The sequence below is a fragment of the Eutrigla gurnardus genome, assembly GCF_963514095.1.
Source record: "Eutrigla gurnardus genome assembly, chromosome: 8".
Classification (NCBI taxonomy): Eukaryota; Metazoa; Chordata; class Actinopteri; order Perciformes; family Triglidae; genus Eutrigla; species Eutrigla gurnardus.
Genome location: NC_139922.1, coordinates 21,563,217 through 21,702,065, shown reverse-complemented (window position 1 = coordinate 21,702,065; position 138,849 = coordinate 21,563,217). Strand labels below are relative to the sequence as shown.

At 41.8% G+C, this 138,849-nt stretch overlaps 13 protein-coding genes across 30 annotated transcripts in view; 6 read left to right on the top strand and 7 right to left on the bottom strand.

Annotated features, from left to right (window-relative positions):
* LOC311017678 (chemokine-like protein TAFA-1) overlaps positions 1-9,575 on the top strand; it is a 20,275-nt gene extending 10,700 nt beyond the window's left edge. For both annotated transcript variants that reach the window (XM_084016177.1, XM_084016176.1), the window contains exons 3-6: positions 6,809-6,949; positions 8,114-8,238; positions 8,432-8,519; positions 8,661-9,575. In XM_084016177.1, coding sequence (XP_083872303.1) covers positions 6,809-6,949; positions 8,114-8,238; positions 8,432-8,464 — 299 coding nt within the window. In that variant the 3' untranslated portion in view covers positions 8,465-8,519; positions 8,661-9,575. The remainder of the gene's footprint in view (positions 1-6,808; positions 6,950-8,113; positions 8,239-8,431; positions 8,520-8,660) is intronic.
* A 9,908-nt stretch (positions 9,576-19,483) lies between these two features.
* On the bottom strand, positions 19,484-25,517 carry LOC311017386 (chemokine-like protein TAFA-4). 2 transcript variants are annotated; one of them, XM_084015684.1, is made up of 5 exons: positions 25,032-25,517; positions 24,136-24,255; positions 22,833-22,988; positions 22,516-22,640; positions 19,484-21,225 (listed from the first exon to the last, which is right to left on the bottom strand). In XM_084015684.1, exons 2-5 carry the CDS (start codon positions 24,248-24,250, stop codon positions 21,214-21,216), a joined length of 408 nt encoding a protein of 135 aa, XP_083871810.1. In that variant the 5' UTR covers positions 24,251-24,255; positions 25,032-25,517; the 3' UTR covers positions 19,484-21,213. The 2 variants fall into 2 exon arrangements, with proteins under 2 accessions (XP_083871810.1, XP_083871809.1); XM_084015683.1 differs by lacking the exon at positions 25,032-25,517 and having other exon boundaries at positions 24,136-24,501.
* A 455-nt stretch (positions 25,518-25,972) lies between these two features.
* Positions 25,973-31,266, bottom strand: LOC311017368 (NEDD8-activating enzyme E1 catalytic subunit-like). 2 transcript variants are annotated; one of them, XM_084015646.1, is made up of 18 exons: positions 31,173-31,266; positions 31,030-31,068; positions 29,954-30,077; positions 29,767-29,847; positions 29,590-29,672; positions 29,258-29,338; positions 29,126-29,169; positions 28,978-29,042; positions 28,724-28,879; positions 28,179-28,281; positions 27,947-28,057; positions 27,743-27,796; positions 27,126-27,162; positions 26,953-27,034; positions 26,742-26,842; positions 26,581-26,644; positions 26,434-26,488; positions 25,973-26,337 (listed from the first exon to the last, which is right to left on the bottom strand). In XM_084015646.1, the coding sequence occupies exons 1-18, from the start codon at positions 31,190-31,192 to the stop codon at positions 26,249-26,251; spliced, it is 1,389 nt and encodes a 462-aa protein (XP_083871772.1). In that variant the 5' UTR covers positions 31,193-31,266; the 3' UTR covers positions 25,973-26,248. The 2 variants fall into 2 exon arrangements, with proteins under 2 accessions (XP_083871772.1, XP_083871773.1); XM_084015647.1 differs by lacking the exon at positions 31,173-31,266 and having other exon boundaries at positions 31,006-31,068.
* Positions 31,267-31,743: 477 nt separating this feature from the next.
* Positions 31,744-35,240, top strand: LOC311017383 (PRA1 family protein 3-like). The gene is made up of 3 exons (XM_084015679.1): positions 31,744-31,992; positions 32,503-32,720; positions 33,898-35,240. Exons 1-3 carry the CDS (start codon positions 31,811-31,813, stop codon positions 34,071-34,073), a joined length of 576 nt encoding a protein of 191 aa, XP_083871805.1. The 5' UTR covers positions 31,744-31,810; the 3' UTR covers positions 34,074-35,240.
* A 465-nt stretch (positions 35,241-35,705) lies between these two features.
* lmod3 (leiomodin 3 (fetal)) lies at positions 35,706-38,531 on the bottom strand. Of its 2 annotated transcripts, none has more exons than XM_084015640.1 (3): positions 37,911-38,531; positions 36,146-37,813; positions 35,706-35,939 (listed from the first exon to the last, which is right to left on the bottom strand). In XM_084015640.1, exons 1-3 carry the CDS (start codon positions 38,196-38,198, stop codon positions 35,892-35,894), a joined length of 2,004 nt encoding a protein of 667 aa, XP_083871766.1. In that variant the 5' UTR covers positions 38,199-38,531; the 3' UTR covers positions 35,706-35,891. The 2 variants fall into 2 exon arrangements, with proteins under 2 accessions (XP_083871766.1, XP_083871765.1); XM_084015639.1 differs by having other exon boundaries at positions 35,708-35,939; positions 36,146-37,816; positions 37,911-38,525.
* Positions 38,532-39,005: 474 nt separating this feature from the next.
* Positions 39,006-59,004, bottom strand: frmd4bb (FERM domain containing 4Bb). 4 transcript variants are annotated; one of them, XM_084015632.1, is made up of 24 exons: positions 58,877-59,004; positions 51,911-51,976; positions 49,533-49,627; positions 49,350-49,442; positions 49,076-49,160; positions 48,674-48,730; positions 48,560-48,582; positions 47,827-47,910; positions 47,604-47,669; positions 47,278-47,335; positions 47,107-47,193; positions 45,672-45,748; positions 45,303-45,441; positions 45,075-45,216; positions 44,755-44,888; positions 44,462-44,578; positions 43,755-43,983; positions 43,625-43,678; positions 43,392-43,539; positions 43,039-43,206; positions 42,084-42,862; positions 41,265-41,403; positions 40,785-40,905; positions 39,006-39,952 (listed from the first exon to the last, which is right to left on the bottom strand). In XM_084015632.1, the coding sequence occupies exons 2-23, from the start codon at positions 51,974-51,976 to the stop codon at positions 40,788-40,790; spliced, it is 2,958 nt and encodes a 985-aa protein (XP_083871758.1). In that variant the 5' UTR covers positions 58,877-59,004; the 3' UTR covers positions 39,006-39,952; positions 40,785-40,787. The 4 variants fall into 4 exon arrangements, with proteins under 4 accessions (XP_083871758.1, XP_083871757.1, XP_083871759.1 ...); XM_084015631.1 differs by lacking the exon at positions 58,877-59,004 and adding an exon at positions 53,114-53,185; XM_084015633.1 differs by lacking the exons at positions 40,785-40,905; positions 58,877-59,004 and adding an exon at positions 53,114-53,185.
* A 5,633-nt stretch (positions 59,005-64,637) lies between these two features.
* Positions 64,638-90,577, top strand: LOC311017369 (microphthalmia-associated transcription factor-like). 4 transcript variants are annotated; one of them, XM_084015649.1, is made up of 10 exons: positions 64,638-64,786; positions 75,901-76,138; positions 83,539-83,754; positions 83,874-83,969; positions 84,144-84,261; positions 84,565-84,657; positions 84,750-84,803; positions 85,047-85,122; positions 85,777-85,924; positions 86,232-90,577. In XM_084015649.1, exons 1-10 carry the CDS (start codon positions 64,683-64,685, stop codon positions 86,613-86,615), a joined length of 1,527 nt encoding a protein of 508 aa, XP_083871775.1. In that variant the 5' UTR covers positions 64,638-64,682; the 3' UTR covers positions 86,616-90,577. The 4 variants fall into 4 exon arrangements, with proteins under 4 accessions (XP_083871775.1, XP_083871774.1, XP_083871777.1 ...); XM_084015648.1 differs by having other exon boundaries at positions 64,657-64,786; positions 75,898-76,138; XM_084015651.1 differs by lacking the exon at positions 64,638-64,786 and adding an exon at positions 71,848-71,966.
* A 2,581-nt stretch (positions 90,578-93,158) lies between these two features.
* Positions 93,159-95,046, bottom strand: LOC311017787 (uncharacterized protein; the record flags this gene model as incomplete). The annotated part of the gene is made up of 4 exons (XM_084016366.1): positions 93,159-93,942; positions 94,120-94,350; positions 94,709-94,787; positions 95,008-95,046. The coding sequence occupies 4 exons, from the start codon at positions 95,044-95,046 to the stop codon at positions 93,680-93,682; spliced, it is 612 nt and encodes a 203-aa protein (XP_083872492.1). The 3' UTR covers positions 93,159-93,679.
* A 781-nt stretch (positions 95,047-95,827) lies between these two features.
* On the bottom strand, positions 95,828-108,252 carry LOC311017367 (forkhead box protein P1-B-like). Of its 4 annotated transcripts, none has more exons than XM_084015644.1 (16): positions 108,159-108,252; positions 105,647-105,787; positions 101,838-101,975; positions 101,647-101,736; positions 100,415-100,535; positions 99,930-100,038; positions 99,731-99,838; positions 99,349-99,436; positions 98,912-98,989; positions 98,615-98,810; positions 98,430-98,506; positions 98,208-98,309; positions 97,952-98,079; positions 96,838-96,896; positions 96,515-96,668; positions 95,828-96,391 (listed from the first exon to the last, which is right to left on the bottom strand). In XM_084015644.1, the coding sequence occupies exons 2-16, from the start codon at positions 105,770-105,772 to the stop codon at positions 96,229-96,231; spliced, it is 1,737 nt and encodes a 578-aa protein (XP_083871770.1). In that variant the 5' UTR covers positions 105,773-105,787; positions 108,159-108,252; the 3' UTR covers positions 95,828-96,228. The 4 variants fall into 4 exon arrangements, with proteins under 4 accessions (XP_083871770.1, XP_083871768.1, XP_083871769.1 ...); XM_084015642.1 differs by having other exon boundaries at positions 96,515-96,678; positions 96,842-96,896; XM_084015643.1 differs by having other exon boundaries at positions 96,515-96,678; positions 96,842-96,896; positions 101,647-101,733.
* Positions 108,253-109,558: 1,306 nt separating this feature from the next.
* On the bottom strand, positions 109,559-113,873 carry LOC311017379 (eukaryotic translation initiation factor 4E type 3-like). Of its 2 annotated transcripts, XM_084015670.1 has the most exons (7): positions 113,593-113,873; positions 112,670-112,742; positions 112,057-112,151; positions 111,906-111,966; positions 111,758-111,824; positions 111,500-111,655; positions 109,559-111,402 (listed from the first exon to the last, which is right to left on the bottom strand). In XM_084015670.1, exons 1-7 carry the CDS (start codon positions 113,748-113,750, stop codon positions 111,359-111,361), a joined length of 654 nt encoding a protein of 217 aa, XP_083871796.1. In that variant the 5' UTR covers positions 113,751-113,873; the 3' UTR covers positions 109,559-111,358. The 2 variants fall into 2 exon arrangements, with proteins under 2 accessions (XP_083871796.1, XP_083871797.1); XM_084015671.1 differs by lacking the exon at positions 113,593-113,873 and having other exon boundaries at positions 112,057-112,154.
* LOC311017374 (serine/threonine-protein phosphatase 4 regulatory subunit 2-A-like) lies at positions 113,790-119,714 on the top strand. Of its 4 annotated transcripts, none has more exons than XM_084015659.1 (9): positions 113,802-114,044; positions 114,921-115,002; positions 115,190-115,360; positions 115,936-116,029; positions 116,173-116,210; positions 116,381-116,455; positions 116,685-116,834; positions 117,059-117,351; positions 118,504-119,714. In XM_084015659.1, exons 1-9 carry the CDS (start codon positions 113,915-113,917, stop codon positions 118,800-118,802), a joined length of 1,332 nt encoding a protein of 443 aa, XP_083871785.1. In that variant the 5' UTR covers positions 113,802-113,914; the 3' UTR covers positions 118,803-119,714. The 4 variants fall into 4 exon arrangements, with proteins under 4 accessions (XP_083871786.1, XP_083871785.1, XP_083871787.1 ...); XM_084015661.1 differs by lacking the exon at positions 113,802-114,044 and adding an exon at positions 114,136-114,295; XM_084015660.1 differs by lacking the exon at positions 116,381-116,455 and having other exon boundaries at positions 113,790-114,044.
* Positions 119,715-120,554: 840 nt separating this feature from the next.
* guca1b (guanylate cyclase activator 1B) lies at positions 120,555-122,332 on the top strand. Its single transcript, XM_084015673.1, has 4 exons — positions 120,555-120,939; positions 121,433-121,582; positions 121,667-121,781; positions 122,080-122,332. Exons 1-4 carry the CDS (start codon positions 120,736-120,738, stop codon positions 122,202-122,204), a joined length of 594 nt encoding a protein of 197 aa, XP_083871799.1. The 5' UTR covers positions 120,555-120,735; the 3' UTR covers positions 122,205-122,332.
* An 819-nt stretch (positions 122,333-123,151) lies between these two features.
* On the top strand, positions 123,152-125,311 carry oard1 (O-acyl-ADP-ribose deacylase 1). Its single transcript, XM_084015682.1, has 5 exons — positions 123,152-123,424; positions 123,581-123,746; positions 124,167-124,225; positions 124,325-124,437; positions 125,042-125,311. Exons 1-5 carry the CDS (start codon positions 123,383-123,385, stop codon positions 125,187-125,189), a joined length of 528 nt encoding a protein of 175 aa, XP_083871808.1. The 5' UTR covers positions 123,152-123,382; the 3' UTR covers positions 125,190-125,311.
* Positions 125,312-138,849: the final 13,538 nt, after the last annotated feature.

Here is a 138,849-nt window from a genome sequence, read left to right as displayed (position 1 = left end):
CAACAGTAGGCTTTAGATGTTTTCACAGAAAGAAAGAGGGGAGAAAACAAATAGTCGCTCAATTTGACACCATGCCGTCACACGTGTGCCGTTCCTCTCACCGTCTTTCATCTGCATTCATTTGACATTCTCTAATGTGGCGCTCCCATTTCCCGGCAGCAACAGTAACTGCTGTAGCCCGCTGGCTTGGGTGTCTGCAGAGAGCATGCACGAGGAAAGTGGAGCCTGTTATGGGTCACCTTGGATGCATTTCCCATTAAAAAGGTGACAGGCATGCTGCTCTAAACAACGGAGATCAGGGGGCCTGCTGGCGCTTGGAAATGACTTTTAAGCTACCAAAAATGTACAGCAGACTGCTCATACGGGGTAGCAGGGACTTACGTATGACGTGGACTTGAGCGCGAGGGAAAGCTACTGGTATTCAGATTTCACAGTTAGACATGGGTGCAGATCCCAATTTCTGAAAAAACATGAATTGTCCCCCCCCCCCCCCCCCCCCCCAATACAAATACCCTGAATTGAACAAATGTATTTTCAGACTTCACATTCTTCACATTTTAGATTCAAATCTAAAATGTAAAAACATGATCAGTTAGTTTACACAACTTGGTTAGGGCTTCATATTCTGATATACATCCATATCAATTAATCATGCATAAAGTAGTCCCATACACTGAGAGAAGGATAAGAACGTGAGTAGACATTACATCCCCGAGACCCTTAAAATGACGATTCACATATATAACAGTTAAGTAAGCAGTGATATGCGCTGTTGGCTGTTTTGCACAAATAAACACGAAAGGTAGCAAAGTAAATGATTCCCTATAAAGTACTTTTTGAATGACATGGCGAGCCTCTACGAAGTTGTGAATAATGGTGGCATGGTATGAGTTGCATACGGGCCTGACATAGTATCTGCACTCCTGCAGTTAGCGTCACATGGCACATATATTATGTGTGAGCCGAGTGTTCTTACTCAAACGGTGCCATCACTGGACTCTAAAGCCCTACAGAGACAGGTTACCTGCTAAATTGAGTCCCTTAGGCTTTCCATTTGGTTTGTATATGGAGTGTAACCGCGACTACTCTCACCACTATCCCTCCAGTCATACACTATATTCATTAACTCCATATTTCATTTGGATTAATGGCTTCACTCAAATGATAGATGTTCAGAATCCCTCTATAAATTGTGCATATAGCATTCTTTCCCCCGCTCCATGTTTACACCATGTCGAACGCCTGGAACAGATGGCAGAGGAGCGTTGCCATTCAGACAATATACTTGCTATCAGCATCTCCAGAGACAACCACACAGCCTGGGCTCATTACGGCAGACAGCAAGTCATTGCATACTCATTGCATACCGACATTTCTATTGAGATATACTGGACATTTTCCCCCCGCGCAACGGCTTTGACTCCACGTTTGAAGAACCATTTACTGGTCCCACATGAACTCTGCTCACATTCATTAGGGAGGCAGAAGCGCAGATCCCCCGAAATTCAGAATTGGCGCCTCACGTTCATGTCACGCCTGATTTGCCTTCATCCAGCCTCGCTGTCCATAACTCATCCGATTTTGATGCAGCGTTGTCGGCGTTGCAGCGTGAATCATTGTGCCAGAGATCCCCCCCCCCCCCCCCCCACCAGCGGCTCAGACGCCACCGATGCCAGGTGTTGTCATTTGTGTCGATAATAGCAGTATGGTTAAGTGCTCTGGCAAATTTGTACGTGGTAGACTTTAACAAAGCCGATCCCTCGGTGAGTCAGAAGGTGTGTTAGGGTTTTTGCAGAAGTGATTTTACTTTCACTTTTTCAATTTATTTTAAGTAAACACACTGTTACATCTTGATTTGCAGACATAAAAGGAGGCACATTTTGACAGGCAAAGAACGAAAAAGAATAAATTTGCAAAAGAAGACTGAAAAATGGAGTCAAGATGAGTCCAGCATTAATCTTACTGAAGCTTCTTTTCCATAATTCTTTAGGTGTGATATTAAGGTTTGTACTCCAATTTAATAAACCATATTATTATTATATATATGGAAAAAGATAATTCCCACATCTTTTGAAAACAAGTCGACAGAGTGCGACAGCTCTTGCCTGTAGAGTCAGATGATGAGAAAATCATTCGACAAGTCTGCTATTGAGGTAAGTTATTCATTCCTGACCTTGGAAACAGTAGCTAGCAAAGAAACCTCACCACAAGGTTTGTTGTCTGAGAGCTTCTTCCAACTCTGCATTTACAATTAATAGATTCTCTACAAGTTAAAGAAATAATCTCGATGCAGGATTTTCATTTGAATACATGTGTGCACAATGGTGACTGTGGGCCACCAATGAAAGCACTTGCACCTGCGGTATTATGCACAGTGTCGAGTGGAAAAGGCGAGGCCGTGTGGATCTCTGACACATGAGGAATGTTAAAATGTAAAACAATAAAATGCATTAAAAGAATGAGAAGTCCTCAAAGTCCTTTCGGTGGCTGAAGTCATGTTTGGATCCTACTTTTTTTTTAAAAGTGCTATTATTATTCAACTCCATCAGTGATATGATCATGTGAGTGAAAGCCTATGTCTACAAAAACAGACCTAGTGGCCTTACTTAATAATTACCAAGGATTTTAATTGTAAACGCAGACTCGGATGAAGCACCTAGTCTGAAGTAAAAGTGGAAATATCATGGAAAAAACTCCTGTGGTGAGATTGTTTTGCTGGCTGCTATTTCCAAGGTCAAGAATGAATAACTTACCTCAATAGCAGGCCTGTCTCATGATTTTCTCCTCATCTGACTCAATTGCAAGCTGTCAGACAGTCCAACTCTACAAGTAGAAAAAAAAAACATCATCATTGAGCTTTACAGCAACTGATTCCTTGTACATGAACGTGGGTTGTATGTCTATCTATGTTTTCCAAGATGTATAAGTTATTTCATCACATATATAATAACATTATTAGAATTCAGCCCAAACTTTGATATCACACAGAATAAAAAATAAAAAAAATGCTTGTTACAATTCATTCTGGACTCATGTTCAGCTCATTTTTCATTCTGTCTGGATCTTTTATTCTATTATATTGTATTCTATTATATTCTATGTTATAAAGAGACAAAGCGTAACCAACTGACCTTGGACTTAACTTGGACTCTATTCAGTTGGTATGACTACAGTAGAGAGTGGCGGAGCTAATGAACGATGGTATAAAATTGCATTATGGGAAATGTAGGATCCAGTGTTGTTGAGGTTCGACCCATATTGCAGACTAAAAGTCACGATAGAACCCCTATTGTGTTTCAATTCATTTAAATAGGACAGAAAACAAATTAACATGCAATTGCGTCCAAACGCAAAATATTAAGATGGCACAAATATTGAATTCCTATTAATTCATATGGGACATGATTAGCCTTTGGTCCAAGTCAGAGGACTTTAATCTGAGGCTTAGTCAAGACGAGTGCAGATGAGACCGAGATGAAACCAAACAGTGTGGAGGAGGATTTTTTGTTTTTTGAAACACACAAACAAAATAATAATATCCCAGCGCAGAAAATAAATCAACATAAGAAACAAAACACCCGAAATAAATCATATCACAAACCAAGAAAGGAACCTCCACTCATAGAGCATGAAGTTATGGCTTTTTCAGCTCCTCTGGGCCTGAAAATGAGCTGCGCCCTGTTGGGCTCGGGTGGAAGGTGGTCACCTCGTTTCCCGACGGCTTCCGTTTCCAGGTTTAGAGTAATAAAGAGGCAGGAGCACAGAGCATGGTAACAAAAACAGGGCAGTTCCATGTTTATACCTTCTGTCTCTGTGTGATCTTTGACCCCGCGGATGACTTTTTCCTGTCTGACCCTTGTTCCTTGTCGATCAAAAATGTTGCTGGAGGGACGGCACCCACACACACACACACAGAAGCCCTCCTTTGGGAGACTGACTTTGTCTCTGATAATGGGAGGAAATGGAAATACAGAAAACAATTATACCCTTGCATGGTTCCAGCCTCCACCTGATGAGAGCGTTCATCTCCAGCCATGTTGTCCTCCGTCTCCCTCTGAAATATTTATAATGCAATGATGGGGTCTCGGAGCGTGCAGCGTGTTGTACTTGCAGGTTGAAGCCATGAGTGAACTTGAAAAATGCTCCTCCATGTTGTATTGCTTTTGTTTTGTTTTTTTAACATACGCAGTGCACCTGCCAGCTGGCAATACCCCACCGATTTGCATTTTTATTTGATTTTAATGTATTCTTCGGAGGTGATGATTTCCAAATATAGAGTATCCCAATAGTTTGCTCTGTTTGGTAGCGACAAGCGCTGCAAGTTAATTCTGTTGCGTAGTGTGTTTTTTAATAGATCAAAGAGGAAATCTAGGGCTGTCTTATGCAATTAAGAAGATGCATTAAGATGAACAAACCCCTGTGGGCTGTTGTTTTCAAATGATGCCCCACTGCTTCCACTGGTACATCACGATTAACGTTGCGCAGACATGCCCTTTTGTTGAGTGCATCAGACAGGAGGCAACATTCTCCCAGACCAGACGCACGTTCTGGATGTTTTTCAGTTAAACCAAAGGCTGTTGATGTTTTCTCTGAAACGCAGAGCCAGGAGTCATGATAACCCCAGAAACTCAACAGACTTGGCAAGGAGAAGGAGAAAAGGGCATATTTTCCGTCATTCTTTTTCCTGCTGTTTTGAAACGTGGCAATTGGTTTTGTTTCTTAAAACCACCTTATCCAATCAACACCTTGACACAATATGTTTCTTACGACTTGTCGCTTACCTCAGCACGAGCAAATTCACAGGTGCAAATATTCTGCATATCCCCTCTTGACAAACACTGAATCCCAAACGAACTGCGCTGAAGTTCAACGGCATTTGATTCTGAATAGTCTTCAAGTGATAAGTACAAAAGAGAAAAAGATATATATTTCTTAATAATGCAGTGAGAGAATTAAGTTGTGAGACAAGCCCACTGATCTACTGCTATCTGGCAGGTCAAGTGAGGCCCTGTTGGTTAATCCCCACAGGAACTTAGCTCACATGATGGTTCAATTAGATCCAGAAACTGATTCTCTCTCTCTCCCCGTCCTCTCTGACGTGAAGCAAATTCATTTTTGGGGTTTGGATGTTTTTAAACTGTTGGCTGAACAAATGTGCTATGTAACGCAACGATCTTACAGAATCAATCCCAAATGACTACTAGATTTAGGATTCAAACTGAAATCAAACACTTAATATTAACCCTCAAATGAGCATTTATATGTAGTATATATGTATTTATCTACAATTTAAGAGGCCTGAGGTCATAGATGAAATAATAGAATAATACATACTGATAGTTTGACATTTTTTTAGGCACAACAATTCATCAATTAATTGAGACAATCTATGAATTAATTAATAATTAAAATAGTTGTGCATAACTCCTCCTACGAAGCATCAACAACTGGTGTTCAAGCACTTAATAAATAAAGTTGTAACTCTATGATGATCTGTGATAACGCAAATCTTAAACTGTGTTCTAAAACCTTTGTTAAACTGTTTATATGTAACTTCAAATTATTTACACGTCTGTTTGAAAATTGTTGATACGGGTGTTTAAATTCCACGAGGAGACGATGATGATGAAGATGAAGATGAAGAAATGTCACCTCTTGCTGCAGTTGTTTTAAATGCTCCTTCACCAAAACCACAATCTTCAAATGTAGTACAGCGAATTTATGCAAATCTAGCTATGACACATTTCACAAACCCACGGCTCATTTTCAAACATTACTTCAAATCGCTTCGCTGGCAAACCCCCCCCTCCCCCGCTCTTTTCTCTACGACCTCCTTGATCTTGTGTCATGCTGACGGGTGTAATTGTCAGATGGTCCTTTGCCGCACAACTCAGTGGGTGGGAGAGGCCAGCGGTTGAGGCGGGTCGAGTCCGTTCGGTCCATCCTCTTAGCCTTCGGGGCAGAGCCAGTAGCTCGGTGATAATTGCATGGTGGAGCCAGTGTTCATATTCATGATAACCCTGAAGCAGGCCTCTCCACTCCTGCGAATGGATGGTGTTTTTTTAGTTTTTTTTTCCTGCCTCCTCTCACGCATCTCTTCATCAACATTCAGCAAGCTGCAGGGGTCACTCAAACAGTGTAAAACACAATTATTCTTGTTTACAGCGCACTTGTGAAATGTTTCACTTATTTTACCACACAAAATGAAACCTGTGAATATAGAGGACTGATGAATGTGGACTTAAATATGTGGTACATGCCATTGAGGTACCTTGAAATATAAATATTTAAACGTTTTCAAAAGGTCAAAATGACAGTCAGTGATGGAGGAAGTATTAATAAGTAGAAGTAATAATACTGCAATGTAACAATAAGTCAAGTGCATAAATTCAAAACGTGAATTTAAAAGAGCAAAAATGATTCTTTGGACTTTTCTCAGATATTCACTTTCTGTGACATTTTGGAATAATAATAATAATAGTTCTCTTCAAATGTCTCGTTTTTTTTCAAATCAGCAATCGAAAACTCAAAGTGGTCAGTCTTATAGAAGGGAGGAAAGCAGAAAATCCTTGCAATTTTGAGTCATTTAATTACATGTTCTTTTAGAGCTCAAATTAAAAGTAAAAAGTACATTCTTTCTGAAATGTAGTGACGTAGAAGTATAAAGTAGCATGAAATAGAAATTCTTGCTATGTTTAGCCACCTCCACGGTGAGGTGTTCAGATGTTCTCAGAGCTCCGTTTGATCACCCTCGAGATGCCGACTTCATAGTTTGTCGTCTGTTTTTTTTTTCCCCCTTTCTTATCAGAGGGGGGCACATGTGAAGTAATCGCTGCTCACCGATGCTGTAATAAGAATCGCATTGAAGAGCGGTCACAGACGGTTAAGTGTTCTTGTCTGCCGGGGAAGGTGGCTGGAACCACCAGAAACAGACCTTCATGTGTCGACGGTGAGTATTTTAGCAGATAAAGAAAAAGTTAATATTGGGCTTTATCACAATGCTGTCCAAAAGGTTATATAAGAAGGAAAAAAATGTGTTTTCAATGCGAGCCATGTTGCCTGAAAAGAAATGTTCCCATTTTTTTTTAATATTTGATTCAACTTAACATGCACTGCACTATACAAAAAGTCACATCCTTACCGAGAAAACTGCTTTGTAAAATGTTCTGTAAAGATATAGAGATCTGTTCAAATAAAAGCCTGAGTCGCCCATGCAATGCCTTGGCCCAGATAAGATTAACAATACCTGGGATAATGTCACATCCAAATGCAGTTGCTGACAGACCGCAGAAGGCATCTGCAGGTGTAAGCTTTCCTCCAACAGTCAAACAAAACTGGTGAAATGTAGCACACCTCCGGGAAGAGTAGGAAGTGAAGGATGACAACAACAAAAAGCAGAGATGAGGAGGAAAAAACGGCTCTTGATTACATAGGTACCTTGTAGATATTTCATGATGGTTTTATACATGCTTGTGACTGCTACTTACACTCAATCCCTTGTAAGAAATGGATTCTGTGCTCAGATGTGACACAACTAAAAACACATATTGGCTTTAGGAAGAAAAAAACACTCTCACCTCGCAGCTTTTATCTTAAATCCTTGCAAATATTACTGAAATCTCTGAGCGGACTGGGGGAATATGAGGTTGCCGGGTGTCAGCTCTGACAGATTCCTTTCCACTGTCACACATTACAAACCATTTACTGTCTACTTACCCTGTATTTAAGGCAATTTTCTCTCCTGACGGCAGAAATGTGGCGTGCATTAAAGTCAAGTCACAGTCACGTCTACCGATGCACTCAATCGATGAAATCCCCCCCCCCCAAGTTCCACCCACCACATTCACGTAGCCTGGAACTGCATCCGATAGAGGAACTGCATTGTGATGGGCAGCGGTTTTGCATTGCAACAAGTTGTTTGTGGCATATAGGTGTGACACATACAGCCAACTTACTTAGCCTACTTTGACATGACACATTTGACAATCAGGATTACTCCCCCCCCCCGCCTAATGCCTATCCGCAAAGTGCCGGACCATGCTATCTGGTTTTTGCACTCTGTTAGGGTGAACGGCACCTGCATCACCATTTCTCTTGTCTTTGTTGCCTGTAGCATCCATAGTAATTGGGAAGTGGTGGTGTGAGATGGAGCCTTGCCTGGAGGGGGAAGAATGCAAGACGCTCCCTGACAACTCAGGCTGGATGTGTTACGCTGGCAACAAGATCAAAACCACGAGGGTAAGATAACCTCTCTTGACCACGGAAAAACAAGACGTTGTAGCCGAAACAGCATGCACGGCACTGCGACACTCGCCGTGGCATCAACAGAGAAAAAAAGCTTAGTTATCGGGATTGTATTTCACTGCAAATTGACTTGTTAGCTGCACGCCGTAACCCCTCAATTTGCCTCCTCCTTTTTCCCCCCCGGCAGAACACTCAGCCATACACAACGTCAACATATTAACACTTTGAGGAAAAGGACACGAGGGAACGCCTCTGGAAGAAAGGTTAATCTGCAGGTCAGCCTCTTCATTTATACTGGAGCGTTGGTATGATAATTGATTCTTCTTGCCGAGATTTTAAAGGAGAAAAAAAAAACACAATTTACATTAATTTCTTTTGTATTCACGTCCTAAATATGTCTTTCCTTCTCCTTTCAGCACCGTCACAGGACCAATTACCACAAAGACTACGAACCTTTTGTTGGTTTTGGAAATGTGAACACTTCTCAGATTAAAAAGTGTAAAAAGATGTAGAATACATAAAGCACATCCTGCTCAAGGCTACTGAAAAATACTGACGCTCCGAGATGCCTGCGGGGAACTTCATCATAACCTTGTAATGAATATATTTTCATCATTTTCTTTCCAACTTTGAGATGGAACGTGAATGTCTGTGCATTTGAATTAATATCTGGAGAGCATTTAACGTCCCTCTTCAGACATCAGTAAGACAGATGTTCACTACGAAGCGCCGAACTGGAGAGGAATACATCAAAGTACACAGGATGAGCAAGTACAGTAGTCGACAGCCCTCAGGTTTTTCTTTTTTTATATATATATATATTGTAAGAGAAAAAAATATTGTACAGAAATTGTTTGTCCTTTTTTTTCTTGTGTAAATGAACTTTATTTATGGTGGTGTGGAAAATTGAATAATCCGAGTCCCTGAATGCAGTCTTGATCTTCTCGTCTTGTTACCTTCAAAACCCAACACAGCCAAAGTTTGATGAGTTTGAGGAGGTGATGTTATCAAGATAAAAAAAAAAAAGAGATGCATTGTGAGGACATTTTACAAAACACAGCTTGTGTGTCTTGATAATGTACATTTTACCATTTTTGTTTGTATGGTACTTGTATGCCTTTGGTCACCTCTTACATGGCTTTACCGGTCGAACTGGTAATGTGTCAGCTACCCCGAAACCGATTGATTCACCAAAAATGTGATGCCACTAGGTTGTTTTCGATACTTGAAATGCCTTATTTGTGTCAAATCATTCTAAGATGATATTGTACATATGATTGATATGTGCTGAAATTTCATTAAAGTCATTGTTCCTGTAACTAATGTGAGTGCATTTCGGGAAAACCTTTTCAGGTAACGCCTAAGTGTAGCTTAGCATCAAGACTGGAAACAGCTAGCTAGCCTGGTTCTCTCCAAAAGCTAACAAAATCTGTCCACTAGACCTCTGATCAACCAAAACACATCATATCACTTTTATTTAATCCCACTAACATGGAATTATAAAAACAACAAGCTGTGGTTTTACATGGGATAATCTATGAAGTGAAACTGAAACTTTGGGATGTAAAACGCATTTAAAATCACGTTGACACGCAGGAATTTCAAAATCAAGCCTTTTAAAAGGCACAAGCCTAAACGTCAAATCATCTGCTAGCATTCCCTGAGATTAATACAGTTAAACTTTTTAAACACAGCAACTCACTAAATATCAGGCTATGGGAAATATGGAGAAGTTATGAGACTTTATTTTAATTAACAGTATAATGTTATTTAGATTAGATTAGATTAGATTAGATTAGACCCGGCTTTAGGGCCCTTTAAAGTTGGCATAACAGTGTTTTCCAGGCAAGAAAAGTTACTGAATATGTCCGAGCAGTGGATAGCAAGGGGACTGTAGTTTGTGTTCATGAATGAATTGGAGTTTATTAAGATCACGTTGGATAATAGGACTAATAGCCTTACATTCAAGAGATCGATACAAGAGCAGTATCGCTCTTCTCATCTAACTCGGCAAGAAAGAGAATAAGCAAAAAATGTCGAACTATTCCTTTAATCGTGACTGTCTCAACCTAAAGCATCTCAGTCAGACTTTCATCTTTAAACCAGACACCCAGGTTATCAAGTGGAGTTACTTTTGCTCTCTGTACCCGCAGATATACGGGGGTATGAATGATGACACACATAGATGAATGGGGAACAAGACGGGCTGCTGTATTTACAACACTTTGATGCAGTATCACAGTGGGATACTGGCCATTGCTTTCACAGCCTCTGCCCCTCGGAAATTAATCCTGGAGGAGCTCTGGGTGACTGCTGGGGCTCCGTGTCATCCGTCTTATGGAAAAATGAACCTTTTTCCTGGACCTCACCTAGACCCGGTTTCATTATTTTTCCACTGTCCACGTACTGTATAGCTTTCTTTAAAGGCATGGTTTGTCTGTTCATTCAGATGCACCACTTTACCCATTCATAAGATAAAAATACAAACACTTGATTGTTGTCATCTGCTTTTAAACTTAAAAATTAATTTACCTCATCATCTGACCAATGATCTGCCGTCAACTGTTTGGAACAGATCCTCTGTTTCAGCCGTTTATTTATGCATTGAAGATGTTTCTTTTCTAGATTGTATAGATTTTTTTGTTTATCTACCGTTGTACCCATGAGTACATGGGATCATCTTGTCATTTTAACTAAAATAACGCAGTAATTATTTTGGTAACATATTCAACAATGACAGCTCCCCTGACTCTCTCAAAACTCTGGTTCCATTTTTAGGACTGTGAATCAGTCACACAGCACTACACCTTAGGCATAAAGTAAGTAAATCATTTTTACCCGCTATCCAGAAAGTAGACGCATCTTCAAATGCATTGTGCTGATCTCACAGATGTCCACCTCCTGCCCGGGAAAAATAAATGGTGGCAAAACCAATGTTTGAATCCAATATTTCCGCAGAATGTGTTGTTCTGCTCTTTGCTAAAACATGCATCAAATCCCTTTCACAGGTCGATAGCAACGGCTGGCACAGTCTTCAGAAATATAGGATTTAAACATTGGCATTGCCCCCAATGAAATATTTTATCTTTCAGGGCTGACAGAAGAACTCTGTGGGGTCATGAAAAAAAAAAAGATACCTGCTGCTGTATAACAAATACAAATAAATAAATAACAGTTTGACTTTTCCCAAAGAAAGTCTGTGACAGAATCACAGAGTGATGTATGGAGTGCAGTAAACACAAATCCAAACCACAAACCTGTATAAATTTCAGCTTTTTCGAAAAAGACTCATGAAAGAAACCCACTGTGCAAAAATACAGTGCAGAAGTTAGTGGAAGAGAAGCTAACCTGGATGTGGGCTGAGACTTTGGCTCAGTGAAACAGGTTATTTGCATGGCAACCATATAAGAAGACGTAATCATTGTGATATCACCCGTTGGTTTGTGGACTATGGTTTCGTAGCCTTGAGTCAGGCACTCTGACCATCGTCATGTTGGAATTTTCAAATGGTGAAAGGAAGTGACCATATTTGGACTGCGGAGGAGCGAAGGGTGGAGCTGATGAACGTAAGCAGCAGAGCGGCACCTTTTCTGGATCTGGATCCATCTGGCTTCTGGTGTGAAGCTGTTAAAAAGTTAGATTCCATAATTTGAGAGCTGAGCTAAGTGTTAAAGTCATCTCAGAAGCTAATTGCAGTGGACTGTAGTCACGCCATGGTAACGACCTGTCAATCACAAGGTAGCCATGCATTAAAGCAGACCCTGCTTTATTGTCTATTTGACTCTAAATGGGACAATAATTTACTAAATGGACATCATACTGTAATGAAAAGGACTTGAAACTATCGATGGAGACCATAAACTCATGTTTACAATGTTTACTGAGATAATAAATCAAGACAAAAGTAGGATCATTTTCTCTTGGACTTCCATGCAATCTGACTGATTTTTTCAACCAGGAGTCGCCCCCTGATGGCCAGCAGAGAGAATACCAGGCACTCTAGCTTGGCTTCACTTTTCAGAACCGGAGGTTGAGTCAATTTGCTTAGTAGCTAATTGACATACTAGCAGTTGTTGCCTCATTCGTTACTATAGAGACTGAATGAGGAAATGTTAATGAGGAGATACAACCACTTTCAGCTTTAATGAGCATGAGGCGATTGACCGGTAAAGCCAGGTGTGCTTGTATTAGCAATCAATAGTGAATAAATAGGCATCTGAATTGCATATATATTTAATGTTTCCCTGCTGCGTTTCTGCCCTTTCAAGTGTGTTATTTTCATTTGTGCTGTGGATCATGCAGCATAAATGCAGATGCCAAATTACAGCACACTGTCCACCATCCATTGTACTGAAATTGCAGAATTTGTCCGAGGTCACTGTGACTGCCATACATAGCTGCAAGACAAATAAGAAAATGCTGTTTAGTCCGTGCTTTATCTGCTTCGGGCGATTGCAATTCAAACTAGTCTTTGAAATGTTTCCTGACCAACGTGGGTTTGCTAAATGGGCATAATATGTGCAGGATGGCAGCGAACAGCATCTCGTTTTCTGTCAGTCTTCAGAGTGGCTCTCTGGGCTGCCGCTTTAGGCTCTGATGTCTCACATCAAACTGCAGAACAGTGAGAAATAAGACACAAGTGATGGTGATGTGCCCTGACTTCTCTTTATGATGCACCAGGGACGTCCTGGGAATTGAGGCTCCCATGGGTTTCTTCTAAAGACACACTTCATTCAAAAACACTCAGACAGTCTAGTCATGCTCCATTCTCTGCACTTGGAAGTCGCTGCTCTATTTCCATGAATATCAAGGTGCAACAGGATATGATGATAAATGTGTTAAGTGAGAACTCTTATCAAAACAAAATCCCCCCCAACACTAATAATTATCTTCTCGAGAGAAGATCAATGCTCAAGATGCCTTTTTATTAGCGCTCTTCATAATTAACTGATGTGAACACTACATCTGCGCTGGATAGACACACAAGACACTGCAGGGCATGCGCATATACAGTGAACATAAAGCATTTAACCAGATGAAAAGTCATGAAATCCACTTTGCAGTTGTTTTCTGTGGTATCTAGCAATCGGCAAAATTACCCAGTCTAATCACATCCTGTAACCGAGAAGCGTCTCCACTGCCCCTGCAGGATTCTCAGATTTTCAAGTCAAGGTAATGCCGACCAAACTGGATTCTAATTAAAGTTGACATCAGGTGCCTCATGCTCCTTTCCCCCCCCCCCCTCCTCAGGCTTTCATCTAAATGATTCATGCAGAGAACACCAGGCCTTTCATGCCGTTAGGGCCGCACAAAGGAATAACAACTTGATCATACAAAGCAAACATAGACAGATTTACAATGACACCGGGCACGGTGTCTGTTGCACTGACTTATATCAAGTTATGTCAGAGCGATGCCAAGTCACTCGGCTGACATGTTGCGTTTTTGCAGGGATTTTTTTTTTTTTTTTTTAAACAGATATTCATGGTGACAAATGGTTGAGAGAAAATTGAATCAGAGGGCTAAAAATTGTTTTCTAATAAAATCACATTGACGAGACACAACAAAATGTTAACTTCCCCCTCTGCGGCAATTTGAAAACGGTGTGTGACCTGCTGCGAACCTGGAGTGATTGTTTGGAAATGAACGTGACAAGTGTGTGTCAACCGTATGTGGGTTGAGAGATGGAGCACGGGCATTGTGGCAGAGGATCAGTTTAAGCAAGTCAGTGTTGCTCTGGGTAAGAGCATCAGCTAAATGCCTAACGGGAAATTGAATCCCTCCCTGAAATTGCACCCCAACACAGGTAGGCTAAATAATTGCGGAATAGAGAAATGAATACTTGGAGGCTTTTTTCCGTCTTCTCCTTATAAGTGGGAAGAGGATTTATCTCTGTGTGAGAAAGACTGCATTGAATTAAAGATGAGCTCCCCCTGCATTTTATCAAGCTATTGTGAACAACACCGCATATAATACACAATACCTACAGGTATGCAGAGATAGGTTTTTCAGTTTCGTGGAGATGAAGAGACCTACCATGATATGGAAGGGCCTCCGGGCTGAGTGAGTGGGCAGGATGCTCTTATTATTGGTCTATTGCAGGAATTGGAATTGCAGGCTGTAAATCTCATCTCTGAAAAACCTAAAAAAGAAATGTTGAAGTTGCTAATGAATTCTAACAATGCAAACCAGGCTAGTGCATGGTTTGGTTTCTAATGTCCTAAATAAGAAGGTTTGTGTCTTTGGGGACTGAAAGAACTTCCAAGATTAACCTATTTACGATGTCTATCCTTAAAAGACACGGATGGATATTGTGACTGTCTGTCTGAGAACATAATGCGAGCGTCATGTATCGAGGTGAAGGACGGGAAAATGAGCAGCGGCCGACTCGCGTCCAATCCTTCTCTCGGACTCTGTTGACTTGCTGTCGGTTATTTTCTTCCTGGCTACTCTGGCCTCTCCCTTACACTTGACTTTAATGGAGACTGACAGTAAATCACAATTACCCATACAAGACACTTTAAAAATAGTTGAGGAAATTAGGCTGCCCTAATCTGAAGGGTGAACGCATGACCACGTGGCCCATGCTGAACAGCATTCTGGGAGGGAGGACGCGCATTTACAGCATTTTTCAGCATTTTTCAGCAAAGGGAAGGATGAGTTTTCAACGCATTTCAGATTATCTACTATTCTCCAAGTGGGATCCAATGCCTCCAACAATCAAGTTCATGTCTTGTAGAACCAGCTCCCAGTTTGGGTTCAGGAAGCGGGCACGTCTCCATATTTAAGAGTAGGCTTTCCTTTTTGATGATGCTCATATACTGTAGTTTAGGCCAGCTGAGGCTTTCCTTGTTAACCTGGGATGCAGATATTTTTTTACCATCTGACAGCTGAGAGGCGCCGACATCACAATGAAACAATACACCTAGACACACTGAAGGTCACAGGCTTATGGAGACGGTTGAACAAATTCTTAAGAGACAAAAGGTTTGTCTACAGTAGAGCAGGTAGTCAACCTGACTTTTAGTAAATGCTACACAGTGGTGGTTTCTTTGAGAAATGTTGTTTTTATAATCCTTGGTTCTCTTTAAGATATGATGCAGAAAATAAATCTATACATAAACATGCAGAAATTTACAACCGTTATATAATGTGGATTTGAATGGAATGAGAGAGCGAGGAATAGAGCACTATCGCTAATGAAAGGGTATGGAAAGAGGAGGCCTGTTAATATATTGTACTCAAGTAATGTAAAAGTACTTAAGAATGTAAGAATGAAAACTCAGGGTAAAAAAAAATATACTACAATTAAATAAAAGAAGGCCTCTAGGCTGCAAAATAAATTGCAATAAATGTCAACATACTGGAACAACATCGGAAACAAGCCAACACTGTCCAAACTGACAATAAGTTATTATTGTTTTCTGGGCTATAGACTTCACGTTCGTGTCTGTGCACACAACTGATTATCAATTATAAATATACAAATCACATTCTTCAGCGCAGCAGCCTCTCCAGAATGAACCAGAAATGAGGACAAAACTCTAATATTAAACAAAAATGACAAACAGTAACTAAAAAGATTTGTGGGCATCACGGCAGGCGAGCATTATTAAGCCACGTAAATGAAATAGCCTGACACTTAATCTCATAACAGCAGAACAAAACATCACCGAGGCAGACACAACACAGAGGTGTATCAAGAGTAAAAACTCCACAGAGACAAAGGAGAAACTCACAGTCACACACAAGTTTGTTATTGTACTCACCTGTCTGAGCAGAGCATTATGTGAGTCTTCCTCCACAATGTGCTCCAGGATCAACTCCACTGCTCCTTCATCCCCAAAGCATGATATCATCAGTCAGGCATCAGTCCACTAAGCCTCTCAGTCCCAGTAAAACCAGTCCACTCGGCTGTCTGTCCTTCAAACACTGGGAGCTGAATGAGGCTCTGCAGTTTCATCTCATAAACAATCACGAGCAGCAGACCGTCCTCACACACCTCACTGAAGTTGGTGCATGCTAGGTGTTGCTACATGCTAAAATGCTCACGACCTCTTGGTGACCCCCCCGTGGGTGCGTTTGATTTGGGTCACAGAGCATTCTGGACAGGTGGTGCAATTTCACTGCACCCTTTTTTCTTTCTTTTTTTTTTTAAACTATGCAACTAGTTACAATAATACTTACATAATTATAAGGCATAGCATACAATACTTGTGATGAAGCATGATGGCTCCTGAGAGGAGTCCTAAATGTGATTCCTCACTTCAATCCCTGAAATCCAAACCTCGCTGAGATGAAACAGTAAAGTGGGGTGAAGGTCTAGAACAGAAAACAGTTCAAATATCTAACAGAATAATCATTTTATTGATGCTTGCTTGCCCTAAATGTTGTGGCTGAAGCCCGAGATGTGCCTAGAAATCTTCTAAATGGAGGCATCCTGATCAGGTGCCCCGACCCACCTCAGCTGGACCCTCGATGCGAGAGAGCAGAGTTCCCTCCCAGATGTCTGAGTTCCTCACCCGTTCGCTCTGAGGCTGAGCCCAGCAACCCCATGAAGGAAGGTCCTTATCGCTTGTATCCATGACCGGAGAAGCCGCTGCCCTGTGGGGCCTCCTCTCGCAGGGATAGGCGCTGAGGTTGAGTGCGTGATGAGCCTGCTGGCTGGTCAAAGCATAACCCCACCCCCATTGCAGACTCTAGGGGCATTACAGTTCTGTTTAAACAAAATTAGAATGACTTCTTGTCTCAAGAAATCACCAGTTTGAAGGAAAGAATCGGAAATTATGTCCACAGAACAATTCAATTTAATCTTATCATCACTCTGGTGAAGAAAGTAATTATGACATGAGATCCGTTACACTTCCTCAACCCCCGTTTCAGAAATCTACAAACAACCTTTAAACAACAAATGTGTGAAATCTACGCGAATAGAACTGTTTTCAGTTCGGGTTTGCCAGTGTGTCTCTCCGTACGGGTGCATAACAGTGTTTCATTAGTGTGACATGCAGCTATGAGGCACGAATGCATATGAACACATCCCGCGCAGCTGATAGCATTAATATCGTCCAATTAATGTTTGTTCGTTAAATTGTAATTGTTCTGCTCTCTTTTTTAATTAAGCAAAAGAAAGGAGAAAAAAAACAGTAATCTCTATTCCAGATAGTACGTATGCATAATGACGGAGCAAATAGATGAGCCCCCTCAGCCATGACCAAACTACTTTCTGTTGCCTATAGTTGCCTGCAGTAAAAGAAGGCTAATTTAATTCACACACACACACTCACACAGGCGCACACACATTATACACACCGAGAGAGGCAGAGACAAGGAGATTTGTGTTTACATTTTTTATTACAAGTGTCAACACCGTATGAGGGAAAAAGTTGTTAAAGGGGAATAGAACAGCGATTCCATTATGTTTTTGATGTGCCCCAGGACAGTTTATTTTCTATTAGTGAACATGAACTACGGTCCCCTATAGACTCACAAGAGAGGGGGGGGTTCTCTGCCACATATCACCTGCAAACCGATATCAAATAAGCTGCCAGAAATGTGTTATTTGTGAGCGGTTTGAAGTACGAGACTCAAATCGAAAGGAATATTTCAGACCTTTGTAAATAACGTCTCTGAACTGTGGTTATTTGTGTCTCATTTTGGGGATGAAAAGGGGGGGAAATTGCCAACTTGTTTAGTCCTCTGTTCATCTGTCGCTGCCTCATCTGTAAAGAACGCTCCCTGTGCTCAACATGTTCCAGCTAAGAGTGAGGATCCCATTACCGCCACTTTAATTAGCTTATTTCGGCTGCTTTCATTTTGAAATTCAGGATATGATTTCTGTTTTGTTTTTTTTCAAAAGCCATGTATTATGGCAGGTGTTCAGAAGGTTTTCTATTCAATTTCTCCAGACTAACAGAGATAAAGCTCTTTTGACTGGTTTTAAGGTTATTTTCAAGATAAAAAGGTATTCGATCAGCATGGAGAGATTTCTTAAACTTTTAAGAAGAACCTACGCGAGTGCGTATGAATCACAGAGTTTTATCTGAGACACATCTGAAAGTCACCTAATGAACGTCTTTGAAAATAAAACAGAAAAAAGGTTTGTGAGTGCTGCTGGTGTTTTAGGAAGATAGGCACACATTTGAGGATGTGTGCTGTCATTATTGACACAAACCCCAGTGGAGCATAAAAGATGTTTACCTTAGTTTTAAAGTTTTGTCCCCAAAAAGTTTTAGTGGAGAATTTGAAAAACAAAATCTCTTATTTGAACGAATATGGCTACAAAGGTTACAAACAGTATATAAATATATATATATATATCCAAAGAAGGCAGGAATAAAACATATGTCTGTGAAAAACACATTAGTGAGTATAAGGATGGTGATAATTTGGAAATCACACATCACCTTATTCAGATTCTGTTTTTGCAGCTTCAGTAGAGTCGGTTAGAAAATGTACCTACATTTTCTAACCGACTCTACAGAAGCTGCTGATCTTCCCAACGCTTTCTTGTCCAGATCTACTCAGATTTGAACAACAGTCGGGGAACCTTGGGACCTTTAACTTCAACGAGCTTTGCATTTCTGCAGAGATGAATGGTTCAATGAGCAGGAATATGGGATAAGACTTCTGACTGAAGCTCTTGAGTTTAACTTGCAGTAACATATGAAATCCAACCGTGTAGAATTTCAAGCTTCAATGAAATAAACATCAACAATAGACCAATTTCTACCCATTTGCAGAGAGGTGACAAATACTTGTTGTTTGTATGTATCGGTTTATTCCCAGAGTCAGTGGATACATCATAACAACATTCTGCTTCACTCCTCCAAAACTGAACAAAAGCAAAGTCACAAATGAAAAACAACAAAAGAATATTCTCATTATCGCTTAATCTGCTGGTGATTTTTCATGGTTAATTGTTCATTCTTAATATTGTCAGAAAAAAAACGATAACAATATGCTCATCACAATTTCCTAAAAGCCAAGGTGATGCTTTTTTGTCTGCTGGATACTCAAAACTCTAAATATGGTGAATTAGCAACCGCATTACGCACAGAACAGCAGCAAAATCACAAGAAAGATGCTGGAGCCATATTATGATTTTGCATGTTTGCTTGAAAATGTATGCATTTAAAAGGTGCAGATGTCCAGTAATTCATCAGTTCCAAGATAATACTGAATAAGGACATTCTTTTCCATCTTAAACACAATGAACCTTGATCAAGCTTATATCGTTGGAGTGGATTACGTTATAATGTAAGGAGGTCCACCTTTTATATACTATTACATGTTAAAGTCAGCCCTTGATTTTAAAACAAGCGAGTTCTTTTGTAAACAGTATGAGCCACCGTCTTCCTACGTCGTCTGACTGATCTCGAGTCGGATCGTGTTTAGAATACTTGTAGCAGCTGCATGACAAGCTCCTGATGGTTTTAGACAAGTAGCTATAATATGACACTGTTTACAAAGCCCATGAACAGAATCACAATTTGTTACGTGATCAGCTTCACCAAAGTCATATTACTCCATCCTCTACAGGTGGATGACATGATTGATTTAGAAAAGGGCTTTTCCATATAAAAAAAATCTATATCGCCATCATTATGTATCTCAAAACAACAGGATTCCGATGGCATTCACGCCACTGCTGACATGAAATCATCATCAGAACTTTGAATGTTTGCAGAGCAAAGCCGTGCATAAAGTGCCTTGAACTGCGTGACAGCTCAGTGAAGAATCTTGTCACCGCCGAGGAAAACCATAATGCATAATTGCATTAAGTAAATGTTGAGCAAACTGCTTAGAATTCTGCTGCTTTCAACGAACACAGCGTGTGGCATTCAAGTCTGATGCCTGAGATGGGATTTGCAGTCACTGTGTTAGTATTATTATAAAATGCCTCTTCATTGCAAAGGTAAAATGCAAAGTGTCTGACTGAACTCGAGAGATAAAAGGGAGGCAATCAGGGTGGGTCCGGGAGGAATATTATTCATGTAAAAAAAAAAGAAGGAAAAAACCCACAACTGATGGAAATGGTAAATATTTTTGTTCTGTTAGTGGCTACAATTTGGTTGGAGGCAGAGAATCTCCGATATTTCCCATCATGACTGTGAGCAGACTTTCCTCCACAGGAGTACTCAGTTTAGAGAGACAAACAAAAGCATGATGTAAATACTCTCAGCAGTGAAGAAGCTCCTCTCTCCCCCTCTCTCCCCATCATTAGCATTTCAAACAGCACTTGTTTTGCATCAGGGCTTCATGCTTGTGTGCATGCCATCACAGCCTTGCAGGTGGTGGCCTGTCCAACCAGTGGAGTTGAAAAACATTGGGGCGTGTGTGTGTGTGTGTGTGTCAGTGTGTGTGCTTGAGAGTGCCTCTCTGTGGTAAGCAGCACTCCAAAGGGATCTGACCTCTTTAATGCCCAGAGTAAGTCTATGGGACACCATTGTTTACAAATGCTACATAATCATACATTTCTTAGTATTTGTGGGCTCCTGCTTTTGATCGGCCAAGACAGTCGCAAGCAACTGACTGGATTCGCATCCCGCCCTCCCCGAAAATCCACAAAATCTCTTTTTAAGTGTCTGCCGGCAGGACCATCCAAAACTTTGATTGAGTGCAACACAATGTGCCCGGCATATCAAGCGCTGCAACAATGATACAGACGTTTGCTGCCTGTTTGGACTGGGAAAGCGCGCTGCGTCATTTTATCTTAAGTGAGTTGCTAATAGATTGTCCACTCCACGGAATTAACCCCAGCTCAAATTGTGTTGAGGCAGAAGGGGAAATTAAAATAATGAGTTCCTGCAGTTTAAAGCACAGCCAGGAGATATCTAATTAAATCTATATTGTTCTTTGCTCTATCTGACGGAGGGGCGTTCACTGTCCTCAGAGTCCAACGTTAGTTAAGGTGACTGCAGCAGGCCGGGAAAAGGCTTGTATGGATTGAATGGAGTTTCTGTCTTGCTACCGCGCCACCTAAAAACAACAACATACAAGTAAATCAAGCTCTGTTTTTTTTTTCTCATTCCCATCAGAATTATTTCAATATATCTTACACAAAATAAAGCAGAGTGATACGATAAAAATGTCGATGATAGTCAGTCGGTAATTAGCTACACATTTAACCAGCTGCAACATCAAAGCGAAGTAAATGAATGCATCAAACTATAATCCAATAATATAACGTGCTTTGAGTATCTTTAAATTTGTTTATTTCTGCAACCCGCGTGTAGTGCTTAGTGACATCTGGTGGTGAGGCTGCAGATTGCAGCCGACTGCTGCACTCAGCCCTTTATCTCTCGTTGGACTTCAGGTCATGCAAAAAGGTGAAAATGCCCCCTCTAGAGGTAGTGTTTGGTATTTCACTTCTTTGATGTTGTAGACACAAGGTGGTGCAACATGGCAGAAGAGGACCTGCTCCCTATAATAAGGGCTTATTCTAACGAAAACAGTCCTGGTTCTGGTTCTCCTGTGCCTCCAACGGGTCCAGCAATGTGGGCCAGGTCTCCCAATGCCAGGCATTAAGATAAACTATATAGAAATAGCCAACATTCTCGCTGATGGTCTCGTTATGTAGGTCATAAAGAGGCATTGTGTTAAATTGTGGCGGTTTCATTACCACTTAAAGCTTCCTCATAATCATTTTTAACTGGTTATGAAAGTAACAGCTCTAAGTACTTCCACCACTGGTCCCTTCTGTTTTGTTCTACAGTTCAACAGTATAATCTGACGGATCACATGACTACTGGGTATCTTTTGATCACAACTTGCCCCTATGTCACTGTAAACTGTTTCTCCCATCGTAATAACGGTGTGACTAAAAAGGCAACCTATGAGAAAATGTATTTCTAAATGCAGCGTGGATTCCTTTGGCCGTCAGATTTAATTACATGGGGTTTTACTGTTCAGTGTTGGTTTTTACAGCTTATTCCGCGTTTGTCCTCTTGGCCCCATCATTCACCAGATTATAGAATCGGGTTTTGTGAGCCAACTGTGCCTGGCATAGAGCAAGAGGGTTGATATGGCCAATGGGAGCAGTGATTATGCTTGATTGTGGAAATCTCTCATCAAAGGAGAGATTACTAAAATAGCCCTTTATGACTAGTGTTCACAAGTCTGTCGGCCTCCGTTTTGCATAAAAGTAACTAAAAAAAAAAAGGAGATTTTCTGTGTGACTGCGTTTAAAACATCTAGAGATACCAAGCCTCCAACTGAAGCCATTTTGTACTTTGTCTTGTGTGTGTTGCTGATGAATGCAGGTCTTACCTTTGTGGTCTTCACTTTGTTCCCAGAGATGCATGACCAACCAGTGAGGTCAGGGAGAACTCGGCACTCTTCCCCCTCCAGACACGGCTGCATTTTACACCACCACTTCTGTCGGACAATGGAGGCTGGAGAAAAACACACCACAGGTGAAGGTCACTTTGTGTAAGGACTTTAAAAAAACTATCTTTGGTCCTCGCCAGCCTCAGCATCACTGATGAAACAGAGCGACCGGACTCTACTTTTACAGAAAACACATTCCGCTCGTGTCAAAAATATGTCTGGTTAAGAGAGGAAGAAGAGGGTCCCACTAATATTACCCTCAACACAAGAGGGCAAAGCCCTCGTTGTTCCAGCCACCTGTCCCGGGAAGCAGGAGCACTTGACTGTTTGAGAGCGTTCCTCAATCTTGTTCTTATTGCAGCAACGATGAGCAGCAACCACTTCACACGTCCCTGTCCTCTCCTTCGATGACCCTGTGGACGAGAGTTTAGAGGACATGACATTTTCCCCCCCACAGTGTTTTGCATGTAAGCAGCAGCAGCTTGAGTGAATCCAAGATTTACCGTTGGCAGCATGAAGTCACGTTACAATGATTTCTTGGCTTTATTTGATCAAATTGATTAGAAATAGCTGTGAAATTTCAGATGACCAAATAAGCAAAAATACTTCAAAACCTAATTTGGCCATTTCTAAAGCTACAGCACCACCAAGTGGATGAAGCATCAGCACTCATGTCACAGTCAAGGAGAAATGCATTCAAACGTCCAAACATGTGAGAAGCAATCAGCATGTTCAGATCGCTCATTTAAGGCTTCAGATTGTGTGAATAAACATTATTAATAAAGACATGGATGAACAGCATGAACAGAAATATCTGTCCCGCACCTGCTTTCGCATCATTTCACTGAAAAAGCAAAAAGAAATAAAAATGAGGGAAATTGAAAGTTGCTTTTGGGAGATTATCACACTGAACTTCCAATAGAAAAGGTGCAAGAAGACCAAAAACATAAAGAGAAACATTCATGCATGCATATTGGTAGTTTAGAACTGAGATGTCTGTATGGCTGCATGACTAACGGCACCTGCAGGAGTGGAAGGTCAATTTATAATTAAAACATTGGACTACAAACAAAAAGAAAATGTAAATACACAAAACAAAGACAAATCTCAGGTTTAATTTTGGAGATATGCAAGGTTTGCACTGCTGGACAGTAAATAAGTACATTTACTTAAGTGCTTAAGTACAATTTAGAGGTACTTTTTCCCCCCATATAATGCCACTTTATGCTTCTACTCTACAATATTTCAGTTATTTTACAAAGAAAACAATCAAATATTTTGGATTAAACCGTTTCTAAACAATTTCAGCTTCTGAGTGCTTACAAAACAGCAACTCAATGTAAACTTGGGTTGCATCACAATCCTTTCTTTGAAACAGCCTGACCCCATGCAGGTCTATCATCATATGTACTTTTGTTATACATTATGCTGTGTAACAGTCGACACGCATGACAAATCAAATCCCTTTTAGAGCAAATTAACATTCTTGTTTGTGGACTAGTGACCATAATGAGTCCCTCAGGGGGGGTGTGACTGGTCTGGTTGGGTCTGAACCTCTACCTGTCTGTCCTCGGGAGCTTTGGTTGCCAGTGGACACGAGTTGGCTGCAGAAGACTACGATGCAAAGAAGCAGGAGGCCCCAGTGTAATGGTCCAGCCAATGTGTTCAGCACCATATTGCCTGCACAGACAAAGAGGTTCACACACAGAAACATGAAATCTCAAGCGTATATTTTACAAATTCAAATATTTCATGACACTTAAAAAAAGGCACAATCATATATATTTGGTTAATAAGATGATTGCATCTATTGCTCAATTGTGACTCTCACATCACTAAGGGAAAATCAAAGAAATGCCAATAAAAGCTGGATCAGGGGCCCCGACTCTGGAGGCGGAAAGGACCTCGCACTCATTTCTGACTCATATTATCCCTTCAGCTGAGAACATGTCGGCTTTCAAATGAAATGCTCCCTCCTAACCAAGTTGCATTTCACATGAGTCACAGGACAAACTGGGACATGGACTTCTATGTCACATCACAGCAATAACTTAATGCAGGACAAAGATAACGAAAAGTGAAACATCTCTGCTGTATTCACCAGTTTGCTTGGAGTGTTTTCATCTCAACCACCTACATCTAATAAGCTGGAACTGACAAACGTTTATCCGTTTTAAAAAATACCGATTGAGCCAAATATTAGGCCATTCGTGATTTTTTTTAATATATTTTACATTAATGTATATGTATTCAGCCATAAAGGCATTATTTCTTAACAGAATTACCTTTTTGTGATATTTGTGTCAAAAAAGTATGCCAGTAGCCTATAATATTTTTCTTTTTTAGTAGTAGTAGTTTTCTATTTGAATTACAGCATTATCAAAATACAAAAACAACAATTCTGCTGCTTGCTTTGCAGTGATTGCAATGGATATTTTAATTTATCGACCACTTACCTCTGCTCGGGATATATTTATGCACGACGAGCCTCCATCGGTGTCCGGGTTCGCATCATGCATACTATAACGATCGTTTCGGCGAGGATGCAAAAGTTTGCTGCAGATATGATCCTCCACTTTCACAAGTTTGAGCGAAAAAAAAACAAACAAAAAATAAATAAATAAAAAGGTCGCGAGACCACCCGCCTGCTGCTCAGTAACGGTCCAGCTGAGATAACAGTCAACACACGTCAGCTCAGTGAAAACCTGCAGTTTCACACCTCAGCTCCTCTGCCTGGAGCCACCGTGGCTCGAAGCTGCAGGATGCGATCTGAGAGAGAGATGTTGGTCCGTGAACGCGGCGCGATCAGCCCTCCAGCTTTGCCCGTCAGGAAAATTAAAACTTAATCAAGACAGAAACCATCTGTCCCTCCGGACAATATGAGGCCACTTTCATTAGCGCCCTAAGAAGCTTAAAGCGAGTATCGACGTCCTGTCACACAAGCTATAAACTGCATCTGAAGGCCAAGTCCCGCTCTGCTCTCACGAGATATTTGAACTTTCTTTAAATTCATGTTTAAAAACTGCTTTTTTTTTTATTTTTTATTGTATTTATGCTGTCACTTTACAGAGCAGCAAACGTGCTTGCGTCATAGGGACCAGAATTAAAATGTATATTTGCAACCCACTAATGATGCATCAGGCATAAATATTCTATTAGGTCTCACTAGAGAAGTACAATAAACACTTCAAACATATTGATAATTGCTCTGTGATTCATATTCAATACACGTTTGTAATATGATATAAATATAATTTGTAATAACACATTTATTTGAATAAGCATCAATTTATTTTCACCTTAAAAAGCGTTTTGTTGTGGGTGTAATCCAGCTGCTTTAACACATTTAAAGTTCTGTGGAGCTGTAGCGTCTACCTGAAGAGAGATTCTCTACAACCATGACAATAAAACTTTATTGGAGCATCATTAGTCTCGACTGACAGGGATAAAGCTACAATAGAGGTCAACAGGACGTAAACACCAAGAAGTAAACGTTACAAAAACAATTCTCTCACACGATTTCATATAAGACAACCAATCCAAAACCAGTGAGACCTCACTCACCTTATTTACATCATCATATCAAATGTGCTACTGCAACATCACGGTAAAGCCGTCATGCGAGACCCGGTTTGCATTCAGACGGAGTCGGTCTGACGTCAGTGATCAATGTTCAGGTGGTGAAATTGAGCTTGAAGAGGACCGTCTGAGGCGTGGTGACGTCAGCCACAGCTAGTTCCTGTCCATCCGACAAGCCCAGCTCTGCATGAAAAAAAAACAAACATTGTATGTTATGTTGTTGTATGTAAGGATGAAAGTCAGGTCGCTGGGAATGATTGGAGGTCTGCTTCTCATCACCTTTCAAAGTCTTGCAGAGGTTCGGCCTTGTTCGTTCCTCGATGGATTTAACAGACTGGAATGAAAATGTGATCGTCGTTTAAAATGAAGTGTGCATGAGCAAACACCATGAAGCTTTCAAATATTAAAGAGCCTCCTCTATATTACCTGCAAGTACAGCGTCTTATTCTTCCCTTCCAGAGTTGTGGTGATAGCCGGGGATTTCATTTGTCTGGGGGAAAAAAAAACACAAATCATTTATACAAAATGTTAACCTAATGATTGTTATTTTTCCTAAATAAGTACTACAAAAACACAACAATACTCACAGAGAAGAGTTCTCTGTGAGGTACTCTAAAACCTCCTGTAATTTGGCAGAAGGAGGGAACTGGAGATCCTGAGGCACCTGGCTGCAGGCTGAGCAGTTTTCCTGCCGATCAAAGATGATGCAGAGCAAAATGGTTATTCTCTGCAGGGAGAAATGTACATCACACGGCCGACAAGATGGTTATGGCCACTGACAATGACAGCGCGACGAACCTTTCGTTCAGCTTCAAACGTGTAAGTGTATAGTCCATCCACGTCGTTGAAGACCAGGTAATTATTTAAAGGAATATACGCACTGCAAAAAAATAAATAAAAAAATGTTGTTAAGTTATGTCCATTAGACAAATCCATTGGGATGAGAGATAGAGTTGTTTTCTGCTCCGAACCTTGTAGCAATTTTAAAAACTTCAGTGGCACAGGCAGCTGTGGAGAACAAAGACACAAAGTCATGTTACAATAACTGTACGAGTGTTAAAGAAAATATATCATAACCCCTCCTCCAAACAGCTACTCTCTCATCACATCTCAGTTATAACTATGCAACAGTTGTCCAGCTCACTATCTGATCTCTAATTCCAGGGTTGGCCTACAAAAATAGGTCACAGCTGCAGCACTCCATTACTAGCTTGACTGCCTGTTATCGGATATTTTAAGTGTAATATCTTAGCTGGTTATTGACAGATTTTAATGTGGACAAAGGAGGATACTGAGAGAACACAAGCCTGACCCCGTGACATTCATTCTGAATCAAAATCAACGCTGGTTCGCTGGATAAAAATAATAATAGATAAGGAGTCTGCTTTTGTTTATGGCGCATGATAACTAATATTCCGCCAGCTTGACAGGAGCTGCAACAGTAACCACGGGGGGCTTAGCCAACGGCCTATTTTTTTTTTTTTTTTACATTTCAGCAGATATAAAAGAAATGTTTTCAAAAAGTTCTCTTCTGTCAACATCTCTGCACAGCAACATCTACTACGTCAAACACATCCCAGTGCCATACCAGCAATAACAGCATTAGTTGACGCCACAGCAGGAATGATCCTCTTCACAACTCCTGTGGCACAAAAACCAGTCACCAGTTTCAGTTCCAGCACACATCTATATATACTTATGAACTCCAGAGCGGTCTATTGTAATCTCAAAGCTATCAGAAACATTACTGATACCACATTAGCATGGAATAAATTACTGCATTTGAGTTCACCTTGAGTAAGTCTGTAAGTCACTCCTGTAATTTTAAAGTCTGCAGCTCTCTCTTGGGATCGTTCAAACACCCACTGGATGTGCTCGGGATTGTCTCCATCTAAGCTGGTTTCTAGGTGAGAAAAAGACCCAATGTAGCTTTATTGTAATAATGTACACAAGGCACAAGGTTAGGTGATGTGATTAGATGTGTTTAATGAAAAAAATAAAAAGATATGATCATTTAAGCTTACCTCCAAAAGGTTTTTCTTTGGGCCACTGTAAGATTCTGGCATATTCAATGCAATGTTCCGGAAGCCGAGGCATCGACGCGATGGTGCACATGGGGAAATTAATCTGTGGATAGTAAACATTCAGGTCAAGCTAGTTCATAAAATAACAGCTTGAAGCAGTTTATGTGGAAGATGAGTCATGAAATTTTATTTTTATAATTTCATTTTGGCAATATCTGTAAGGCAGAATAATCACTGCTCTGCCGGTGTTACACGTCACCTGTGTGTCTCTATGTGACACATTCCTTTCTTGCTTTTTGTCTGCTCAGCTGGCTATCACTGCTTATGTTTATGACCCAAATCTTTTTTTTCCTCCAAGCAAGCAGCTGTTTGTGCAGATGGAAATGTGAAACACCACCTTCTGTGCACTACAGGTGCTTGTAATAGGTTGATTATCTCCTCCATTCATGTTGTTGATCCTTTAACAACTGTTGTTTCTTTTAAACGTCTAATTCATATGAATCGTTGAAGTGAATCTAGAAGATAAATTGCTGTGGAACAGCGACCTGTGGCGGGTACAGCTCCAGTGTGCAGTCGATGCATGCAGTCATGCCGGGCAGAATGACTCGAGCGTTTCCTTTAAAGCCCTCCGTTCCTCCGTCAATGAGGGGGATGATGGAGCTGGGGTCCAGCACTCCGTCTTCATAGCTCAGGAGGGATATCTGGAGAAGGCAACGTCCGTCATCACTCACCGCAGATTACACTAATCCACTGGCAATGTGCAGAGGTATTATCAACACTCAAATCTCTCTTTTCCTACCAGCATCCCGTTCATCCAGCGTCTGGCAATGATGGAGTCCAATCCACAGACGATGATGTGGAACTCTGCAAAGAGATGAGTGTTTTAAACCTCTGTGCTTCCTTGGTAACCTCCACTGATGCACAGACCTTGTAAGAAAAACACTTACGCCTGTAGAATGACTCATCAAAGTCTTGGATCTTTTTAAAGTGACTGCATGTGACTCATAAGGAATAAAACTAGATATTGTATACACTATACAGTTAAACCAGTGTTGTTTTTCAGCAGTAAAAAAGGATACGGGACAACTTTACATCCAGGGATGCGACTGTTGATGAAGTCGGCAGCCACGTCTGCCTTTGGACGTCCAACGTCTTTGGGCCTTAATGGATGCAAATAACAGTTAATAATTATATGTAATATGATTTAATCTCACTGGAATTGTTGCTGTATCAAAGTCACCTAGTCATGTTGTCGCAGATACAGTCAACTGAGGGCTATCAGACAATTACATCATACTATGTTGTTGTTATGATAAGCATTATGTAAATAATTAAAGCAAATATTATGAAAATGAAATATCACTACTACTTTGTCACTATGAAAAGGAGGATGAATAGAGGTGAAACCGACCTGAAAAGAAACTGCCTGTTGAGGTTTGACAAATCAATTGTATCCATGTCAACCACGTGGATAACACGAAACCCAGACAGCGCCTAAAGCACAGCAAGACTGTGTGAGAACTTATGGACGTTAAGTGTTTTTTTTGCTCAGCTATCACTTTTGAAATAGATTGTTGCTATTTCCTACCAGGTCTTTGAGGAGTTCACATCCAAGTCCTCCTGCTCCAATGACCAGAATCTTGCATGTCTCCAACAAGAACTGCAGCGACTGAGACGAAAGAAACACCGCATTATTAAAAAGAATAAATATGTACTGTAATTTCAAACACGTCTATCATTCAACAGCTACACAGCTGCAGGCATTTCTATGTCACCTCGGTGCTCGGCTCGAAGTCAGGATGAGTGAACGGTCCAGGCCTCTCCAAGAACTTCCTCACGTGATTCCACCGGCCATCCCAGTCGCAACCACCATCCCTGTGTCCACCATCTACAGCCATTCTGGACACACAACACACCACAATATAGTTGCTTTTACTTAAATTAGTATATTTCTCCCCACTTTATCCCTCAAATAACCCATATTAAATGCATTTATTTATTTAAATGTCCTTAAAGTTGCATGAAGAAGGCAGGGGGGGATTAATGAATACATAAAAAACAGATTAAAGAAGCTAATGACAAAAAACAAGCCACCATATTCCTTATTCTTGTAGAAATTATTAACATTTTCAAAAACCACTGTACTAAGAGATGTGACAGTGGAGCACATTAATCTCTAAATTAATCTTATTTTTACATAAACACGTGCCTTGTCCCAATTCCATACCTACTGTATAGAGTGTGTACTATATACTTTCCTTTACAGTGTCCTGTTTTTGCAGTTAGACCATAACAAACCAATGTAATGAAATCATACAACACGTGCCCTCACACATCAAAATGCAAATGTGTAATGCTCTATTGAACTTGATGGGGTGTTTTTTTTAGACGTAAGTAGTTCCTCATTTTTTTTGTACTTTGTGCTTTGCATTGTGGGACATTAAAACACATCACTCTCATGGGTTAAGTGTTTCTTAGAATGCATTTACCGATGTATTTACTTGCTTGTCACTCTCCCGGTGTGAACACACTAGTCTAAATACTGAATAGCTGCTTAGGACTGGTTTCTAACGTTTGTATAGCACTGGTATAAAAGGTGTAATGTGCTGTCATTCCGGGTTTGTCTCGTTTAAAGAGGACACGGGATTTGGTGCAGTGCGGGGTCTCTGCGTCATGTCGGATACTGTGAGTGGAGACGTTGTGTAAATGAGTGAATGTGAATTGTACAAACGTCTAGCTGGGTTATTAAGGCTTGTCCCTTTGCTGAAGCGTTTTATTTTCGTGTCTCCTGGTCCAGCAGTCGCCAAACCTGCTGCCAGCCAGAGACCTTTATTTAGCATTCGTCACTAACTTCTCAGTCACGTCCTCTATTCGCCTTCTTTTCTTCTCCCTGGAAGGAGAAAGTACAAGAGGATTCAAGCATGCCGGGTTAGCGGTCACATGCGCGACTTTAACTGCGATAAAAAAGCATATTTTTCGTCCATTGAGACTTACGGCTCCTCGGCATCCGCCATACTTTCACGGTCCCATGTCCCCGATTGTGTCTGCGGTTGTTTCCGAGTGTCAAAGCTGCGCACAGCGGCGGCAACTGCCAATATAGGGAGACGATATAGTTTTCTGAATGTTGTGCGCCAGATATTCCTGTTTTTATTCATCATGATTATACTGTAGTGATTTAATAAAACTTTTAAAAAATCTGTTTGGATTTCATAAGCCATTCACATTTAAATATAGACAATTTCACTGAAAGGATTTCCAACTCCTGTCTATAAGTGACATCATAAGTGATATTTTTTTTTTTTAGTCCGGGGCTTATTTTACTCTCTAAATTGTTGTTTGAATACAGTGGTTGGCTTTTCTTTTCTAACTTTTTTCCTAAACGCACTTTTCCATTTTCCCGCTGATTGGTGCTACTGCGCATTCTAGAACGCAAGTGGGACTCTCCGAAAGCCCTTCTTCGAGAATTCTCGCTCTCGCGAGACTCGCGAGACTTCTCGGTTTCGTTGTTCGACGCTCCTCCTCCACCAGCACCACGCTCAGACGTCGATCAGCTGGCCTGTCAAAATATCACGCAGCGCGTGCGGCTATGTTTGTGTTCCTGTGTTGTTGACTCACGACGACACGTTGAAGACATGGCAGCCAAGATGGAGCTCGCGCCCCTCAGACCGTGGGATGATTTCTACCCCGGAACGGACCGGTTCGCCAGACCCGAGTTCGGAGATTTGACAAAGTGGAACAACAGGGTGATCAGTAACTTGCTGTACTACCAGACGAATTATTTCGCCGTGGCCGTGGTGGTGTTCACCATTGTGGGGTAAGTGCTGACGGCGTGCTAGCGGAAGCGAAGCTAGCATCTCTGCCTGTGTTTCAATTAGCCCGCATACCTTCCATCCGCACCCATCATGACCACCGCGGGCTGCTATTTCCGTAACGTTGGGCGTTGTTGTGCCAACCTCTACACCGTCACGCCTATTTAGCCTCCAACTTTTTAGACATCTCGCTACCTTTCTTGGCCTTTTAGCAGTTAGGCTTTCTAAATATCTTCGGTAGCTATCAGTAACGAAGCTGTAGCTAGCCTAAAATGTGTTAAAAACTGAAATAGTCAATTACGGATCCTCTTTATTTTAAGATGTACATTACTTACCAGCATTTTTTAGATGTTTTTGTGATGCTACATTAGTCATATGTTCTTTGAACATACCGGTACGTAGTAATAACATTAGTAATATGTACTGTTTTACTGCAGCCCTTTCATGGTTCCCACCAGCCCACCAGGTTGTGCTATTTAATGGTTAACGTGCCACTTTCATGTGCCAATATTCAGATTCCTCAACCCATTTGGCATGTTCCTGGGAGGAACTGTGGTGACCCTGGTCTTCATGGGTTCTGTGTGGGCAGGAGAGAACCAGGCCGTAGTCAAGAACTTCAAGAGGAAGAACCCCACTTTGTTTGTCATCGGCGTCATGGTCACCAGCTACTTCCTGCTGTCGCTGTGTGGTGGCGTCATGGTCTTCATCTTTGGAATCACCTTCCCTTTGCTGCGTAAGTCAAGGGGTTGTCTGATTACTTTCAGAAGGAGGGGGGTGAAGGATTCAGGTAAATGTGTCAGAGATCCACCCCTGGGTGCCATATAGTACACAACATTTATTGCCCCCCATCGTTACTTGAATGACAGTGAAATATATGCCCTATATAAAAAAAACTATTTAAAAATGGAATTTAGTGCAAACTGCTCAGTAGTCATGGAGATGGTTTCAATGTTACACATTACTATATGTTTTCATATTCGTGTGATGAATATGATGACATCAAACTATAGTTCTCAAGCTCAATAATGAACATTCAAGTTTAATGTTCCGTTTTAAAGAAAAATGACCTTGTGAATTAAAGATACATCACATCATAGGACATCGGAACATTGAGCTGAGGATTAGATTTAGTTATGATGAATTGCACACACATTAAGGTCTCTCTGATTTTGGTACAAAAATGCAAAACATCTACCAATTTTGAAGCATTCCCTGGTTAATAGCATCTTTTGCCTGCATTCAGCTATTTATATATAAATTAATACATTTAGTGCTTGTGATGACTTGTGATCCCTACAGTATATTGCCAACACTTGTCGACTAATGTTTTATGGTAAACCATTAAGAAGGACGGGAGTCACACACGGATGCATGAGTGGGGCTTTTCTCTGGGTTAACAATTTTTTCCAAGCGCTGTCTCATCCTGACTCACTCTAGGGATTGGACATCATGTACAGTACATTTGTTGTGCATTCATACTTGACACACAGGGCCAGCTGTACTGTAGCTCAGAGGTATAGTTTGGGATTTTCTAAGTACATTTTTAGTCACGCAGTCAGCAGAGTGGTTTCGATAATTGATGGGTCGGATCGAGCTGCAAACGTAGCAGCTCAAACATCATTGCGGATAGATGAGGCAGTTTGATTGCTTCCCAGGAGGCCTGCCCACTGCTGCCTGTGTTGACGGGTTGCTATGGGTTGTTGATTTGGACAGAGCTACATTTACTGGCTGATGTCATGCATTCAGTATCTGCCTCCCATGGGAATAAAAGCCTATCCTTAATCCCGTCTGCATTGCAACAGTATCGCATTTTGTTATCTTAGTCCCCCGAGATGGATTTCAGAGAATATCATCCATTAGGTTTTTTATTTTCACGTAATATAAATACATTTGTTGTTTTTCCTCTGTAGTAATTCTGATCCATGCCTCTCTGAGACTGCGCAACATGAAGAACAGAATGGAGAACAATATTGAGGGTGCCGGGCTGAAGAGGACTCCCATGGGAGTCATCATGGATCTCCTGGATCAGCAGGAGGAGAAAATGAACAAGGTTCGGGATTTCATTGAAAGCAAACTGAAGGAATAAGGTTCTAGTCAAATATGTGCCAAAGAAAGTCAAGTGTCATACAGTATGGATAAAAATGTCCATGGCACAGTCCCGTGTGTTGAGTTTTTATCCCCTCTATACACATAAAGTTACTGCATTCCCACTCTTTTGTATCGTTTTCATTTACTTTATTCCCTCGTGCTTTTGTGCAACTCGACTCACTGATGGTGTGCAAGATTTGCACATTCACGGCACGGTATTGGATGTTGGATGGCACAGGCAACAAAGGTCACCAAAGGTCATTCCTGTGTGAAAATTTGTTTTCCAAAGACAAATAATTTCCTTGTCGGCGACACTCCTAATTCCACATGTCGACTGAGTATTTATATCAGCAAAACTAATTACAATGTCTGAACACAACATCTAATACTGTAATTAGATGCTAATTGCATTTGCTCTAAAGAAGAAATCAGATACTTTCAGTTTGCTACCTCAAAACGGGCATGTTTAATTTACTCCAACTCCCAGTGAACGACTTATTAAACAGCAATAACTTCCATCTTGTCACTTGAGGAGCTGTATGAATACCCATCTTAGACCAGGTTATATGGCTAAGAATTCTGGAGTTTAAGTATTCCCCACCATACAGGCTGGCCTGAGTGTATCCCTTTTGATCACAGCTATGCAATATTTAAAAAAGAAAATGAATGGCAAGTGCAGCTTTATTGATTGAATATTGTATGTCATGATATGTACATGTTCGCTGTTATTTCTGATGTTTTTATTTTCATAATATAGCATGCAGAAATGTATAAAAGCAGCTACAAGGTGTGAAGCCTGCAGCATTTTGGCAATGAGACAGAAATTATTGATTAAATTAATTCAATTCCCACTCTATCCCCCCCCCCCTTCCTTGTAAAAAAATAAATAAATCTAAATCTCATCTGTAATGTTAATTTTATACTGTTCCTCCTGATAGTAAGAGCATTTGTTTCCTGTTGCTTCTCCACACTAACACTGCAGTTTGTGCATGCTACCTTCACAAATGGCAGTTCAAAGACTGTTTATGTTATATGGATGCTATATTATATATATTCTCTATGTTTTTATGTGACTTTTTCATTCTTGAAGAGTGATGATTAAATCACAGAACTGGAAGTGAAACATGGCTGTCCTCTATAGGAAATAAAGATAACCCGATTTATGTTACAGTCTCAGTGTGAATATATAGACATTCGTTTGTCCCAAAGTTGTTTTGTCTTGTTTGGGTTAAATCTTTCTGTGAAACTGAAGTTGAGCAGGCTACTCCTGAAATAAATGAGAAGCTATTTATAACACTACTGATAGAACTAATGAAATATCCTCCAGGATTAATCTAATTGTAATTTGTCTCTTTTTATATCTGCACTTTTAAGAATCAGACAAATAGCAACTAGGAGTAGCTGCAATGATTCACTGGGGATCCATTTATTTTGGCGCTGAGAGCGATACCATTTAAAAAGAGCAACAACAAAAAAAGGATAAAGATTCCCCAGGCAACGAGTGAACTTTTTTTTTTATAGCAAAATGCAAATATGCAGAGCTAAATGGTTTTCTCCAAAATGAATCATCTATCAGACAAAATAAAAATATATATGTATGAGCAACAGTGAATGAATCTAGGGTGCCCTTCATTTTTACACCTTTATTGTCACATTTTTTTTAAAAGACAAAACCATTTAGTGAGATAACAACACAAGAGTGGAACAACAAGCAGCCCATATGTTTTAAGTGTAATGAAATTATGACTCACTCTCATTTGAGGATACGTGTAAAGCAAAGATACGTTCTGGTGAAGGAAAACAAACGGCTGAAGCCTCAGAGGAGACTCGTTTCACTTGATTCCAATTCTTTAGGGAGCGGCACCTGCAAGCAGCAACAAAGGAAGAAAGAAAGGAAGGATGACTTGGGTTTGTAGACCAGAGGAGGAAAGTCATTATAGAAAACACTTTATATGCTGTAAAACAATAAAGATCATTTCATGCATTCACGTGTTATAAATGCTCTTTTAAGAGTTTTGTAACACATAAGAACTTGGATTGATCTCAGAGTAGAGAATGGTGGATACTCACAGATTTGAGATAGGCCACACTGCTCTTTTTGATCTGCGTTAGCAGCTGATCACGAGGCGTCTCATCGACCATGGCCGGCTCTCGTCTGCGAGGGACGGGCTTCAGAGTCTTAATCACGTCCTTCAGGTTGGCTTTTTCTTCCAGCAGCGCCCCGCTGCTTACGTCCTTCCCTTTCGGGGTCTTCCTCAGTTGAAAACTCGCCCTCTCTGGCCTCTTGTTATCCCTCGGATCCAGGTCCAGGAAAGGGTCCCGTTTCTTGGGAGTCCTCTTCAGCTTGACGTCCCTCAGTGTGTTTGCTGGTTCGCCGCTCGTTTGTTTGGGGGCGACCTTTTGTTTGAGCTGCTTCTGAGGCTCCGGCTGTGCAGTCCGCGGTTGCTGTTTCGGTTGCGATTGCTGTTGCGGTTTCAGTTGTGGTTGCGATTGCTGTTGCTGTTGCGGTTGCTGTTGCATTTGCTTTTGAAGTTGCATTTGCAGCACATCGCTCAGTTGCGCCGATGGCGGGACGAGGCCGTGCTCCTTCAGGAGCTCCAGCGGCGGTATGTAGCCGAGCATCTCCAGCAGACCGGGAGGCAGGTTCAGACTGTTCTCGTATTGCTGCATCAGCTCCCTCTGCTCCTTCTTCTGCTGCTGCCTCTGCTCCTCCTTCCTCAGCTGCCTCTGGCGGTCCAGATTCCGGGTCAAGAGGTTGGTCACCACCATGCGGGGCCCCGGCTGCTCAAAGTGGTAGCCCATCTTCAGGAGGGTGTTGTTGGCCTTGAGCAGGCGTGAGATCTCCATCTCCGAGTGGTGACCCAGCATGTGCCTCTGGTTGTGGAAGCGCAGCTCCGTGAGCGTCTCGTTGAACTGGAGGCAGCGGATGATGGCGACGATACCCTTCCCCGTCACAAAGTTGGACTCGATGTTCAAAGTGGCGATGCCGCGATTCTCTCGCAGCATGTTGGCCAGGTTGAAAGCGATGTTCTCGTCCACGCCGGTGTTGGCGATGCTGAAGGTCTTCACGTGCTTGTTCCTCTTCAAGGCGTTGACGTAGTCCAAGAGCATCTCTTTGGGAATGTTTTCTATGTTGTTGAGGTTCACTTCCGTGATTGAGGGGTTGTTGTTGCGGATTTTGTCGAGCGTCGACTCCAAGTTTGTCTCATTTCCCGAGGGTCTTGATGTCATTTTTATATTAGTCAGTGCCAGCTTTGGAATATTTAATTTGTTGATTTTTCGCTCTTCTTTCGGTGGGAGCGTGTCGTTTCTCTCCTTTATCTCCGGCTCCTCTGGAGCCTCTTTGGGAAGCGAAGAGTCTGTACTTTTAATCTCCTTTTTCTCTTCAACTTGTGACGTCGTGTCTTTTGGGGGTACATGCTCGCTCTTCTCCTTTGTGTCTGAAACAGACTGACTGTCGTCTATATTGTTTTCTGGTGCTTTGTCTGCATCCGGAGGGTCTACATGTTTGTTTCTATTTTCATGTTCGTCTGTGTTCGCTGGTGACTTCACGTCTTTCCCGTCCACCAATGTGTCCTTTTCATCCCCGTCGTCGACTTCTTCAATGATTTCCTCGATAATCTCTATAATTTCCTCTCCTTCTGTACCATCTGCAGCTTCTTCCTCTATCACTTCCTCTATCACTTCATATTCCACATCTTCTTCTTCGTCTTCCTTCTCGGCCTCCTCCCTCAAAGACTTCTGATTAAAAAAGAACATTTCACAAGCTAAATTATGAATGGGTTGTGTTTCCGAAGGAAATGTTAATATACTAGATTGATTTTGGAGCTCTTACCTCGCTGGGCAGCAGAGTGGCGGGCACTCTTTCTTCCTCAAGCATACGGTTGGACTCTTTCTCCCAGTAGAGGTAACCGACCAGGGATCTGTGGTCGAACGTCCCCGTTGGAGGCTTCTCCGTCTGGTCCTTTTGTCTCTGCCCCACCGGTACCCTCTCATCTGGGGCAATAATCACATCCATCTCACTCTGGAGCTCCTTAAGCTCCTCCGGCGAAAGCATAGCGAGGAGTTCATCCTCGTCAATGTCCTCTTCATCGACATCCACGAGGTCTTCGCTGTTCGACATTTTTTGCGTGACTTCTCTTTCTTCTGTTGCTATCAAAAAGAAAGGATACTTCCTGTCCAATTACTTCGAAGAGAGCACACTGAGAAGCCTCCGACTTCGACTCCGACTAGGAAGCGTTTCGCTCTTGCCCCATGTGGAGTCTAAAATTAAACCCTGTGAACTGCATGGAAGATATTTAAGGTACACGCACAAGCTAACATTCTCCTTTCAGCCCCTGATCCCAGCTGGCCTGGCCGTCAGGATCTTTTGGGACGACAGTTGCTTCAGGCAAAGGGAAGGATTGACAGCAGCAGGTGGATCATTTTCACCGGTGATGGCGGGGTGGCGACGTGTAAAGTCTCCGACACACACAGAGCTCCTCCCAGTCTCCTAAGAGCTCTGAAGTACTGCACAACAAACACATGAGATCGAGTCAGAGGAGGTAATTATGAAGGAGTTTGTCATTAGGGGAATGGACCGTATGTTTTATTTTGGATCATTACTCAAAGCACAACTTGATACACAGATATAAGAATTTCTTGGCGCCCAGAAAATTCAGGTTTTATTTATAGAATATATTAATTGGAATAGTTTGACATTTTGGAAAAAATGCTTACCTTTGGCTAGATTCTTCTCCTTTTTCTAGCCTTTATGCTATGCTGAGCCAACAAGCTGTGGCTCCATATTTTGATGGACAGATTCGAGAGTGGTGTCGATCTTCTCATCTGACTCTCAGCGAGAAAGTGAATACCAAAAAAGTTTTACTAACTGAATAACGGAAACCTGAACTGGTTGTTTACAGCCACACAGAAAGCGACATCAGCCGTCTGTGTGTCACACATGTATTTATTCACATCTTTGTTCCCAGTGGAAAATATTTTATGACAACATCTAACGTATAACTACACACTGACTGTACAAATGTGAGAGAAAAACAAACTACGAGACGATAAATTTGTTTTTGTTTTTTTGTTTTTTTACGGCAGTGGTCTTTCTGTTAATATAAAAAGAAGTTCTTATAAAAGAAAAAAAAGAAGGAAATCGATATTCTTACCATGCATTTTAAAACACATTACGCCACCAACAAAGACAAATGGTTCTATAAACAATAGTGACATAATACATTCGGATTAAAGGTTAAACATAATAAAGAAATGGGAATTCACCGACTACACAGTCTGCTCTAATGAATGATCAGTTCATTTCTTGTAATGTCACATTGTGAACCTGTTCAAGCTTTGTTTTCAATTTGGATTTGTTAATCCAGACTAATTCTTATCATACTGTAATTGGACGAGAGTGGTGAAAATCAGTTTTACTCTATAACCTACTGTTTCGTATAAGGCAGTAGCTAGTTTCTGTTAAAATACACTGAGTTGGATTTCGGTAAACACCTTGCCTCTTTTTCCATCTTTAAAACACAATAGGGTTTGAATCCAGTGTGGTTGTGCAACATCTTAAAAGTTCCTCGACACATTCTCATCTGCCTGTACAATTCATCCAATCCAAGGCACATGGGAAAGTCATTCAAGAGTGTCATCACTGTGTTCAGAAGTTACTTTAACATAAGGACAGCGTGCACACAGACTCTGCCAGAACCAGACAGACGGATCGCCTCCCAAGAAGTCAGGGTTGTGGCAGAAACGAAAAGTCTGTGTGCAGCCGGTGTTTCAACTTCATCCCCTTCATGTGCTGCTGGCCATGGCTTGATTTGTGCCAAAGTTGGGTTTGGTCCTCTTCAGTGGATGCTCATGTAGCTTCCATCCAGGTGAAATCTGCACAGTGAGACAAGAATATGTCAAATCCACTGTAGTTGTGATAACAAGGAACACATGCCTGAACCTTTTGGGGTGGGAAAACTGAGGAATGGAAATGGAAATGGAAAGTTAAAAAAAAAGAATGCATGCAACCTGATGAAATAAATAGACGTACTTCTTAGACATGCTAGCAGCTAAAACGTCCAGACTGAAATATCTCAACTACAGGATGAGTTACCATGAAATTTGATTCAGACATTCATTGTCCCCAGAGGATGAAGCCTTCCGACTTCGGTGATCTCCGGGCGTTTCATCTTGTGCCACCATGAGGTTGAAATTGTCAGTTTTTAGTGAAATGTTTTGACTATGATTGGGACATTTACGTAGGAAACCTTCAGGTTAAACTGTTAAAACACTCATCTTGCACCATCACCAGGTCAAAAATTATATTATTTAGTATATTATTTGTCCAATATTTTATTTTGCCACCAAATAGGCCCTACCTGCAAAACCAATGGTGTTGTTAATGTTGTTAATTTACGTTTAGTGTTAATCGCCAACTGTTACTAGCTAAGATAATTACCATGGTTAGCATTACACCTGCTAACTATCAGCATTTGTACTACCAAGTACAGCCTCATAGAGCTGCGTGTCTTGTGACTTTCTATTCATCGTATGATCACAAAGTGGGGGTATGTCAGGTGCGATACCATCAAGATAGTGAGTGAAACATGTTTGTGCAAATAGAATGTGGTGCATGTGACAAAAAAAAAAAGGAGACGAAGACAGGATGTCAAAATGGAGATGACTGGCAACACGGCACGGAGCGGCCCGCTGCGTTTGGTCTCACCCTTTAAATGCTAGAATTGTTGTCTGACGGTTCGTCTGCACTAGTGGCCTCAGAGCCAACCACCTCAACTGACTCAGATTTTTTAGGCATTGTATCAGACACTTTGTTTTCTGGAGGAAATCTGCACACATGAGCATTAATCAGAAGTCAAGAAAAGGAAAGAGAGAAGATCCTCGTGGGTTATGAGGTTAATAGTTTCAAGTCACACAAGATTAAAGGAAACTCTTTGCAGAGAAACACAATGAGATGTTTTATCCGGAGGCAGAGCAGCAACATGAAACATGTATTACAGGAAACAGGAGTGGCACTGACATCTGTAACCTGCCGCTGAGTATCGACAGGGGGGCGTTAGTAGGCTAATTATTACATCCTTAAGATAGCAAAGCAGCATCCGGAGTACCACTCATAATTAAACTGTAAGAACAACCTCCAGCTGCATCACGAGCTCAGTGCAGAGAATCAGTGACGAGCAGCGCTCACCTGCTGTGTGAAGGGCTGCGGTTGTACGGAGAGGCGGGCGCCCCGGGGTGCGGGTACTGAGGCGTGTCGGGCGTATCGTACTCCGTCAGGCCCACTGCCAGCTGGTTGCGCCAGTTGCCTGAGCTTTCCACTGAGGACACTGCCAACGAGACAAAAAGCGAAAACACTCAGCTGAGCTCTGCGGTAATTGTTGTTATTGGCGACAGTGTTGAGTCAAGCTTAATGTCACGACCGCAAAAACAACAATTACCCTTCATGTGATACGGTAATATGTTATTACAGTGCTGTTACTGCCACTTAACATGCAAACAATTATGATTATAAAGACCCGACCTGACCTTCTTTTTTTGTTGTTCAAATGTAAAATTTATTACAAATAACAGCTTATTATTTCATAATAAATGACGCCTTTGAAGATCAACTGATATATATATATATATATATATATATATATGTGTGTGTGTGTCCATGTATGAACCAGTACATTTAACTTTCCTATATTGATGTTACTTGCAAATTGAGGAAAGAGTTATGTAAATTCCAGCTACCAGGTTTAGGAAATACTTTAAAAGGCCTTTTTAATGTGCAGCAGACGGAATATTTTTTAAATCCAGATGGATTTGGAAATTCTGGAAACACCTTCAGATCAGCACTATGTAACCTCTGAAACCTCCATGAATAAATGTGTATTGGCTGGGTTAGCAGCATAAGGCCAGGTGGGGGATTCAGATTCAGTGTAATTACGTTTTCTTAGGATATTTTCTTTCCGACGCCAATACATCTGACTTTTTTTCAAACTGCTCAAGGACATCATCTCACCTGATGAAAAGGAGGTGGTTCTGCTGGAGTGGCTGAAGGCCGCTGGCATGGTCTGGTACCCCAGGCTGAGCTGAGAGCCGCTGTCGAAGTCATATCCAGCCAGCCTGCCTCCCTCCCTGTGGCCCCTGCTTCGGTGGTACCAGCCTTTGAGATGCTCCGCCACCAAGGCCTTCTGCATGTTCTTGGCCAACAGCTCATTCCTGGGACCCTCTCTGTTCCGCGGCGGCCTCACTGTCGCGTAGGGATTCTGGGAAAGACTGTCCGCCCGGTCGCTGCTGTAATTCCTGAATCTGTCATGTCCGTGATACCCATTTACTTGGTAGGAAGGGTTGACGTTGTAGTGGCCTTCCACTTCATTCTCATACACGTAGGCGCCGTTTGCGCAAGGCTCCATGTCCGGGCAGGGGTAGCCGGCGACGTAGTAGGCACTGGGTGCATAGTTTGCTGAGGTGTCGCATGAATAACTGCAGCCGGAATGGTGCTGGACCAGGTTGGGCATGCTCCCGGTGTTTCCGTACACCTCCACCTTCCTGTGGAGACGATGCATGGTTGAGGTCCGAGAGTCCAGCGTGCTGTAGTGGGAGTTGGCCGCCCCGCAGTAGTCCAGACTGGACTGGCTGGTGTAGGACGAGCAATCCTCCAACACCTCGGTGCTGTTGCTGCGGTGGCCTGGTGACAAGATAAAGATGGGCTTCTCCGAGTCTGTGTCTTTTCTTATCCTGGGCTGCGACTCCAGACTCCCGCTGCGATGCCTGAAGCAATGAGGAGACCCCTCTGACCTGGAGAAGGGACACAAGTTTTAAAACGGCCTCCTAGAAGGACAAAATCCGTTCTGGGATAAGTTTTCTGGATTTCTTTGTGAAAATAAAAAAGGGATGTGGATGAGGGTTTTTGTTTAAAAGTGAGGGAAGGTGAGGAGAAGGAAAGAGTGGGTTGGTAATGCAGCAGACCACACCTGAGCTGGCTGCTGCTGTAGGCATTGCGGGTCATAACCGGGGTGGGAGGCATGCTGCGTGGATCTCTGGGAGGTCTGGGAAGGGTTTTATAGGGACTAGTGTGGGTGGAGGAGACCTCTCTCGGGTTCTGGTAGTAGTGGGAAGAATCCTGGCCTTCAAAAGCTAATCTAAAAGGGTGTGAAGAGGATCAACAACAAAAAAAGGAAAAAGGGATGAGGTGTGAGGAAAGGAATGAGCCCACATGATTAGGCAAATATTGTGGTTTCTGCCAAATCATTAGAAAGTTGCTTCATTACAAGTCAAATCAAAAGTGGCGAAACGAGTTACACGGGCAGGAAACGGGTTCCCCCACCTGCTGTGGTTCTTGTTCTGGTGATTTTCCCTCGGAGATCTCTGTCTCTCCACGTCGTATTCCGGTCCCAGCGACCGCATCGGACTCAGCTGTGGGGAATCTTGGACCGACCGCGACCGCGGCCTCTGACTAACCCCGTCTGAGTCATCTGAATACAGAGAATACGATACTGACAATCATGATCAGCAAGGCAGTGGATTTCCATGCACCAGAATGTGTGTCTTCTTACTCACCATCATCCAGAGGGAGACTAGAGAGAGAGCTACAGTCTGAACGCACAAGTTCATCTAGAGAAAGAGACAATAGCTCCGTGTTTACTGTGAACAGAACTAATCCGGTAAGACCCATCATCCTGCACCGTACCTGCAATGATCACCGAGGCTCGCTGCGTGGGCTTCTTCCCCTTCTTGATTCTATACTGGTTCATCTCATCCTCTATCTGCTGCAGTTTGTGCATGGCATCCAAACAGTTTCTCCTCCTCTTCTTCTTGACAGTTTTGCACAGCTCGGCCTCATTTGCGAGCTTCTTAGCCGCCTCCACGATCTTTTGCTGCAGGGCAAACCTGCTCTCCAGGTTCCTGAGGAAGGGATCCTGCAGCGAAAACACAAGCAGCACATCCCCAGACGTGACAATGAGTGACTCTTCTACACATCGGTGACAATAGTAAGGGAGTGTTTGGTTAAAGGGTGTGATGTTATAAATGTGATTGTCAACAAATTCTATGAAAAGACCAAAACCAACAATACTCTTCATACTTTCCTACATCTCGACTCTAGTCTAAGCTAGTTGATTCTTACTGATGTTGTAAATCTTTAAAAATGGATGTAAAAAGATTATAGTTTAATTTAAAGGCTAGGTGCTTTCCCAAAGCTGGCAGCAAATGTTATTCAAACAAAAGTGCATTGTTGGGGACTATTTTCAACTGCAGATTCGGTGCACTAGGACGTATTTATGGCACCAGAACAGTGTGGGATTGAAAGCTAGGGTTTGTAATTTCTAAGGTACAGAAATGGAAAACAATGGTGCTCTATGAACTTGAACAATTGGAACAAACGGTTAAAAAACAGACCTCGTTGTAGGGGAAAAGGTCGTCTAGCTTGAAAGCGGTGCCAACTCGCCGTCTGACGTGTGGCGGTCTTTCACCTGAAGAGAGGGGATACTCTTTTGGCAGCTTGCCAGTAAGCTCCTGAAAACACAAAACAACACCACCCCTAAATACTTAAATACTCTTTGAGCCATCAATCATAATAATAGGGAGTTCAGCTGACTGAATGTGGCTCTTCAGAAAAAAGAAAAATGTACATGTGCCTTGCAAAATATAGCACCGGTGCAGAAGAAGCGCCATAAAAAATAATTGCTCACCGCCTCTCTCAGGCAAATCTTCTTCAGTTCCTTTGTTTTCTTGGCCAAAATATCTTGGAGCTCTTGCTCTTTTTTCCGAAGTTCAGAGAGTTTCTCCTTCTTCTGTTCTTCACTCATTTCAGAGTCTGCAGAACCTGTGAAAGCAATATTCTTACTATTCTTGCATCTAAAAATGACACACCGTCAGCTGACTTTTCAACCTGTCACCTTTTTACGTTTTAATACACAAAACGGCTCAGTGTTTATGCGTCATTGCTAAGTCGGGGAAACTGAATCAAACAGACACTTCTGCTCCATGCACTGAAATAATGACAACCAACCCGTAGACACCAGGCTCCCATTGCTGGCTGTTATTAAGTTATTCTTCAGGCCAGCGTCTCCCAGTCGGTTTATTTTCGGTCCTCCGTGCTCCGTGAGATCCATGGCGATTTCCTCCACACTTCTTACCGTTCCTAATTTAGTCTAAAAGGATTCAGTAGAAAATGTGCAACACAGATTAGTGGATGGTATTAAAATCGTATTAATAGGAATGCCGGAGCGACACTTACTTTGGTTTGCTTTCTGTCCAAGTAGAACTGGTGCTGGCTAATAGCCATGACCCAAATGGTTTTGATCAAAGAGTGGCTGGCATACCACGTGTGGATGAGGAGGCCCGTCTGCCCAAAGGTGCGCTTGGTTACTGCTCTCCTGTTGCAAAAACACCCCAGGAATAAGACTTTTTTTTCACCCCAACCATCACAATTCAAATAAAGATCATGGATAAATGCGAGAGAGAGAGAGAGAGAGAGAGAGAGAGAGAGAGAGAGAGAGAGAGAGAGAGAGAGAGAGAGAGAGAGAGAGAGAGAGAGAGAGAGAGAGAGAGACTATGAAACTGTAAGCACAAAGAGAATTAAAACAACATAATAAAGGCTGCTCACCTGTGTGGATCATTAACTTCTACAGCAAATTTCTTCTCCCGGAAGTACAAGTTTTCCAGCTGCTTCCACTGGTAAAGCTGGGGGGAGAAAACAAGAGTATATGATATTATATGTATAAATGCAGAGAGTCAGTGCAAGGCCATAATAAATGTTCATGTTTTATTTCAAACAACATATGACTGACATCCCATAAACTACTAGAAAACAAAAAACGATTAGTAGCGCAGGTGTTTTGAATAGCTTGTCATGAAAAAAAAGCCAGACTGTAACATGAACTGTCATTAAAGTCTGGGCCGCCCGCCATGCAAAGTCTGCAATAATGCAGGTGTTAGAAAGCGAAGATCGCCACGAGGGGACATTACCGCACACACACACTCATCGCGGTACACAACACTTTGCGTGGCTCATCACATCCATGCCTGTATCACCCAGGTGCTCGCTGACAAGACGTGAACCATCTATTTGGGTCGGTGACTCACTGTGTGTCTGGACGAGATCCTGAACCAGACTCAGACGGCACACGGAAAACCGATGCTACATGTGGTCACTTTGGAGAGCATTACATTACGTAGATAACACTCAGGAGGTACGGAGAGGTTTTTCTGTTATTCGAGAGATCTAGATATCTATTCCATATTTTGGGATGAACAAGAACAAAAGTCTACCTACATTATTACTTCCAACCAGAGAAAGAAGTGCCTGAACCCAGTCTTACCAGCACAATGGATGTTCACAGGTCCCGTTTTGTAAAGTTATTAAATCCTCCCTGACTCTTCTGTCAACACGAGCACATACTTTGTTCCTTCAGCTCCGTCAGCTCCCGACTTGTCTCCTCAGGTATTCTCAGAACATCATGACGCCCCAAATCCAGCCCCTTTTGCCTTTGACATCACCAGCTCACTCCCTTCAGCCTGCTGCTTGCACAATTTTAGGAACGTGGCAGGCATGTCGGGCGATTACCAGGCTAGATTTCAGATTCATTTGCCAGCATATGAATGTGGATTGTTTGCCCCTGCCACTCACAACCTGGACGACATAGCTGACGGCTCACACACATGGGTGTTTCTCCAATTAACTCAGCAGCTAAAACAACAGCAGTGAAACAAGAAAAGCAGGTTCACACTGAATGTATGATTCTCGCCCACCTCATCGGAAAAACTGTCGAAAAGCCTTATTGTAGCAAAACTGCTCTCTGAGATTTTTGCTCCAATTTTTTTTTGTCAAGTCTGGCCTCGCCTGCTGCTGCAGCAGCTGAAGCCCAACCTTTGTTGGAGCAAAGAGTGAGATAGATGATGCATGAATCGGAGCTGGTGAATCACCACGCTATGTGCATCAGCAGCAATCCTTAACCCTGTGCTATCATGTCCACGCCGGGATTAGTGAGGCAGCGACAGAGCAAGCAGCCATTTTAGAGCAGCAGCTGGGGAATGTTTACCTTTCGAGGTTTCAATTTATCCTGCAGGTCGTACTGGCCGATGCCCTTATAGCTGATACCGAGCCACCACGGGATCCCTTGTTTGTCCTGTGAGGCAAGAACACAGCATGATGGTTGACTCAGTTTAAGGCGTAACCAGCCGTCATTTCCCATAAATCACAGAAGACTCACCTTGACTTCGTAATAATGCACGCCGTAGGTGGGCAACGATTCCACGAGCGTCAAATACCTAGAACAAAAAAAAAACATTTGGTGGTTTACCTTGGAAAATGTGAAAATGTAGAAACGTGATCTCTGTCCAGTGAATCAGTGTTATTGGCCAGACTGCAACTGGAGAGGAGCTATTGATTTCTATCAGATGATGAGAAAAGGAGTGTCGGAGAGAGACGGAGGGAAGGGGGGGGGCTAATAGAGGTGAGAGGAAGATTAATGAACTTAAAGCTTAGGAGCATTCATTGTCTAATTACTGGCGTTGAGCCCTTCTCTTCCATACTTACTGCACAATGGCCTGTCCTCGGGAGACTCCTTTCAGCTGTTTGTAATGTTCAACCACTCGATCCTCACTGCAAGGCCACAGAGAGAAGACGCTTTATTTCACGCTTTGAACTGATGTACGGTAACAGATCATGTACGGTAACAGATCAAGCCATCCTGTGTGGCCGTATTTTAGATGCACATTTTAAAACTTTAGGCTTTCATATAAGCTCTTCCTAGGCGTACCAGTATGCAAGAGATGGGTGTTCCTTTAGTACTTTGGTGGGAAGCGTTGGTAGTTTCTTCAAGTCAGCTCGAGTGTTTTCATCACTGAAACAGAAAAGATATAGAGTATAAAGTTGAGTGGACGCTCTATACCTGCATTTCTTGGATGTTTCATATGTTTTTGTCGGTTAAGTTTTATTGTTTGTTGTTTATTCACAACTGCAACGTTCTACTTTCTACATTTCAGAAGCCCATTGTGAACTTTTGCCTTCAGTATATTTATATGACAGCTGAAGTTACTTGAATAACTATAAGTGCTAAGAATATCTGCCCAACAGTGACAAAAAAGTAGCTAAAATTAGCTCTCGTATCTCAAACAGCTGCACAGTAAAGGACCCGTTCTGCATAAGTCACTTGTAAATATCATAACGAAGACTTCACTCATAAGAACTAAGATGTCAAAAGCCAGGTGGCGACCTGCACAAAGACCTGCAGTATTCCCTCTGATCCCTACAAGTATAATATCAAAAGGCAGATCACACTTGTCTGTTCTCTGCGATACTTGGGCTTCTATCAGCACTTTGAGACTCGTTAGTTGCATGGTGCGAGCTTCACAGCCGTGTGTGGTAAACCTCACATAACACCGCCATTGATTTTTCTGCTGCAGCCTTTCGAATGCCTTCCCTAAAAGCTCACCATTAACTTGTCCCACTGCTGTTAAATACTTCTTACCCGGCTGATAATATGCGCTTACCTTGTGTAGTCTCCCTTCGCCTCCTATAAAAACAAATGCGTGATATCAGATTACATGCTTTTTAAAAAGGGGATTCTTAGATGCACTAATTGTTGTCATTATTGAAGCACTGACCTGCAAAGCATTTGCAGCTAATTTGAAGACGTTTTCACTCTCCACTTCTATAATCCCCTGAGAGAGAGATGTAGATCAATAAGGCGGGGGGGATGAGAAGGATGCAAAGAAATGTAGTCCATGTAGAGAAAGCTGTCTGGATCCAAACATAGAATCTGCTCTGTGTGGCCCTGCAATAACCTCTGCTCATTCTCAGGGATGAACCCTGATGGGGTTTTTTTCTATTCCAGACTGTCTACTTTACATTCCAGCCAGCAGAGTGGGAAAACTGTGCCCTGCAGCTATTGTCTGCTAAGCTGCAAGGGGTCTAGAGACAGTGACTCATCGGGGAACTGCTGAGAACAAAACAACCAGCATCATTTTTCATTACCTCAAAAATAAGAGAAAGAAAAAAACACTTACATTGTAGACAGCGGATTTTGCATTCAGGAAGAATAACTCGACCGTTATGATGTCCTTAAGCTGGGTTATGTTTTCTACATAAAACCTATGAAGGACAAAAATATAGATGCACACGCACACCAATTTAAAAGGTTAAACACAGCCATTTTGACATTTATATGTACACACAAGGCAATCAGGACGGGAACCACACTGGGCATTTTGTTGACAGCTTTACAAAGTAGTGCTCCCTGCTGGAAGTCTTGTGATTTGCATGAGAAGAATGAATTAATACCTGACCAGGAAGTTGAGGGCGATGGGCCCGGACTTCTTTAAAAAGTCGTGTTCAAGGACTCTGCGATCCATCTGCAACCACTTACGCTGATCACTGCAAAAGAGAGCGTGTGGACGTGTGGACATCTGTAGATATTCAGACTACCGAAAAGAAATCAAACCCAACAATTTACAATTTACATACTTGTCATTGAAATACGCCAGTCCAAAGAATTCCTTCTCTTTGAGGTTGAAGTGGGATGAAACCAAGTCGAGGAGTTCGTACGACAGCAGCTTAGGCTGTGGAAGGAGGTTTGGATTTAGCTGTGCACATACTGTCATTCAAATTATTTGCTAAAGATCCAGAGTAAAATGATTGTGTTAAATGTGTATTTTCTTTGTTGTTGCATTGCCTGCAAAGAGAAGTTAACTGAACAGGATTTAGTTGTGCTAACAGTATTCAGGGACGTAACCCGGGTTACCCATCCTGAAATTATACATTTTAGTGGAATGTGATGGAGGGAACAACTCCCTTCCAATCCTATTTCTAGAAATTGTTTAATACATACCCACTGAAAGCATGCCACATGCAGCATATCATTACATTAAAGAAACATCTCTATGACATTATTGTTTATTTTTAAAACTGCACTACTACTAGACTGTCACTTGGGGGCAGAGGAAACGAGATGTGAACACTGACATAATCCTTTAAGCAAAGGTGCAAGACACGGCAACCGTTCGCATTTTCATTGCATCTCAACGGCTCTGACCATTGCAACCGTGATGAAGAATCCTACTGCTTTTCCAGGCAAGACCCCGTTTAGCATTCGAGTGCTAGGATTGGCTAGGCGGCCATGCTTGCTGAGGTGCCGTTAACCTGATGGGCTCAGCTCCTCTGCCCCGATCAATGGGCTTTGCTGACGCCAACTACTTGATGTCAGAGTCAAACCTTAACCTATAGACTCTGCTCTTAGAGCTACGCACGGCAGGCCTCTTTAATAAAGTCAAGTTTGCACTGGTATTCAGAATTACACCGAAAGGGGTGACAGCTAACGCCGCTAACAGTGCAAACAATAGCAAAATGCTAACAGTGTTTACTTTAGGGGGGGGGGGGGGGGGGGGGGGTTAGGCTTCTGTGTTGTTGGTCAGGATGGCATTATCAGCTGTAACAGCCGTAGGAGCAAAGTGCAAAGAGGCAGCGATTAAGCAGCTAGCACGCTCACATGCACGAACATGTGCTAAAAGCACGAACAAAGCACAGAGGGAAAGAGACGCCTTTCTCTGCTTTTACATAGCAAATCGTTGTGTGATAGCAATGCTCTGTATAAGTAATTGAGCACTAAAGATCCCATATTATGCTGTTTTTCATCAATTCCACACAGCTGTCAGAGGTCCAACAACTCTGTATTTGATATGCATTGCCCCAAACCCATCCATGGTCCTGAATTTCAGCTGTCTAAAAGTTGCTCAAATGAGCTCTCCTGGGAACAGGCTGTTTCTGTGCCTGCACCTTTAAATGCTAATGAGCTCCGTCTGTCATCGCCTACTTGGAGAGAGACGGAGACGATGCCGCTTACGCTAGCGGCAGCATATGCCAATGTTTGCGGTGGCTGTATCGCTATGGCTGCCTATGTGGCTCAGGTGAAGTTGCTGGGTCCCGTATGGTTGGGACAGATCCTTTTACGAGGGTCAGTGTCGAGGCAAAGCCAGCTTTGTACTGACCCTCGTTACTGAAGCAGTCCGATGTGAAGTGGTTAGCACACACATACAAGCTAATACAGACCGGCACATTCTCATTAATAATGAAACGCTAGCGACCAGACCCGGACCGTCGTGCACGGCGCTCTGTTGGACACTCGGCCCCGGGTTCCGTCCGACCGGAGGCAGCAGTGAAGACACACCAGAGCGCGTGAGACAGAGGGAGGATTGTCTCCAGCTTCACCCGCACCGGGATTTATTCAGGGAGCACCAGCCGGATCACCCTAAGCTCTCCCTGCTGTGTTGTGAAACGCCCCCTCTCGGATATCTCCTATCATTGCACAGAGGAGTTCGGCCTATGCAAATGACTCCTTTCATTACGTTTAACAACAGGAGCTGAATCTGAACACCCTGTAGGAGCGCCGTTGTACCAGTGGGGGGGCTGCAGAGACCATGCAGGAGCTGCTTGTTTCCTCATTCTGGGAGTTGACAAGCTCAGGGAGGACCAGTTTATAGGTGTAGAGACCAGAGAAAACCTGTTTTCAATAATATGGGACCTTTAAGAACTTCGTCACAGCTACAGCTGCTTATTTACACATCCAGCAGATTCGGAGCAACATTGGCATTTACTTGGATTCGTGGCTTCTGACCACATGATGAGTCATCAGGTTCATCAGCTGAACTTTATTCACCACAAACTCTTAAGAGAAATATTTTACTCTTTAGTTGCCAAATGTTCCAGTATGTTCAACAGCGAGTTGCTAGCAGTCTGTCTTGCTGTGTAAAGATGACTTTTAGAGGTTTGACATCACACATTTCATCTATTGTTATCATAAAAACATTGATTATAGCCACTTTCCGTCGGGACATAAACATTCATACCTGAACCAGCAGCTCCAGCTTCCTGTCGTCCAGCAGCAGCACTTGGCACAGTCTGCCCTCAGTCATCTGCAGGGGAAAGAATAGAGGAAGTGGAAGGCTTGAGGCACAGATTGCAAGCTGTGCATCACCACAAGGTGGAATGACATCAGGTCTGGTGTATTGCTAATGTTTTTATAGCTACAGCACTGGAATATCTAAGAGTCTTAAACTATCCGTATAAAAGGACTTGGTGGTAAATACAGAAAAAAGAACTGTCGATGACAATAAAACCATTGTCTTAAGGATTTATTGCCATGGAAACCAAAGGAAGGATTTGCACCATTTTGAACTCGTCACGTTTAACTTTTACTCTTTCAGTTGCTGAGCCTTTCCAGAATTTGAGTGAGGAAATATCCAGTGTAGGAATGTACATTTACTCACGTACGTACTTTTATTTGATACTTCCATCTACTACATTTCAAGGGGAGATATTGTATTTTTACTCCACCACATTTATTTGATAGCTTTGGTTACTTTGCATATTCAGTTTTACACACAAAACATGCATCATTATGCAATTCTAGAGAATAAACTACCCAATAATATAAAAGTAATTCAAATCTCCACCAGCCACATAAAACGCTGTTCGGACATAAATTCAACAATAATGTACACATGCATAAGAGGTATATATAGTGTTTAAGTACATTTTGTCGGTAAAACATATGTACTTTTACTTACGTAAAGCGCTTTTACTTTATACTGTTGTATATACTAAATACATTTTCGACCACTGCTAACATCTTCATAATTACAAACTTTTCATCCTGTTCAAAAAAACATTTACGCTTCAAGTTGTTTATAACCGTAAACTACTGCCTCAACTCCATTAAATCCAGTTCTCTGATATTCGTACCCACAGGACACGAAGAAAATCACGTTTGCTTGTGCGACATCATTTTCGGACCATAGTTGTCCCCTCAAACAGCGATTCTCATCACAGAAGCAGCTTGACCTACTAAGAAACACTGAAAGCGCTGAGCGTCTGATAAATCAAACAGCTGGTAAAAACGACAGATTGAGGTCTACCAGTTTCACAACATAACCTGCTCACGACACAGAAAAAGAAACACCTTTCACGCGGATTCAACAGCCTCCTCTCCTGACAGAATTAGGCTGATAACAACTTCTAAGACTCGGAGTGAACAGAGCAGCTTGCTGTACCTGGTAAACCTCTCCCGGGAGAGCGCAGGTGTGGATGCACCCCCGACCAGACCTCATCCTTTTAATAAGAGTCTCCTCTCGGATCCAGACCGTGAAATTGTTAGCTTTGACTGAGCAGCATCAGACGATTGGGATTAAACCCGGCGACTTGTACCATCCAGTTTATTGCCCGAGCAGTCGTGCTTTAGCTGTGTGCACCGACGGCTTATACAGCCAGTTCATGTGAAACCAACAGCTGACTTGGAGGCTGGGTCACAATCCTGACCACAACTTTTTTCTGCTTCTCAATGTGAACAATAGGGGGGGTCAGACAGGAAACACAAGTGGTCGAGATAAGGTGTCGAGCGTGTCCATGTGTCTGAATATACTGAGACGCTCAGGTTCTGCTCTGTGGCTGAATGGGTTTCAATCTGACTATCAGGTTTCTCCGACTTCCTTTTCGTCTACATTTTAACTAAGTGATTTGATAAAAGAGCCACTAAAGTGTTAGAGGATTTACTTTACAGACTCGTGAATTCCCTTCTTCTCACACAGCTGCACTAATAAATGGATTAAACCAATTGCCCCGCTGCGTGAATGGGACACACCCAGTCCTTTTCTTTAAACTACACCATCAGTAATGATAAAATGAGCACTTTGTCAATAACAGCCTCCAAATAATGTGTCTTTCTTCTTCGCCACAGTAATAATTATCTTGCACAAACTTAATTTATATAGTGCACGACGTTCAAATCAATTCAATTCATTTGGAGTGTGGCTGCTCGTGACAATCACCAGGAGTATTATTACATTGATTTGAGCTTTGATTTAGGTATGACTGCATGGTGGGGGGGGCGGGGGGGTCACACAGTTTGTCTCTGGAGCATGACATGACTGACACATACAGTAAAAGCCACTGGCCACTAGATGGCGCATGGATTATTATTTTTCTAAGTGGAGAAGTTGTTCATATTGAGAAAATGGCCTCTTAAACAAGCATGAGCCATTGAGGAATTGCCATAAGCAGTTATTAGCTCAGCAGACGAGAGTCAAATCCAGCTGGGATGGCTGGTACTTATATGAAGTGAGTGGGAGGAGGAGCCGGGGAGATTTAGGAATCTACACTATTAATCATCCAGGAGCTATAATCACTACGAGGACTGCTATTTATATGTGACAGGGCAGCCCAGAAACCCTGACTAAAGGGAGCAGCTTCTCCGTCAAAACGCAGAGAAGTCGCCAGTGCAGGCTGGGATTTCAAACTGGTGGACACACAATAATCAGCAATGCTCATGAACAACAGGGAACAACTCGTGATTATTTTCATCACCCTTTAAAAGAGAACATAGTCTGGAAACCAAACTTAACATCTTCAAATTGATTGTTTTGTCAGTCAAAAGCAGCCGATCCTCACCTTTTACAATCTGGAACCAGCAATTAAGTGGTATTTTAGCTCCAAAAGTGACCTAAAGAGTCATTTTACTCAACTAATTGTTGAGTAAAATGACTCTTTGATGATAAAAATCTCATGATGCACTTTTCGTCACAGCAGATAGCGCCGCTTTCAACCAAAAACAATCCATTCAACTCCCATAAAGAAGGCCAGCCTTGGACCCTGTGGGGTTCAAGACAAGCATTCAACCTTCATGTAAAAAGAGATACGCGGGGAGGAGATGAAAGAACTGTCAGTCTTTGTGTTCGTCTCTCCGGAGACGCTGCAGGGTGCAGGGGTTGGCTGTAGTCTGGAGCCGGAGGTTGGCATATAGACAGCTTGTTATAGTGTGCTGCGGTGGAGACTTGGAGACGGTGCAGATGTGACCTCCTTAGAAAAAAAAAAATCACATCTCAAGATCTCATTCTGATGGTGAGCAGGTAATGAATGGAACATTAACTAATTTCATTAAAAAAAATGACACCATGACGCCACCACCAGCTTGAAAGCTGTACAATTAGCTTAAAAGGAGAATCTCTCCATCTCCTGAGTAAACTGACTGTCAGTGTTTAATACGTCACTCTGGTTAAATGTCGTGTCCAGACTGTAGCCCAGCTTATCTCAGTTTCCCCGTTTTCATGCATTATTAATGAAGGGCTGGTATCACACACAAGTCGGTGTCTGCTCTATGCTTACATGTTCTTTTGTAGACACCCACTACAATCAGACAAGGCTGGAAATAATTAGAGTTTATACATTCCCACACTGGTTTACTTTAGATAAGAAATCATTTTAAAAGCCACTCCGGCAAAGACGCGGATTCACCAAGACGAGAAGCCAAGAAAAATCTAAAATAAAACCTGTGAATTCAAGGTGACACCCAAAACACACTAAGTTCTGTGTTTGGCGGTTTCACAGTTCCTTTATAATGTTATGACAACAGCTGTAGCGGATGTAGCTGACCTTTAACCCCGACTGTAACAACATAGAGACCTGCATGACTTCACACAACTGGATTACTCGGCTCGTTTTTATTGTGAAATAAAAGGATAGTCACATTGGTTTTTGGCAAGAACATCTCCTAAAGAAATCTCGTTGACAGGATGCTTGATTTGTAGGCGTATTGGCAAAGAAAAAGGGATAAATAAAACACTCAAAAAAACTCCTTAGAACAGCGTGAAAGCCAAGGCTGTGGGCTGAAGGATACGACGAGCTTACATGAACCCTCATCTGATTTCTCATCATGACTCATGTTGTCAGCGGTCAAAAGGTACGTCTGTCCAGCGTCATCTCCCAAAGACAACAAGCTCGGCTGTTTGCGATATCCGGAAAATTCATGAACGGATATTATGGTGAAATTAGGAAGATACAATTTGACACCACATCTCCTGCGATAAAAGGGCGGGTTGCATCACAGAGGAGTCATTCACTTGAATGATGTCATCATGCAGTAAAGGTTGTTACCGTCACCCCGAAAAGGACGAGGTCTACCAAAGCAGTAGGACGTTGTGATATATTCTCTGGTGGCCGTCCTACAACTGTAAGTAGCAACAGCAGACGGCTATATTTTATGAGCAGCCATAGTGACAGCAGTGGTCAAATCTGCTTCTATCAGCCTCTGTAGGATTGTAATGCTAGAAGTAGAGAAGCTACATAAGTACAAATATCGAACTTAGTCATCTCAGATGACGAGAACGATTCTGGTGATTCAATAAATAAATAATCTATATAAAATAACCACATGGTAAAACCTATTTTAGTACACCCCTGTGTGAATTAAATACTTGACAAATGAAAATTGACTCTGATGTTATTAAGAACTTGAGTGCAAAATGAACATAAGATTTTTAAGTGATAGACAAAGAAATTATTCAATATTTCCACCGACTGTTGACATGCATTCTGAAAGAGTAATCTGATTACATTAATAGTCAGACTTCACTGGAGTACTCCCGTAAACAGACTTATCAATTCAGATTTCCAGAGACATAATTATTGTGTCAGGATGTAATCACAATATGATTCCATTGAAAAACGCTAAATTATGACCTGGAGCACTTATGACTGTGAAAGCCGCCACATAATCAAAGAAGGAAAGGACTTAATCACTCGCTAGTGTCTAATTAAGTCTTATTAAGAAGTTCTCTAGTAAAACCACACAGCATTTCTAGCATGGTTGTGAGGTCAAAATGTTAACATGCACTCGTTCAGCAGGTATAATGTTTACTGTGTTAGCTGCCTTACTTTAGCATGTTAGCACGGCAACATTCGCTGGTTACGACTAAACACAAAGTGCAGCTGAGGCTGATGGGAAAGTCGTTTTCTCGTTCGTCAAAGCGACGTACAATGAGAGCATTTAAACTCTACAGGAATCAACAGCTATGTGTGATTAAATCAGGCCAGTTATTAGTAGCGAAGGAGTTTTTGTGCTGGAAGTATAAACGTGGTGAGAAACGTTTCCAAAATAAGTTAAATGGGTTCATCATCTGGGGAACGTGAATGTGTTCGTTGTGATATCTTGAGATAAAACGAAGGGTGGCCCTGCGATAGACTGGTTACCTGTCCAGGGTGTACCCTGCCTTCACCCAATGATAGCTGGGATCGGCTCCAGCCCCCCCCCCCCGTGACCCTGAATACAGGATAAGCGGTAGACAATGGATGGATGGATGGATAAAACGAAGGGTAGAATTCCATCGGTCCGGTGTGAAAGTGCTAAGGTTGAAGATATTTTAATAGCCCTAACTGCAGCATCTCAGCGCAGAATTTAAATACCTTCCAAGCGTATAGACACAAAAAAAGCAATCAGGACAGCTTTACCACCAGTTGCCCTCATTTTCCGGGTTTCACCGTCGTCCCCACTGACACTCCTGCTATCACCAAACTGCAGAGTTTCATTATGGAAAAACTGCAGTGACTTTCTGCAGAGCTCAGGGACGAGGCTCTGAATGACAGATGCGAATGGGTGGAGGAAAACCATGGAACATGATCAAATTTCAAGATCTGAATGAAGATCAAATTGGGTCTGCAGCCGAGTGAGAATTCACAGGAATATTAGCTGAGATACAATCAAGTTATATATCTGTTGTCTTTACCTTAACTGGGAGGTTTTGCTTCTCTTCTTTCACCATATTCTATACTTCTGATTTATCCCCTCTGTGTATGGTGTATGAATACACGATTACTTGCCTGTCCAAAAATAGATCTGTCTTTAGCACATTTTTTGCAGAAAGTCTTTGATTCCTAAATGGACGATTGCCCGCCGAGCGCTGAGACACTTCTCAGCAGCATCAAACACCTGCCTCTTTAGGCAAGGATGCTCCTGCCAAATACGTGTCGAAATACGTGATTCTGTTGAAGAGGCATTGAAGGCGTTAACCACAGGCGTGACTTCCGTGACCCCTTCGGAGAAGAGTTTGTCAGAAAACGTGCCCCCACCATGTCGACGGGCGGGTGTGATGGACGACGCAGGACATCCTCTCCCAACGAAGAGGAAGAGCAACAAAAGTTTCACGCTGGACACGTGTGTCATAGGAGACACGGGCCATCACAACTACAGTTCCTGTTTACAACGCCCGACGCTTTAAATACACACAGGCATGCGTGTCTTCCTTCAACTCTGAGATAACATCAGCAGGTCAGTGTCCGTCTGTGCGGGGATTCTTGTTTTTACCCCAGAGGAGGAGGAAGAGATAGAGAAAAGGACATTTTTAAAAGGAGAAAATCATGACAGGTAACAAGGAGGATGCCTTGGCCTACCTGCGACTACAACGTGTGAGACATGACTAAAACCGTAGTCACAAATCACATACGCTTCCAAACAGAAAATACAACGCACAAAGATGAGGTAATGCTTTGGACAGGATTTTTTTCATTCATACTATAGAAATACAACTCGCGTCTCCACATTAGATTCAATCAGACCAGACAAGTGGCTCATAAAACTACTTTCTTAAACAACTTCAAAGACAATGCCATCTCATATCCACTATAAACAGCAGTATTGTCCACACAGCATCCCATAATGAGAGGAACCCACCCTAGGGCCAGTTTCCAGTGTGCAGGGAGAACAATGAATGTGCTACTGTGGGCTACTGTACTGTGTATATGGGTGGTGTTCCACCTGAGTCCCAACGACTAACACACACATGTGTCCAAATAAAAACCTCACTTATCCTCTTTTTACTGGAGGAAATAAAAGGGAGAGCCAAACCCATGCGATCTCCAAAGATGCTCCCTCCCTCTGCCTCCCTCCAGCCGGATCACACGCGCCCATGCCTCGGTCTACTTTGTCTACTCGCAGCTCATTAATGAGGCCGGTAGTATCCGCTCCATCTCATCACATATCGCCTTACCTTCGCGCTCCTTATATCCCGCTTAGGTATCGATAAGGTACGGCTTCCCCCCGCATATTGATCACCACCCTCCGTCTAGCTGTCTCCCCGGCTGAATTTGCCAGGGAGGGGAGCCGCCGAGCAGCCGCTGTCCGCGTTCATCCTCCGGTACTATACTGTAGCGCGCACACTCGCCTCGTATTGAGCCACACTCACCACGCCTTCACCCGCCGGCTATTATGTGAACAAGCCCCGCATCCCCTCCCTCCCTCTCTCGCTCCCTCCCTCCCTCCCTCTCTCATCCAGCAGCTGCCGGCCGGCCTGATTCACACTGAATCCTCATAATGAAGAAGGCTTGGAGGGAGGCTGTGTGTGTGTGCTGAATTATACCACACACACACACACACACACACACACACACACACACACACACACACACACACACACACACACACACACACACACACTTGTATTTATGTGCCTGAAAGCAAAACATATATGTTTATTCTGAGACCTTATCACACTAAGTGGATTTCGCCCTTATCTCCGAATTCAAATCCAATGTCCATATGGTGGTACCTTGTGTCTATTGCACTCAATATTTAATTTCTGGAGCCCTTATTGTGTCATATAATATCAGTTTGTTCATTTGGCAGCATCTACTCTTCAGGGAGAGAAATATACTGAAGGCCTATAATTAACAAGATTACAATGTCACCATTAAAACCCAACTTATATGACTGGCAAACATAAAAACCGTGATCGGAAACCAAAAACAAAACAATAAAGCAGGTAAGGCTTTAGATTACAGCCTGTACAAAATTGTCATTATTTAGGATTATATTTAATACTTATTGGGTACCTGTTTGTACTGTAAGTACAAGGAGAGAAGACAAAGGGAAAAGTAAAGTGGGTTAATAAGTATTTTTGGTTTACTGACTACCTATTTAATAATTACACGGTACAGTGATTGCTGTGAACAATGGGGCCTTATTAAATAACTGTGGGTAGCCTATATAGAAAATATTATGTGTTTTACTGTTAGCATGTCATACTGTACTTTTAGAACCTTTCTTTTAAATATTCATAGGACATTTCTGTCTCGGCAATAATCCAGCTAACAGGTTTTTTATGTATGTTAGTCTGCTTGGGTGGACTGTATTTGCACAAAGGATTTTTTTTCTCTCTTACTGGCCGGCAGCAATAAAACAGGATCTCAGTGACAAAAAAAAGAAAAGATGAGTCTGAGTGATGTCAGACAACCTCTTAAACACAGGAAACGATAACCATTCACGGCGTATCATTTGATCACAATGTATCTGACCATCGCCATCAGCTGCAAGAAATATTAGAGTATACACTGATGAACGCTGGCACCGAGTGACATATTAACTTATTTGACGTGTCCCTCTCTCAGGGTTTGTGTTCAGCACTCCTAATGGACAAAAAACATATTTATAAAGGACTTTGCAGCTTCGACATACGTTGACCTTCACTGAAATGAGGGTCAAGGCATTCAGCACTATTTACAGAAAGTTTGCACGTCGTTCAATAGCAAAAAACTGCTTCAGTGTGTCTTTGTTGTGCAGAATATACACGCTAAGCAAAAGTAAAATACCAGTTTGGCTGCTATATGCGTTATGCTAAGTTTATTTACACGTCACTAAACATCTTTGACACGCACAATTCCAAACACGCCATACTGTTCAACCAGACTTGGTGTGTGTGTGTGTGTGTTACCACATGTGATATTCATTTGAGCTCAGGAGTGACGGTGTCACTGAAATATTCATTACCCGTCTTTACCCTATACTCCGCTGGTAATTTTCCAAAGAAGCACAGCGATCTAATTAAAAAGTCCACAAAGCAGCTTCTACTTCTGTTAAACAAATCAAAATATTGAGTTTTATTGAGACGGGCACCCTGATAAACAGCATTTAAAAGGTCAAGTAGCTGTACTGCTGTATGTCTTCACAGTCTACAGTAAACGCTGTAGACTGTGATGACATCAGACATGAATAAGTATCTCATTAAGATCCCCCAAAACCATCTGTCCAGTGAGTCGCCTCCTTGCAGGAAAATCTTCTCGTAGACAAAAGGGCAGGATTCCCTCGTTACCCCTCATTAGTAATTCAATTAGATCATCAATGGCAAGCTGTATGTTTAATGCATTCATGGAATACATCTAAGTGAGTGCTTTTATTGTGTGTGTGTGTGTGTGTGTGATGACTGGTTTATAAATCTCTCTCCAGATCCAGCAACGTAAACATTAGCTTCAAATCAGCAAGAATGTGTGCATGTGTATGGTTGCATTTCATTTGCATAAAAAGGTTGCTTTTATTTCTGGCGGATATCGTTGCATACTCGTTCATGGAACTTTGCAAGTCTGTAAGCAGCTCATCATCCGTCCATTTTGGGCAATAAAAACAATGTAAATTTACTTCACAAAAACCACGCAGTTGCATATGTGTGTATGTATTTTCATGCATAATTAGTGGTGCCCAATTACTTTTAAATCCCCATTTAAGTATAGTCAAATGTTGCTTGGCAGATGCTCCATGCAAACGCTGTCGCCACCCATGACAACAATAGAAAGTGAAGGAGCTGAACAACTACATACTGAAACACTTTGAATAAGGGTGCTGCAAATGTTGTGTACAGAGCTTCTCAAAACATTTGCAGTGAATGGAAAAATAACCTCACGTATGAGCTCAGAAAGTTTTGGAAGCAACTGTGCGTCTATAAGCAAACGCTGTGACACACGTGGGATCAACACGACAGAGAGAGGGGCCTATATTCAGCAATGATGCACATCGGAATGAATTATTAAATGTGTCTAGTTTTGGAGATGTTGCATATAACTTTCACAAAAGTGACATTATTTTAGCTTGAAAAGGTGTCTTGTGTTAAATATTTAAACTTCCCCGCAGGGAAGCAAACGTATGAAACAAGTGTTCACTTCATTCTCTAATGCATTCGTTACCTGTACTGGGTCTGCTTCTTTATTCAGTTTTATTTCCAGGACAGACAGACAGTCAACACCAAACTTAATTAATATCCTGGAGCACCCGGACACCTTTGGTTCATATTCCAGGTTCTTGTTTTGACTGCAACATCCATGAAGTGCTCTCTGGCGAAACGGCTGAAAGTCGCTGATGATTGGTCGACGGCGGTGAAAACAACAGGGTGAAGAGGACTTGTCTGGTCACACCTTTCTCTCCCCTTCTTAGCCTACATTTCAGGTCGTGCTCTGTCTTGTTAGCCAGCAGTGTTTGCACTGGCTGCCGTACTGCTTATTAAATCTGCACGGCTGTGTAAACGATGATGTATTAGTCTCGCCTGTAATTACGTCCATGTGGTCAGTTATCTATTGGCACAAGTCCAGTATGTTGCTGGACTTGTGCTGTCAGTGTTCACCGCTGAATACACACACACACGTTGGAATGGCCCAATGTTGTGATTGCACATAAGAGGCTCGAACAATGACCGTTTGCTCGACATTACCTGATTGAAAGCTCTGGCGGTCACAGGTTCGTGTTTAAATCAGTCCCCAATTCAGAATATGTCTGTATGCTGGAATCCAGAGATCGTCAACAGGGGGTCCGCAGACTTACTGGTCCCCAAAATTATTTGATGCAAAAATGTTTTTCTTCCAATAATTAAAATATGTCCAAAAATACACTTTAACATGAATATAACGTATAATAAGAACATATAAATCTTCCTATTTGTTAAATGTTGTGTTTTGAAATTATGATTGTATGGTAATATAGAATTAATCCGTCAACTATTATTATGTTAATCGTTTAGTATTGTATACATACATCGTTACAAAGTACTTTTATATGTGGCATAATTACAGTATATTGGCCCAGTTTAATAAGCAACTCAATTTATAAAATATGTAATAGGGGGTTCTTCTCTGTGTCACTTTAAGGGGCTCTTGGCCTAAAAAACGCTGAAGACCTCTGCTGTAATCTAATCCAGATTGGATCAATATATTGGTGACACTATATGGGTTAACTTTAATATTCATGGGTTAAAAAAGAAAAACATGAAGTCACCATTCAAAGACATGTTGATCTTATGTTTTAGATTATCGTTCATGGAATTTACCCAGACTACTAAATGGATATTTTTAGACACATTTGAGTGAAATATTAATTATGTATACACTATACCCAGTAGAGGAATTACAAAGGGCATTGTTGTCTATAAACTCTGGGGGCCTCCCTCAGCTGGAGGCCCCTTTGTAATCGCCCAGAATGATGTTGTCTAGTCTATTGTGTGCCTGCTGTCCTGGTCGAATGAAGCCCTGCAGGTCTTGCATCACGTCTCCTTATCTGACGTGAAAACTTGCTTTTCTTACGTCTCTGATCATCCGTGACAAAGAAAAATGTCTCGTACAGATTCTGCTTTCTATTCTAGTTACGTCTGTCTTCAATCATCATGACATTCCAGGTGTTTTTATATTTTATTGATTTTTTTTAAGTCTGTGCTTTCCAGCAGGAGTGCATTTGCATGATATTTGCCTTAGTAAAATGGAGACTTAAACCAGTTCAGCAGGATGAGGCTAATGCAAATATTGAACTTTAATTTCCATTTTGTGATAGAAAGTGCCCCCCTAGAGGGCCCACACTATGTGGCTTCTCTAGCTATATACTGCCCCCAAGGGGTGGATCGGAGTAAGAGCGAGGAGACCGAACTGAGCCGAGAGAAGGGAGCGAGGGCCCGAGAAGGAGCTGAGCAGGGAAGTCAGGTCAGGCTGTCTGCACAGGAAACGGTGGGAAACGAGAGGCATGAGAGGGTCGACAGAGGGCTCCAGGTTTGTTATGATTTTTGGTGCATGACTGAACTGCAGAAACAAGAATGCATGGTTTGGGCTATACAGTATATTATCCACAATGTAATGATTGTGTGTTTTGGTGCAAACATAGAGTGTAGATGCAGCAGTGAAGCGGCGACCAGATGATTAAGTGAAATCTATTCTTATGGAAATCCTCCTTTTTATGATGGAATGACATCATCATTGGATTCTTTCAGCGTGTAACGCTTATTCAAGGTCAGGCTATATGTATGTAGGCTATAGGGAGTTTGGTCCCTTGGGCATGATCATTATAATAATTGACCGTTTATTGATTTTGTCCTCTCTGCAAAAATATCTGTGCTATCCCTCCATGCTTTTTTTATGTGTGTGTGTGTGTGTGTGAAAATGTACTGAGATATCATTAAGGATGACTCACCTTAAGTCAAATTTTACAAGTTTTCAGCCTGAGGTTAGATACACATCAATTAGTTTAGTACAGTCAGGTGTTAATGTGAGAAGAAAGGTAATAACACCGCTGCTGGTAAGATTATCAAGCCTTTTTTGAAGAAGAAGAAGAAGAAGAAGAAGAAGAAGAAGAAGAAGAAGAAGAAGAAGAAGAAATAAAGAACGATGACCAACTGCATTCATCTATAATTATTCGCCTACTGAACGAAATTAAACTTTATGGCACTCGAGTTTCACTGTGAGAGCAAACAGTGACCGTGTAAACCCCCCCGTGCGTGATGCAGCCAATGAAAACGCTGCTGACATCCCCAGCCGCGGTGCATGCTGGTAGTCGTAGTTGCTGCAGTCGCCCGCAGCCCGTCAGCAGTGCAGCGCTCGCTGCCGCGGAGGACTACAGAGCTCCGGGTCCTGGACCAGAGGCGGCGATGCGTTGACAGCGGTTTGACTGAGAGAAGCACGGCGGCACAAATACCGTCCGTCTCGGGTTGTCGTCTTTTTTTTTTTTTTTTTTAAACGCTTCCTTTAAAATAAAATAAAAAGTTGACATCTGTTAAAATGCAGTCCGAATCGGGAATAGTTCCCGACTTCGAGGTTGGAGAGGAGTTTCAAGAGGAGCCCAAAACGTACTACGAGCTGAAGAGTCAACCGCTGAAAAACAGGTCAGTCGTTTTAGCTGCGGACAGTTATTTCCCGAGCCGGAGCGGGCTTTGGTGCTCAGGTGATAATTAGGCTGCGCACTTTCTGACTTGTTTGTCCGGGGGAGGGGGGGTGCTGGGAGGGGGGTTGCACGTATGAGAGGCCGCTGGTGTCACCGGAGCCGGTCCCAAGCTCGCGGACCGGGACTCCCGTTCCTTATGGTTATCCTGCCGGCGTGGAGTTATGCAACACTTGGGTGTTGTCCTGTCAACACCAACTTCAAATATTAGCTCGCGGAGGAGCAGACGGGTCACTATACGAGATGCTGCTCAGCCTCACCGGCTGTGGGTTTGGTGTTTACGTGGGTTCACCTGGAAATCTGCTTTTTATAAATGCCTCCGCGTGGCAACGAGGGTGTGGGACAGAAAAAAAAGAAGTGCAACCTGCAGGATAACAATAAGTTTCATTAGTGGAGTGATGTTTCAGTTAAAAACAGTGGAGATGATGCACATGCTTCTTGTAGTGGAGCTTTTTCTCAAAAAGTTAACTAGAGCTTCTGCAGTGTGAACAGAATAAATGTGGGTCGTCCTTTTCCGTGTATGTATATGAATTATTGTGTAATTATAAATAAAGTTATTCTGCATGTAATAGTTGGGTGAAATCATGACATCACACAGTGACAGTTCCCAATAATGGTCTCTGGGGACATGAAAACAAACTGAGTGATTTATCAGAAAGCTATGTTCTGCTTTGTCGTGGCCTCTCCTTACGATCAGTGTTGAGCTGAGTCAGGTCTATGTGGTCTGATTTGACCTTTCACCCCTTTTCTGGAAGCATTGCACAGTAAGTGTGTTACGCCCCGGTCTGTGTGGTGTGATATTCACACGCTGTCCACTCAAATGACATACAATCTGTACGGGGGTCTCAGGGGTGCTTCCACGGAATAGTTTGATATGTCTTGTAGAGAGTTAGATAAGAAGATTGACACCACGCATGTTGAATTATCAAGCCAGGAGACAGTTATCTTAGCTTAGCATAAAGACTGGTAGGGAAACCAGTCTTTACAGGGCTCTGTCCAAAGGGAACAACTGTCTTCTAGCACCTCACAGTGACAACAAGACTCCCAGAATTACAGCCACTCTATTGATCCCATATTACAGTTATTTTTATATATATATTTAAGCATAAATAAACCTAAGAGACATAGAAATAAAGGACTATGTGTTATGTGCATATCGCTACTATATATAACACAATATATGCAAATAAATAAGTGAATAAGTGAATAAAAAAACATCTGTCTTTATGTTTAAAACAGAGCTAGACTAGCTGTTTCCCACCATTTTCAGTATTTATGCTAAGCTGAGCTAAACCAGCCGCCGGCTGTAGCGTCATGTTAAATGGACAGAGGTGAGTGGGATTGATCTTCTCATCTATCTCTCTGGCAAGAGAGCAAATAAAAGCCAAAATGTCAAACTTGTCCTTTAAAAAAGGGAAAAGAGAAGCATTTAGTGTCTTTCTTAGCAGCTGACAGAAACTCGTCGTCATTTAATGGAAGTGTTTTGACCGCAGTTATATAAATGCGTCCTAAAAATAGCCGAATTACCAGAATATTTAGAGTATGGGTGAGTTTAATGCATTATGCAACACTTTACAGCTGTGATCCAACTGGGAAGTTGTGAAACGCAACACATTGCCTCTGTGATGCTGATGACGGTGATGATGACGACAATACATCTATAAACAGAACGGTGTCTGTATTTTGTGTCTACACGTCTCCATTATGTTGCTCGGCGGTCGTAATAGGCCTGCATGGCTTCATTGTCAGCGGGAGACGCACAGAGGACAGTACGCCACTGTGTTCACACAGAGCTCTTATTGCAGACGTTCGCTAGACTCCTGTTATTTTTTTCTCCCCCCCCCTTCTGGACATTTTGTTGCAGATTGGAAGTTTATCCATTTTCTTGAATCCAACCAAAATCGTAACTCAGGGCGGAGGAAAGAGTCGATGCCGTGCACAGTGCTAACCTTTAACCCAGTGGTGCATTTTTTAAACTAATTTCTTCATTAGTGAAATGTCATTATGCTGTTACATATACAGGAATCTGAGCTGTGCTGTTGCAGGCAGAGCAGTAGTGAAGTACCAAACGTTGTTTCCTTTCCTGCCGTTTCCTTCGGAATATGTGAAGATGTCTGAGCAGTTGTTTTTTTGGTTTATTTTTTGTATTTTTTATTTTTTTATTGATGGTACCCCACTTCCCCTTCCTGTCACATGAGGATGATCCAGCATAATAAAAGTCACGATGACCGTGCTGTTGACACACACTGTTGCGCAAAATGGATATTATTAGTTTGATTGATTATTGGGGTGTGCGGCGTCTTGCCATGACCACTGCCCCCGCTGTTTCTAAATTTAAAATATGATGTGTGACGAAATGTAATTTCAGCTTTTCAAAGACGTATCTGTTTCCTGGAAGTGTGCTCATTGGCTGGACAGTGATGCAGACGATGTACCAGACGTTTTATGCCCGACATAGACGCGAGACAGACGGCGAAACAAGTCTTCTATTCAGTGTAAATAAGCTGCATAAATTTAGTGGATGTGTTATATCTCAAACTGTGAGTCGGGGGGGGGGGGGGGATTTTATGCAGGATAACTTGGCATGCAAAGTCACGTTGAGGCTGGATGTCTTAGTTTCTGACAGATGGGGCAAATTGTGACAGAGGCTGGATATTTTTTTTTTTTTTAAATGCTCACATGAATCCACATTTTATCTCAGGCATTGAATGCGTGACAGGATCGAAACGAGACTCTTTTTTTATGCTGATTGAAAACCTTTCTAGCTTATTTTTCTTTCACTGCTTACAAGCCAAACTTCTGAAAATCACATTTAATGCCTGAAAAATATTCAGTTAGAAATTTAAAAAATATTCGGATTTAAATCAATTTGACAATAAAGACTGATAATATGATCAAATATTCAAAAACAACCTTTAAAACTCGGCAGTTTTTTTTTAGTGGTTGGCTTGTCAGTCATACAAATACTGAACATTGCAATCCCAAAATGCATGGTTATCATACCTATAGTAGGATGCAGATTGGTTACAAACGTGGGTGAAGATTTATGGAAATGGCAATAGAAAATAATTAGAATGAAATCTGGCAGTGACAGAGGCGAGTCAGAGGTTGAGGGTCATGAAGGTCTGTGTTGGGAACAGCCCGTTCCGGAGGGTAATCCCAGACAGAGAAGGTGAAGGGTTTCACATGACGGAGGGAAGAGTTTTAATGACACAGACAGGTGTTGTAGCTGCAGTAGAAGTCAGTCTGAATGATTGTTTTTTGCTTACCATTAATATTATTATTATTGAGTACTAATAATAGCAACATGTTATCTTTGTCACCCTCTGTTGGTGACCGGGTGGGAATGCAACAACACTTAAAAATATATCACTTCCTAGGTCACATCCTGCCGGATGCAAAATGTTGTAGCTCTTAGCTAACTATTATTTTCGTTATTGGTTCGTCTGAAGAATACTTTCTCAATTCATCCATTGTAATTGATCTTTGAAATACAATATCTCAGAGCTTGAAAAGCTTGTGTTGAGGAATCAGAAATAAACCCAGTTTGCTTTCATTTATTTGACAAAAGAAAGTTGCAAACCCTCACATCTGAAAAGCTGAGACACGTCGATTTAAAAAAAATGTTTTGCTTAAAAATGACAAATGAATGACAATTAATTAACTAATAGTTTCAGCTCTAACATTTTGTGATTATATGAAGACATTGACTGTTGCTTTCTATGTGAAAAGAAAGCTTGCGGCCTTGAACATCCTCCACTGTAGTCTTTGAAAAATAACTTTATTTTATTCAAATCCACTTGGATGTCCACAAGGTTAACCCAATTTAAAACATAAAATCCTCCTGATAGAGCCTGCATGTAAAAAAAAGGGGAAAAGGGGAATATATATATATGTTCTCCCTTCAAAATGCATATAAATCTGATTCACATTGTTGGATTTTGAAGGGAGAATATATTCCATCGTTGGGATGTTTTTTTGACATTTCGTGCTGGCTCTATTAGGATTAATTTTATGAGTGGGAGTATTTGGACCTTGTAGACATCCAGTGGATGTTACAAAATAATCAAACTCACCAGATGTAGAACTAGAACCAAGTAGTCCAGCCTAGAGTGGAGCTCCAGTCCTCTGCTCAATTGTTATCGTCCTCACATCGTGCACTATTCCTGTTATTCTTCACATGGATGAGGAACCATCATGAAAGGACAACCAGGAAAGCACTTTTCCTTCTTCCCACCCCAAACAAATCTCAGCCCTTTGTTCTCCAGGCCACGCCCCCTTACACCTGTGATCAAGGAGCAACAAACCACCTGACCAGGAAACCATTCTTGACAAACAGTTGAAGCATTGTGATGGGGGATACTAGGTATGAGCACCCCAGAGGTTTAACCCTGCAAGGCCTTTTAGAATTACAACCATCTGATTTAGGGTGCGTTTCAATATGCCAACATGCTTCCTTGATCATAGACTTTATATATTTTATTGTGTGCAGCACTAATATACTATACCAATAACAAGTGACATATATGAGGGCTGTATATGATTACTCCTGTCTATCTATGTGATATTTGCACTAACTACAACTTAAGAACACAAAAGGAAAGGCTGGATTTGTAGAGTCCATGCCATGATTTGAGATTATTCCAAATGTTATATCGAGGGTGCTGATAAGACCTCGCTCTCAGCTCCTTCAGAGGCCTCCTCGCTCCTCGTCTACTTGAGGTGCATACAAGCGACTGAAGGATCGCTCATGATGGCGGCGGCGGAACAGTTTCCCAGTCAAGCGAGGTGAGGGAACAGGGGTAGAGCTACAGTCGGTCACAGCTTTAAGCAACACTGTTCAGAAACACTTTGGCAATTGTCACATAAGGTCAGGAAAACTCTAACTCGGTTGCATACTTCTTGTCATGGTTATTGTGCGTGGAAAATGAGGGCTGAGTCATGTTTTCCAGATGTGAATGGTTTCCTTTACAATGGGAGAATGTGTCGGTTGTCTGTTATCGTCACATCGATAGGCAAATCATCATCAAATTCGTCTTAATAGCTGCTTTGTCGTGTTAGTACAACATCGTTATGTACATGAGCTTGTAACCATTATGGACTCAGTCAGCCTGTAGGAAAATCTCCTCCTGACTGTCCTTGGATGCTCTGTTTTCCCCACGTTGAAGCACAGAGGGAGGATGGGGAGCAGGAAAAGGAACAATGAAAGGCACCTAACGTAATGACAGAAATAAGACCTTCCCTGGGTTGGACGTATTCATATTTAGATAGATGGATTTGGATTATTTTTTACATTCTATATACAATCAATCAAGAAAATAATTGGCGGATTTATAATTTCAAAGCTCATGTAAAAACTTTGCAAATAGACTTCAAAGGCTTCTAAATAATCAGACTTATTTTTGCAACCCGAGGAGTCGCCCCCTGCTGTCTATTAGAAAGAAGTCAAGTTTATGACACTTAAAGCTTCACTTTTCAGACACGGAGGCTGCCACAATGATTTGTCCCAAAAAGGGTAAAAAAACAAACAAAAAAATAAAACTCAATGTATCACCACTTTGTTTGAAAAGCTACTTTATATTATGAAAATAGCTTTTTATTAGTCAAATTTATTAACCACCAAATTGCCTGGCCTCCGGATACAAGGCTTAATATCGGTTTGCCCTATCAGCTACAGGAGGCACATGTTTGTTATTTTGATGCTGTGTTGGTTTTGTACGTTGATGTTTTCCATAACCATATTGTATTATGCAGAAACAGTCTCACTTTTTGCATGTCAATACAGAGCTTGCACCCTTAATGGTTGAACGGTTGAACTAAACTTGTTGTGGTTGTTTGTACAGTTGTTTGCCTCTCTCTCTCTCTCTCGCCTCCCACTGGTTGTGCAGTCCACATAATTGATGGTCCAAATTTGCCGCTTGCATACTGATGCTTCCCACTATCAACTGGGGGGGGGGGGGTGTTTGCCAGCTGCAGCACTCTGGGGTGTTGTGATCAGCAGGGGAGCGCGGGTGGATCAATGTACTTTCATGTTGGGTCATAATCACCGAGCTGTGCCGCAGCTGAGAGGTCGTGTCGTCCGGCCTGATCCACTCGAAGCACCTGCAGTCTGGAAGAGACGAACAATAGGAGACAGGATCGTCCCCAAAAGCTTGTTGCCTGTTGTTGCTCTGCACTCTCACGCCATTGTGTATTTCTGCCCCCCCCCCCACAATACAGAATTATATGTCAGGGAAAGTGCAGTGAGCTTGGAGATGAAGGAGGAGTCGCTGGTGGGAGAACGGTTACGGACGTATGTGGCATTTTCTGTCTGGATTTTATTATTTGAGGTGTGATTTAAAGAGATATAGAAACTTAAATTGAAGATATTTGAATCAGTAAAAGTGTTCACACAGGTTGTGCCTGTTGGTCTTATATCATATTTCTGTATTTTGCTAAACGCAACTATGGGTGCTTGTGTATGGTGAGTGTGCTGCTTCCACTCCCAAAACATAGTTGCTGATTAAATTTTTGTTCATTTTCTAATTGATTAATTGACTAATTGTTGCAGCTTTAGACACATGATGTTTCCCTGAATTTGATCATATTTGTAAAAGTTTCATACCAGTCTAGGATTGGCCACTCATATCTGTACACACAGGACTTAAACTCAGATCTAAGGTGAGGAGCAGATAATAATAAAATAATTCAAAAAGAAAAAAGCAGTTTAATCTGGGAAGTGCATTGTCACAAAGAAGAAAACACTGTTTTTACCTCCCACAAAGTTGGCGTGTCGGGGATACGTGCAGCGACTAAAAGTTGCAGCTGGTTGGCTGAACGTTGGCGTCTCCGAGTGAAACAGTATCTGTGTGGTTTTGAGGCGGCGTGTCGGTGGGCAGTGTGCTTCCAGCGGGCGCTGACCCTCTCCTCTGCACAGGGCTGGTCCTCTGCCTGGGACTCTGTGTGGCGATTGGAGATTCCAGGCCGGGCCCCGGAGCCTCCCCCCTCTGACACACTTTTAGCGCTGCGCCCCCAGCATGACTTTCATTGCTCTCCAAGGGCGGGTGGTGCACCTTCAGGAAAACACAAACAGATATGGAGGCCGTAGGAGTGCAAGTGTACAGACCCTGCTCATTTGACTGTTTGTGAGTATGGCGTGCCAGCGTTTGTTAAGGTGTGATTTTGAAGTGTGTATGCGGCGATATATAAACACATGAAGGACAGCGTGCACGGACCTGTGTGTGGGAAGTGTATATATATATATATATACACAACTGTAGCTTCTGGAAGTGTCTCCCTGTGCTGTGTGTTCTGGGTTAAATACCTGTGGCTCAAACTGGTTCTGGTTAATAATCAACACCATAATTAATAGTGTGTGAAACAAGCAAAGACTTCATTGCAATCGGTTATTGATTTCTAACTTAGAAGTGAGCACCTATCGATTTTTTTGTGTTACTTTGAGAATTAAGTCACATTTTCTAATAGATGATCATAATCAGTTTGAAGATGTTTTAAAATAAGAAAGTGCATGTAATGCCTTAAGTTGTTAGAAAGATGTTGTACCGTTATTGTCCATTAGGCAGAGCTATTCGCTCCACTAACTAATACCAGCCCCAGTGGTGCAGTGTGTCTGTTCTACATATTAGTTTTCCTTTCACCATCTCTTCTCTCTCCGGGCTTCTACCATCACTCCATTCACTACTCTGTTCGCTGCCGTTAAATCCTGCAAACACTCAGGAGTGTGATGGAGTAGGGTGAGCAGAATCGGAGGAATCATGAGTTGGGTGGGTGGGGCCTTTTCAGCACTGTACAGCCATTGTTTTCTTTTTTTGTTTTCTTTTTGAGGATACACACAAACATAACAAGGTGTTTGTGTGTGTGTGTGTGTGTGTGTGTGTGTGTGTGTGTGTGTGTGTGTGTGTGTGTGTGTGTGTGTGTGTGTGTGTGTGCGCGCGCACAAGAGTGAAAAGGTTAAGAAGGACAAAAGAGCTTTTTATGTGTTTCAGTGCTGTTTGGCAAAACTCCACCAAACAGCCCGAAAGAAGAAATACACAGAGGCTTCTGGTCATTCACACACACACAAACACACAAAGTTAATGTGACAATCAGGTGAAAGCTAAAAAAAAAATGTCCCTTAGCTTTTTATTTGGTGCTAAGCAGATGTTAGCATGCTAACATGCTAAACTCATGTGGGGAACATGGTCAACATTGTAAGTGCTTAACCATCTGTGTCAGCATGGATCGGTGCAGGAATGAGTCCGAAAACCAGGAGATGAGTCAGCAGTTTTGTACTTCCCGTTCCCTCGTCTTAAAGTCAGAGGGTTTTTGGTTAGAAAGCATGAAATAAGGTCTGCGGCTAACAAAGGCTGAAGAGATGTTAATGTATAGTTCTAAGACAAAATATGCCCGTAAATACCCCACTTGTGATTTTTCAAACCGCTATCTTACTTTAAAAAGGCGGTTGCTAATAAATGGCTAAATGAGGCTAATTAGCATCCTTTAGCTTATTTAGCTTTAGCTTATTTTCTGCATTAAAAGAAAACCCAATGGAAGAATCCAGTTGACTTTTTGTCGAGTAAACCGCTTAGAATTGAGCTCAAGTTGGGCCTAATCAACTGCACACAGCTGCTAGCGTTATTTGAAGTACAGTTTGATAGGCTTTGCTTATGCAAAAAAAACGTATCATCTGTTTGGCTGATGCCACAATGTCTGCCTTCAAGGTGTCACAACACTTAAATGTTCTCCCTTTGAAAAATCCAATTTATTATTTAGAATTATTCTAAGTCCTCATTGAAATTTCCCTTGGGATCAATAAAGTATCTATCGATCTCTATCAATAGAATGACTTAAGTTAATTCTTAAGTCATTCTAACAGATGTGATTAATAATGGATGTATCCTCCTCAGCTACTCAGCATGCATGGAGGGTTCAACCCCAAGTCCAGCACTCTGAGAATGTACACTTAACAAGCAACATCAGGAAGAAGGAACATGAGGAGCTTGAAAAACACCAAGGTCTGAAAGAGGAGCCAGAAAAGATGTGAGAGTAAAGGCAACAGTGGTGGTAGTCGGAGCACCCGGGGCTTAACCCTGAACTGGGACAGCAGATTCCAGGATCAACACCCGAGATCTCTGTCCTGAAGAGGAACAGCTAAGATAGTATGCAGAACCCTCAGGCTCCCAGAGGACCCGAGGTTGAAGGAGGAAACACAAGATCGCCCATGGGGCAAGTGGGGAATTTATGTATATACACACTTTTTATAATATTTATATTTATTTGCTTCAGAACTTTAGTAGTGGAGTACTAATACTCAAGTGAAGGACCTACTTTAATTTGACATGAAAAGCCAAAAAAGTATAATGGTAAAGGTCAAAACACAGCATCAGCATCTGTTCTAAATATTCTTATGTTCATTTTTTTTTCTAAAGAAATGCACTTTTTTGTGTTTATTCTAACCATAAATGTGAGGGAAATTAAACCACTGTTGCCTAGAAAGTCGACCACTCAAACAGTGAAGCAGATTAAAGAAAGAAAGAAAGAAAGAACAAAAAAATCAAAGGATTCAGATCTGGCAGTGGAAATTAACAAAAAAAGAAGCTTTTTTAAGATTAGATCCAGCGACTTGGGGGAAACTAAAGGGATGAAAGGAAATACAATCGCCCAAAGTCACACAGACAAAGGAATTATGCATATTGACACTGATTCGATGTACTCGGTGAAGTACAAAAGAAAAGTTTGAGCGACCCGAACTGCTGCGCTGCTTTCAGAGACCAAACTGCCGCCTTTGTTCTGCTGTTATTCATTCATTAAATCCACCAATAATGAGGTTAACTGCATCAGCGTTGTCTCCAGAAATGAACGAGACAGTTCTGGGTGTAATCGTGTTTGACTGTAGATAATGTTCAGGAAATGTGGTTTTTACGTTATATACCGTGGCATACAGTGCTTTTCTCTCTTGTGCAGGGTTCAGTGGGTGTGGTGTCAGACAATGAGATTATACGCAGCGCTGGGGAGAGAATTATGGTATGTTGAAGGCTCAACACCCACTGAATACGCTGTAGACCGGAGCTGTGTTTGACTCCGCTGGCTAATTAGTGCGATTACTGCACAGCTGGATTGGCCAGACGTTTTACAGAGTTTTGTCAAAAGGATCACTCTCTCGATGGAGGCTTCAGCCTGACAACTTCTGCTTCAGCAGTCTCTCTATTTTAGGACTGCTGGCCTCTGTCTGGGGAGCAGCCGTCTAAATTTAAGGAGTAGGAAAACTGAAGCAACCTCTTTACGAAACGGTTCCTCTTTTTCTGTTGCATTTCATGTAATAAAAAAAAGTCAGACAGTCAGACAGTTCAGCCGTTTGGAATTTAATTGATTCTTTGACGCTGGCGGGGGTTTAATTTGTGATATTTATCTTTCCAAGAAATCAAAAATTAATACAGAAAAACAACACTGCAACCAGTTTTTCCTCAATTATCTATGAAATGCCAAAAGATGGTTTAAAAAAAAAAACTAAATCGCAATTTACCATGCTCAAAGCTACGTCTTCAAATTACATCTTTTGTCCGACCGACGGACCGAAACCCAAAATCATCTCAAAGCTCTACCAATGGAACGTTTGAGAACGTTTGAGTCCTTTAATTAGACAACCTGTTAATGGTTACAGTCATAACCATTAACAGGCGTGTAATTAGACGCTGATTCGTTTTCAAATCAATGCTTCGACTAACCAATTTCTATTTGATCTCTGCTCCTTCAGCCATCCTCATATTGACCTTTTATTCCATCTGCTTTCCCTTCATCTCCTTCTACCTCTCCTGCCCTCTAATCTTTCTCCTCTCTCGTCTCTTTTGCTTGACCTCTCCTTCGCCGTCTGACCTCTCTCTAAACTCACTCCGTTATCACTCCCTGTCTTTTCGCCTCTCTTCACCTCACCTTAACAATCGGTGTGTCTGTGTGTGTGTGTGTGTGTGTGTGGGGGGGGGGGGGGGGGGGATCTGCTTTCCCTTGCGATCTTCACATCTCTCGCCGTCTCTGCTCATTCACCTGGCATCCTCTCTTTTCTTTTCTCTCCTCTGCAAGCAGCCCGTCGGACCAGCACGGCTCCTCCAAGCCCCCGCTGAGCTCCTCGGCCATGACATCACGCATCCTGCTGCGGCAGCAGCTGATGCGGGAGCAGCTTCAGGAGCAGGAGCGGCGGGAGCAGCAGAGACAACAGGCCTCCCAGTGCCCACAAACCACGGCGAGCCAGACCCCCGCCATCAACGTCAGCATCCCGGTCGGCACGCCGCCTGCTTCCCAGGTGCCAATGGAGGTGCTCAAGGTAAACAGGCGTTCTTAGTTGTTGATGGGAGGAGAATGTGGCAGCGTGTAGACATGTCAGGCTGTAAGTTATTACAGTGTATGTATATAAAGTTTCCACCTCTGGAATTAGAAGATGCGTGTGTCACGGTTGCAGTCTGAGTGATCCAGGCAGCGCTGTATTTATAGACTATTGACTCGTGTGTGAACACACGAGCGAACAGTCAGGCAATTGTGGTTTTACTATAACTGTGTGTAAAAGAAAAAAAAAAATGAGGGAAAAAAAAGACAGGAGTGAGTGAAGTGTGTTAAAATGCGTATATGGGGATTATCTTTCCTGAGAGAATTCCTCTTTAATGCATGCTGTGCTTCCAGCCATTGGATTTAGCCATCTTTAATCCTATTTGCTCAGCTAGATTCACATCTTTTCATAGCTTTGATTCCCTGGCAGTCCGAGGGACAGGAGACCGTTAAGGTTTTCTGTACGAGCGGAGAGCGTTTTTTTTTTGTTTGAGGGATCATTTTCGCAACACAGTTTGGTAAGTTTTTATTCTGCATGTGTTTTCAGAGAGTTAGTCATCTTTTTGAAGTCTCCACAGAGGTGTGCTCGAGTGTGTTGCTTGGCGGTAAACATGTGTATCGGAATTTCTGTGTTGAGTCTATTTTGCGGTCACGTCTATTCTTTCGTTTTTCGAGCACATTTTGCTATATTTAAGTGATGATGGTGATTTTGGAGGATTTCAATAACACAACGATTTTAAGGTTTAGTTGGAGTTTTTTTTGGTGTTCCTGACAAAGCATTTAAGTAAGTTTTTTAATCTTTTGGAGTGTTTGGTATTTACCGTTGCGAAGGTGATGCAAAGGTTTGTGGAGTTTATCATGAAGACACACACATACCGGTGTACTCTTGTGTGGATGTTTTTACCTTCCCATGGCTTTTAGATGTTCTGTTTCTCTGAGAAAGTAACAAACTAAGCTTTTTGTTTTTGTCATCGTTTTCCACGTGTTTTTTTTCCCCCCACTCGGTTGATTTTTTAAAGGCTGTGCGATTGTCGACAACAAATATAGAATTGTGTTTGACTTTCTACTGTGATGAATTCTACAGACTTAAACTCAGAAGTGGTTGATTGGACCCCTCAATTAAAGGATCCATCAAACAGTTAATTGTATAACCTCACATTAGGTGTAGTATAAAGTACTGATCTGCTGGGGGCTATTGAGTAATCTTTGTTGATCTAAATCCATCCACAACACAATCAGAGATTTCATGGTTACTTGCTCAGCCACGCTTTCATCACCCTGGATGTGTGTGGCATGGGCCAGCAGCGACGGACAAATACAGTATATCCATTGAAAACACGCAGCATAAACATTACTTACTCTCCATAATCTGCTGCTCTTTGAGAGGTTTAGGGCACCCCCTCCCCACCCCCACCCGAACCCTCGCCCTGTGTACAATACATCAAGTTAGAGTAATTTCTCTGCTTTGGCGAGAGCTTACAGACATTCTTCATTGACTGAAGTCCTCCAATGAAAAGGCCGTTCCAGCTTGGCGCTGTTGAGCTGGGTTAACCTACTCCCCTGTCTGTGGGTAGATTAGCAGAGTCCACAAAAAGCTCAGGGGTACCAGGCAGAGCTGCTGGACCTCAAAAAGTGCAAACATTAAGCTCAGATGAGTTTATCTAAAGACTGATTGGACCCTTAATTAACCAAGTGACCTCTGACCTTCTGGGGAATAAGTAAGGGATCAGTTTAGGGATCAAGACAAAGGCGAGCACAGCCTTACCACACACCGAACGCTAATTCAGTGAAGAATGCTCGTAATTAGCCCCTACTGCCTTCATTCCATGGCATGTTTAAGAGAAAAAACCACTGCCTGGAGATGTATGGAGGATAACTTCCTAAAAGGGTTAAATAATGATTTCTTTTTTCAAAGGATTTATGGTGCAGTGAAAAGAACAAAGTACTCCTCAACCCTGCACAAAAATGTATGTTTCTTTTGGATTATACACTCGGTGTAGCTTGTACACATCAGAAAGTATACAAAGATGTCGGAAATACACATATTGTGCATATTAAATACTTTTTATTAAGCTAAATCAAAATGTATGGTTAAAACGTGGTGTAAAAATATTTCGTGTGCATTGAGTCATTTCATGAATGAGTCACGGCAATGTATTGTTAGCTTTCCAATTATTACTATAGCGCTACACTATGAGTGTATAAAGCAGCAAACCACACAGTCAAGACATATTTTTCTAAGTTTTAAATGTTAATTAGAACACCACATCAATCACGCAGGGACACCTGGTTTGTGTTCCACATTTCCGCATAATAGCATGACGACGCGTGAGAGGTGGAGAAGACCACAGGTCGCTCTGACGGTGCTGCTCACATTAGCATCACAGTTGTTGTCTGCGAGTTCCACAGAGCACGTTAGCAGCTTAACGGCGAGACAAAGTGGCCTATTCTTCCAGCCGGCATAGCAAATTGGTGCATACTTGTTAATGTATCCTGGTAGGACCATCATGGAATGCCCAAAGCATGCAAGTTAAAAAAAAATACAGATCACTATTTGTCAGCTTGTCCAGCGTCCTCCCCGAGTACAGCAGGCCGCTTTGTGCGGGTTTCCATCCAGTGTCTCGGACTCTTTGAGGGGTTATGTGGCCCTGGGCTGGAAACGAGCTGATAAACAACTAGCTGTCTTGTTTGCTGTGGTTACAGATGCTGTGAGTTTGCAATTGACGTCACACTTCCTAACTGTGTATTTTGGAAAGAGTAAGAAGTCTCTTTAATCTATCGTTCTGCTCGGGCTCACATTTGCATGAATTAGAGATGTATCGCAGTGTATCGAGGATAGCTTATAATACACGCACACCACCGTGTTTAGACTCCTTATACATATTTTATATACAGCGACAGAAGACCCTGTAGAAAGTCCAGTGTTTATAGATGTGCCCACTTTGTGTACGCAGCACAAAAAGGATCCTTCATCACTCCGGGGCCTTTCAAAACAGATACTTTTTCATCCTCCGGACCAGTTCACCCTAACAAAAGCTACAGTATGTGGCCTGTTGATGTTCCGCCCTGAAGGTCTGTGACCCCCAAGGGGACTCCAAAGAACTCACAGCGTCATGTAATGTGTGTGATAATTTCGGAAATCCCTCGGGACAAAAAACAAACTAACGCTCCTTTGAATGTAAAGACAACATCCAAGTAAATGAACAATGAGACACAGATTTTAGGGTCATACGAGACAAAGGGAAGCAGTGAGTCCTCACATTCGAGGAGTCGGAAGCAGCAAGGACAAATATTTAAGCGATGAATCAATTCAGACATGTCGCCTATCATTTTCACTTTGGATGACTGATTGTGAGATTAATTGCTCCCTAAATAAAATGTTATTGAAATTGTGAAAGATTCCCCTTCATGATTTCCTTCTGGACTTAAATGATTGTAGAAGAAAATAGAGTTGCAGATTGATTTTCTGTCTGAAGACTCATTTATAGATCATAAATAATTTCAAACATAAACATAACTTCATCATAAGGAGAAGAAATCCAACTGTCGCATCGACTGACATACTAGGTCAAGTGAGCTATCATATTTAGGGATGTGGTTGGGAGATGAATAGATGGACAGGAAAGAAGCAAAACAAACATATTCCTACTTTTCTTTTGTTTTTAGCCTTTTCTAATATTTGTGAAACAGACTGAGCTCTCATATTTAGTGGCATCAGTAGTGGATCTAAAGTAACTAAAAGAAGATGCATATGCTACTCGTTTAGTGTCTGACGTGAGTGTAATGCTGATATTAAAAAGACCGTAATGCTTCGTAAAATATAGAGGAAACATCTCATAGTGACCTCCTTTGTCTGGGTCAAATGAGTTAAAACAAGCAGATGAGTATTAAACATTTTTTCTCTTTTCCTCATGCAGATTACCAAGTAATTGACATTTGTAAATTTGTTATGCGAATACAAAATAATGAAACAGGCAATTGATTGAATTGTTTTAAACTAGGGCTGTCAATCGATTAAAGAATGAAATCAGACTAATCACAGGGAAGCTGTGGATTAATCACGATTAATCGGCGTTTCAGAGTATATATGAAAAACTTCCCATTTTCTTTTTATATTGTTGTGGGAACGGAAAGATAAATGACAGAATACCACCACCCCCACACCAGATACTTGCTAACAGTTCGTCGTCTATTGATTGTTCCATCTTTGTATTCTTTATACTCAAACGTCCCATCCAGAGAGCCAAAAGTGTTCATGCACTAAAAAAACAATTCACAAATGAATTATCCTGCATTAACGTGTTCATTTTGACAGCCCTATTTTAACGGCTTTTCAAATGACTCAAATACTTTATAATACAGTAAAGTATTACATATGGAATGTAGCTTACTGTAGTTTAAATCATATTTAGGCTAGTCTGAAACAGTATTGTGATGTTAAATCACAGTAAGCTCAGTAATGTCTATAAGCCACAGCTTGGCGATGGATTCAGTGCATTTAAAAAAAAACTGAAAGCCATAAAACATATTGTAGGACATCATTACCTAATTTAAAAATAAAATGTAAAATATATATATTATAAAATATAATAATTCCTTTTGTTTTCATGTATAACAAAACGGAAAACTGTAAGAAGACTATTTGATTAATATAAGCAAATGATCCATATAAGCATTTAATCACTTAAACTGTGATCACTGTAAGAATGAAAATAATGAGTAATATTATTAGTGATACATTCATTTAAATCCCATAGCATTGAACTTTAGAATTTAATGAAACACAATAACAATGTCAACACTCAAAAGTGCGTCGAGTCTGTTCTTAAATCCCACTTAAGCAAACATTGGTGAATGTCAGGATCTTTGTGAAAAGTTTGAAGAAGACATTTCTTCTTAAAAGCAGTTGGTGAATGACCCTGTTGTTTTTAATGTTCTTGCAAAGAGACGGGCAGTATCTCCTACAGCTCCTACGGCCACCACGTTGTGGTGGTCTCTATTTTTAGATTTTAACAGCTATCAGTTCTGTGGCTGTGTGGATTTCTCAACATGCACAGACCTGCTCCTTTCCTTTGGTCAAGGAAGGTTCAGTGTACTCTAAAAGGGGCTAAATTATTTTCATTAATAATCTGGATTAGATTTCTAAATACTCATTGCATGCGTTCAGTCTGTTTCCAGGATTAACGCCCCTGCGTTCCGGAATGAACAAGCATATCATTTTTTGATAACGCAACGCCTGTGGTGACTTTGATTTTCTTGTTGATGACCTGATAACAATAGAAAATAATCACCGATAACAAAACTACAGTTGAGTCAAACGCCACAATGAGAACAAAGTAAAGACTAAAGGGGTTGAAGTGACCAACATTAATGAATCTCATTGTTTTACACTTTAGCCCCAAAGCATGGCATTGTTTCCCTGAATGAATAATTGTCTTTACGACCCTGTAATGACGCCATACGCGTGTGATACCTCTCACATGAGAGGTGAACAATGACGCTGAGTTTGGTGAAGTGACGTGAGGAGGCCACGTAGATGCAGAGGCGTGACTACAAACATGCACATGTGTGTTCAAGTCACTTTATGTTATCTAAAGCATTGCCATGTTTCACGAGCAGCAGATAGCGAGTATCCCTGCCCAGCAACACAGCACGTCAATGTCATTTTTGTTCTTTTCCTCGGGCTCCACGTGCTATAACAGCCATGTCATCTCAAGTGTCGGGTGCAGACGACAGGGGTTTTTTACAGAAGCAGTGGGAATGTCTGTGACCTCCTCAGCCCCATTGAACCCATACTTGATCAGAAGAAATACAAAACATTTAAGTAACGAAGGCTGGTGCTCGTTTCCAGATGCAGTGCTTAAAAAAATGATATTTAGAGACACAAGGAGAGGCAAGCAACAGACATGGATGTAAGAGACTTCCATTCTTTATGGCGTGTTGAAATGTGAAGTCGTGTCAAGCATCCACAGGGTTAAAAAAAAAAAAAAAAAAAAGTGCCCTAGGCAAATTTCAGCAAAAGAGGTAGTCTTGCAAAACAAAGACACTAACTGTTTGCAGCACATCCTGACATAGTGATAAATTCAGATTTGACATAAAACAACATGAATTTGAAAAAGCTCATTGTACTTCCCTAATGTGCATAACTAATTACGTTTCTTGTCTTTTAAAAGATGAGCTGGATGTGTCTGTCCTCAGCGTGCTTAGTCTTCTGGTGCCGGCGACAGGAAAGCAGCTACTGCACTCTGGATAGATAGATAGATAGTTTGGATAGAAAGTTAGACAGAAGTTCCGGTTTTATTTCTCAATCCTTTTTTACTGTAAATGATGCTTGAGCTACTTGGATACCAACCTTATGAGGTATGTTTTAAATTCAAGTTTTTTGCGGGTTATTTTTTTAAATGATATGTGGTACATGACGTGACAGTGTGAGACTATATTCTAGGTCTGAAAGGGGCGACTTTCAGAGCATTATTACAGCAGCAAACAACGACTTGCTATTTAAAAAGGTATAGAGCTCTACCTGAGCATTGAATCCCTCTGTGTGTGTTGTTATCCGAGCTTGACATAGCCTGGTGTGCTTTTAGTGCGAGTTGGTGCATGTGAGCGTGCCCGACTCATTACCGGCCGCCGCTCTCATACCGGGGTCAGAGCTGAAGAGCGGCTCAGGCATCGCTATGTTTAGAGCCACTGAGAGGAAATGGGCCTGTTGAGTAATTAACGAGTACACGTGTTATGTATCTACATTTTTGTAAATCGGTTGTGTCGTCATTTCAGAAACCACAGAATCGCAGGCAAGTCAGGCAATTTTAAATATAGACGTGAGAGAAGCAGCAACGTGAGCGCAGAACTGTTGAATTTAAAATGTGTTACAGCCTGACAGACGCTGCCTTTGAAGTTTAATGTGCCTTCTGTAGCTTCTCCGGATCATCACTGCTGCGTGGGGAATTAATGATCCACAGGAATCAAATGCATCCATAACCAGGGAGTGCAAAGACGGGTGTGCGTGTAATTTTTGTCACTTAAAATACGCTGACTGTACATTCATGTGGAAAAAGCAGAACCTTGTAGCTAAAGAAAAATATGTGGAAGTAAGTTTACTACCGAGACTCTTTGAGATGACAACACTTGACAGCGTCTCAAAAGAAAAATGCATAATGCATCATCGGGTTTGAAATCTGTGCCAAGTTTATTTTCATATTCTAGTCAGTACCCTGCATTAAAAGGGACAGGCTTTGAGGTATATATAGTCTCTAGTTTGTATATATATATATATAAATATCTAGTCTTTTTAATCTAATAAAAGACTGCAAGAATAATTGAAAGGGGGATTATTTGAAATTAACATGATTTATATCCGATATCTCATTTTTGTTTTTTGTGTTATTTCCCCACCAAAAGGTCCAGACTCACCTGGAGAACCCAACCAAGTACCACATCCAGCGCTCCCAGCAGCAGCAGGTGAAGCGGTACCTGGGAAAGCTTGGCTCTCAGGTGTTGAGCTTGCCCTGCCACAACCAGTCCTCTGACCACGGGGGCATGCCGCCAGGGCCGGGCAACAGCGCCCCCAACAGCCCTATGGCCTTACTGACCCTGAACGCTAACTGCGAGAAAGAGGTGACCGATTGTGACCCGTTTCTGCTTCTCGCAATAAAACGCGTAACAGTGCTGTTTTGTGGTCTTTTATTCATCCAATCAGACTCATCTGTATGTCATTCGCCCTTTATGTGGTTTAGATGGATGATGTCATCGATGACATCATTAGTCTGGAGTCGAGTTACAGTGATGACATCCTCGGCCTGATGGATCCAGGACTTCAGATGGCGAACACGGTATGTGTTTTTCTGTGTGTTTAGAGGTAAAAACATCCAATAAATATGAATGATACTTAATGAAATATCTCAGTCAGCCCCAATCAGCTAAGACGCTACAGTTATTTGAATGTTCAAGAGACTCGAGGAAATAGTCCCACGTGTAACCCGCCCGTCTTTGCCGTGTCCCCTCAGATCCCCGTGAATGCAAACCTCATGGACATGTATGGTAATCAGGGAATGTCCCAGCAAGGTCTGCCCATCAGCAACTCCTGCCCCGCCAACCTGCCCAACATCAAAAGGGAATACCCGGGTAAGCAGCCAACCCTCTCACAGCAAGCCACGTATAAACGCTTCAACGCCCGGCTTGAGTCCTCAAATTATATCAAGTGTTTACAAATCTGTGAGCTGTGAAAATAAACAGTAATGGCCACTTAGCTTCTCTGTTGCATTGGATACATTAAGGCTCTAACAATGCATGGGAAGCTCTACTCTCCAGGCCTTTGTGCAGCTCGTATTGTTTTACAGTCCTCGTGTACGGGGATATGTTTTTCAATGTTTTTGTATCCATTCTGCACAATTTTTAATATTAAAACAAACTATTTGTCAAACACAGTTTCACAATCCCCGGGCATCATGCATATGCTGGATAAGTCTGGATCCTGCGGCAAATTTGACAACTATCAAAGGCCTGACGGGTTCCCCGTGGGTATGTATGGTTAATTAGCTTCCAGCACGTTTGAGACTTGCACTGCCTCGTGGATTATGTTGATCAACGGAACCTTTCTTTTTTTCCAAAAGCTGAGGTCAGAGCGATGGCAAAGGAAAGGCAGAAGAAGGATAACCATAATTTGAGTGAGTTTTAATTGCTCTTTATATATATATATATATATATATATATGTGTGTGTGTGTGTGTGTGTGTGTGTGAGTGTAAATGTTTGAAGGTGTGGTTACGTTTGCCATAGTCACATCTTTTTTACTTCATAAGAAAATTATGACATTTTGAAAAAAAAAAATTATAAATTTAAATATACATTTACAGATGATGTTTCGTCAGCTAATCGTGGATTTTTTTTTTTTCTCTTTTTATTCTGCAGTTGAGAGAAGAAGACGGTTTAACATCAATGATCGAATCAAGGAATTGGGAACTTTAATTCCTAAATCCAATGACCCGTAAGCCACTTATTTTATTCCCTCTTTTTTTAAACTGTATTTCTTATTCAAGACATATTTAGTTTGACTAATACACTGCAGTTGTACTTGATAAACTGACTGCGGTGAACACTCAGTCCAGTCATCGATCTAACCTAGGATGGGTGGAATGAGGAAATGAATAATATTCATGACTATAATGGTAAAAAAGGGAGATTACTAACTATGATTTTTTAGTTCCGAGTATTGAAGGAGTGTCACACAATTCATATTTGTTCATGTCTTAGAACTATACTCACATGCCCATCCTGTATACGTACAATGAAAGTACTACTAGTCGCTGTAATCAATCCTCCACAAAGCAATCCCTTCCTAATGGGATTTTAAAGTAACACACGGACCCTGTTCTGTGCTAAAACGTCCTGCTGAAGTTAACGTGAGGCTTCAGTCGACTCTAAGTTGGACAAATCGATTCAGCATATCGTTCCTCCACCGCAGCTAACCAAGGAAACTCTGTGGAAGCACGAAGAAGGAATTTTGTACCAAAAAACACCGGAAGTTACCCAGTTGATTTATTTAAGTAACTGCTGTCCTTAGCAGACATGGCTTATTGCTGATTGTCTGACATCAAACATGCATGTAGGCTGTACAAATAACGGCTCCTCTGATTTTCAGGGACATGCGCTGGAACAAAGGCACGATCCTGAAGGCGTCGGTGGACTACATCAGGAAACTCCAGCGGGAACAGCAGAGGGCCAAGGATCTGGAGACTCGGCAGAAGAAGCTCGAGCATGCCAATCGACATCTGATGTTGAGGATACAGGTAAACCGACTTTCACCACGTCTAGTTATCGGAAGGTAGACTCAACAGAGTTGTTGACAACAACATGAAAGGGATAACTACGGCATGCGTCATGTCTAGGGAGTATAAAAGAGATGGGATTGTAGGAATAAAGAACGCCTCCGTTTACGTCAGAAAGAATTATTACACTTTTATGAAATGAGTCAAGCTTCAGGGAAGCAAAGGCCACGTTTATTATCATCTTGTAACTAATTGAACATTTTCAGGGGGAGGTGGAAGAAAACTTCACTGACTAAACTGAATGCGTCTCTCTTTCTGTGGTTTGCAGGAGTTGGAGATGCAGGCGCGGGCTCACGGTCTGGTCATCACGTCATCGGCGCTCTGCTCCGCTGACCTCTCGGCCCGGTCTATTAAGCAGGAGCAATCTCTGGAGGACTGCCGCCAGGAGCTGTACGTGCTCCACCCCAATCACCAACACCACACGGCATGCACTCCGGAGACGCCCGGATCCCTGGAGCTAAACGAAGGCCACGGCAACTACACGGAGGGCCACTACAGCGTTCACGGCAAGCCGGGCGACATCCTCATGGAAGACACCCTGTCACCGGTGAGAGGGGGGGACCCGTTGCTCTCGTCCGTCTCCCCAGACACCTCAAAGGACAGCAGCCGCAAGAGCAGTGTGAGCATGGATGAGAATGAGCAGTGCTGTTAGCACCCCCTACTGGAAGACACTCACCCTGCATCTCCAAACATCTCCACCCTGCTGCCAGTTTTCCTGTCAGAAGGCAACACACTCCCAGCTGCTGGAGAGGCTTTCTCCTGTCTGTCCTCATTTGTTTGTTGCATTACCCCTCCTCCCCCCTGTGTTTACATGTGTTATTTTCCATGCAATTTTGTTTGTATTTGATTTTTTTTTTGTAATATATATATATTTGTCTTTTCAAGCCCTCAACTTTGATTTCAAGGACTGATTATGAAGTATGTTTGCTTTAATCAATACATTTATGACAATGAGTTACAAAAATAGACGTTTTTATATTTAAGAAAAAAATATATCTATTGATTCCAAAGAATCTATCAATCATGGTCAGATATGTAGATATTTTATGTTGAGATGAACACTGCTTTTAAAATCACTAGCAATAATAGAAGAAGAAAATCTATTTATTACTATAGTGCTTTACACTCCTCGTGTCTTAGATTGAACTTGAATGTGCCAATGCCTTATTAAGATGTTTATACATCGATGTTGTATTGCTATGCACATTTTTTTGGCTGTTAGCTGAGTCTTTGTCAGTCTTCCAGTTGAAATTTCTTCCTTGAAAAATATTAATCATTTGTAGATTTGATCTTATTTATGTATCTATGTAAACAGGACTTTATGTACACATTCCCCTAAAATTTTATTTATAACAAGGCATTTAAAAGAGCCTTTTAGAAAAATGTTAATATGTCTCCTTCAAGATAAGGTGAACAAAATCTGCATTTAAAATGGCCGATTGTAGGCTTTTATTCCGTGTCATATTGAGCAAGAATCAGCTCAACAAAGTCAAGTTTCATCACATTTATGCACCCGTCAACCATCCAGTTAAACATTCTTTACTGTAAAAACTACTGAAATACTTTAATTTAACTAATTAATTAAAAGCAAAATTAAAAAGCCTGCTGTAGCCCTGACACACACACACAAGAAGCTGATTTCACTTTATAGATCTGATAGTAACGTAATTCTATATATGTTTGATTGATGATTACTGTGAGATGAAGATCAGAACCGTTTTATTGTATTCTTGTCGATGTGTGATCAGAATAACATAACTGGTAAAAACTACTATTTCAGCCCACACAGCTTCAGACGTGTTGATGCGAGTGCTGAGTTTTTATAATTGTCCATTTCCTAAATTATTGTTTTGTTGGACACCACTGTGGTGACGTTTCATATTCAGGATGGGCTTTTTTTTTCCTTCCATTATGTGAACATTGATATTGCCAAGGAGTATAAGGAGACTGCTTTGTGATTTTGTATGACATGCATGACATTGTCAAAACACTGGAATGAAACATGGTTTGTTCACCTTTTTTATCTAAGCATAAACTATTGTATTTGGCTTTTCAAATGCATACAGATTATTGTATGAGATTGTAGATTCTTTATGGTGTACGGTTGTTGTGTATTTCAGCATTTTGTTTTCAACCGTTGTAGCACATTACATCAGTATGCCTTTGTTATTAACTACCTGCCATACATTGAGAGCCCTGTTACAGCAGCACAGCCTCCATTTAGTTAAACTATGCAATGGTTAAAGTTGTGCCTGTTGTCTCAACAATGTGATCTCCTTAGGAATTATTCTAAAACAGTGTAATTATCTTTTTAATTGATTTAAGTGCCTTACAGTCATTTCTGTTACCCTGGTGATGTAAAAGGAGTTTAGGCAGTGATGCAAAATTTTGTTGATGTTTATACCGGTGCTTGGTATTTCATGGATTAACTGAAGAGTGCCAAATTACTCTAGGAAGCTGTAGGAAAGGGTCGTTAGTCAGTACAAGATAACACTATAAGCCTCTTGGACTCAAGCCACAAGAACTGGTTTGTTATGTTGAAGCCCCAACGTGTTCAGTATTAAATAAATAAATAAGGCATTATGAAATATATAGTCATGAAGTAATTAGAGTTAAAACAAACTGAAATAATTGAATAAATAATGAAAACTAATTATTATTATTAAATGTTATTTCATCATTATTATTTACATATTAACTGTTTTATTTATTTTTTATTTGTTTTACATCTTGTACAATTTTTTAACTTCAATGTGCCCTTTTTGAAGTCTGTTTTTACTTAATGGCATTTTCCCCCAATGACACTTTTCACTATACCCACTTTTTTGGAAAAAAGAATGTTCACCACCACCATAGCCGGACAGGCTTTACAACTTCACAGAATGTAGCTATTGGGCTCACATTAGCTAGAAACTAAGCTGTAGCAACAGCCACAGAAGCTAACCGCTACTTTTATTTAGCAAAACATGACTAAAAATGCTACCTGGCTACCTAGCTAGGTCGGCTAATACATTTGCATTATATAGAGCCAGTGTTAACAGTAGTAGATAACTCACTCATTCAGAGTCATCTTGGCAATGTTGTGTCTCTGAAGTCATTCTTCAGCCAGCTAGCAGTTGCTAATCTTGCTGAGATGGTGGAGATATGTGATTGGCTTAAACTGCACTGAAGAGTTGCATTTTTGGGGAGGGTAAAGTGTCAACAGGGGAAAGCAATGCCATGAAAATAATGATGAAACAAAAATTCATACTAATGAGTTGAGTTATGACAAGTAAATCACATCATTTCACTAGTGGCGTGGCTTTAGGGATGGCAGTCCACCACTTGGGCCCAGATGGAAATAGTACTACCACTATTTATTGGGATTGCTATTAAGTTTTTGTACAGACATTCATTGTGCACAGGGGATGAATCGTTATTAGTTTGGCGATCCCCTGACTTTTCATTTAGTGCCACCAGCAGTTTGACATTTTTGGCTGTTAGCGAAATGTCTTGTGCCTCACAGAGCTGCCAGCACGGTTGTAGACTCCTTACTCTTGTACCATTTTACTTGTTTATTCATATGGATTGTTTATTTCATAATGTCTTATTCATGTATTTAATATTGAAGACGTTGGCTGTTCATTTTGTTCTTTATCTTTATTAAGGTCAAATTCTACACTGAAGGCAGTGTTTCCAAAGCACAGAATATTCAGCGTACGTTTAAGACTAGTAGCCTATGAATGTAGTTCATTAAAGTGACGACTGCCAAAATATGTTGCCAAAATGATATTTATATGAAAAGGTATGAATAGCTATTTTAATAGTTTAGCTAATGCACCTGTTAATGTCGTTTATCTTCCTTAGTGACGAGCAATACCTGAAATATGATTGCAAGCAGGCCATTGTAAGTGAAGTTATGTCCTTGCAAACATTAATTTGCCAAAAAAAACAACAACAAAAAACAACTGAAGATCTACCTAATAAAAGCTTTTCTGGAGTTTCAAACTGCATCTCGCAGTCTTATTCTGTGGATGGAGATAGCTCAGCTAGTGAAGTAGCATGGAACTTCTGTCATGTGGTTGAAAATCCAGAACAAGCTAGTAGGTGGATCTGAAGTTATTTTTTTTCATGGGTAAATTACAACTTCAGTGGACTGCAGAATGGCTTTCGTGCTGAAACCAGTGCCAGCTACCAGGCCTTAATAGTGCAGGCTTGTAACATTGCCCTTCAACTGAACACACATCAGCTGTTTTTAATGGAATAAAAATCACCCAAACCCTGAAATGTGACAGATTAGAATGAATATCAGCATACGATGGTGGCGCTTAATTTAAAGCCGTCACTACGACTGATTCCTCATAACTGATCTTCCAGTTGTTAAATAATATGGCACATTATGGGTAAACCACTACTGAAGAACCACGTAAGCTCAGTTTTGATCTCTTCTGCTCCCTCTCATTCCTGTGGTTCATACAGACAACGTCCCCTGCTGATGTTGCTACCGTTTTTATTGTTGCAGATTATGCGAGATGAATCAACGATGTTACTGTACGCATCGGTTTCAGATTAGTGAACTCAAACCCATTGGTACTCAATGTGGAAACTATCTTGTGAGAAATATTAAAAGTTTTATTTCAATGTTTGGAGAGCTTGTATGTGTGTTTTTGTTTGTTTGTTTTTTGCTGCTAATGCTTATGGGTAGGTTCTGGTGGTTGAATGGGTTAAACTCAACTTCACCAAGGAGACTGGGATTTGAGTCCCATCAGAAGCCTGAATTTACATTATTATTTTCTGTTTCTATACCTCTGTGTAGTTCTGTTTCTTACATTTAATCTTAACAGAGAAATTGCCTTTTACCTGTTTTTGTTCAGGTCAAAGGGGCAAAAAGCTTGTTGACAGACAGGTAGTATTGTGTATTATTATACCTGCATGTCCTGTGGTGAGAGCTGTCCTCAGAGATCCAGCAGAGTCCTTCAGATGCCCCTTGGGGGGATTTCTGTACCCGGGCCACGGTGCAATGGTGCCAGACAGGCAGCAGGGGCTCCAGGCCCAGCATGCAGGGGATGCTGCACTCCCTCTGGTCTGCTGTCAGCAGCCCCCTCTGGTGGGCAACATACGTCACATATCGATGTTGACCGCCTCTCCATGAAGCACTGCCGGCAACAACCAGTCAAAAGAGGTGGAAATGTCAAATTAATTCATAAATGTTCACCGTTCATATACCTATAATCAGAAATCTACTCAGAAGCTATTGAACTGATTGCCGGTTTAATAGGAAATGTCATGGATTATCATGTTTGTTGCTGGTACTTGTAGGACACTCCAGGATCTCCTGAAAGTCTCTTTTTTTTTTTACTTCTGTGGACGATAGACAATAGCATGTCCACTCAAACTATCATCACGTGTGAACAACATATGAATATTCAATAGAAGGAAGAACCAAAAGCATTTTAGTCTGCTTATTATTTGTGTTTATGCTTGCCTTCTTGGTTTTTTTTTCTGAGCTGAAATTCATAGACAAGAAAATTGGTTTCTGCTCGCTAAAAAATTCCTCATCTAAGAAGCAATTTCTCTTCAAGAACTGCAACCTACAATATGTCCCCCTAAAAATCAGCAAAGCACCCAAATGATGGGCCACAAGGCATCAGATTCCACTAAAAGGGCATGAACTTACATGAACTTTCCCTTTAACTTTAACTTTGAGCTAGCATCAGTGAGCCTCATTTGCAGATATATATATATTTGCTATATTACTCTGTGTGTCTGCGGCAGCATTTATAGAAAAAAGGGCTCTATGCACACAATTATTAAAACCTGAAGCTCATATCGATAGAAATAATCCAGAATGTTTTACTCATTACCTTTTTCTCTTTCATGTATAAATTCCAAACTGCCCCGTTAAAGAACAGCTTACTGTTGGACACACTTAACAAGCATTAATGGACAGAGGTGCTGTTGGTGGCAGAGCAAACACAGCAGCGTTTTCTCCCCCTAGTTATACGAGCACTCAGTCAGGGTAGATTGAGGTCACCTGTGTTTACTTGACTCCAGCCTGCACAGGTGAGTTTGTGGCTCTTCCCAGAGTTCATCGGGGTCGTGCCAGGTGCTCCTGGTCATCAGGAGACGTATTCTCTTTTTAGCAATGATTACACAAATAGAGATTAGGCCTACTTTTACTTTTGATACTTGACAGATTAAGGAAACCCTAAAATCACCTTTTTCAGCTGAAAAATATGGATATTTCCTATAGTTGTTGATGGATTCAGGTCCGCATCTTGAATTCTGCATACTGTGTTATAAAGAGGCTATGCTCTGCTGGTTGAAACCCAAGTATTGCAAATTACTTTTGCTTTTGGCTGATCGTCAACGGTAATATAAAAACTGTAAAATCCGGCCAAGTGCTAATGTAACGTTAGACGCAGTTCATTGTGGTGCATTTGAAATATCCTGCAACAAATGTAGCATGGAAGCATGGTGGAATTAGCAAGCTAGCCAGCACATTGCTAGCGCCAGATAATCGGTCCTTTACACTGTTTCACCAGATTTTATAATGTGCTGAATGGTTAATTTCCAGTGTGCAGAAAAGAGAGAAAGGGCTTGTGCTGTTTTTGTAAATGCTACACTGGTTACAGAATGTGTGCGGAAGATAGAAAGGTCAGTACATTTGAAAAAATATATATATTTTTCTCCCCAATGTGGAAAAGTCAGTTGAATTCCCTACACTCGCTTGTTATTGCTTTCTCCACTGTGTCCCTGGGGACCTTGTTGACAACATCGTGCTTCCTCCATGGTAACGCCCTCAAAGGTCAATGATATCCTCCAGATGCGCTCAAAGCAGGCATGCCAACCAACCAATTGATTAGGACACTGTCCCTCTCTGGATTCCCAGCCCCCAATATAACCAATTGTGTTTGGAATGCATGACCAAGCTGGATCTGCGCCCGGGTCTCTGCAGCGGTAGTTGGGTGTTTTGTGCTGTACATGTTTCACACGTGAGTGACAGCAGCCTAAAACAGAACGGTATTTCACCTCCGACAGGCAACGGAGCATACTAAAGGATGCATAACCACTGAGTGTATATGGTATGACCAATGGATCTGAAAAAAATAGTAAATGAAAACAGATTTGGAGATGAAGAGTATAATATTTTTCAAAGAGGCGTTATCCAGACATAATCCACTATAAATGTTATTTAATTTGTGTAACAGCCTTATACAATTCATTTCTAATGGCACGGACCACAGAATGATTCATTTCAATACATTACAAAAGCCATTCTATACCTACATTTTAGCATCTGATAACATCCCCTTTTTTAACCTTGTGATCGGCTGCGGTTGTTATTTGAAAGCATGCTTCCCCGGTCTCTTAAATGTCATGCTTTATGGAGCCACACCGGAAACATACAGGATGTTTGTGAAGAGGACAGGGAAATGGCTATACATGCACGCTCCTGTCCTCCCTTCCACTCCCACCAGACAGGATGTTGGCGTTTGGTTACTTTGCTAGGTGTGGCAACAACTCTACACTGTTTCACAGGGTGACAGCAGCTACCTTGCTTGAATCACACAAGCTACAGGTCATGTGAATGTCCACATGAGACCCAATAGAAAAGCCCCTTAATAAGCATTCAAGTCATCACATAAATGTGGAAAAAATGAGACAGTTGTTCTTTAACTTTCGTGAATAATTGGGATTTTTCGTTGCATTTGCAGGCCGGAGGTGAGGGATTTCTCAGCGATAGCAGACCTCTGATATCTCCATGGCCAGCTCTATGAGTTCCCCTGCGTCCTGACAGGAGCCGCAGCAGTTACAGTCCAGCTCCAGCTTGTAATTGCAGCAGTCCATCCCCTGCTGGTCGCCCTCGCTGGACGGCGTCATGTATTTGTACGAGGGAACACAGCGACCCACGGCCCTCTCGCACGTATCCAGCAGGAGGACCCACGACTCGTGGAAACGACAATGCAGACAGGCGAGAAGGAGTGCAGCACAGTCATCTGATGGCAGTGACGAGGTAGAAGAGGAGATCAAGAAGAGGATAAGGGAGTATGAAATGAAAGCCTATTCAAGTGTCTGACCAAATAACCACTTTATACAACATTCATCATTTTGTTAATGACACTACACTTCCAGGGCTTCTCAAGCTCACCGACTGTTAGGGAGTGAAACAATACCTCCACTGCCACCCTGGTCTGAATCATCAGAGGAGAAGGAACTGCTGCTGTTCTTAAACTTGTCAGAAGACATGGAGGAGCTGGATGCACCCAGGGGATCGGGAGAACTGGGGTCGATGTCCAGCTTGCATGGTTCTCGCTCCGAGATGGTGCTCAGTCTGCATTCCCAAGTGACCGGCTTCCCTGCCGTCTCTCTAGGTGGACTCTCCATCACAGGCCTGGGGATGCTGCCTTTCGAAGAGTGATCATAAATCATGAACAAAATGCGGTGCAGTCTTAGATAAGTTCCTCAGATCCCATATGAGACGGCTTTAATAATTCAGAGCACCATTAACATGCAGTTTGTCGGCGAGGTGAGACTAGAAGTGTATAATGGAGGAGGCTTGCTCAACAGGAGAGATTATTGATTGGCAAGCTTTTATTTGGATCTGGTTTCCTGGATTGAATTGGGAAGGAGGCAAATACAGGACCGTGTGGAATTACACACCTCCACCAACATTAAGCATGCAACATCAATCAGACTTTATTCTAACGGCGACGGAACAACTTCATCCAAGCAGCATTCTGCCTGAACAAACCAACTACATACCTTCAGACACACGGCCCTCTATTTTCCCAAGCTCGATACCGCCCACATCATTCCCAGGAAGCTTGAAATGAGCCGTCATCTGAAGTGAAGAGAACACAGACACACATGCAAAGCACTGCCTGAATAATATAATTAAAAAAAAACTTGCCTAAAGACACAGCAAATACATCATTATTGCAACAACTGGTTTTCAGTTTAATTTAGAGAATCATGCAAGAAATGTGCCTGTATGCTAAGGCACAGTTATTCATTTATTCTGCAAATGATGTTACTTTTTTTTTTTACTTACCTGTGTTTACGGGATAATCATCCAACAGTGTGGTCGGCAGCATCTGCATCTGTGAACCTACTTGTGAGCTCGAGCGCCTCCCATCATCATGCGCACACACACACACACACACACCCACATTGTGAGAATAGTGCACATCAATCAATACTCGCCCATCAGGAAGCACATCTGCAAATCGCCGATACATAATTCATAAGAGATCCATTTAATTATGGCCATGTGTGAATGGAGAGTCAGGATGAGCCACTAATCAAACACATTAATGACAGATAATAACAATACAAGGACATCAACTTAACAATGAAATTAACACAATTCAGTGCATCCAACACCAGTGGTTTGATGACCACATCTGCTGATACTACACGTGTATATATACCACAATACCACAGTGCAAAGTTTGCCTTCATTCCTTTCCTTCCATTAAGAAGTCATCACCGTTGACTGAGAGAAGTGGCGCCGTCATCAGGTCTAAAGTGCAGCCGTCCATAATGTCATTATATGAAACGATGCTCACCACCGAGGCAATCATAAAACTACATCAAAAACACACACACACACACGGTGTAAACATTTTTCATGAGAGATTTTTTTATTCATAGAGATGCATTGGTTTACAATAAGGGTAAATCTATATTATCTACGCTTACAAGCTCAATTAGAGCACATTCGGCAATGTTCTTGGAGGGGGTGAAAAAGACCAACAAGTATAAAGAAGCTAAGTCATTCTTTTGATCGGTTGATTATACCTTAAATACAAATATATCAGATCATGTTGGCAGTGAACATTTTCATTTCATAAAGCAAGATTGGTTTTACTTCTACAAATCTTTTAATATATTATGACTACTAAAATAAAATCAGGTAGTGAGGTCCCGACATTAGCCTAAGTAGCTATACAGAGGGGGGGGGGAACCGATTCTTAGTGAAGTGCTATTAATTAGTATTAATGTTCCCTTTCCTTTGGCTTCTCTGCTCACCATGGTCCTCTTGTGTACACATACATGAAATAAGAAAAATTATGAACAGATGTTATTTTTGTGATCTCACTTGACTGTACAGAAAGAATTGAGAGCTAGATTAAGAACAGAAATGCTGATAAAAACGTCCCCATGAAGAGGGTGTTTGGTTACGTAGATGAAGGTTTTTTTGGGGGGAAAATTTTTGGAATACAAAGTCACACAGGCTGTGAGTGAAGCCGCCTTGCGGTGGAGAATTTTGGACCTCACAGTCAGAGAGAAGGCACGCGGTCGATGTCGAGACTCGACCTCTCTGGGCTGCCGTTGTTTTCACCGTGGTTCATCTCTGGGCTGTGGCCGTGATCGTATGTGCTCTCCGGAGACTCGTAGGGATAGCCTTCGCATATCTCCTCATCCTCCTGTTCCTCTTTAATGCTGGTTTGATAAACAGGCAGAAGCAAACATGCAATCAGGACTTTGTGATCACGGCATTACAATTCATATCGCAGCTCTCGACTAAAAGAGGTCGGGAGAGGTAGCTCTGGAGCTGACACTCACAACGCTTGTGGGGGCGACTGTGTTGCACTGCTGTCACTTTGGTATCCATATCCGTTAGCAAGGGCTCCGTTCATCTGCTCTTGGAGAAGATGAGGCAGGGAGTGAAATGGGATGCTGCCCATCGAGGCCGGGTTGTAGAGAGAGTTGTTGCCGTCTAGAACACTCTGAAAAGGTAAAATTCTCATTATAAAACACGGCATCAACACGTACAACATACAGCTGTGACCTCAGCGTACTGGGGATCTAGCACGTGGGAATAGTGCAGCGTGACACTCTGCCACCTCTGAGGCTTGTATGTACACTGCAACTGCAATGTATTAAACTTGCCTGAGGAGCAGAACAGGCTAAGCTCTGGAGGTTCTGCGAGTTCTTCAGCAGAGATCTGTTAGTACAGAGAAGAAAACAAAATGTTAGATTTCATTTAACCTTTTTTTTTCTTTATCGGCTATTCCCCATTAGGCAATTATAAGTCTCTCCAAAAACAAGAGATAAAATGTAAGAAATGTATTTCAGTGTGTTTAGCTTCTCTACCGAGACACTGGTGCAACCGACTGACTGCCTTTTCTCTTGTAACCTCAAACATGAAACTGAAAATACAGACATAAATCTGCATCATCTAACTACCGTCTGGCTCTTCTATACATGTCAGTTAAGCAGCCAAAACATCAGTCTGGTCTTACATATTTCCTGATTATACTAATAATACAACTAACTTTCATTTCCATGTCTTCTACACAGTTCATCTAGTGGTGATGAGGACTTTAACCTTTTAACACAATATAATGCATTAAATACATATTTTAAAATCCTTATCTGGATTTTTTATCTTAAAAAAGGTCATTTACAAACATTAAAACGTCTGCCAGATGAATTTTAACCAGCTCATGGAGCTTTATCTGAAATCAGACACCTGTGTTATTTCGTTCCAAGAATTTCAAGAGGTAAATCTGCCCCCATTATAATTGTGAATGTGCCGTGCTAGAATGGGAAACTGGACTGGCGTAGCAACAATAACTAAGGGGATCGAGGCTTAGTCGGATATCCTCAAACTACCGGCACTAAGAGCAACTGCCAACATACACACTGCACTTCCAGGTCTGTTTGTTTAAGAAAATCCAGTTTAGAGTTCTAGTCACCATGACAAGAAAGGGACGAGCCACATAAAACAATCACATGCCATTTACCATCGCTGGTCCCATAAACCTGCTGATAGCAGCCTAATGTTTCAGAGTGTCTGAGGTTATGTGAAACGTGGCTTTTGTTTGGCGTCTATGCGCTTGAGTGAACACGCTCAATATAATTTTGTTTATAGCACACCTCCATTTAGCCCATGAAACTTGCTTACAGTAAATATTGTGGGTTCTTATTTTGAAGGTTATCTGACTTTGAGTTATATCTGAAAACACACTGGACCCTGGATTAATATTCAACACCTACCCGTTACCAGCAGTCTTCTGGGGCCGTCGCCTGTGGAACTCAATCTCATCCACTGTCCACACAGCTCCCTTCACATTTTCCAAACGCACGAAGCATTTGTGGAGGCTGAGATTATGTCTGACGGCGTTCTGAGAAGATTAAAGGAAAGAATACAATTAGGACTTCCACATGCATTAAGCACTGAATTTGCACATGGATTTTTTTTTTTTTTTACATCCAAAGAAGGACAAAATGTTATATGCAGTACAGTTCATACCTTCCAGGTAGCTGCATTGCGCCTGAAATATGCAAAGTTTCTTGTGAACCAGTTGTAGATTTCATTTAATGTCAGCTGATTGCGAGGTGATTCAAATATCGCCTGAAGGAGAGAGAAAGAGGGTGTAAGAGAAAAATGTGCATCTGTTTCATTTCAGTTTTTTCAGTATAAAACATTTTATTTGTATTTTTTTTGCAGCCCTGTAAAGTGAGTCCACGTTACCTGTCGTATGAGAGACGCGTATGTAAATGGAGGTCGAACTTCTGTGCTCAAGTAGAACTCCTTATTATCGACTATATCTGTGGAAAGATATTAACAAGCATTAGTCGGACATAAACATACACAAAATGAAAATAAGACATTTCAGAAAATGAACAAAAACATGTGAATGAAGCTCTTGATCATACCTTGGCTCACAGAGCGACTATATCGCCTCCGTACGGGGGTTCCAGTGAACAGGCTATTGGGAGTGAGGACTGAAGGGGATTCAGAGAGTGGCGTCAGGGGTGTGGATGGTGCCGTGGCGCTCTGAGACAAACTCATAGGAGGAGGGCCTTTGGGCAATGTTGCCTGGCAGAAGGACACATTAGGCACCAGGTTCACCTGAAAAAAGAAAGCAGTTAAGACGGAAAAAAACACCAGTGCAACTACAAGCAAAACAATATTTACTTTAATTGAAGGAAACAGTCACAGCAGGTACTCACGGGCTGTGCTGCGGCTTTGGGTTCAGAAGACTTCAGATGAGCCATCATCGCTTGCAGTCGCTCTTTGTCCTTTCTCAACTGTGTTCCAGCAGAAGACAGGAATAGAAGTTGAGACTTGGTGAATTTGCGGCGCGTGTTAAATCACAAAAATACATGCGGCGTCAGTTCCTGGCATCCTGGAAAGTGCAATTATCTGAAGACATCACTTCAGTTTCGAGCCGTGGTGTGAAAACACAACACCGCAGCTCACACTTGTCATGTGACCACCACTGTCAAGTGTTTTTAGAAAACTCTTCCTTTAGTTTTTCCAGTTGTTTAAAAAAGTTGGATTGGAGACACTCTACAAAGCAATGGTTAAATCCACTGTTAATAAACCAAAGTGGTCTCTTTTGTGCTATGATTTTTAAAAAGAAATAGAAAATAAATCAAACGCGTACCTGCAGTTCCAACTGCTGAACCACCTGCATCTGCACACGACACTGTGCTGTGCTCTTGTCATCCAGTATATGTTCACTGTTCAAATGCCTGCAGACAAGCAAAGCCATAATCATGATATGCTTCAGGGGAAACCATGCGCTGTCAAAGCTGAGAGCAAAACATGATAAAATAATTACGCCTCATTTCAACATGAAAGACAAGATTAAACCTCGGAGCCACAAAAAAAACAGGAAATGCAGGAAATGAGATGAATGCTGACAGCAAACTCCTGTGTATACATATAAATGATAGAACACACACTTTTATTTTCTATATCTGATATATACATCATGATAGGTGTGGATAAATAGCACGCCAGCTTTAGAGGTATTCTCCACTCACTTGAGAAATGCCTGAAAGTCTCCAAAGACCGTTTCACAGCCAGGCCATTTACACATGCCATTTCCATACAGCGCGTGGCTATTCTGCGTGTTTTCATCCAGTGACCCACTGAAACAAGTGCAAATCGACAATTAATGATACATCTCAGAATCAACACGCTGGTACTGCTCCGACAGGACGGTATATATTTCTGACGCACCTTTCTTTCCTCTTCAGGAGAGTGTGATGACCGTTGGTGGTGGTCGATTGTTGACTGGAAGGCTCTCCGGTGTCTCCAGCAGCGGACAGAACGCTACCGTTCTCACAGCCTGAAATCACATAAACCGCTGGGTTATAATACAAGGCGGTGCCAATACATTTGCATGTGTCACTTTGAGATGTCAACCAAATTAGGTTGAATTTGAAGTTGAATTGCCTTTTAGAGAGGCAATTCAACTTCATGATATTTATCAGTTAGTGTTGCTTTTGAACGGAGTGGTGTTTCTCTTGTGTAAGGCCACCACCATTGACATTCATTGGAGAGTATAATGCATACAAGACTAGATGGACCTCATGCAAAAACATTTTCGTAGTCATAGCTAAGCTTTCTCTTTGTTTTTTTCCGTACGGTGGTCTTGTACGAGTGCGCCGCGTCAGATTCAGCACGAGTTCCAAACTTCTTGCAAGTGCCGTAACGCCGCCTACCTGCGAGTCCAATGGGGCTGCTGGGAAGGACAGACAGCAGGCCATGTCTCTGCAGGTTGAGCAGATGCTGCTGCTGCACCTGAAGGAGCTGCTGCTGGATGGCAATCTGCTGGGCCGTCAGCTGTGACGGACGGAGAACACAACATCTGTAAACGCTTTCTCTCTACAGTTTGAATCAGGACAGAAATCTTTATCTCAGAGATATTAATATGAAGAGGATATCATAGAGGACCATTAGACGTCGCACTGGACATACTTTGGAGGGTTTATAATGTGGCACGCACAAAGCGCCGTCTCATGAACCATAAAGTCAGGTGCTGTCGATCACTTAGCTCCCAAAGGTAATTAAATCAGCTAATTAGATTAACTAATTAAAGAAGAAACAAAAAGCTACTTGAGCCGTGATCAAGTCTGATGTTGCTTATTTTCTTATCATAAGATTCTCTGTTTGCCAAACTTTACGAGCATAAACCAATGCTTTTTGCTCTGCTTCGGTCGTCCCCAACAACACTAATGGTTGGAATGTCCACTTTAGTTGCAATCTAATCGCATACAAATGTAGAGTGTTTCTACTCGGAGCACATCAAATTATTTCCCAGCTCTCCAACACCTGCTGCCTTGTGCACACAGCCAAGTGCCTACAAGGTGTTATGAATTTGATGTCATGCAAATACATGCACACAAGCTGATGGTTTAGTAAACAACAACTCAAGCGCACACACACACGCACACACACTCACCCTCGCTGGCACTTAAATGTGTACTCATGTCCACGAGACCTGGACACCCTGACAGAGCAACGTGTCGTTTCTGAGCATGTGATGCACCTTGAAATGAATAAACTCGAAGCACTCCAAGTGGATACACTGTACGCAACTTACGCCTTTAAACTAATTGGAAGTCATTACAAACAGGTGCCTTCCACAGCTAACACCTATGTAATCAAGGCTGATTACTGTCATAGCGTCACCCTTTAGTGCGATTATAAGTATAACTAACCCACTAGAGCCATGAACTTTAGAAAAGTGATATTTCAGGCTGTGCTGTGAGTAACTGGTCATAATAATCACTATAATTTTAGTATTAAGTATTTAACCTTCAGCCCTACTGAATTAAATCAGACCTGCCCATAATTCAGGAATGAATTATCCTCGTTGCAAACTGAATATTGCTACAATGCTCAAATATTCACAAACTGATGATGATAACGAATAAATATTCTTAATAAATACCTCTTGACTGACAATCCCAGCATTCTTCTGTTGCAGCAGCTGGATATTTAGCTGCTCTTGCTGATTCTTGAAGACCTCTTGAATTTGTTGCTGCAGAAATGTTGATGACATTTGAGTGAAGAGAAATAACAAATAAAAACATTGTAGTTGGACGTGGGCTGTGACAAGCGCGTGACTAAAACATACATTACCTGGTGTAACATGAGTGCTTTCTGCTGCTGGAGCAGCGCTTGGAGCTGCTGAGGGGTGAGGACCTGCTGCTGTGGTATCTGTTGTAATTGCTGTGGGGCCTCTGCTGGTGGGGTCATCATGGATAGTGACACTGGAACCTGCAACATGGAGAACGAAAACATAACAGAATGGTGAGTTCAAATCCATACCACAAAGAGTGGAAATGTAATAGACGTATACAACATAGGTAGGCTGTTCTGGGTGTGGGTGTGTGTGTGTGTGTGTATGTATGCGTGCAAGCCAACTTCATTTGACCTATTTGGGCTGCATTCTAGTGCAGACAATTAATGCGTTTACATATAAACAAGAAACCTTGTCTCTTTAATCAGGGTAAAGGATTACGAGACGCGGCTACATTTCTGCTGGAATAACCTGATTTCCGGGTCATGTATGCTGACGGTGTTTCAAACAGAGATTTTAACAAGAGCACAACGAGGAAAATGAAGACCTCCGAGAGGAAAACTTTTAATCTGACCGCTGTGTCATAATAAAAAGGAAAACTTGTATCCACCATAATTTAATCAACTCGAACTGAAACAAACGGGTCTAAATACGTTTCCACAGCTGGACAGTAGGTCATTTGTGAAATGTAAACACAGACGCACACCCACACAAATAAATCATGTGCTCTCTCACTGCAGTTTGTTCTCTCAGTCAGTTCAAGTTTTAGTGAAAAACAATCAATTAAAATGAAATAAAATTATTCTTTTCCCTATTTTTTTTCTTCAAACTCTTGTCTAGAGTGATAGCCACGATACTTATGATTATTCCCATAATGGAAATTCACCACGGTCAACTTATTGAGAGTGTTTTTATCGCAATCCGGGATGAAATCCTATGTCTTCCCATCCTTAATGTCAAACTGATTGACTAAATGTTGCAAATCTACTCCTATTCCTCTTTTTCAAATATAAATATAGTTTAGCTCCAATTCAGGGTTGACCGATTATCGGCGCTGATGTTGAGCATTTTTATGGTTATCAGTTATTTTTTTATGCCGATAAAGTAATTTAATTTTAAAATGTGCTACTTTGGCTCTGATGCAGCCGCAGTCACTCCTCTCTGGACTTTAGCAATATCCCCCCCCCAGCAGCACTCCCTGATGTGTTACATAGTTCAGCCCTTCAAAGGCTACGGTCCCACAGACTGGCAGACGATGGAATTTGCAGACTGGAGCTGTGTCTGCCAACTCCAGGGAACTAGGTTATTAATTGGTTTGTCTGTTTATTAATGTGTTCATCTTCATAATAATGCTGCTGCTCATAGCTGCCTGCACCTTTTGTGTTACGGTCGTGTGAATTAAGCATATGTTTTCAGGAATTTCAACAAAGTTTTGTGTTCATTTGGACACCTTTTGACTCTAATTATTAATAATCTGTATCTGCCCTGAAAAAGCCATACCAGTCGACCCATCGTCCTAATTTATTTTTCTCAGTTCACAGGTCAATCTAGCAATCTGAATTTGGCTCTACTGCCATTACTGCTGAAAATGAACCAAACAACAACAACAACAACAACAACAACCCTGAATGTCTGAGGGGAATTGGAATTCCATCAAAACAACAACAAGCGGTACCACATCAACAACAACAACATCCTCTGCGAGGCACGCAGCAATTACCACACCATCCCCCTCACTGTCAAGCCTCACAGCTCAGGGGATGTTTACAGTAAACATAAACAGAGTAATCAAAAATTGCACAGACATATAAATAATGAATTTTAAAAAAAGCACACAGAGCCTGTTTATGAAAACAGAACTTGAGATTCGTATTTTAATTAAGGTCTGAACCACAAACAAACATTTCTCTCCGAGGCAGAGTCTGTTTTGAATCGGGTAAACAAACTGACAGTGAATTTCACACAGGCTTTGGGCTAACAATCACAGATGACTGCTTCCTACTTTGTCCTTTCTTATGAAATCCAATGCTCCAGAGGTGGCCACCAAAGCAATGAAAACAGGTCTATCCCACAAACAGAGCCAGTTGGCCCCTCTATTTTTCTGTGGACACCATCAACACAACAACAGCCTTTGCCTAATCCCCGTTGCCATGGCAGCCAGCAAGTCCAAACATCTTCTGTTGTTGTTATTGTTGAAAGTCATACCAGTGAGCAACTCAGTGTAAACACGGATCTGTTCCCGCAAGACTGGTCTTGTGAACTGTGAGATGACTGACGGCAAATAGCAACGTTGAAAACTTGCTGCAAAACAAACACAATCTGCTCTCCCTTATGAGATTTAATATTCTCTAATAAGCCCAAATGGGTGTGGCCCGAGAAAGGAGTTGTCATTTGCAAAAAACGTCCACGTTGGTAATAAACTCAACAGAAGATTGAATAAGAGGAGATCTAAAAAATATGACCTCACACAATAGAAAAAACAGAAATCATTGACAGACACATTTTGAACTTGCAAAACCTTCATACTTGATTAAAAATAGCTTTTATATAAACAAACACACAATGAGTTGGACAAACCTGATAGTCTCCGCTGAGAAGCCTGTCTTGCAACTAAAAAAACGAATGCTGCTCAGCAATAACATTCTGCCCCGACAATCTAACAGAGCTCCGCTTGCCTGCATGATGTGAGCATGAACAAAACTAACAATATAACACTGATCCCTCCACCCAGCAGGCGCCCATTCTCCCTCCCCTTCTCAACCTCAGTACAACCTCCCCCATCCCTGTGCTCCCCCTCAGCATAAATATAAAACACTGCAGTTTGGAGAAACGGAGACAATCGGACAAACGGAGATAATGTTACACGCATCCTCATATGACAGTACGCTGTATGACCTATGTGCATGAATACTGAAGAGAAAGGATATGTTTGGATACAAGACCAGCTGTACAGAAATACAAATGTTGTATAAACTAATTATGACAAATAAAAGAAGCTGCATCAGTATTTTTAGGTTACACGTTCCCCTATGTAGCGATGTAATTTGCTTCAACTGGCTACAACTAACTACTCATTATGTATGAATCGGCCAATCGTTTTTTTATGCAGTTCGTTTGATGAAAAGTGCACCACACTTTCCATCAGCCCAAAGTGACGTCCTAAAAATTGCTTGATTTGTCCAAAACCCAGAGATAATCAGTTTGCTCGCACACGAAGCAAAGAAAAGCAGCCGAATCCTCACAACCGAGAACATGGTTGTCTCGATTCACTCATTTGTGTCTGCATTTTAAAAACCCAACATAGTCGGAAATTAAAACTTGGCTGTCCAAGATCCTGACTACATAAAACTGTTTTTCAATGTCACCACACATTGGAGTCTTGAATGCTCCAGTAACATAATAGCGCCGACTACATAGTGAGCAGTGAAGCTCCCAAAACAAATTTGTTTAGATATGGATGCAACTAAAGTTTATTTTAATTATTGATTAAGCTGTTGGTTGTTTTCTTAATCTATCATCAAGCATCTTGTCAATAAAATACAAATGAATATTTAAAAAAAAAATGTGGGTGGCATGAGGTGACATCCTCAAATTACTTGTTTTGTCTCCAACGGTCCAAAGTGCAAAGAATTCCTGTTTACTAGCAGGTGAGACATAAAAAGAAAGAAATCTTTGCGATTGTAAAGAAGCAAGGTGTTGTTTGGCGTTGTCTCTTAAAAGAGGAGATTAATTAATCGACAAACCATTTCTAGCTCAAATATATGTCCAGTATTCTACCATGTTTTAGTGGAATATGCAAAGATATATATGCACACTTTAAAAAAATGAATGCTGATGTGTTGAACAGATGCAGCTGGGAAGAACTGACCCTTGGTGCCTCTGGAGGAGGAGACTGGCTGCTCCTCACTCGACTCTCATTCTCACTATTATTCCCGTTCTCTGTCTGACTGGCTGGAATGATGTGGCTTGTTGGTTCTGACCCAGACTCATGCATCTGGACTTCACTGACCTGAGAAAGAAAAATACACATCAATGAAAAAACAACCGGATAAAACAGTGCAATGTAATAACAGCAGACAAAACAGTACCGCTTTCTGCATGAGTTTGACAAGCCTTTACGTCGCTAAGTGAGATGGTTCCACGACGAACGTAACAATTTATGACGGACAGTGAAATAAAACCGATCATATATCATGTCAAAGAAATCGAGCAAATGCAAAAAGCACTAAAAGTAAAGAACCACACTGTTATAGCTCTACCCACCAAGACAAACATTTGCTTCTACAAGTGAGAGAGGAACATGCTCAGCCTATTTGTTGAATAACCGAGTGCTGCCATGACTACTGTAAACACAGGGGCCCTGGGTCCGTGTTTATGTGCAAACATATCTTCCTTCTGGAACAATTTACCATTAACCAGGTGGTGCGATAAACGGCCGTGGCAGGTAGTACAATGCACAAGTAGGCTTTTATGTATACAGCCCGGGCGTGTTTGAGTCAAAAGCTAAGCAGCATAAACAAAGGTAAATAAAGTAGGCAAACAAATAATGTGGGCAGATGGAAGGTTACGAGGGGAAAAAGCCTCAAATGAAACAGACCATGAGGCCTCAAGGATATTGTCATTATTTTAAGCGTGACCCAACTATTAAATTCACATCCTGAAAATCTGTTAATTAATCAATCAGTCACGCATCACTGGGAGCCAACATCAACATTAAGGAAACCTCTGATTAGACCCCCACTCGTGACCAAAAACTGCACCAACAGTTAGCTGCAAACGAATTTCGGAAGAAAGAGAGCATACAATGTTTCCTGCATTTCAGAACGACCTAAAAACCTATCTAATCAAAACGTGCAGTTGTCGGTGAGCCTTCCACTCTGTTTACTTTTGCTTTCAGGATCAGGATTAGTTCTGGAGACAAAGGGCAGTGTTTCCTGTAGACATTTCTGAAGATGTCAGGGGAGTTTTCGGCTGAAAGAACTGCTGGGTCCATTCCACATTAGTTCCATTACGCATTATTATAAAAAAAAAACAGATATTATCTGGATACTGCAGGATTATGATCATTAAACAGTCATGCTGCAGTGCGACTGTTGTTAGGACGGACTGTGTAATAAGCCCATGATGAATTTTTACTGTATTTTTCACTCGCCACAGGGGCAACTCTCCAGCAGCGAGGGGCACCACTCTTCAAAAGAACGTAGGAGAAACACTGCAAAGGGGCTGAGAAAGAGCCAAAAAGTAAATAACATACAGCTTCTCCCTTAATAATAGAGTTTTTTGACAGCGGATTTCACACAAGCTATTCGTCTATATCATCAAAATGCCTACATATATGAAAAAAGATGCTTATCATGGAGTACTCTTTAAAGAAGCTAAAAAATATATACTTTTAAATCACCTTAAAAGGTACAGATCAAATCACAAGAGTCTAAGAATCAGAATACACTTTTCTATAATCTTCTGACACTGCAGACTACCTGCTTTTAGATCAGCAACAAAATCAAATTGTCTGTGATCATCAATTGCATATATTATCATGTTTTGCTGCAGTGCATTATGACATTCATATTTTATAAAGGCACCACTGTTACAATCCTGTTATCGGGCCACGGTAATAAAGTTACGTGTATTACCAACGACTTGTAGCGATGGGATCTCTTTCATAGCTTGTGATCCGTTCAACCAACTATTTGATCAAGCGTTTTCCCTTTCTGACCACCTTTGATCACCGTCGCGACGATCGATCACAATCGAGGGCTGACTCGGTCCGTGTAAGTAAGATTTATTCCCGTAGAAAGTTATAATCTGTGTTAAATTCTGTCTCTGTGATGTTCTCACGTTTAGAAAACGCTGTGTTTGTTGCCACCTCATGAACAATCACCACCTAAAAAAAAAACGTCGTGTTTGCATTTCTGAACGAACGTTATCTGGTCCAACCGCAGCTTTGCTCGGCGATAGCAATGCGGTTCACCGCCGGGTTAGCTTAATATGAATGGGATCGATATCCGTTAACGAGGACCATTGCAATCTGAGGTGGAGAACTTGCCTTTAACTGACAATTCACACGGAGAAAACGTGAGGTTTAAAGTTATTGAGCTAGCGAATATGAGTAACTTAGTGTTTGTTTGTTGTTTTAATAACCGCTATCTTTAATAACGCACGTTAGCTTGCGTGGAAAACAGTTTTCGAGCGACCGTGCTCGGAGGCGTTTACGTTAACGGCACAACAAAAGCTAGCAGCCTTACCTAACGCTAGCTTGTAAACGAACGGTCCTCTCTTCTCTTCCGTTTTGCCACCCGATATCACAATTAATCCAACGTGACGTTCAACAATCATTCCGTGAGTGTCGGAGCGCTGTGGAGTCGATGTTTACTCACCGAAGTGTGTACGGGCGGACAGTCTTCTGACTCGGGGTGGTGTCTCAGGAACAGGTCTCGGGGCACTGCCTTCCGTGGTAGCGAGCTAGCCACAAGTTGCTAGCGGAGGGCGTGGCTTAGGTAAAAGTAAACATTGGTGACGTCACGCGTCAGACTGTTTCGGCTCTTAAAATCGTGACGCACGGTCAAAGAACCCACACCCCCAAAAAGTAAAGGCAAAATTAACAGACAGCTTGTCAAAAATGTTCCTCTATTAGTTGTATGAAAAAATCGAATCCTTTCCATTTTAAAATAAGGAATATCGCAATAAAAAAAAATAAAAAAACGTATCCAGAGAAGCGCACATCAATTTGAATGGCCATCTTAAAACACTTTATGAAACATTTCTGTTTTAGGTGAAGAGTAACAACTGATATTAATCATTAATGCGCCCAGTGCAAAGACAATAGCGTGTAAAACAGTGTCTCCCTCTGCATCACTCACTCACCATACAGGGTCGGTCATAAAAGGGCGTTTCATCCACACTGTGAAGATGTTTGGTATAGAGGCTGGCTGCTCAGTGTAGGCTACCACGATTCACGTTTCCGAGTGAGGTAATGTGAAAATAAGTTATGACACTTTAGGCAAACCGTTTTTCAAGCACTGGTCAGTTTTGAGATTTTTTATTAGGTCTTCTTTAGAATAATGGAAAGAAAACACCCAAAATAATCACCGACACACATTTAGTTATTTTTTTACTACTTAAACTGGCAATTTTATCAGTAGATCTCTCCTCAATTCACCAACAGTTAGCATTATATTAATATTAATTTTCATATTTTAACATAATATTTCATTAAAAATATATAAAACAATAATTGGAGAGGTTTCGTGGCGAAACCTTATTTTTCTTATTTTCTCTTTTTTTCATCCAAAATGTATTGCATTTACAATATAAAAAATGTTATGACTGCTGATAGTTTTTTCTGATTTAGTAATCATCTGGGTACGTTTCAAGATGATATATAGTTTTAAACAAATGTTTTACTCTCTTCACCCATGGGGCCTCTCCCCCCCACAGAGAATGCTGTTCCCATGTCCATGAATTGTGTGCAATATCTGCTGCATAAAAACTTCTCTCCAGATACTTTCATTTTAACTTACCTTATATTTGATTCAATGTGAAACTCCTCCCTTGTGGAAGTGAAAAATTACAAAATTCATAGAGACCTACACATCTTATACAATCTAAAAGAAGAATTTGACCGATTTTCTGCCAACAAACAGCCTGAAGACAACAAGACAATCTCTTCGAGAAAAAAAAACGGTCCAAAAGGATCAATGTAATATACTGATTTTACTGCAATATTGATATTCTCACTCCCGCAGTAAGTATTCCAAAACAGTCAAAAGGTGGCAGTTTAGGCATCTTTATTTTTGAAACACATGTAAAACCAACAGAGAAACATGACTATATACAATTTCAACATGCTGAACACAGGTGACATTCTAAACTGCTGGTAAAACACAAGGCACCATCCAAAGATCAACAATCAGTTACAAAGTCTGAGATCTGAGTCAACTATATGTGCAAGGGTACAGTATTCTCGTATCCTACAGTATGTGTGCTTGAACTACACCAACGACGGGAGAATACAGGGAAAACGATGCAGGTTTGGCAAAGTCGGTCGTCTGAAAAATCAACTCCTGTGAATATCCCTTAGCAGCAAATCCAAGCAAGAACACCAGCATCATACATCCGTAAAACATTTGATTTGATTGACAAAACAAAGCAGCAGTCTTTCGCTCTGTGGGTTTCATTGTGGTTAAGTATTACAGTATTAAAAACAAATCTGCTCTATGCCGATTAGAATAGTCCATCTCACTTCCTCTTGTCACATACAAACGCTGGGGAAATGTGCCTTTCATGTATAAGGGCTCAACTTTCTAAATGTCAACTTATTCCCTGATAGGATTATAATGTTCAATAATACAATACAGCCTTTTACATTACCACAGAAAACGTCTTGAAAGCCATGGATTTGGGAGACACTGAACTATGTAAACTCTTCTTGTTTCATGCAGATTTGACCCCACTGCGTATCACTTCAGCACCCGCCATTTGTACAAATCACTTAAATATGCAGTCCAACAAGTAAAGTGAGATTTAGATCTTTTCTTTTCTGTCGTCTCTCTGTGAAAGATTTATGTTTGTCATGTGTTTGTTCATCATTTTTCCTGGAAATAATATCATTTTAAAAGGGTAAGCTTCACAAATTCAATTTTAACCCCGGTCCTATGACTACAGGAAAAGAAAAAAACCTTCATTTACACATCTAGGGTAACTATTAAAAGAAAAAACAGCTTTACACTTCCATCAGGAAAAGGTGACACAAAACCAAAAGTCTCTGTTATCACAACTCACACTCACAGTAAGAAACAAAAAACAAAGTGCTTGATTTGGGATAGAGATGCTACAACAAAATGACAACCACCACACTGCAGATTTGCGGCAAATTCTACAGAATTGAAATGATTACATATAATTCTCAGCATCTACTCGTGTCGGTTTTAGTACTGAGGTCATTTTATTGTAAAAACCTTTTAGAATCCGCTCATATTCTAAAAAAAAAAGAAGAAGAGAAATAAAAAAAGTGTGCAATTTTCTGCTCTATTAGCATTACAGCTTTACTAAATATTTATAATAGGCAACAGTATTTTGGCTGTAACATACAAAACAGAGAAAAGTGCTCACGAGAAAAGCCTTGTCATGCACTGTTAAGATAAAAAGGGTCTCCTCTGAGATCCAAAAAATTTGATTCGATTCAAAAACCTTGCTTTGTCTGTGCTCAGGAAATTGCACAAAAATATATTATAATACAGTAAAATCTAACATGTACATGATCTGCTGTTTTGGTTAAGGATTTGCAAAATGTCGAAGTATAAAAACACACACTTCCACAGACAAAATCTAACTAAAATGATTTTTTTTCTGCTTTCAACTTACATTAAAATATTCTGGTAGTTATTATGGATGACAGTAATGCTCAGAAGATGGAAAACCACGATTGAGAATCAGAATACATGGGCTACATCGTGAGGTAATTAAGATGATTCATCAATCAACCATGAACTCAAATTGTTCAAAATGTGCCCAAATATTATCCAAGATAAGCAACACAACATGAATATATATCGGGGGTTCTGATGTGCAAAATGTGCTAATGTCTCCGACCTCCTTCAAAAGCATGGTGCTCCTCGTGTGCTGAAATACGAGCCAAAAAAAGAACAATTTCAGGGTGTTATTGTGAATCCATTTTTTTAAAAAACCCATGTTATTAATATTCCAGGAATATACTCACGTTTGTAGAACACCGCTTTAAAAGGTACTTGAGGAAGGAGCTCGTTGATCCTTCCTATGATGTTTGACTCGTTAGCACAAGAGGCGTTTCCGTTCCAGACCTGAAACACGTCTTCTCTGTCTCTTACGCTGACGCTGACCCCGACCACTTCGTCATCTGCAAGAGCGGCAGCACAGAATGAGATTCATGCAATTCAGACTCGCACTATCATAAAATGCAAGCCGATGCACTTTCACATTACTCAATCTGGGGATTCACCTGAGGCACAATAATCACTGAACTGCTCTCCAATAGTAGCCAACAGCAACTCCTTCCACACAGCAGACTGTAAATAGGAAGACACATTTGGTAAACAGGAAATAATTCATAAGCATCAGAACAGAAATATATTGGTAATATCACTTACAGTGCATTCTTTGGGAACTTTCATCTTCCAAACCCCCCCTTTAGCATTGCTTTCTTCTTCCCTGCAAAACCAACACAACATTACACAAAGCAATTTCACAGCTTCTACACTGCAGACACAAACCTGCATTTATCTTAAATTGAAAACGTACCAGAGTGGTTTTCTTTCTCCCCTCATCAGGTGATAGCTGCATCTCAAAGGCAAGCTGGAGACGCAGGGTATGTTGTTGTAAACTCTCCAGAAGTTCTACTCAAGTGGCAGGGTGAAGAGAGGAAACAGGTTATTTTATTGAGCCGTTTACTGGCACGGGGAGCGCCGGCGGTTGGTTAATATTTCACATGTGTTACGGTGTAGGAAATCACTGCCAAATGTCTTTTCCTTATTGCTCTTAACCACACGCACACTTGCTCATTTACGAGTCCTTATCCAACACTGTTGTGGTTAGGGGTTCATAAAGTGGTATTTGAGGGCCTAAACCCTGCATGTTGGTTACTTTCGAATACAAGGACACCACTGAGGAACCAAGTATTCGGTTTCTCCTGGTGGGTGTCTCAATTATAGTTTGGTTGTGGTTTTGGTGTATTTTTGGAGCAAGAGAAACTGAGCACCATGGAGGAAATCAGCATATCATTTTGATTTGTTTGTAATAAGGAAACTTGCTTCTGAAATGTGTCATCGCCTCCAGTAATACTCCCTAACCCCCCATAGCTCCTAATGTGGCAGAATGTACCAACATTGTGTGTCAAGACTGTAAAGCATCTTACCTGGACCGTCTCCACGGTGTAGATTTTCTTCAGGTTTGACTCACATTCAGCCGCTGTTGTTCCTGGTAGAGATCTGATGGGGGAGAAAAAAAAGATGCATTTAATTCAATTATATTTATTGTTGCTTGAAAAAGACAGACTCAAGTCTAACTCAGACATGTTACAGTGAGCTGCCCTCTGAGCAGACAGGTCGGTGGGGGGGGGGTGGGGGGGCTGATCAGATGACAAATAAGCCAGTAAACAGTAAACAACACTGACCCCATTTGAACACAGCTCCCTCTGATTTGAACGCACTGGGGGATGATCAGGCTTGTGTAACTCACCGTCAATTGTATTCAACTTTGATTTCTCAACATTCATTCTGAAAGTGCTTTCATACAACAACAAAAAAGTTGGGATTTCAAATTGGGAACTTTAGTACATTTGAGCTGCAGGAATTTCAAGGCAATATAAAAAATGCCGAACCAGGGCAAAAGACACACAAGGCTTTGACACAACAACACCCAAACTCATATAAAAAAAAAACCCACAAGTATGGCAGAACTCAAACCGCCCTGGGCTGAAATCAGGTCGAGTTATTATGTTTGGCTAGTTTGTCATGAGCACTCCCTTTATTTTAAGACCCTTCCAAGTGGAGGACTTGCAAATAGGTCACAGAGAAAACAAGTCGACAGAAAAGCTGTGTCAACAGCAGCGTTTGTTGTAATGGCATTCCCTTTGTCGCTGTTAAAACACCTATAATGTTATCTGGTTTACAAGGGTCTGGTTAATTCGTAATTTCTTTGTTCGCATTAAAAGGTCAGCAACAAAGAGTTCACCTACTTGACAAAATTAAAGATACATATTATAACAACAGTGAGGAAAACAACAACAACAACAACAACAACAACAACAACAACAACAACAACAACACAGTGGCTTACCTATCGAGCCAGAAGGTCCATGGAGAATGTAAAGGCAAAGTGCCGTTGTCACTTGAAATCCTTCCCAAATCTCTGTCGCTGATGTGAATGTTGTTGTGCTCCAGCAGACCCGGGCCGGATGATGTGCTCAGTTGTAACGCAGCGACTGGAACTGCCATTATTTCCTCTGAAAACCGAATGACTTCGTGAAAAAAAAAAAATCTTATGAAGGTGTTTTTTTTTTACCAGTGCTGTTGTAGGTATATAGGTTGGTTAGGTGAAATTAACCCCGATCAGCTGCTGACTCATTGGTCGCCTCTGTCGTCACAGCAACAGAGAAACGATGACGCCCGCTGACCGCCCGTGGTATCTGCAGCGCACCGGAGCGACCCAGAAGTTTCTGTCACTGACGTCGGCACACACTTTACCTCAAAACATAATGAGTTGCGCAACGAGAACGGATACTATTTCAAGTACGGCTGCTCACCCAGGCGCTACGACGACGACATTCGAGTGCTTTTGTGGATCCTCTCAGGTTGAGGAGGAACGCATCTTCCGCAAATGTGACTACGTCATTTTTAGACATGCGCAGTGTTGCCCTTGCTGCCACCAGCTTTGTTGGGTCACTGGCCGCTACATGCTACCGCTAACTAGCTAGCAAGTATTTCCTGCCTGTGACGGGACACAACTATGGACATCGACGCGTTACTGGAGGCGTTTCAAGGCAATTTTACAGTTATTAAATTAACAGAGTCGTGATTAGTGAATGTTTTTGATTCTGTGTTGTGATGCAGCCGGAGCAATGTGCGGTGTTTGCTAACTACGTTACGTGCGTTACTGTAACTTCACGGTAGCGTACTAACAACGATTAACCTAGCGTTTAGAAGAGGCACCTATGGGCTATCCGACCTGTCTCGGCTTGGCCTAGCTTGTTTCTCTACAAGAAAGAAGTTCGTCACATTTGCTACTTTTGACCCATTTTTTTTGCCGCACCGAGACTCGGGGAATTATGTAAACAGCTAGCTGGATAGCATAACAATAAACATGCTAACTTACTAACTTTTGCAAGAACTTTCCAGTTGGTCAGGTGCAATTCGTTTTTGACACTTGTACGATGTGTTGCTGAACTTATTTTCTTTCCCTTTTGGCCTATTTTCCACACGATGCGGCTCATTGTTGACACTTATAATAATTTGATCATCGCCAGCGCACACTTAATGTGCCAGAAGTAACGTTAATCCGAAAAAAGTTCCAAACACTGTTTGAGTCTGATTCGTGTCTTGTTTGGGTTAGCATTATTGCAAATAATCTATTTTTGTTTTTCTTACTTTTAATGCGGGCATTTACAGATTTTGAGAAAAAAGGCAAGAAAGAGACCTGTCCTGAACTAGAGCAATTCTTGTGCCATGTTGCCAAGACGGGCCTGCCAACGTGAGTAGTCCTCAAGGGTTCACATAAAACATTAAAACAAATCTTCACACAGCAAGGACGTTTTCCTGTAAATGAATCCTGCTTTGGGAACCTTTTTTTTTAATCACTCTTATCAGACTGTTTTGTAAAATATGTTGCAACACTTTTAATTACTACATACAGGTTTGAAATTTCCAATATCTTCCAGGATCTCGTGGTCACAATTCAAAACCTACTTTGTGTTTAAGTTGGAAAAAGTCATGGATGATTTCCACGCTTCAACACCAGAACACAGAGTGCTGCATAATCCCAATGTCGAGTTTGTTCCCTTCGAAGACATGAAGACGAGGATCTTAAAGATAGTGGATGGTTACAATGGGTGAGTACAGCTCATAGTAAGCCCCTTTACAAACAGCAAACAAGAGTTTGCGCTCCAGCTCACAAACTTTCATTACGTTGAAAATGTCATGCTTTTCTTTTTTTACTTTTAGTACATACTGCAGCTGCCCTACCACTGTTCCATGCAGTATCTATTCAATTGGGACATAGTACGTTGTTATATTTTATGGGTCAGAATAGCCAGAAAAGCATGCCAGCTCACATACTGCAATATGTGACCAGGTGCAGAAGAATCTTATTGGGATATACTAAATCTAAAGGCAAGCGAGTGATCCTTATTGTTGAGCCATGGCATTAAATATTAAAAATTGTAGAATATTCAGGCTAAAATCTTCATCAAGTTAAACATAATACTGCCTAAAGGTTTCCCCTAGAATATAAGAAGCAGCATGTTGAACAAACGATAATATTTAATCATTCTTATCATGAAGTGTGACCAGCAGGTCTCTTCCTCAGGTCTCAGGTCCCAGTTCTGCTGGGTTTGGCAGGTGTGGATGCTGGCTATGAGACGGCTGTGTGGCTAATCCTAAATATGTCTCTTGAACACCTTTCCAGAATCCCATTCACCATCCAGCGTCTATGCGAACTCCTTACGGACCCCAAACGCAACTATACACGAACAGACAAGTTTCTCATGGGTTTAGAGAAGGTGAGTACTGCACTGCACCTCTCTGATAAAACGCCCCCAAACTAATGTTTTCACACAAGATTAATTGATGAATATTGATTTTAAAGATACGTTCCTAGGCTTTAAGTTGAATTCTAATATATATTATTGTTTATGCATTGCAGAATGTTATGGTGGTCAGCTGTGTGTACCCCACATCAGAGTAAGTATACAGCTGCCAAGCTTCTCCTCCCCTTGCTCTGCTGGCTGCAGTATTTCTGTTGAGCTGCTTCTGATGCACATTGACAGCTCCCTTGACTTTGCCTATTCAGTCACACGTACAAAGTTACAATTAACAGCCAGTTGTTTTGTGCCTTTCTACTTCTTTCGAAGGAAAAATGGGGCATCCAGTGTAAACAGAATGAATGGAGTGATGTTTCCCGGTAACTCCTCTCTATATTCAGACAGGTGGGAGCCACACTACTTGTCAGTGATTGACTTCCACAAATCTAAACTTTCCTCATACACCCTCAAGGGGAAAGTTGATTTAGCTGAAAGTCAAATATCCAAATTCCAACAAGGCTATAGTCCGGCCAGTTATATCTTGCCTGTCAGTTTGGGTATTTGTAGTTCTGCTGGTTTTGCCATCTTGTGATACAGCTTGTGTAATGAAGGGTTTTTACCCTTTTTTTTGCAGCCCAAATGTAAATGGACCAGACACACCAAAACCACTCAACAGACCAAAGCTGTTGTTGTCGGCGTCGCTTTCCACCAACGGGCTCCCTGACTGTGCAGTCCGTAAAGGGCCGCAGCCAACCACGGAGGAGGGGGAGGAGCATCACATTGGGTAAGTATGGTGCATGTGTGGAGCTGTGCGTTACTCATTATCTTTATTTAAAATGCAGGTGGGCTGATGATGAAATCTGCCGAGCCCTGAGATTTCCTCCATAAGCAGCATAGTCTTCTCAACATCCCAGCTTTAAAATGAATATATATGGGTGTCCTTTACTTTTTTGACATTAATTGAATGTTTATAATTTACTCAACTGTGTGTTTCCGTCATTACGGCAGTGATTCCTCGCCAGCAGAGGATGAAATGACGGCAAACAGTGGGATAAAGAACAAACACTGCGAGGATGGAGATGAGGAGGAGGAGGAGAATTCAGACGCTGGCAAGCATGAGGTCAAGAGGCTCAAGTTTGACGAAAAAGAAGAGGATGAAACAGAAAGTGATGAAAACGAGTCGCCTTGTTATAAAGGGCCCGATAGCTCGTCAGACACGCCTCTGTCTTCCGAAGTCTCTTGTGGTCGCGAGTGTAAAAGTGGAACATCCGGTGACACACCTACTACTGCAGAGGATGATGGTAAGTGTAAAGTCATCTGCACTCAGTGCTGCTATTGTTATGAGAAAGTGAAATAAAAAAAAATCCCAGCATTAATACGTGGGTATTGGAATGAGTGCATAACATTAGGCTTGTTCAGGATGGTCTTGGCTTGACTTGACTTGACTTATCACGCTGATGAGAGCTGCAGGTGTCTGAGGGGGCGGGCTTTAAAAGAGTCTGTAGCCAAGTCTGGTGCTCAAGCGATAGAACACAGCAGCAAAGAGGATATGTTATATATATATATATATATATATATATATATACACACACACACAAGGCAACATGTGGAAGACATTCTTTTTTTTTTTCAGTATATTTGTATTATAATTCTGTTTGTATGAACCAGACCTCACATCATATAAATAGGCCTATACTCACAGCACAATGCACAGAACTTTAGATCAAGCCATGATATCAAAGCAACCAAAATAAAAATCATTTCACCACAAGGTGGCCGCCGAGTGCGGACCTGAACACACGTCATTGAACTTTTAACCTATAGAGAACCATTCCGCTGTAGCGGAGGTGTGGGAAAGCCTGTTGCAGCCGTCGTAGACCGCGCTGCCAAGCGCTGCAAGAAGCGGCTCTTAAAAACTTGTTCCTGCGATGTTTTGGGCCACGTGATATGGTCGCGACCCTGCGACGTCTTTGCAGTCGGCTGCCAAGTCGGACACAATTCTAGCCATCATGCATCGCTTTCAACCCACAATACATCACGTTAGGTAGCGCGCTGCAGGCGGCTACATCAAGTCGAATTCCCCTACTGTCTGTTTTTGCAGTCAGGTAGCATTGTGGGTAATGTAGGCGGCAATATTTGATTGATATCAAATTAAGCTGCAACTAATTTTGATAGTTGAGTAATCATTTTGAGTTATTGTTTTGAGAAAGAAGAACATTTTACGGTTTCAATTTGGTCTTCTACGATGGTAAACTGATTATATTTGGGTTTTGGACTGGTGGTCCAAATGGGCTCCTTGGGCTTTGGGAATTTATGATGGGTATATTTGACTATTTTCTTACATTTTTTACACAACGGACATATCGATTATTTGAGAAGGTAATCGACAGATGCATTGACGATGAAAATAATAGTTAGTTAGAGGCCCTAATGCTGTCCACTTTGGTCCTCAGAGCCCAGCAGTACACAGACAGAACCTTCTGAAAGGGATGAAGACTCGTCTGAGAGGGGGGATGTCCACAGTCCAGAGAAGGACAGCACTGTGGATCAACCTGAGCAGCCTGCGCTACCAGGGAAGTGTTCAAGCTTGGAGCAGGAAAATGTGGAGAGCAGCAGCAGTAGTGATGGAGAAGGCCTCGCCAGTGACAAGCAGGTCCCCTCTTCTGATAGTTCACCTGACTTGTCAACAGAGGGCGACATTGACAGTTCAAAAAACACACAGACTGCCATAGAGCCTGGGGACCATGACTAACTTAAACCCAGCCTGTCGACTGACTTTTTTTTTACACTGTATGATACCATACCAAGGGTATTTCTGTAGCACTGTGGACCTCTGGACTTTAGGGCCAGGAGCAATGTGAACCTCTAGATTCCTCGCAGAAGGATCTTTTTGTCCTCTTCAGTTTTCAACTACTCAAGTCCACACACCACCTGGTCTATACTGGAAGGACATGATTTAAAGATTATGGAGAGACTACTTTTTTTTACTGTTGACAAAAGTTTTTCTAATCTTTCTTTTTTTTACGTTATAATTTAACCTTGATAACAGATGAATCCAGTAATTTCATTATTTTTAAGTCATTTGGCATGCACTTCCACAAAGATACATTTGACGGTTTGAGTTGTGCTTTGGCCTGAGCAAAGATGTTTTGACTATTTTTCAACAGTGGTTCATCGCTCCTGTTGAGTGAGGACACATGCCAATTGAGAATGGTAAGCAAAACGGCCGTTTGCTTTTCTGTGAAGCACATAAAATAAAATGTATTTCTTATTAACATTACATTGCACTTGTTTGCATTTACCCCTTGAAGGATGTGGAAAATGTCACAGTTTTTGCTTTGTCACTGTATGAAACCAAACACACAATGTTGCCAGCTGTAACCAGTTTGGTTGGATAGAATGTTGGTTTGGCTTAAGGGAAGCTATTTCTGCATCCAAATTTGTCAACAGAACACAAGGTACTTTTACACTTCTGTATGTCATACCGTAGTTGTACAAATGTCCCTTTTGATAGCTTGGATTTTTACAGTACGCATCTGTAAATTGTTTTTTGTAGACTTGTAATACATGTCCACTGCCTTCATAAAACTGAATATCGCTGGAAATTGAATGCTTGAGCTTGTATCATAGTATTCATGGAAAGCAATAAATGCTCAAATTTAAACTGTAGTGTGATCAGTCAATATTAACAGAGGAAAATATGGGTGGGATTTAAAATGTCTCATATAAGAAGGTGTGAATCTTTTTAATCGTGGGGATAACATCCAGTTACACCAGAGGTGGCCTTGACACTTCTAAGCTATGATTATCACTAACCCCGCGTCAGCACAGGAAGGTATTGAGAAAGGCCAAGCCTTCGCCTGTAAACAATGGCTACGGTTACTGCTAATGGTGGCATTCTTATTCGATTGAATGCATGCAGTTATCTCCAAAATCTCCACAGACTATTCTGCTGCACAATAATCAAACAAGGCTAAGAGCTTGCAAGATGTTTCCACACATTTCTCAAATTTACTTCTTTCCACCCTCAGTTGTAAAGTCCATCATTAGTGAATGTGACTACAACACATTAATTATAGGCATCAGTGCCACTCAAGCAGGCATGTAAACAGTGATCAGGGGAGCAATAAATAACATGGCTTCATCGTCAAACTGGTCAGGAAAGATTACTTCAAGGAGTACACCAGTGATTTAGTATTCCACTTTCATGAAGTCTGGGGACTCCAAAAGAGAAATTGTCAAAAATGTCAATAGCACTGAACGATTAGCTAGTATGGGTCAAGCTCTTCCAGAAATGCTGGATCCTACATTTCCCATAATGCAACTAAGAGCATCTTTTAATTAGACCCTCTCTGATTGTTTACACACACTATGAAGCTAACAGATGTACTTTCTGGGAGAGATAGAAGCAGTGCCACAAGGAAATCCTCTCAATATCTGTCGGTGAACTAATTGGTTCTGACAAGTGTCCATTTCTAATCCCTTATCATGTGATCCAGTCTGTGTCTCATCCTGACCCTCAGAGGGAATTTACCACAATAGAGAACCCCAAAAACGGATTCAGCCTGTATGGACTTTCATGCCATTTTGATCTTTTTTGATTTGCGTAAAGTTTGTTGTGGTAATCGTAATGTAGTGTAAGAAATAATTTCAGTTTTAGGGGAGTTGAAGGAAAGATTTCCATAATGGGTCAGCGCCTTAGCGAGGAGAGTGACCCAGACAAGGAAATCGATGTGGCAGAGCTGCAGGAATGGTACAAAAAATTTGTGGTGGAGTGCCCAAGTGGGACTCTCTTCATGCACGAGTTCAAAGGATTTTTTGGCGTTGCTGATAACAAGGAGGCCGCAGATTACATTGAAAACATGTTTCGAGCCTTTGACAAGAACGGCGTAAGTACAATCATCTGTTGTGTGGAAGTATAAGCCTTGTACGTAGACATTTGTCCGACTTTAGTTTTGAGACTACACACAATACTTGTGAAGATTTGTCGATTGAAAGCATTGCCGTAAACCCATTATTAAGAATTTTACCGACAATCAATCGGTATATATATATATATATATATATATATATATATATATATATATATTACATTGAAAACATGTTATATTATTTATGTATTTATATGTCAGCTTGGATCCTGGGAAATTACGATGGCCATTTTTCTATATTTTCTGGAATATTGAAATCTAAATAATTAATTCAGAACATAATTGGGACATAAGTTAATAGTGAAAATAATCAGTTACAAAACCAATAAAGATAATGTTGAAGAATGAAGATGTTTTTTTATTGTTGCATCTACTAGGCGTGCTATTTATGTCATCATTTTGCCTGTCAAAGTTAAAATTATTTTTAATGCTCTTCTCTTCGTGTACACAGGACAACACCATTGATTTTCTGGAGTATGTGGCAGCCTTGAATTTAGTCCTGAGGGGTAAACTGGAACATAAGCTTAAATGGACATTCAAAATGTACGATAAAGATGGAAGCGGGTGCATCGATAAAACAGAGCTTCTTGAAATCGTGGAGGTAATATTTACTATCATACAGGATGTGCAACTGTAAATGTAATCACGGCGAGAGTTGTGGTGACTTACTTTTTCTGTCACTCAGTCTATTTATCGACTGAAGAAAGCCTGCCACGGGGAGCTGGATGAAGAGTGCAATCTGCTGACCCCAGACCAAGTGGTTGACCGGATATTTGAGCTGGTTGATGAAAATGGAGATGGTAAGTGTTTGTCAGAGTTTTCTGGTGGCTTAAAAGGCTTCATGCATGATGCAAAAGCTTGGTGTCAAACTGCTCTAATGGACGTGTGGGGTGTTAATGTAAAAGTGTCTATGCAATTGATGTTGCTTGTGCATATTAAAACTGGAAGGAAAATGAGTCTGAAGAACTTTTCTGCAGCCTAATTTAAGAATGTAGTTTGAGAATTGAAGTAATCAGCGATGGTCATCTCCTCATCCAAAGAATAAATTCAGTAAAGTAGAAATATATAGTAAAATGATGACCGTCCCTCATCTCTTAGGGGAGCTCTCGTTGGATGAGTTCATTGACGGAGCTCGGAGGGACAAGTGGGTGATGAAGATGCTGCAGATGGACGTTAACCCCGGGGACTGGATGAACGAACGAAGACGCAGTTCTGACTACTAAGGCTGGAACGTGGACTGTCAATCTCTAAAATACCAGATCCTTCATATGTTATCAATCATGTTGTCATTTTTTTTTTTATCTATTGCAATTTGTATAAAAAAGGCAACACCATTTAGATGCATGTCCACAATGCTAAACTTACTGCATACTACATTTTTATTTAAAGTGGTTTAATCAACACTTGCGCAATTTTGTCCATTTTTGCAAGTTATGGTCTGCTTATATACTGCTTACTGTATTTTCCCTTTCGTTCTGTGTCCTTAAATGTGCATAAAAATGATTCAATAAACATAATCAAAGCCCCTACATAACCATGGTCCACTCAAGGGAGGTGTTATTACTTATTTAGAATGATTAGATGTATTTTCAGGACTATGTGGGTTCGTACAGACTGAGATTGATGGACAGTGTTCCTCATTCACTCATAGCTTTGTGGCACCAACACTTGTAGCTGTAACTTTTACAGTGGAAGACCACGAAATACACAATAATTAGTTGTTATTTGTTCAACATTATAGGTATAATGCAGAGGTTAGATGCCTATTTGTTACATGCATGTTTTCCTCCAATTCGTGGGTTGCAATAATTAATTATATTTTATGCTGCAGCTGAATTGGCATTGTTTTAAATGCCCCTATTTACGCAAAAACAATGAATCAACACGGGCACGTGGTTGACCTGTAGCTGACTTTCAGAGTAAATGTCCGCTGACATAACTGCTTGGCTTTTAATGTGAAAGAACCACTACAACTTCATGAAAACAGCAACATTAGTGAAGACAAAATATTGGTGGTAGGCTTCGGTGTATTGTAAAAAAGAAAAAAAACAGTTATTATTATTGGATGTTGGTGTTTGCATAGTGTATGTACAGAACATCATCCAAAAACATGAATTCATTCGAGAGGTCCCGCCCTCCTCAAAATCTCGTGTTTTCTCGCGAGGCTGCTGCTGCTGCTTCACCCGTTAGTTCCTGACAACTCCACTGAGCTATCAAACAGCATCCCGAAAGTACCTTTATTTGGCATTTTACAAACGGCCACTTGCAGTCGACGGTTTGTAAGTTATTCGAGACACTTTGCTAAGCTAGCTTGCAAGTCTTCCGGCGGTTGTTTTAATGTGTGTTCAAGAAAGACACCGAGTCAACTCACCGCTCAAGTGCGTCAATCACTGTTGTGTCAATGTCGTCTGAACGTGAGAAACCAGTCACTGACGCGATTAAGGTAAAGTTAACACTTGGACTATCAAGAGGTTTCTGGTTTCGTTGAACTAGCGCTAATAAGAGGGGCGTTTTTTTTCCTTCTCCGCACGCCAGTGTTTATTTCTTGTTCTGTCATTACGCTTCATGACACGGTGCAATGCTGCCCCCTCCTGGCTAGGCTGCAGAAGGCCGCTGGAGACTGAACTATGTGACCGGGGACCTGTTCTCGTGCCCCGGGGACGAGGCCTTGGCCCACTGCATCAGCGAGGACTGCCGCATGGGGGCAGGCATAGCAGTGATGTTCAAGAGGCGGTTCAAAGGGGTAGATGAGTTAAAGGCACAGAGTGAGTCAGCCCTTTTTTATAAAAAATTCATCAGGAGACTTATTTTGGGCTTATTGATTCCCCTGTGATCATTTGTTTCAGCACAGAACACTGGCTTTGGTTTCAGCAGTAGCTTGACAGTTGTTAAAATAATATTATTTGACACAATATCACTACACTGTTTATTCTGTATTAATTAATACAGAAGTTGGATGTTTTTATGGCTTCAGATTCAAATATTCTTCATGCTTTATGTATCATTTTTGTAGACATTTATTTTCTAAATTCCTCCTGACTTACTTAAAAATAACGCCTGTTTTTGCTCCTGCACAGCATGGTTTTGTAATGACTTGTCCACCAATTTTAAAACATGCCTGTAGTTGTATTGTGTCTTAATCTGATGTTGATTTTATCTTCTTTCTAAAAAAAATCTCCAAACAGAAAAGCTGACAGGAGAGTGTGCTGTACTAAAAAGAGACAGACGTTTTGTCTACTATCTGGTAAAGATGTAGCAGTTAATTAGAAGAGTTTCCTCTATGTTGTAACGTTGGCATTGTTATTAATATGATCATTGTTGCTCTCCTGCGATTATATTTCAGATCACAAAGCAAAAGGCCACCCAAAAGCCCACCTATGACAGCTTGAGACAGAGCCTGGAGGACATGAAGTCACACTGCGAAGTGAACGGAGTAACAAGAATATCAATGCCTCGGTTTGTATAATTTCTTGTCATTTAGTGATGCATGTATTCATAAAGCTTCCTAGTACAAGGAGTGATGAAATTCTAAGAAAATTCCTTCAAAATAATGAGTTCCCACTTACAGTTCATATAAGATATTAGCACTTAAGAGAGGTGAACAGCAGGAGTAGGGAGGAGGCTTTGGAGCTTCTTAAGCAGAGGGGAAACTGGAAAGAGGTCGGAAAAATATTTCCCTGAAAGCTGAATGTCAGTGAGTTAATGAATCGCTACAGATTAGATCTGGCAGGGATAATGTTTGCAGTCAATCTCATTAGAGATGCGCTCCCGTCTCCCTCTCCAACACCGTAATAACAGAAAAGATATTTGTAAACTGGAAAAAATGGTATATAGATTTACATGCTGGCCGACGGCACTACATATATAGAAACTGATTTAATCCAGTTAATATCAAATACCTCCTTCCTAGAAGTGTTTAGGCTAAATTAGGGGCTCTCTGAGTTTATTCTCAGAATGTTTTGTGAATACAGCCCCAGGTTAAAGAGAAAAATACTAATTTGCTCAATGAAAGCATTTCCAGTGTGACGAGATGTGCGTGTCGGCTCTCTCTTTCCAACAGTATTGGTTGTGGCCTGGATCGGCTGCAGTGGAGTAAAGTGTCCGAGATAATGGAACAAGTCTTCGAACACGCAAACGTCTCCATCACAGTCTACAGCCTCCCGATGAAAGCCGAGACCGCGGTGATGAAGGAAAACGCACGCAGATGATCCATGGAAAAATTCATATGTTGTAATAACAAGTATGCAATTTCTGTGTTATTCCCTGTGTGTGTGTGTGTGTGTGTGTGTGTGTGTGTGTGTGTGTGTGTGTGTGTGTGTGTGTGTGTGTGTGTGTGTGTATATAATCTTCTTCATTGAAACACGTGTGTGTATATTAATTTGAAAATAAATGTTCCTTTTTTGAACCTCAAAATCAGCCAAACTGTTGTGAACTTTTGCAAGTAGGTGACAGATTTCTATCACCAGCTTTTTTTTTTGACAAAATGCTGCTTCTGAAATACTCTAATCCAAAAAATACTGTGATCTCATCACCCGTCCCTTCCCGTCACACAGTATTTTACATCAGGACATTAAGCCAAATATATATAATCATCTCTTTATGTACGCGTTCATCCATCAGTCAACTATATTGTCGCTTGGGCAAATGGTGTATTTGCGTTTTTCTCCGTGGATATATAACTTCCGGAGCGCTCATTGTAGCCTCTGCAGATGGTTGTGTTATTGTTTTTGTCGGTATTGATCTGCTCGGGTATTGTGCTTCAGTGCAGCTGGGACACATCGGAAGAACCAGATGCGAGTCAAAAGAGAGAGAGAGTGGCAGGAAATCTGACACCACAGAGTCAATCCCACATCCAATTATTCTCCCCGGATGGGACAAGCCTTTTAACACTGAAAGCAGAGAGCTAATAGGACACCATCTCCATTCAAAGCGGTCTATTATATTAGTGGGATTAAATAATCTCACTGAAGGGGGGGGGGGTCCATTTAATAATCTGATGACCTGTACTCCAGGTGTGAGTTATCATCATAAACCTCAGTAGCAGTGAGACTGTCTGAACAGGCTCAGTAGTTTGCTGTCTGTGACCCTCCGCTCTCCTTTGGGGCACCTTCAATAATTCATGAGGAAAAGGCATTAACTGCGGCTGGCTGCCCATTCCCCCCCCCATATATCTGTGGTTGGCTGGAAGACTGTACTTCAGCATCACTGCAACCAACCCCCTCCTCTCCTCCTCCTCTTCCTCCTCCCTCACCATCCCCCTCCTTGCCTGGCAATTAGACTCCACACTGCAGCAGAGCCAGCGAGCCGCGCTGCAGTGAGTGCAGGGAAATCTCCCTTCATGTGACATGCCGTCTCACCCCGGCACGCTGAGGCTGGTGGACCATGCATCCAAAAATCTGCCCCCTCTCCTAAAAGCCCCTCTCTCTTTGTCCCCATGCAGCTTCTGCTTGTCCCACTGCGGCACACCGAATCGCCAAATGTTCTCTCGCTCTCTCTCCCGTTCTCACTCTCGCTCCTTTCTCCTCTCCCACATGCTCCCCCAACCCCCTCTCTCTGTCCTCCATTGCCTTTTTCCTTTTTTTCCCCACTCGATGCGTATGAAATTGCAGAGCTCAGCATTCTTCTCCGAAGGCACTTAGGAGGGTGGAAAAGGGAGGAGAGCGGGGGGGTAAAAAAGAGATGAGCAGGGCGGGAGGGTTTTCTGGTGCACCACACAACTGGCCACCTTCCAGTTAAAGAAGAGAGCTTATGTTATTGAAGAGCAGCTTAGCCAATCAGGAGGCAGTGCAGGCAAAGACAGCAGTGAGAGAAAAAACAGCAGAGCGAGTGGGCAAGAGAAAGGAGGGGAATAAAACTGCAGTGTGTGAGTGTGTGTAGTTTTTATCCCTCCCCTGAGCAGATCTTTATCAATTTGTGTACTCCAGTCTTGGGGTGCATTTGAATGGGTGCGTGCATGTGTACATGTGGCAGAGTTTACAGGAGGACAGAGTAAAGGTGTGTTTCCAGAGGGCTGTGTTCTGACTCCTGACTCATTTCATTCTGAAACTGGAAATAAGAGAAAGTAAGAGAAGATTGATTATTTTTCTCTCTATCTCAAAGTGTCCCTGAGCCCGTGGAGAAGGGGAAGAGCTCGGTGTCCAGAGGAGAGCAGCCTGCACAAAAGGTAAGCAGCGACGCTCTCCCCCCCCCCCCTGCTTCATGCATGCTGGGTTTTTTTTTTTTTTTACACTTCTGAAGTTGTGTGGTCTTTGTCAGTGTGTGTTTTGGACATTTCTGTAATCACATTTAGATATGTACATCATACTTTTAATGGATATTTTGTTTCTCTCTCACACGTACTTGAAAGAAAAGCAGGAGGAGGAGGCAGAGGGAGGGGGAAGGTTAGTGCGGGACTCCCTGATGCTTCTAGGCAAGTTTCTGTGCACACGGTTCTCTAGTGCTGCAGTATCCCATTACATCCCTGAGCGGAGCTGCCTCAGCATCCAGCCAGTGTGAAGGCAGCACGATTCAAAACCAGCTAAGGTTATCTCTCTAAAATGACCATTTTTAAACTTATTTGTGTTCCCTGGGTGGGATGAAAGGAAAGTTTGCTCCCATTATACTGTAAATACACGGATGAAGCTCAGTGTGCCAAATAGCAGCCCCATTTTTTTTAGTTTTGTCGAGCATGCCCTCATTTTTTATTCTGTGTATTGTTGGGGCTGCTTAGATAACAGATTGAATTAGCTCCGATAGCGTATGAGCCGGGTGATGAGTTTTTGTTTATCCGGTGTTCTGGGACTTCCTTTAGTCTGAGCCTGCAGCAAAAGTAGGCTCTCTGATTGGATGAACTAGGCTTCCTGACTACAGTGCACCAAAGAAGTAGGGAAAAAATACCTACACTTGAGTATTTGTACACTGAATATGTGCTTCATTATATTTTTGCAAAATGAGCGCAAACAAAGGAAACGAAGTTTGTTTGTCGACGGTTGATTCATACTTTCATAAAACATTTCCAGCATGCATTCAGTATCGACTTTTATTAAGCACATTCACGGTTCATTTATGACATCCCACCATCTTTTTTTTGAAAGTCTGACCTTCATCACTTGTGAATGAAGATATGATACCGTCCAGCAGTGGGCAGTGTGTGTTTTCACTGTGGAAAAAAAAATGTCTGTGAGCACTGGCCTGCTGCAGAAAGGGAGGAAATAATGGATGCACTGTAGTGTATTTTGTGTGGGCACGCTAAAGCACCATTAGACCGACTGAAGAGTACAGTATGTACTGACTGACTTAGCAGAAGGGCTAATAGTTTTCCATCCTGGGATAGTGGACGGTCACGATGCCGACCGGAAGCACTGATCCCAGTTGCTGGTTTTAAATAATGTTTGAATTATTAAACGCTGAGTTATATGTGGGTGTGAGGAGAGGGCCTGGGAGGGAAACGTAAGTTGTTTCAGCACCATGGACAGAGCCCAGTGCACAGCGTTCCCCTCTAACTGTTCAAAGCAAACCGGTGATTAGTAATGAGGGTTTGATGACCGTTGAAGGCAAAGCCAATTCTTCCAACTATGTCCGTTAAGAAACATTTTCAAGACCCTATTTGATTCGATATGATATGACATCTGTTCCTCTGCCTTTCCAGTGGAAAACACTTTTCATTATTCATGCGCCTCTCCTTTTCCAGAACACAGTCCACCTTAAAGAGACCTAGTTGCTAGTTCCTCGCTGTTTTCTCCTCCTTCCTGTCCCTGTCTACCCGTATTATCGCTATATGCTCCTGGTAGGAGTGTCAGTGCTGTGGGTTCGTTCAACCGTCCTTTTTTCGCTGCAAGTGTCAGAGAGCATCAAACTGGGGCATGAAATTGACTGCAGTAGCGAAATCATTCAGGTTTGACACCTTATTTCATGGATCTATTTGGGTGATGATCCAAAAATCAAAAAGGATGATATTATAATAACATCTTATTAGAGCAAGAGTTATCCATTATTTTCCAAGGAAATCCATTAAACAATAATTGAGGAGGTGTTAAAAGACAGCGTTGCTGGAAAAGAAAACGTAAAGCATGTAACGGCTGCAGCCCCTCCAGTCCGGACACCCGCTGTCATCCCCAAAGCTTTGTTTCATATCACGGTTGAGAGCGAGCGGCAAAGTGTCTCTGCAGGATGCAGCCGGCACACTGAGAAACTCATTCGGATAGCAATGATTAGAAACCTCGGCTCTCTAATGGCAAACGGAAATGAGACCCCTTACTGTTTCCAAGAATTAGCCAGCATCCCTCTCTAAGGTAGAAGTGGGTATCAGAGATGGAGACGATTTAACCACTCCTAATTAGATGGAATGGCGAGTTTAAACAGGCGGCCCTGGATCCTGTGATTTACCTTGACTTTAGTCTAATTCAGTGTTTAAGCAGCTTCTTGAATCAGGCTTTTCGGCGTGGCAACATAAACAGTTCTGGCCACGTGCAAGCTATTCAGTAAATGTTGGACTGCCGGTGGATAATCGACTCATCTTTAGTGTATTTTAATATATAGAAAGTATATGTACTGTAACTCTTTCTAAGATCAATGGGGTTTTTGGAGGAAGGGAGCAGCTGCTGGACTTGTCATTGCTCATCCTGCGCGTATGACACCCTCCGACCCAGACTGTGCGACACGGGCGTTTAGTGCGCCCCTGCAAATGATGGTGTAGGCAACATAGCGGAGCAACACCGGCTGTCACCGGGACATGGTACAGTTAGCAACAATCCCCAAACTCTCCCATCAGGACGAGGATGAGAGGAGTTGCCGTAACTCACCAAACAAGCAAAAGAGAAATAGTGTTATACCTGTGTTGGGTTGGGAGTGTGTGTGTCTTCTCCATAACCAGGAAAAGGGCACTTTATCATACTCAGCAGGGAAAGGTTACATGATGTATACATGCATGTTTTTGTGTTTCTAAATGTGTGTGCCAGTGTGCATGTGAGTGACAGAGGGCAGGGTAGTTCAAACGAAGAATTTAGGAGACGGTGTTGGACGCGTGGATCCCAGACAGCTTTAAGAGTGGGGAGGGAAATTAGCTTGAAAAGGACGAAAGAGAAGGGAATGTAAGACAAACGACACAAGTACGGGTGAGAGATGGAGCGAGAGATTGTCAGAGCAAGACTGGAAGAGAGTGGGTGTGCATAGCAGAGCTACGAGCACTGCAGTGCATTGCAGTGCCCAGCCCCCGCTGTGTGCTCTGCTCACCATCCGGTTCCATGCACTGAAAAGACCCCTGCAGCAGCAGCAGAGCTGCACAACGCAGAAGGAACAGCAACCTCACGATGAGCGCCGCCGTGCATTCTGGCTAATCTGACGATTCACACATTATTTATGGAAACTCGGTGGCAAAACAGCCGACCTGCGCCCGCCAGTGCCAGCGCGTTGACACGGGGGAGAGAGAGAGAGAGGGAGTAGTCGATTCACACTCCCCCCCCCCCCTCCCCCCTCCCCTGGATTATGTAAGCGTGTACCACATTCACCTCACCCAATACCAGCTGAATGATCCCGTCTTCCCCTGGCCATGGTTTCCTCATTAGGAACATCTGCCTCGCTGTTTGCTTTTGTTTCGGCGGCAGCATCTTTGCAAACAGACAGACACTTTATTGAGCTTATTGAAATGGCAACAATAGGGAGACAAACAACGTGTACCTTCAAATAGCAGGCATTTGTGTGCCTGCGGTTTGACATTTTGTTGATGATGCTCTGTGTGGCGAATAGCAAATAGGCAAATCCCATGAATAACTGCTGAGACCTTCATCTCTCACCTTAAAGGGGGGGGGGGGGACCCACTGTTTAATGTCAGGCAGTGCATAGTATGCATGACTCACACAGGGTCGCCTCACACTTAAGTTGGAATGCTTATACGGCTTTTGGTCTGGCAAGCCGTGCTGCAGAAGAAACCACTCTTAATCATGTGAAAATCATAAGAAACGAAGGGGATGCTTGTTTCTGCTTCCATAAACAGTTGCTAGGTTTCCGTCCCACTGCCTGCCTGCGGGGTGGACGGCTGGAACGGGAGAGAGCGTCCCTCCTTTATACCTCTGCTTTGCTGATGTAGCTGATTCACATCGCGTAGCGTGGACTCCCTCTCTGCTTCCTGTGACGAGGTCTGATTGTGTCTCTCGCCGCGTTGAGTCAATTACACCTCGCCAGGCAGGTGTTTGGGCTGTTAAGTGTGTTTGCCTCGACACATCCGACTGTGTTTGCCTCTGATCTGCACGGGAGTCGGTGCCGGGCTTTGAAAATGATAAGGCAGAAAATATACGAGTAATGAGTCACGCTGCAGCCAAAGATAGCAAACCCTAAGTTATAAAAGCGTACAGGCAATGTATCAGATGTCCTGATGTTACATATTTTCTGTAGGTGCTTTCGATGGAAAGCTGTGGTTTAGAAATAGATTTTCACGTGTGATAAAAAACATGTGTGATGTTGTAACCTTGTGGAAATCAATTGAAATGAAGATAGAAAGAACTGGTACAGTCATGTGTAGTCCTTGAAACGGCACACTATTCACAAGGTGATGCATGGAGGGAAATGCTGTCTTTGGCTATGGATAGTTGAGAATAAAGCCATGAAGGGAAAAGAGAGAAACACTCTTGTGTGGCTTGTGCGTGCATGTGTGTATATGTGCGTGTGCATGTGTGTGACAGAGACGGAGAGAGTGGGAGAGAGCGGCAGAGTATTGTAGTGTGGGTGAGCTGCAGTGGGGATTCGAAGTGCTGCATTGAGCTGCATAATTAATGTTAGGGGGTGGAGCTATAGGCGGAGATAATTTGCCATGAAGAACAAGCCGCTGCAATACTACTATAAACAGAGCCAGCTCTTTTGTGTGTGTGTGTGTCATTAATCCCCCAGACCTGTATAGAAGCGATATGTTGATGCAAAACCAAAGAGGCACACTCTCCAGCTCCGCGTCCCCGTCCCATCTGCTCCCTCGGCCCTCGAAGCCAATCACCCTCCACTGAGCTGCGTCCCACAGCCAAATGCCTCAGTTGCCGGCTGCACGGCTCCGTTAATCATCCAATTTGTAGCGAAACAGCTTCCTATATGACACATCTGGTGTAACTCTCATGTGGTCTGTCTGAGTTGAACCATGAGGAAGGAGGAGGCGTGGCTTCCTCCTGCAGAATGGCGTTATATTTAGTCATCTCCTTCACAGATTCTGGGTTCTCACTGTTGTCTGCGTGCTGAGATTTTGTGCCGACTGCTTAGAAAAGGGCAGTTCTTCTTTTCAAGGCTCTTTGGTTCCTGAGACAATCTCTTTTATTCTCTCCTCCGTTTTATTTTTAAACACAGTCTCCCTGCATTCAAGACCGTTCGGCCGTTCACTCAGCTTTTTAGGTATGCACATGCATGAACATGCAAAGTTGCAGGCGTGGATGTGAATACATGTTTATGGAGGCATGTATTAATTCATTAATAATCCGGGCTTTGGTATGTATGAGCGTGTTTGCTGCTGGCAGTGCTCAGGAACCTGTTTAGCTCCTCTGTCTCCAGGGCGACATTGCCTGACCGGTGATCACATCTATATCACACTGCAGCGCTTGCACCCCTGTCACCCAACCTCATCATCACTGTAGCTGCTCTGAGTTCTCTGGACATCTATTCCGCTGCAACATGGCCAGCCCTCCGTGTCTCGCGTGCTCGTGAAAGCAAAGTGTTGTTCGCCGCTAACAGTAACGTTGTGTTGAATATGGATTATGTCCTTTTTATGTTTAAGTCAAAGCAGCGCTTCCCTTTGTGGAGAAGGTTCTGCCAAAAGCTACTGTGGGGATCTGTCCTCGTCAAAAGGGCTGAGGGATCGCGCGGAGGCTTTTTGAAATTCACCCCGTGTCGGCTCCAAGCCTTTCAATACACAGCAAGGAAGCTGGTAATGATGGCAGTTTTGTTCTAGTCCTCCAAGGGCCACAAAAATCACAACCTCGATATACTCAGGTGCAAGTAAGGACAAACACAATTGAACCTTAATGATCGAAGAAGTTGCATCCTGTAGCTTTCCCATCGAGCTTATTTGGGAGAGGTGATTTAATCTGTCTGGCGAAGACGACCTCTACTTTTTCCTTCTCTTTACTGGTGGACTAAAGCCTCGCGTAGCCTATAGTCAACTTCTGTAGCTTAGTTTATTCGCTCCTGACCAGTTGATTGAATTGTGCATTTCTTTTTTGCGACGTTTCAAATGAGCTTGACGTGGCAGTTTAAAATGTAGTTCAAGGGTTTTGTATGTTTTTTTCCTCTCTATTTTTCTTCTTCCCCGCCCATCCCATAAGGCACCTGGCAGCAGGAAGGGTTTTGTTTTTTTTTCAGCTTAGAGAAACAACACACAGCCTCATTAAATATATTTTCTCTGTCCCCTGAAATCTTCGAAACGAGGAGACATTTTTCTCTTTTCTTTCTCTCCAGTCCCATGGGGGTTCCTGCAGTGGGAGAGCTGAGTTGCCATTTCCGAGCGTTGCCAAGTGAGAATCTGCCCATCTGACATTCACAGCGCTCGGAGCGGTGCAAACATCAACAGAAACATAAATATAACTATAGCATAAATAAACTCTGGCTTTGAAATCGTGCAGCGTGTGCGTCGTGCTACGAAACGGTCTTGAAATTTGTTTAAACTGCAGGCTGCAGTTGTGAAGAATTTTTATAATTATGTTGTTTTGTGCAACCTGCAAGCTTCTGTGATCTGTGCCCTTTTTTTGTTGTTGTTTATTTATAAATCAGAGGATTTATGTTTTTCATTAGAGGAACACCGTGCAATGTAATAACAGCCAGAGAACATGAAGCAGGGAAAGAGAGGAGGAAGGAGAATACTTAAGCCGTGCGAGTAGGTGCTCAGCATGAAGGCTGCTTCCTTTCTCTTTGAGTTTCTTGAGGACAGTGTGCAGGCGAAGGACGGCATACTCAATGAAAGAACAAAAATCTGAGTTCTTCTCAAGGTGGAGGTTGGACTGAGAGGCGACGAAGAATGAGATAGATATCCTTTCAAATTGCTCAGGTCGGTATCATTCATGACATACAGTCAAAACAATAAGAAATTAGAGTTGATGTCAAAGAAAAACATGTTTTTCTACTCATGAAATGCTTTAAAATATGCGTTTTATCTGTGGTGCAGATGAAGATAGTGTTGGTCAGTTTGACATATAATTAAAGTGTTTTTTAAAGATGGTTCTTGGATGCTGAATGGAAGAACCTTGGTACTAACAGATCCAGTTTGGCTTGGATTCATGACAAAAGCTCGACCTCCCGTGTGTTACCACAGTTTGGTCGGGGGGGTTTTTTTTTGCATCTTGAATAAATAACTCAAGTTGAGTGAGTGGCAGCTTACGGCTCTTTGTGACGCTGAAGGTGCTCCGCAGAATGTCGAGCCATCGTCCTCACTCATTCTCCGTCGGATCGTCGTGCTGCTGCCATCCCCAGAATGAAACAATTCATTTCTATTCAGTGCACTCGCTTCGAGTCAGGCTGCATCACAAAGAAGGGTCAGTTACAAAAAAGGGGGAGTAACCTAACTTGTCTTGGGTTTTAAAAAGTGTAGTATCCGAATGTTGGTGGGGTTTTTTTGTTTTGCTGTGCGTACCAGCCAACTTGGACAAATCTCCAAGATTCGATTTCTCCCCGAAAGATTATTGACTTGACGGCGTCTCCAAGAGCATGATGGAGGGTTACAAAATCTATTTCCTCCATGATAAGGCTGGTAATGGTTTGGACTAGCAAGAAGGACACGAGATTCATTGTACTGTATTGATCAACGTAATTGCTCCCATCCTTTTTTGCCCAGTTCTATAAGCCCACTTACAGATTTCTGTTGTTTTTTTTTGCTTTTTGCAATCTTCATTCTCATCTGGCGAGTTTTCCCCGAATCATTACACAAAGCCTGGTGGTACAGAGTGATCCTCTGTCTTTCTTTTGGTTCAATAATGGATGCTTTCAGAATTGTTGCATGGCTGTGTTAATCGCCAAGAGCTTGCATGAGAGTGGATGTATAATATCTGACAGCTCAGGAGGGCAAATAGGTAAACAAACAGGGGGGGGGGGGGAATACCACGATGTTGCCGTAGTGGCCTTGTCACTCCACGCTGGAGGGAACCGTGCGCTAATTCGAAGCATCGGTGAGTCACGACTGTTGCACAGTCTTCTCCATCTTATTCTACTGAATCACATGGACGTTGTGCATTATTTGCTTTCGTGTTCATGCGGTACTTTCCTACCATTACCACATTTTTTTCCTTTGCTGATGCCGTTTAAAGACTTCATTAGCTGGGGTTCCTTATGTGCATTTTGGAAATTAAACATTTTTATAAATCTTCCTGAATTGCAAAAAAACAAACCACTAAATGATGTATGGAAACACCTTTGCCGAATACATTTTGATGTAGCAACCATTCAACTCACGTGACTTTCAGCCTCCTGACAGCATGAAATGTGGCCAATACAAGTTGCTGCAAAAGAACTGTTGAAACTCGTCCCCTTGAAACTAATTCCCGAAGTCCTTTCCTCCATTTTTCTCTCGTAGATTCATTGGATCGCCATTACATTGGAACCATTACTTTTACTCCGTTTTCTGGTGTTTACAGCCATGTGTAGCCTTTAGCACCAACGTCTGACTACTATGCCATAGTTGAGTTTATTCCCTCCAAACCAGTTGATGGAATTAATTCACTCCAGCTGCTGGCATAATGATGAAGTCAATTTGATAAAACCAATCTTCCAAACAGGAAACACACAACTCAGTCAGTGTCACCGGTCTCCGAGATGTTTTCTTTTCTCCTTCGAGGACTCGGATTCTCCTCTTGTGCCAGTTACAAGCACGCGTCTGTCATACTTGACCTTTCAGCCAGCCCAACAATGGAGACACACACAGGACTAACCGGCTTTAGCCCGCAGTCTTAACGTTGGGCTGTTCATGACGAGGGAGCCAGTAAATATGCTTTTCGCCAATCCTGATCATCACACAAATAGAATAGTTTGTTTATCCTATTTTAGGTGTATCACATCACATCCTGTGTTTCACCTGCTCTTCTATGGGAAACAAAAAACAAAGCAATGGTGCAATTCAGATATTCATTGCATTATTGCCCTCAATAGGTCTCTAAAATCCTGCATAGTAAACTACATCGCTCCATCACGCCTGATCCACAGAATGATTCCTGATGCGAGTCACTTCGAAACCATTGGAGAAATATCCTCGACAAGCAGCATTTCCTCCCGTATTGGTGCAGATGGAGCTGTGGAAGTGATGTGCATCCCCGTGTATTGTCTGCTGTTATGTAAACCTGGCTGCTGTAGAGAGTCTCTCAATGCAGTGCAGGGTACCGTTTATCTAGGGCATGCCTGGTTTGTGCCCCCACGTTGAAATGCGTCAAAGGGGGCTGTGACAGTGAGCTTGATAGGTCGTTTTCTCTCTCTCTCTCTCTCTCTCTCTCTCTCTCTCTCTCTCTCTCTCTCTCTCTCTCTCTCTCTCTCTCTCTCTCAGACTTTTGTATGAAAACGTCCTTGACAAAGTGGGCAGTAATTCATTTAGCTGAGGAAATCCGCAGGTCGCGCAGGGGCGAAACACTCATTTACCCCTGCAGAGATCTGGATTCAGCTCTAGCTCGGTCGTGGGTTGAGAAAACACTGGTGGTTATGTTCGTGGGTGGGAAGCCAGAGAGGGATGATGCCCTCGTCGCGGCTCTAGCGGCTCCTACCGGTTAGCGATGGTTCCTGCCTTCAGCTTATCTGGAAGATATCATTGACCCAAAGTGTGCTACACCATGCATCATGGAGGAAGCACAACACTGTCAACACTGTCCCCGGGGACACGGGGGAGCTGGTGTTGACAAGGACCACAGATTGGAGGGAACTCAACTTTACACATAATACAAAAATACTCCATCACATACATAATCCTGTTTAAAGGCACAGTGAGTAGGATTTTTACGTGCAAAAATAATCCCTCTCCGTCAACAGGCTGTGAGATGTGAGACGTTGCCTGTATTTCCTCCGGAGATTTAATCCGATTACAATTCACCTGTCAACGATTCTCCATGTAGGATGCTCACTGTATTGCATCCTACATTTTCTTTACCACATGGCTGCTTTTCCCGTACTCGATACAAGCCTTCAAATAAACCTCAACCCTTTTTATTTAGAAAATGCTTTAAAACATTCTAAACATTCAAAACATCTATAATTTAAAATGCAGCCTCTTCTCAATACCAGTATCTGCGTCAGCCACCTCAGTACATAAACATTACAAAAACAATTCTTCTGTAGTGCATTGCAAGTGTACTGTCATCTGCAAAAAATAAGGTTTTCACACAGCAGCTCTGTGGCTTTTCCTGAATTTGGCATTTTACACTGCATGAATAGCAGCGAGTGGACTTTTTAAACTACTAACTCACCCTGAATTTGCAAGTCATTTAATCTGTAAAATCACAAGCTGTAGAGTGACGTCTAGCTAAACCCATCTAATAAACCGAGTGGAGTGAAAAGTGCAAATTTACCTCCGACATCTAATGGATCCATCACTGGTAGTTTCACTGCTGTGGATGTTTTATTGGTGTGTATATCGGCAATAATAGGACTGATGGGACTCACCACAGCCGTCCTCAGAAGGCACGTTTTCAAGCCTTCTTGAAAATGTGCACTTGGCGTTGATATCCTTTCATCTGAATTTGTTTTCTCTGTTTGTCAGGCGCTCTGATCTCCGTGCATGCATCCGTTTGCAACGTGAATCTGTCAGTGTTTGTGTGTTTGTGTGTCAACCCACTGTAGCGATAAGTGGACATTGTTTTTTAGATGTGACAGGACGGAATTACTTTATCTTTAATTATCTTTAATCTTCTCTGAAATCTATATGCTATCTTACAACGGTAATTGAATTGCCTTAATATATGTTTCTCATATATACAGTTACTTACTGTAGCATCCCGTAAGTAGTTAAATTCAAACACTACCATGTTAATTATAATCATTAGTTTTTCATCAGAGACGTCTCGGTTCTAAAAATCAATTAAAGGACTCCCACAATGGATGTAACTGCAATCGTGCTTTTGCATCAAATTTGTAAGATGGGACTCTTAAAACCTGCTGTAAATAACTTCTCCCCTGCTGTGCCACTTCCCAGGCAGAGCTATTATTTTATATATAAGATGAAATGGGAAATCTGACGGCTGTATGAGGAAAGGTGAATGACTCAGCTTGGCTCTATCTCAGCTGTCAGGCTTTTTTGTCCGACGCCCTGTCGGCCAGTTTCTCCCCCCGGTGCCTCTTTTCTCAGAGCAACGAATGGACTCATGGGGACTTGCTGATTGTGCTGCTCTCTTTCTATCTCTCTCACATTCTCTCTCTCTCTCTCCGAAAGCACAGTGAAACTGCGCAGTGCCATTACCGAGTCATTTAAACCTACACTGAAATTGACATATTCTCCTTATCTATTCCCCGGCATGCGGCTGAAAAGTTTAAGAATCTCTTTACAAACGTTCTTTTCATTTTTTCCGCGGCCTCACCGTTTTCATATTATAAAATGAAGAAATGGATCCAAATTGGAAAGTTAAGCTGTAATTGAAGTTAAACCAACTGTGCATTATGTGCCAGTGCGCATTTTTAAACTGCTTGTCCTCCCAGTTAAGCTGCCACTCCTTTTTTTTTTCATACATAATGTTAGAGCATTTAGTAGATGCAAAACTGAGCTGCTGACAAATTCTGAATGACTTATATCAATATGACTTTTTTCGTTTCTATTTTTTTCCCCCTATTAATTGAGATTTTGAACAGGCAGCGCCAAACACACACATATCGGAGCGTATAAACGGCTAGGATTATTTCTCCGAGCTCAAATCCTTGACGGATATGTCCGTATTTATTTAATGACAGTATTGGATAACATTA

Excerpts from the sequence above, each read along its gene's own strand:
- LOC311017367 (XM_084015642.1), bottom strand. The coding sequence starts at position 105,772 with ATGCATGAGTCTGGGTCAGAACCAACAAGCCACATCATTCCAGCCAGT. Across the intron at positions 101,737-101,837 it reads AAGCACTCATGTTACACCAG|CAACAAATTCAAGAGGTCTT; the intron begins GTAATGTATGTT and ends ACATTTCTGCAG. Across the intron at positions 100,536-101,646 it reads CTGGGATTGTCAGTCAAGAG|CTGACGGCCCAGCAGATTGC; the intron begins GTATTTATTAAG and ends CGTCCGTCACAG.
- LOC311017369 (XM_084015648.1), top strand. The coding sequence starts at position 64,683 with ATGCAGTCCGAATCGGGAATAGTTCCCGACTTCGAGGTTGGAGAGGAG. Across the intron at positions 64,787-75,897 it reads AGTCAACCGCTGAAAAACAG|CAGCCCGTCGGACCAGCACG; the intron begins GTCAGTCGTTTT and ends CTCCTCTGCAAG. Across the intron at positions 83,970-84,143 it reads GACTTCAGATGGCGAACACG|ATCCCCGTGAATGCAAACCT; the intron begins GTATGTGTTTTT and ends GTGTCCCCTCAG.
- LOC311017374 (XM_084015659.1), top strand. The coding sequence starts at position 113,915 with ATGACGCCCGCTGACCGCCCGTGGTATCTGCAGCGCACCGGAGCGACC. Across the intron at positions 114,045-114,920 it reads GAGAACGGATACTATTTCAA|ATTTTGAGAAAAAAGGCAAG; the intron begins GTACGGCTGCTC and ends GGGCATTTACAG. Across the intron at positions 116,456-116,684 it reads TCCTCTCTATATTCAGACAG|CCCAAATGTAAATGGACCAG; the intron begins GTGGGAGCCACA and ends TTTTTTTTGCAG.
- frmd4bb (XM_084015631.1), bottom strand. The coding sequence starts at position 53,170 with ATGAGGTCTGGTCGGGGGTGCATCCACACCTGCGCTCTCCCGGGAGAG. Across the intron at positions 45,749-47,106 it reads ATAAATTGAAACCTCGAAAG|CTTTACCAGTGGAAGCAGCT; the intron begins GTAAACATTCCC and ends TTCTCCCCCCAG. Across the intron at positions 44,889-45,074 it reads TGGGAGCCTGGTGTCTACGG|GTTCTGCAGACTCTGAAATG; the intron begins GTTGGTTGTCAT and ends TTGCTTTCACAG.
- LOC311017368 (XM_084015646.1), bottom strand. The coding sequence starts at position 31,192 with ATGGCGGATGCCGAGGAGCC. Across the intron at positions 31,069-31,172 it reads ATGGCGGATGCCGAGGAGCC|GGAGAAGAAAAGAAGGCGAA; the intron begins GTAAGTCTCAAT and ends TTCTCCTTCCAG. Across the intron at positions 27,035-27,125 it reads GTTTTTAAAATTGCTACAAG|TGCGTATATTCCTTTAAATA; the intron begins GTTCGGAGCAGA and ends ATTTTTTTGCAG.
- oard1 (XM_084015682.1), top strand. The coding sequence starts at position 123,383 with ATGTCGTCTGAACGTGAGAAACCAGTCACTGACGCGATTAAG. Across the intron at positions 123,747-124,166 it reads AGATGAGTTAAAGGCACAGA|AAAAGCTGACAGGAGAGTGT; the intron begins GTGAGTCAGCCC and ends ATCTCCAAACAG. Across the intron at positions 124,438-125,041 it reads ACAAGAATATCAATGCCTCG|TATTGGTTGTGGCCTGGATC; the intron begins GTTTGTATAATT and ends TCTTTCCAACAG.
- LOC311017386 (XM_084015683.1), bottom strand. The coding sequence starts at position 24,289 with ATGTTTCTGTGTGTGAACCTCTTTGTCTGTGCAGGCAATATGGTGCTG. Across the intron at positions 22,989-24,135 it reads AAGCTCCCGAGGACAGACAG|GGTCATCGAAGGAGAGGACA; the intron begins GTAGAGGTTCAG and ends TCTCGTCCACAG. Across the intron at positions 22,641-22,832 it reads TTTGCCCTCTTGTGTTGAGG|CCTCCATTGTCCGACAGAAG; the intron begins GTAATATTAGTG and ends GTTTTTCTCCAG.
- LOC311017383 (XM_084015679.1), top strand. The coding sequence starts at position 31,811 with ATGGCAGCCAAGATGGAGCTCGCGCCCCTCAGACCGTGGGATGATTTC. Across the intron at positions 31,993-32,502 it reads GTGGTGTTCACCATTGTGGG|ATTCCTCAACCCATTTGGCA; the intron begins GTAAGTGCTGAC and ends GCCAATATTCAG. Across the intron at positions 32,721-33,897 it reads AATCACCTTCCCTTTGCTGC|TAATTCTGATCCATGCCTCT; the intron begins GTAAGTCAAGGG and ends TTTCCTCTGTAG.
- lmod3 (XM_084015639.1), bottom strand. The coding sequence starts at position 38,198 with ATGTCGAACAGCGAAGACCTCGTGGATGTCGATGAAGAGGACATTGAC. Across the intron at positions 37,817-37,910 it reads CCACTCTGCTGCCCAGCGAG|AAGTCTTTGAGGGAGGAGGC; the intron begins GTAAGAGCTCCA and ends TTTTTTAATCAG. Across the intron at positions 35,940-36,145 it reads GTGTGGCCTATCTCAAATCT|GTGCCGCTCCCTAAAGAATT; the intron begins GTGAGTATCCAC and ends TGCTGCTTGCAG.
- LOC311017379 (XM_084015670.1), bottom strand. The coding sequence starts at position 113,750 with ATGGCAGTTCCAGTCGCTGCGTTACAACTGAGCACATCATCCGGCCCG. Across the intron at positions 111,967-112,056 it reads GGAGAAAGAAAACCACTCTG|GGAAGAAGAAAGCAATGCTA; the intron begins GTACGTTTTCAA and ends TTGGTTTTGCAG. Across the intron at positions 111,825-111,905 it reads AAGTTCCCAAAGAATGCACT|TCTGCTGTGTGGAAGGAGTT; the intron begins GTAAGTGATATT and ends TCCTATTTACAG.
- guca1b (XM_084015673.1), top strand. The coding sequence starts at position 120,736 with ATGGGTCAGCGCCTTAGCGAGGAGAGTGACCCAGACAAGGAAATCGAT. Across the intron at positions 120,940-121,432 it reads GAGCCTTTGACAAGAACGGC|GACAACACCATTGATTTTCT; the intron begins GTAAGTACAATC and ends TCGTGTACACAG. Across the intron at positions 121,782-122,079 it reads GGTTGATGAAAATGGAGATG|GGGAGCTCTCGTTGGATGAG; the intron begins GTAAGTGTTTGT and ends CTCATCTCTTAG.